Source organism: Rhopalosiphum padi, chromosome 4, assembly GCF_020882245.1.
Source record: "Rhopalosiphum padi isolate XX-2018 chromosome 4, ASM2088224v1, whole genome shotgun sequence".
NCBI lineage: Eukaryota > Metazoa > Arthropoda > Insecta > Hemiptera > Aphididae > Rhopalosiphum > Rhopalosiphum padi.
Genome location: NC_083600.1, coordinates 37,238,583 through 37,382,761, shown reverse-complemented (window position 1 = coordinate 37,382,761; position 144,179 = coordinate 37,238,583). Strand labels below are relative to the sequence as shown.

The 144,179-nt window shown below is 28.8% G+C and overlaps 10 protein-coding genes and 1 long non-coding RNA gene across 20 annotated transcripts; 5 read left to right on the top strand and 6 right to left on the bottom strand.

Moving 5' to 3' along the window:
- Nucleotides 1-11,224: 11,224 nt before the first annotated feature.
- Nucleotides 11,225-19,274, bottom strand: LOC132928451 (uncharacterized). 4 transcript variants are annotated; one of them, XM_060993121.1, is made up of 18 exons: nucleotides 19,115-19,274; nucleotides 17,570-17,669; nucleotides 17,365-17,504; nucleotides 17,116-17,176; nucleotides 16,928-17,058; nucleotides 16,465-16,856; nucleotides 15,624-15,922; nucleotides 15,347-15,531; nucleotides 14,986-15,275; nucleotides 14,816-14,918; nucleotides 14,637-14,727; nucleotides 13,879-13,977; nucleotides 13,405-13,601; nucleotides 13,142-13,341; nucleotides 12,775-13,054; nucleotides 12,495-12,680; nucleotides 12,119-12,335; nucleotides 11,225-12,050 (listed from the first exon to the last, which is right to left on the bottom strand). In XM_060993121.1, exons 2-18 carry the CDS (start codon nucleotides 17,631-17,633, stop codon nucleotides 11,953-11,955), a joined length of 3,033 nt encoding a protein of 1,010 aa, XP_060849104.1. In that variant the 5' UTR covers nucleotides 17,634-17,669; nucleotides 19,115-19,274; the 3' UTR covers nucleotides 11,225-11,952. The 4 variants fall into 4 exon arrangements, with proteins under 4 accessions (XP_060849104.1, XP_060849103.1, XP_060849105.1 ...); XM_060993120.1 differs by lacking the exon at nucleotides 19,115-19,274 and adding an exon at nucleotides 18,436-19,092; XM_060993122.1 differs by lacking the exon at nucleotides 19,115-19,274 and adding an exon at nucleotides 18,436-19,091 and having other exon boundaries at nucleotides 16,928-17,055.
- A 1,017-nt stretch (nucleotides 19,275-20,291) lies between these two features.
- Nucleotides 20,292-24,413, bottom strand: LOC132928452 (dynactin subunit 2). The gene is made up of 8 exons (XM_060993125.1): nucleotides 24,184-24,413; nucleotides 23,717-23,791; nucleotides 23,165-23,301; nucleotides 22,986-23,094; nucleotides 22,733-22,872; nucleotides 22,046-22,259; nucleotides 21,351-21,636; nucleotides 20,292-21,203 (listed from the first exon to the last, which is right to left on the bottom strand). The coding sequence occupies exons 1-8, from the start codon at nucleotides 24,220-24,222 to the stop codon at nucleotides 20,998-21,000; spliced, it is 1,206 nt and encodes a 401-aa protein (XP_060849108.1). The 5' UTR covers nucleotides 24,223-24,413; the 3' UTR covers nucleotides 20,292-20,997.
- A 3,062-nt stretch (nucleotides 24,414-27,475) lies between these two features.
- On the top strand, nucleotides 27,476-30,229 carry LOC132930207 (COP9 signalosome complex subunit 6). Its single transcript, XM_060995943.1, has 3 exons — nucleotides 27,476-27,964; nucleotides 28,041-28,480; nucleotides 29,846-30,229. The coding sequence occupies exons 1-3, from the start codon at nucleotides 27,656-27,658 to the stop codon at nucleotides 30,054-30,056; spliced, it is 960 nt and encodes a 319-aa protein (XP_060851926.1). The 5' UTR covers nucleotides 27,476-27,655; the 3' UTR covers nucleotides 30,057-30,229.
- On the bottom strand, nucleotides 29,615-39,736 carry LOC132930202 (protein Fe65 homolog). 4 transcript variants are annotated; one of them, XM_060995937.1, is made up of 15 exons: nucleotides 39,559-39,736; nucleotides 36,450-36,593; nucleotides 34,054-34,330; nucleotides 33,793-33,957; nucleotides 33,489-33,673; nucleotides 33,318-33,430; nucleotides 32,927-33,048; nucleotides 32,654-32,846; nucleotides 32,455-32,582; nucleotides 32,076-32,242; nucleotides 31,911-32,015; nucleotides 31,649-31,848; nucleotides 31,406-31,585; nucleotides 31,128-31,325; nucleotides 29,615-31,062 (listed from the first exon to the last, which is right to left on the bottom strand). In XM_060995937.1, the coding sequence occupies exons 2-14, from the start codon at nucleotides 36,559-36,561 to the stop codon at nucleotides 31,149-31,151; spliced, it is 2,124 nt and encodes a 707-aa protein (XP_060851920.1). In that variant the 5' UTR covers nucleotides 36,562-36,593; nucleotides 39,559-39,736; the 3' UTR covers nucleotides 29,615-31,062; nucleotides 31,128-31,148. The 4 variants fall into 4 exon arrangements, with proteins under 4 accessions (XP_060851920.1, XP_060851921.1, XP_060851919.1 ...); XM_060995938.1 differs by lacking the exon at nucleotides 39,559-39,736 and adding an exon at nucleotides 39,296-39,533; XM_060995936.1 differs by lacking the exon at nucleotides 39,559-39,736 and adding an exon at nucleotides 38,532-38,669.
- Nucleotides 39,737-50,079: 10,343 nt separating this feature from the next.
- LOC132930204 (protein kinase C and casein kinase substrate in neurons protein 1) lies at nucleotides 50,080-60,203 on the top strand. Of its 2 annotated transcripts, XM_060995940.1 has the most exons (9): nucleotides 50,082-50,567; nucleotides 56,515-56,893; nucleotides 57,037-57,225; nucleotides 57,309-57,535; nucleotides 57,599-57,719; nucleotides 57,915-58,028; nucleotides 58,205-58,335; nucleotides 58,669-58,847; nucleotides 58,943-60,203. In XM_060995940.1, exons 2-9 carry the CDS (start codon nucleotides 56,531-56,533, stop codon nucleotides 59,050-59,052), a joined length of 1,434 nt encoding a protein of 477 aa, XP_060851923.1. In that variant the 5' UTR covers nucleotides 50,082-50,567; nucleotides 56,515-56,530; the 3' UTR covers nucleotides 59,053-60,203. The 2 variants fall into 2 exon arrangements, with proteins under 2 accessions (XP_060851924.1, XP_060851923.1); XM_060995941.1 differs by lacking the exon at nucleotides 57,915-58,028 and having other exon boundaries at nucleotides 50,080-50,567.
- Nucleotides 60,204-62,845: 2,642 nt separating this feature from the next.
- On the bottom strand, nucleotides 62,846-68,113 carry LOC132930206 (peroxisomal membrane protein PEX16). Its single transcript, XM_060995942.1, has 6 exons — nucleotides 67,834-68,113; nucleotides 67,503-67,773; nucleotides 64,501-64,664; nucleotides 64,267-64,367; nucleotides 63,401-63,504; nucleotides 62,846-63,309 (listed from the first exon to the last, which is right to left on the bottom strand). The coding sequence occupies exons 1-6, from the start codon at nucleotides 67,958-67,960 to the stop codon at nucleotides 63,063-63,065; spliced, it is 1,014 nt and encodes a 337-aa protein (XP_060851925.1). The 5' UTR covers nucleotides 67,961-68,113; the 3' UTR covers nucleotides 62,846-63,062.
- Nucleotides 65,935-67,288, top strand: LOC132930208 (mpv17-like protein 2). Its single transcript, XM_060995945.1, has 4 exons — nucleotides 65,935-66,134; nucleotides 66,247-66,448; nucleotides 66,509-66,843; nucleotides 66,909-67,288. Exons 2-4 carry the CDS (start codon nucleotides 66,376-66,378, stop codon nucleotides 67,041-67,043), a joined length of 543 nt encoding a protein of 180 aa, XP_060851928.1. The 5' UTR covers nucleotides 65,935-66,134; nucleotides 66,247-66,375; the 3' UTR covers nucleotides 67,044-67,288.
- Nucleotides 68,114-78,202: 10,089 nt separating the features above from the next.
- LOC132930347 (uncharacterized) lies at nucleotides 78,203-91,762 on the top strand. The gene is made up of 9 exons (XM_060996175.1): nucleotides 78,203-78,586; nucleotides 78,988-79,109; nucleotides 79,189-79,412; nucleotides 80,348-80,613; nucleotides 80,698-80,900; nucleotides 80,976-81,100; nucleotides 85,263-85,432; nucleotides 85,562-85,763; nucleotides 87,398-91,762. The coding sequence occupies exons 1-9, from the start codon at nucleotides 78,508-78,510 to the stop codon at nucleotides 87,729-87,731; spliced, it is 1,725 nt and encodes a 574-aa protein (XP_060852158.1). The 5' UTR covers nucleotides 78,203-78,507; the 3' UTR covers nucleotides 87,732-91,762.
- A 2,993-nt stretch (nucleotides 91,763-94,755) lies between these two features.
- On the bottom strand, nucleotides 94,756-104,723 carry LOC132931037 (uncharacterized). Its single transcript, XM_060997228.1, has 2 exons — nucleotides 104,081-104,723; nucleotides 94,756-96,436 (listed from the first exon to the last, which is right to left on the bottom strand). The coding sequence occupies exons 1-2, from the start codon at nucleotides 104,355-104,357 to the stop codon at nucleotides 96,291-96,293; spliced, it is 423 nt and encodes a 140-aa protein (XP_060853211.1). The 5' UTR covers nucleotides 104,358-104,723; the 3' UTR covers nucleotides 94,756-96,290.
- Nucleotides 104,724-133,081: 28,358 nt separating this feature from the next.
- On the bottom strand, nucleotides 133,082-136,000 carry LOC132930674 (uncharacterized). Of its 3 annotated transcripts, XR_009662262.1 has the most exons (3): nucleotides 135,394-135,748; nucleotides 133,612-133,757; nucleotides 133,082-133,448 (listed from the first exon to the last, which is right to left on the bottom strand). It is a non-coding gene; the product is annotated as an uncharacterized LOC132930674 (long non-coding RNA). The 3 variants fall into 3 exon arrangements; XR_009662263.1 differs by having other exon boundaries at nucleotides 133,082-133,757; nucleotides 135,394-136,000; XR_009662264.1 differs by having other exon boundaries at nucleotides 133,082-133,730; nucleotides 135,394-136,000.
- Nucleotides 136,001-138,536: 2,536 nt separating this feature from the next.
- On the top strand, nucleotides 138,537-142,840 carry LOC132931036 (cyclin-dependent kinase inhibitor 1B-like). The gene is made up of 2 exons (XM_060997227.1): nucleotides 138,537-139,533; nucleotides 141,337-142,840. The coding sequence occupies exons 1-2, from the start codon at nucleotides 139,062-139,064 to the stop codon at nucleotides 141,489-141,491; spliced, it is 627 nt and encodes a 208-aa protein (XP_060853210.1). The 5' UTR covers nucleotides 138,537-139,061; the 3' UTR covers nucleotides 141,492-142,840.
- The last annotated feature ends 1,339 nt before the right edge of the window (nucleotides 142,841-144,179 follow it).

Here is a 144,179-nt window from a genome sequence, read left to right as displayed (position 1 = left end):
CTCTAAAACTTATTGTGCATATCCCTCAAGATGTGTTCGCTGTAACTCCAACCACTCAACTTCAGCTTGTAACAAGACCAGCGATCAGCCACCTGTATGTGTACTCTGTGGGGGCGCTCATACTGCAAACTATCGTGGATGTCTAGTTCACAAGAATCTGCAGAAACTCCATCACAGCAAATCCAATTCAAACAATAAATTCAACAAAAAAAGTAATATTAATTATAGTAATATTGTAAAGGGGGAAGGCGTTAAATGTGATAGCACCCATACTTCTCCTCCTGATTTAACAGACACCTCGTCATTCCCTCAATTAAGTCAAAAACCTCCTCAAATTAAATCCCAAAAAAAAACCTCTCAAAATAACAATGAGAATTCACAGGAATCTATAGAAATCCAATTATCCTCGTTCATTTCTGAATTTAAACTGTTAATTAATCCTCTCATATCACTCCTCACCACAGTTATAGAAAAACTTGTAAAATGATGGTCAGTCATCAACTTAACTCTAATGTAATTAAGGTACTACTTTGGAATGCCAATGGAATAAAACAAAATGAAACAGAATTTTTAAATTTATTACAAGAAAAACAAATTGATTTAGCACTCATCTCGGAGACTCACTGTAAACCGTGCACTAAACTTTTTTTCCCGGGCTATATGGTTTATAGAACTGATCATCCTGATAAAACTGCTCATGCAGGATCTGCTATAATAATTTCATCTAAAATCAAACACCATCTTCTTCCGGCTAACCAAACGCCTACCATACAAGCAACTAACATCCAAATAACGTTGAATCATATACCAATTAAAATTTCATCTGTATATCTTCCTCCATATCCTGCTATTAACTCAAAACAATTGGAAGAATTTTTTAAATCCCTCGGTCAAAAGTTTTTGATTGGGGGTGACCTCAATGCCAAACACTCCCAGTGGGGTTGCATATCTGATAATTCAAGAGGTAAAATATTACAAAAAATAATGAACAATAACAATTATACACACATATCCCCAAATGGTCCCACCTACTGGCCCCAACATCTAAATAGACACCCTGACATTTTAGATTTCTTCATCTCAACATTACCCAGTTATATTAATTTCTCTGTCACCAACTTAAACGATCTTAGCTCTGATCACACTCCTGTCCTGCTGCAACTAAACGTAGCTCCAGATCTAAACCCTATGCATCCGTCTTTATCACAAGGTCCAATAAAATGGAATGAGTTCGCTGAAATCATGCAAAATACCACCAATTTAAAAATTTCTCTTAAATCAAAAACTGACATAGAAAACGCTGCCCAAGTCCTCACAACCTCGATACAATCAGCTATATATAAATCATCACATCCATATACTCCAAGGAGTATAAATCAAACAAATAATCAAACCTTACCCATCCATATAAGAACTTTAATTTCTGATAAACGTCGTGCTCGTTCTAGATGGCAAAAGTATCGATACCCATCTGATAAACAAATATTTAATCACTTGACAAACACCATCAAAAAATTAATATCAAAACATAAATCAGAGTTTTTTGAAAAAAAATATCAATCCCTAAACACAAATGACGGCTCACTATGGAAAACCACAAAAAACTTACTTAATATAAAACAGCAAATGCCGCCAATAACTGGCCCTAACAGATCCATGGCTATTTCTGATGATGAAAAGGCAAACCTTTTTGGCGAACATTTCTCTAACATTTTCAAACCTCATACTGATATACATCCCAGCACTGAACACCTTGAAAGAATCAACTCATTTATAGACAGTCCTCTTCCAATGTCACTTCCAGCAAAACATACCTCACCAAGTGAAATCAAATTTCTAATAAGTAAATTAAAAGAAAAAAAAGCACCCGGTTATGATCTTATTACCAACAAAATTCTAAATAATCTACCGAAAAAGACAATCATCCTTGTAACTTACATATTTAATTCCATGTTACGAATTTCTTACATTCCATCGATATGGAAATTATCAACAATAATTGTTATTCCTAAGCCCAACAAACCCAAGAATGAAATCACGTCTTATAGACCTATAAGCTTACTGCCTACTCTTGCCAAATTATTTGAAAAAATCATAAGATTAAGAATAAGACCAATACTCCAAACCTTCAACATAATTCCACACTCCCAATTTGGCTTCAGAACGGGTCACTCCACTGTACACCAAATTCACAGACTAACTGATCAAATTTCATCTTCATTTGAAAAAAAGCAATATTGCCCTGGAGTGTTTTTAGATGTAGCCCAGGCGTTCGACAGGGTATGGCACAAGGGTCTACTCTTTAAATTAAAAATGTTCTTACCTGCCCCATACTTTTTGATAATATGTTCATATTTAGAAAACCGTACTTACGCAGTCCGGTATGGTAACTCTGTCTCGTCATTCTACCCAATTGAAGCAGGAGTTCCCCAAGGTAGTGACCTTTCTCCCGATTTATTTAATGTTTACACGGCTGATATTCCTAAAACCCCAAATACTGTTATAGCCACCTATGCTGACGACACTGCAATTCTCTCACCTGGTATTGATCCTGTAGAAACTGTACATTTTTTACAAACACATTTAGACTTAATAGACAAATGGTCATCCATCTGGAAAATCAAAATTAATCCTGACAAATCAATTTATGTTCCATTTACACTAAAAAAGTCCATACCCCTTCCCCTCTATTTTCAAGGAATACAAATCCCAATATCCTCAGAAGTAAAATACCTCGGTGTCCTAATTGACAAAAGACTGACCTGGGGTCCTCATATCAAGTCAAAAAGAAAAATCCTCAATAGTCGACTCCACTTACTTCGCCCAATTCTGAAATCAAAATTACCCTTCCACACAAAAATAATCATCTACAAATCCTTATTACGGCCTATCTGGGCTTATGCTATCCAAATTTGGGGATGCGCTAAACCATCTCAAATACGTACCCTCCAAGCCTTCCAATGTATCACTCTCCGAATTATCTCTTCCGCACCTTGGTATGTATCAAATTCCACACTCCAAAATGACTTCAAAATAGAAACAGTAAATCAATTAGCCACAAAACACTATAAAAAATTTCACTCTAAATTACAATGTCACTTTAACCCTTTAATCGCTGAACTTGCTTCCAACTCACTTCCTAGTAACCCCCCACGCCGCCTAAAGAGAAATTGGTGTCGTGATCTATTGAATGATTGATGGTTCATTCCATTTAATTTAAATTTAATTTATATCAAGTCAATAATTAATAAATAATTAAAATTAAAAAAATTAATTAAAAAAATTAAAATAACGTTGGGTTCTATCACTGGATGGCCTCCCTCCTCATGTGTTCATGTTGTAAATAAAATTGTATGTATGTGTTCAAATTTGCTTATTATGCCTTATTGTAGCATAGATTGTAAATATTCTAATAATAAAAAAAAAAAAAAAAAAAAAAAGTTCTAAGTGAAAAAATGATAAATAACAAATAATAAAAGAGTATTGTTTGTAGAAACTATTTATATATTATACCGTGTATTCAATGTTAAAGGTAACAGGAAATATTTCGAACGCATGACCTTTTATTTGATTCGGGTTTTTTTTACAGGGTACAGGACATATAAATACAAATGTTTTTGATAAATCCTAATTTTTAACTTTTTTTTATCTACGCATGCGCAGTAAAATAAAAATTTCTTAAATAGGAACCACCATTTTTGACACTGGATTTGGATTGCTTTATTTTTTTTAAGCAACTTTGATCGTTACAGTTTTTTGATATCTTCAAAATTGGCATTTTTAAGACAGTCGAAAGTTTTAAATTAGGTGATTTGTAATTATAGGTATTATTATGATAATTTATTTTGATTAAAACTACAAGGTGTATTTATTATTACATCGAATTTATAAAAAAATATCATTGGAATTTATCGATAAATTATACCTAAAAATGTGTGATTAAGATAGAGTGCTGAAAATGCGATAATTACAAATTACCTAATTTAAAACTTTCGACTGTTTTAAAAATACCAATTTTGTAGATATCAAAAAACTGTAAAGATCAAAGTTGTTCAAAAAAAATAAAACAATCCAAATCCAGTGTCAAAAATGGTGGTTCCTATTTAAGACATTTTTATTTTACTGCGCATGCGCAAATAAAAAAAAGTTAAAAATTATAATTTATTAAAAACATATGTATTTATATGTCCTGACGTCCTGTACACTGTAAAAAAAAACCCGAATCAAATTATCGAAATATTTCCTGTTACCTTTAAAATTGAACACATGGTATATAGAATTACTTCTTGTATATTTACTATTTATAGATTACGAGTAGTGAGTACGTACCTAATGCTATTTTCTATTGCTTCACAACAACGATAATTTAATGTTGGTATATAATTTATCTAAGAAACTATAATTATCATATTATTATTATTATTACTTATAAGGATAGATACCTAAACAGATTAGGACATTCTAATCAAATCATTCAATTCTCAGATAATCTCACGTGCTGTAGAGTGTAGACAACGTTACCTACAATTTATTGATACCTTCATATTAAAAGATTTTACCTAGTTTTATTAAATTTATTTATTAGTAGGTTTTTTTTCATTTATTTAGATAACTGATTATATTATATTATATATGAAATATTATGTACATATGCATAAATTATACACGAAAGGTATATTATAGGAAGTGACGTGTATCTATTATAATTCATAATTCTGTTTAATATAAATAGTTAATTTTTCATTTAAATTTTAAATAACTTAAGATTATCTACTAACTAAATTACTTATTTCATTAATTTTAAATAATTTAGGGGCTAATTTTAAAATTGAGGGTGTTAAGCACACCCGAGCCACCTCCAAATTGCGCCTATGATTATATAGTATCCACGCGTAAACACATTTTATACCGGTATTATTCATTAGTTACAATAATTTAGATTTGATTATAATAATTAATAATATATAATAATATATTTATTTCCAAACCGATTTGCAATACAGAAACTCCAAGTCGTGTGTAGCTGTGTTCGAGACTTCAAGTCACGTTCGTCGTTTGTTGCAGCTGCGTTTCTGTAACCAAAAGCTACACCTTTGTGACCACTTGCTGTTACACAGTCGCGTCCAGGAACTGTTTAATCTGAGAAAAATAACCTAATTATTATATCTTGAAATAATAAAAGTTAAAACTTATCACATAATGTTAAATAGGTAATACATAATATATAATATTATATGTAAGAAACAGGCACGGCACTAAGGGAGGGGGGCTCTAGCCCCCCAGAAAACAGTTCAGCCCCCTCGCCAGCCTCCCCCCACTGAAAAATATGTACGATATAATAAAGTCATAAAACATTATAAATTGAGGAATAAATTGAATTTATTATAAATTATAATAATTTAATTAATGAAGTTTGAACAAATAATATCTTTGGTCTTATTTTTATTATGGATTAACCTACTAGTATTGTCTAATAAAGAAAAAATTTACTACAATTTCAATAAAATATGTTTTGAAATTTGTAAAATAAGAAAAAATCTTTTATTTTTTTATTATTACCTTTATTAAGTACTAATTACACTGGATGAAAATAAACAAACAAATGTATCACAAACCATTGCATTAAAGTTGAGTCAAACAAATTCATATGTTCATTACTAAATACAATTACTTAAATAAAATTACTTTAATTTATATTTATGAAATGTAAGTAAAAAAACATAATCATTCATTCACAAAGGTATGTAATATTAAAGTTCCTAATAAAGAAATTGTCATTTTTGTACATCATTATTAATAAAGTTATTGAAGGGCTGTGATTAAAAATGTTCTTACATAAGGTACATAAAAAATGTTTGACATTATTCTTAAAACATTTTTAACTATTTAAAAGTTTGTAGTTTGTACTATATAACTAATAGCTATATTATGTTATGTTATATGATACGAAAATATTAATATTTTATTTAAATAACCTCATTGATTGCTGAAAAAACCTTAGCCCGTGTAAAAAAAAAAATATTTGCCACACTCTGCCCCCCCCTGAAAAAAATTCTAGTGCCGTGCTTGGTAATAAATAAATAAAAACAATAGATGTATTATTATTTTCTCTTTAATTTCTTAGAGCATTTTAAAGCCTAAACTAATTAAAACCAATACATACATATTTCTTACACGTAATCTGTTAAATTTTAAGAATGTCGTTTAATTAATTATTAAAATAGAATAAGTATTTATTAAAACTATAAACAAACTTTTTCATTTATACTAGATTATGGAATTCACAACAAGTTCTTTTAAAAAAAGGTTTTTACTGTTAATTATTGTCATTACAGTAGTAACATTGAATCTATTTTTTCATTGGTCCAAGTTATATTCATAAAAATAAATACACATTCTATATGAGTATTAGTTACAGGTTTATGTATACATCAAAAGTTCTACAAATTAATTTCAACTGTACCGTCTGTACCGACTGTATACCTATCAAATTTAAATACCTATAACAAAATTGTTTCAAAATTCTTCATATTATCTTTATTTTCTTGATGCATCCAGAGAAATAACTAGGTATTATTAAGAAAAAGTTAGGTTGGATCTACAAACCGTTCGTTGAAATCTGGTCAATAAACCATTTATTAATATTACAAGGCAATTAAGGTCATATTAACCAACCTCTTTGTTGATTTGAATATAGGTAAAATTAACCAAGTAATTGTTAATAATACCAACCATGGTTATCTCAAATCAAAACACTGATTTATTCATATCAACAAACCTTTTATTATTTTTACTATAGATAGTTAAGTGTATCATACAAACAAATATGTAGAATTAACAAAATTATTTTTGATTTAACAAACTGTTGTTATTTCTATACAACACACTGTAAGGTAGAAACAATATAATAATAGTTGATATTACAAACAGGTTAATTATAACTTATTATAATATAATAATTAATAATATAAAATAATAATAATAATAATAATAATATTATTATATTAAATCATTGTTAACATTATTAATTATGCTGATATTAATTAAAAGAAAATCAATACAAAAAGAAAAAGAATTAAGTATAAAATTGTACAGGTATAGCACAAATGTAAAAACATACCTATAAAAATATAAAAACTAAATATTTATAATTCAACTCCTTTTAATTGTAGTAGATACCTAAGTAAAATAAAATTATCATTTTTTAAATATAAATTCTATATTGTATAGTTGTTTTTACAAAATATATTTATATGTATAATATATTTTTCATTATAAAATATTTAAAATAATCAAATGTAATTAACCACTAGAATCTAAACTCTTTAAATTTGTATTCAATTCTGAACAAATTTGTCTGATCAAACTACAACTTCTATCATATTTTGTCAAAATTTCGTAATAATAAATTTATAAAAACCAATACATTATTGCACTGTAAAAGATATTCTAAATTGAATACATGGACAATTTTCAAACATATGTCTACGGCTTTAAATGCTGAGAATACTTTATATTTTATATCGTCAAAGTAAATAAGTATTTGGATAGGATTTAATAATGACCCAACAATTAAAATGCAAGGTTGTATGATATTTTTTCTAAAATTAATTTTAGTTCTACTGCAGTAGGTGCTACGATGATGAATGAGTTTTGTGAATCTTTTATTGAATATTTGATTGTTGATTTTTTGCCTTGCTCGTCCAAAGTAACTTTTTTGGAAGTAGGTAAAAATAATGAATGTAACAAATATAATGAAGTCAAGGTAAATAAAACAGCCATGGCTGTTGCATTTCTATTATATTTACAAATCAATTTCAAATCACCACTATTTCATTAAACAGCTCAGATTCATTTATAGTGACGTTTGAATTTATATAGTGAATTACTTCTATAACGTTTATAAAATATTATCTTAAACAAAATTGTTTTTAATATTTTTAAAAGTTATTTTATTAGTTTTTCGAAATTTTTCTATATTACTGGGTTGTTAGGTCATTCATGTATATATTCTAAACACAAGTATTATAAAATATATTCCTATAGTTTTGTTGTATTAAACAGTCATTTCTTAAATTATTTAGTAATCTTTACTATTTTCTTTGATTGTTAGAACATTTTCAGTTAGCCGGCCTTAAATCGTAAAAATTAATGAGTCTACTACATAATTTACTTCAATGACAGATATTTGTTTTGCTTCTATTTTTTTTTTTTTTGTATAGATAATTGAATAAAATAGTTTACTTAGTGTGCAAAAAAAAAATGAAATATTTAGAAAATAAAAAAGGTTTTGAAATACATTTTTTTAAATAACAGGTATTTTACAAATAGTCCAGTAATAGAAATAAAATGTCTTTAATGCTTTTTTTACTGAAATTATTTTGACTCTAGATATAATTAATAAAGGAATGTTAGAACAAAATACAGGACGTTTTAAATATTTTTTGATTATTTCTCAGGACACAGAACGTCTAAGCGCCCAAGTAAATTGGAAAGGGTGGGTATATCAACCAAATTATTTGAACTGCCCATTTCAATTGCATTTGGCGCCACTGACGCCGTCTGAGCCAACTGGGGGGCCGACAGGATATTAAGCCGGCACGTATTCTTTTTTTACCTAAATAACAATATTCTAATTTATTCTATATACATTTTATTAGAATTAAAACATTAAACAAATATATTATTATTGCAGGTAACTGGTAAGACAAGTAGGCACCTACTAAAATTAATCAAACAATATTTTTGTATTTAATAATTTATCATTGTTTAGTGTTTATTATCTAATACTAAAAATCAATTATGTTTCGAATTTTGTATTGTAATTATCTATGGGGGCCCTAAATTTCTAATTAAATTTATCATTTTTACGTTTCTAACGAGCAGCAATATGCTGCCATATTATTTCGGGTGTTATGATATTGGTTTGAATTATTTTATTTCAAATAATTACTAAAAGTATATTATATGTAGGTTGTAGGTATATCCATAATATATGCATTATATACGGTTGTATGTAAACTGTGACAAATAGAAAATTAATATTATACAATCTGCGACAAAACCGATAAGATACATTATACAAACTGCGAAAATTTGCTTTAACTTTATATATATAATATTTATAGATACTATGTTCATACCGATACGATAACATATAGGTACATACATGCATCATTTATACGTATGTGTTATTATGTACATTTATAATTTAATTAATATGTTTTGTTGGAGACAAATTTGTAAGAAAAATCCTAATTTATTTTCAAGTTGTAACGCAATTTACTAAATATCGGTTCCTTCCCAAGTACTAGTTAGGTTATAGTACGTGCTGTGTCGTGTAATATTGTATTTAAAACGGAATTTACAAAATTTTTTAGCCAAAACGGCAAACAATTATTGGTACTAAACTGCTAAACAATTTTAAATTTAAATTTAAATATAATTCCAAAATAAGGTTATTCAATATGAATTTGCTCAAAGAAAACATGCAGAGCTAAATTGGTCTTAAACAACGAGAATATTACTCTACATATATACAAGAGAAATCATTTTTGGTACATAATCTATAGCTATACCATAACATATATATCTAATTAAATGATTGAAGTATATGTGTTTTATCGTATCGATTATGTACATAGTATCTACGAGTATATATATATTATATATAAATAAAAAAAATTGTCACAGTTTGTATTGTATAATGTTTATCTTATCGGGTTTGTCGCAGATTGTACTATATATTCTTACTATATGACTATAATGTTAATTTTCTTTTTTGCGCAGTTTACATATCCACTTTTAGAAAAGGTGTAATTTTGTCGTAGTTTACCATCTCTCTTATGTACCCGTTATCACAATAATAATACACAGTGTCCGCAGTCGCAGTGTCGGCTCTTCAGTTGCTGGGTTTTCAGGCTTTCAGCATGACTAAAGATAGTTATATTTAATCGTGGTTTTCAGTCATTGGTTCATCGTTTCTATCATCAATAATTTATCATTGAATTCAAATTGAACATAATATCCATTTTTGTTACCGAACGACCTCAACCAGCAAAGCGAATTTTCCGATTTTAACTTCAAATAGACACGAGACAAAAATGTTAAGATTAGGAATTTTTGCCAATTAAATAAAAATATAATATCTACTTATGCATCAAAAGAATTATAGTTAAAATATTTGTATTTTCTTCTTGGATTGTGATAGACAATTTAAAAATTGTTTAATTAAATTACCATAATTGATGGGGATTAGTTCAATTTTGATGTTTAAATACGGACTTACGCTTATGGCATAATTATATCATAAATTATAGTACCAAGATATATACTATATAGTATAATATTAACTCTAGAAAATAAGTTAATGAAAATTAGAAAAAAAATAATTAGTTGAGTCTTCAGATGCAGACACCCAGAGCAAAAGCACAGTTTCTTAAAGTTTCCTTTCACTTAAATACGGCACTGCGTATGCCCTTGAATTTTTTATGATAATAATTTTTACATTAATTTGCAAACGTAAATTTTTAACTGTCATTATTTCGTGCTTAGGTGAGCAATGTGAGACGATTATGTACAATACTTACCAGAGTACTTTGCATTATCACTATTTATGAGTGGTGACTGGATTTAAATTATATGATCGCCAAAAACCGCAATACACTTATACACACTCAATATTCTACAATATATCAAGCAAAGTAACACAAAGTTCAAATAATCGTCTTCGTTTTCTTGCGCTTTCATAATTTAAATCTTGAATTAGGTGTAGTGGCATCCATAACTCGAGAAAGACCAATGTATTGTAAGACTACAGTCTGTAATATCATAAACTAAATGTACATTTTAATCTATGACAATATGTTTTACAAAATTGGTTTCTTTCCTTTTTATTATTTATCGTGAGTTCCTATTGTATAAATAGGTAACTTAATTGTTCACTTAGTTTTCTTTTTGAGTACTTTACATTTACCAATTTAAGTCATAGGTCTGTGTCTGTGTGCGTGAGTGTAATGTACATAGATATTAAGTAATGTGTGACCATAACCAGAGAAGTTTTGTTAATGATAAGGTAGCGCTTAAACCCAAAATTAAAAAATTAAGTCTTGAAAGTTTTGTGTAATAGTTACATATGCAAGAGTATTAATTAACCATGTATTCAGACATGTATTATCAATTATCATGTTAACAAACTATATTTGAATTTTTAGATAAAAAAAAATTCAAGTATAATATTTCTTTATTTCCAAATATGTACATGTATAAAAGAGAACTTAGTTCAGATTTTATTTTAAAATATTTAGTATAAAATTAAAATAAATATATTTTATCCATAAAACCTAGTCTATATATACATGAAAATTTTACATAACTGATTCCATTTGTTAAAATTAATGTACTTTTAAATAATAATGGTTTTGATTTTAAAGTAACAACCAAAACCATACTTATTTACATAAAATCTACAAGTGTTTATTTTTTTTTATTTAAACAAGTGATTAAATAAAAAAAACTAATTCACTAAACATATTTCCAAAATAATTAAATAAAAAATTACATTTTCATTTTTTGTTAAAATAGTTTTAATGACGATAAGTTAAGAACTGAACCAATAAAAGTTAAGAAATGAAAAAAAATATATTATAATTAACCTTAATTTTGTAAATATACATTTTTTATATCCCATTGAAATAATATAAACTTATCATTAGGGGTAAAATATATATCTAGATCATTTATCGTATTGTTTACAATAACAAAACATTTTTTAGCTTTTTTCAATTTGAATCAGTCATACATAAGATTTTAAAAACCTTAAAATATAATGTCATACTATTAATACAAATAAAATATAACAATGTATATTAATAATTGAGTTATTCAATATTGTTAAAATAACTAAAAAAAAAAAAAATTGGTATTGAAGTCAATAGTATTCTATAGTGTATACTATTTATCCATTTCCAAAGCAGCAAACTGTTCTTCGTCCATTTCAGTTACCATTAAGTTACCATCAGGTAATTGCAACACAACTCTTCGTGGACCACCTATTTAAAAACAAAATTGTTTGTTAATTAAATTAATTAATTTCTAAACTCAAAAGAATAAAACATGCCTCCAGGAGTTGGCTCTCCAGCATCAACAATTTGTGCTACTAATTGATCTGATTCTTCTTGTATAACTTGTGTAGGTTCTTGTGTGAAGTTTTCATTTGTTTGTATAACAACTTGACCTCCTTGTTCTGTTGCTGATACAGGTACATATTGACCAGTTTCATTATCTTTCATATACATATTTCCCGCATCATCAGTCACCAAATTTCCCAAGTCAAGCTAAAACAAATATTTGTTGATTTAATAATTATAGTATGAAGCATAAAAGTATGAAAATTGTTTAAATATAATTATTAATTAATATAATAGATCAGCAGCATTGTTTCTAAGATCAAAACTTAATTATGTAGGATTTTTATTTTATGTATTTATACATACCTGATGAGGCATTAGTTGACCAACGGTATTGCCAAAATCATCCAATGCTAACATCCCTTCTTGATTTTGGTTGGTTTGCATCATACTATTACTATCTTCAGTAAGGTATACACACTGTTGTCCATCTCCTTCATTTCCAGCTAATAACACTGTACCTCCACTAGCAGCTAACTGGGCAGCAGATACCTAATAACAATATTTTACATTTCAGAAAATCATGCTTAATGATATTTGGATAAAATTGAATTGAATTAAATCATTTTAAATTTAATATTTATACCTGATAGAGCATGCCATCATCTCCTGTTATAGTAATCATACTCTCAGTATCATCAGCAGACAATATTAATCGACCAGATTCATCTGTCAGTATAGCCTGTTGTCCTGGGAAAGGTTGAGTAATTTGTTGTTCATGATGATGTTGTTGTTGCTGTTGTTGTTGTTGTTGTTGTTGTTGTTGTTGTTGATGTTGCTGTTGTTTCTGTTGTATTTTTCGAGCTGGAACGTTTAGAGAACTATGGGATTTTGTAATTCCAGAGCTCACATGTAGCGATTTATTACTAAAAAAAATGAATTTTTAATATTCAGTTATACCTACCAATTTATCTAACAGAAAATAGTTATAAATATAATATATATAAACACACCTGTTATTATTGGGTCTAGAATTAGTTTTTTTCATACGTAAGCCAGAGTTTGAAGCAGCTGGAATGTCTTTATAGTTAACAAAACTTTGTCTAGCTTGATGATGTTGCATCTGAGGTGTACGATTAATGTTTACTTTTTCAGGTTCACCAATAGACATCATAGGATTTTGATTTCCTAAATGTCCAGTTCCAGGTTCCAACTAAAAAAAATTATTTATTTATTTATTTATTCTTTAATTACATTAAATAAAATAAATGCATACTTTAATTATTGTTGGTAACGAAGAATTGTCATGTTGTCTACCCATCAAAGATGATTCATCAATAGTTATCATTGTTTTAGGGCTTGATGGTGGAGTAGGCTCTGGCGTTTTTTCGCCTTCAGCTTTCATTAACCTTTTTCCAGTTGTAGGACAAAGTGTTAATGGTCTATTTGGACTATTAGGTGGAATTGAAACGTCTGAAATAATTAATAAAATATATATTTTGACCGTTAGTGTCATGACAAACTTTTGATGACAAACGTCATGATTATGCTTTACATAAAAGCCTAATTTATACTGCGGCTTTTAACCGCTGCTGTCGTGACCATAATGTTGCGTTTTCTAAAACTATTATTTACTAAAAATAAAGTAAGAATAATAACTATAATTTCTGAATCAAGATGTAAGTCATCAAAAATCTGTCAAAATGATAATGAAAAATTTGTTTCAAAAGAAAATCTAAATATTAAGAACCTTCTGATGGGAAATGGTCCGACAGGCCGCCGTCATCAGTGTCGGATGCCGTGTCTTCCCAAAATTCTAACTGCTCTAGGGCGTTATAAGCGTAAGCACCTGGAAAATATTGGCCATGAACAGCAGCGATTAATTTCGCACACTTATAATTTGAGATACCCACTATTTACAATAGCTTTTGTTTTTATAACATATGAATTATATTGTTATCTAAAATAAATTAATATTATTTAATATTTATAATTTTCAATAATAATTAACAATATAAATTGTATTTTATTAAGAATTTAAATATTAAAAAATAATTAATTCAATTAATTTAGTGTAATCAAATATAAATAAATACATATAATACAGACAATATTTAAATTATGGCCATAGGTAAATGCATTATATGAATTTATGGATAAAATAAATCGTATCTGTATTTTTGACAGATCTGAGACCTCATTTACAATCTTTATGGAATTATTTTAAAAAACACCATCAACTTTTAAGAACAATTATAAAGAATCACATGGTTAGATACAATAATTATCCATAGTAGCCATGAAATTAAATATAATAAATAATTAAAATCCAAAAATAAAAATTAGTAATTCAAAAACTATAGTACAACATATAAAATATTCAATACACAACAAATAAAAACAAAAGCAGTTTATGTTTTTTTTATCAGATAACCAAAACAGTAATTATAAATAATGGCAGTATTATTTAAAGGAAAATAATTGTCTTTTACTAAAAACAATAAGTACCTTGTTGGACTACTCTGTTATTAAGAGTACGTCTAGGAACAAATGTCATATTACTATGATGAGGTTTCATTCCTGGAGAACCTTGATGTTTCTAGAAAAAATAAATAAGCATAAAAATATAAATATTTAATTCATATATATAACATAATAAAGTAAAATGTTAATTTCCATTTGAATACCTGAAGCAATGATTTTTCAAACTCTGGATTAGCAGCAGCAACTTTGTGTAAAAATGGTCTAGGCTTTACAGCAGCTTGAATTTTTGTGGTTGGAACAAATGGTCTAAGTAATGTGCAATATAATTTTAATTTTTGATGATGAATAACAATAATAAAAATAATTAACATACTTCTTATTAGCATAGGATTTCATTAAAGGAGATGACTGGTTTACAGCCTCTCTAGCTTTGGTTAGGTCAAGAGTTTTTTTTTGTGGTTGCAGAACTTGAGCTCCATCAATATATACCACTTTGCCTTTTTTTGGATCATCCCTATTCTTCATCATTAACATCATACTTTGAGTCTTATCACTTACATTTAATCTAGTAAATCCTTCATTGTTAGAATATATATATATGCCTGATTGTGGAACTTGATTAGTTTCTAATTTCACAAAACCCTTCGATGATGCTAAAGTTACCTAAAAAATAATAAAATAATAAATTTAAAACAATTGAAAATAAAACTTAAAATAATAAATAAATACATTACTTGAGTTAAATGTGGTGAAATTTGCAAGAAACCTAAATCAGAATTTCTATGATAATTGTTAAAATGAGCTAAGTGCGTTTTAATTTTTTTAATCCGTTCTTCTCGTTTTAACACAGGAAATACTGATGTTCTTGTGATACTTCTTGAAACATTAAACTTTATGCGTTCCTCCATTGTTAGTTGACCTTAAATTATGTTAAAATGAGTATGATATTTTTTAATAAGTAACAAATATTATACAGTTCATTTATAGTAAATATTAATGCATTTAACTAACTTCTAATAGTAATTTTCCCACTATTTGGGTTAGGATCTTCATTTTCACTAACTGATGCATTAGATTTATGTAATGATGGATCATCCCAATCTTCATCCTCAGAATCGGGATGAAAATATTTTTTCTTTAACACAGGAGTGTCTTCGTCTTCTTCATCTTCTTCTAACATAATGTAATCACGTTTTAGAATGTTTGGTTGAGAAGGTTTACTTTCAATAACTTCTTCATTGGCTTTCATTGTACCACACCAATATTTAACTTGATCCAATGCTTTTTGTTTACTGCTACGAACTGGTCTCCTATAACAAGATTATCAAATTTAATTTAGTAAAATAAAGTGAAAGAAAAGTCAAATCATTATTATTCAAAATCTAGAAATTAGTTTTTTTATACAATATATATATATATCTAATCCTTATTGAATTAAAAAATGTATGAATAATAATTTAGTTCCAAAACTTTCTGTTTTAGAGTAAAATAATTTAATTTTGAATATTTATATCAGCAGTTACAAAAACATTCTGTTGAGCATTTGCACGGCTTCAGCATGCTAACCAAATGATCAAATTTACAATAATAAAGAATATTAATTCCAATAACTTTAATGATTAATACATTTTAGATTATAATTATTTTAAGTGTTTGTTAAACATTTTTATTAACTTATATTATATCTATTAAATTTCACAACTACTTAAATAATTACTATATAAATGTTGAGTTGCGTAAAATATTAATCAATTTAATGGTTTACTTATATTAATGCATCAATCATAGGCCACTAAATCATATTTAGGAGATTATTAGCTCACAATAGATTAATTAATGTTATTAATCTTACCCAGCTATTCCAATTTGTTCAACTTGTACTTGTGGAGATACTTTAGGTTTAACAATATTTTGGATCTGCTCAATCTTTCGTGGACGTCCAGGTCCTGCCCTCTTTCCTGGGGTAGAAACAGTACCATTTTTTACTAATGTATCTTCATATTGCTTTATAAGGTGAGTACAAGCAGACATATTATCTGCCGGCTCCCAAGTATTCTGCTCAGGGGGATAACCTTCCCATTTTAATAAATATTCAAATTGTCTTTTTTTCTGATTAAAACGGCGTGCAACAACTCTTTCAACTACAAACTCTTGGCCTGAAGGAAATTCCCCACTAGGTTTCATACCCAGTGAAGGCTGTTCATCTATATTGCCATTTGATGCACTTGGATCAAGTTTAATAACCTAACATTAAACAAAATTATTTAAATACTTAGTCAATAAAATATAATTAATACCAAAAAATGTAAGCTAACCTTGTTAGGAATAGTTTTAGCTAGCTCATCATAAGTATTAATAGTTTTGCCAGCTTGTATCCAACAGTTTTTTACGCTTTCAGGTAGAACACACCACATTTGATACACTTTCCATGCTTCTTGATTTTCTGCTATATAATAATCAAAAAGCAATAAAAGTTATACTATTAAGTAATGAATGTATGTACCTATTTGTTTTGTTTGAGAATTTTTCCATAGTAAAAATCCAAGAATCTGCGGTTTGTTATCCTATAATAAAATATTTTAATTAATAAAATTAAAAACAAAACTGTACACACAATAGATAATTGTATTCAAAAACTTAAATTTCCATGAAATTAATACAATACAATAGTTTTAAATTCATACAAAATACATAGGAAGTTAATTGTGCAACACGTAAAAATTAATAATTTTATTTAAATAAAAATAAGTACCGAGGTATTTTGGTCTCGAAATGCAGATATTTTTTTACATCCTCCAAGTTTATGATCTTGAAATTCTTCTACAAAATGAAATCCTATATGGCATAGACCACATACCAATACGTCTACATTGGTAAGCTCTTGCTTAACAGCTATCAATCAACAAAAATTAAATTAATACAAACTAAATATTGATATAATGAAAAAAAAATATTACCACTTCCATCAGTTTCCACTTCATCAACTTTTGTAGCTAGTGCTTCATCTACTTCTGTACTCATTATTGCTAGATGTAATTTCACATAGAAACCGAAATGCTAAACAATTTAAAAGAATATTACATTAAAAAATGAGTACATCATATTTTAAATATAATAACTATTTGGTATTAATAAGTTACTTTTATTTATTCATTATAAAAGATTAAAAATAAGTTAATTATTTTTTTATACTACTTTTGACATTAAAAACATGATTAAATAAAAAAATTTACCAAAATTTCTAAATATTAGAATTTTAACTACCTATAATATACCTAGTATCTATTTATAGTTAGTTATTCATGAAAACATATACTATAGGTAAACTATTGTAAGAATTATAGAAGAGTGTACTCAGTGTTTGTATATTACATAGGATAGAAATTACTTAAAATTTAAGAACCACCTAACATCAATAAAATACAATACTAGAACTTTTTACTATACTAAATTCAGAATAAATCACATAAAATACATAGATACAGAATTTAAAATTTAAAAAAGATAAAGATTAATATAAATAGGTGAACTATAAATTAATTTCCCCAAGTCCAATTTCATTGTAGAATGACTTCTATTATTTATCAAACAACACATCATAATAGAGTAGCACATTATAGAACAAACTAGTATTTTTCTTGGATGAAAGTAATATAATAGTATTAATAAACAAACTAGAATATCTTTAAATCTACATCACACGATTTTTCAGCTAGATTCGTGATTAAAAGAGTATTTATTGGAGAGCGTACACTGGAAGAACATCAACAACAGATGGAAAACGATACGGGCGGACGATCGGTTGCCGTTATATATTAATTACCTGTTAGAAACTATAGTTTTTCGTTTTGGCGTTTCCAAAGCGGCGGCGGTGGATGGCAGAGCGGACTTTAACGCGTACGGAAAAATGGCGCCATATTTTTACAACAGCTCTCGAGACCGGCGGCAGTTGATGGGTGAAGTGTAAAACTACGACGGCCGGTAACAGTATCCGAACACACAAGTTTTGAAATTCGCGCAAAAACACTGTTATCAAGAAAAAGCTCGGAAGCTCGGGGGGAGAAAAAAAAATCAACAAGAACGTCGACGACGACAAGGTACCAACAAATTTTATAACCTAAATTTAATCGGAAATCGAAGAAATCCGAATAGAGAACGGGCCCGCAGATGAAAGAGAAAAGCGCGCACTCACGGCAAACGAGCACACACGCACGCACGGACCTACGCAACACGCACGCACACACTCACAGTATCGCGTCCTTTTTTTTTTTTTTTATATACACGTTATTATTTACTTGAAAAATTTTCCCGGCCACTAAATAGCCGCCGCCGCCGCCGATTGACCAACTATCGTAAAACGGTACGCTCTGTGTTTAAGTTGGTGCCTACTTGTTCGCGGCGGGTAGCGCCCAAGAGGGATGATAAAATATTCCTAGAGATCAGCGTGAATAAAAAATTGTCGATCGGTGGCGCGAGCGTGCCGACCGATTTTTAGTACTTACTTAACTTGTGCGGGATGCAATTTTCACAGATAAAAATTTATTCAAAATTCGTGTTGATACGAAACCGACGTCAAAATGGAGGACGAGGCGGTTGCGGTCGTTGTACATAGGTAGCGCCCGCGAGCGGAATGTTGTTCGCGCCGTCCGACAAGCCCCCATTGGACGGTTGCAGTCACGTGACCGCTGCATCGATTCCTGGCCGTCGCCGTTTCGTAACGGACCCGCCGCCGCACACGCACGCACACACTAGCACGCCGTAACGTACGACACTCGCACACGCTAACGCAAACGTACCAAATATCATGTCGGCGGCGTACACGCTGCCGCGCACCAACGCTCACGCACGCACATACACACACACACACACACACACAATGCACATGCGTTACTCCTCCCGCGACGCTTACCGCCCGCCGTTTTGCTTCGCCTTTGTCAATTATTGTCGTCGAGGTCCGCGTTTTATATTTTTACAACAATAAATATTTTTTTGCGCTCGACGCAGTGCAGTGCACTTATGCTTGTACCCACATGCTCACTACCATTACCACATATTCTAGTACAACTGCTGTAACAATAATCATTATTCATTACTTCATTAGTAATTACTGATTACCATTTGGCATTTACCATTATGGTATTATTATTATCGTTAGTCTGTCCCATTTTAAAAAAAAAAAAGTTATCACAATAATGAAAAACAAATCGAAGCAGACATTAATAGTTTATGATATTCTATTATCGTTTACACTTTGCCCAAGTATGCACCACAATCGTCTACGCTCTCACACATCATAAAAAAATACATAATATATTGTTGCCCACGAGTTGTTATTTTATTAATTACTTATTATGCGTGCAAACCTATGATAGTGTTTTTATTTTACGTGTTGTATTTCTTGTACTGTCGGACCTGATCGTTTTTACGAAATTCACGACCTTTTAAACCGTCCACGAACGCATTTATAATTATACATGACCCGCGTTGGTAGTACATTTAGTTCAGAACGTGGTAGGGACCTCTTTTTCGATGTTATAAATATTATTAATACATGGCGTTGCTACTTGTTGATTTCTATTATATTTACTTACCATTTTACCATGCCTACCCTCATGGATGCCATGAATTGTGATAATTACAACCGTGGAAAACTCGTATAATAATAAATGTGCAGGATAATTTTGTGCGCTGATAATTTATGAAAAATTTATTCATTATGCAAATTATTAGCTAAGAGTTAAATCTAAATTAATATGCACCTAATGCAATTAATGAACTTAAATTATATACATTTTTATCTCGAATAATCAGTAAATTTTTTAGGACCTAGCTATTTATATATACAAATTCACTCTCAGTGTATATACTTATTAACATATAAAAAAATGCATTTACATTGATTCATTGAGACTATAGTCTTACCTGCCTACTCTTAGTACTCTCAATCCTTTTTTTATTTCATGCTTACACAACTGATTTTCACTGATTACAATTACACATTTTAATAACTAATAATTAAATATGAAATAAATACTGTATCTGATATTATGATGGTTAAATGATATAAAAAAAAAAAACAATATTTTTAAACAATTAATTAATTAAAAAAAACCCTATTTATACATTAAAAATAAAGAAAAATATATTATATTATTAATATAAAAAACATCTATGAAATGAATGAATTATTTTAGGCATTGTAGCATTAAGAATGATTTTATGGTCTCTATTATTAAGCAAGTTGACAATTTTAAAAAGCATACAAATTTGTACATGTTAAATAATTATATTTTTTTAAATAAAAAGTTTATTATATTAAGTTATAAAATTTATATTCTGATGTACACTTTATTTAGAAAATATTTAACTAAATTTAGTTTTAAGTTCAAGCTTCAGATTCAGATTGCTTCAATTTTTCTGCAACAGCTTCAACTCGTGTGCATAAAGATTTCAAATTAGAATTCATTTTAACCATATTTTGATTAATGTGAGATTCTATAGTTTTAAGAAACTCTTCGTTTTTTTCAATATTTTGAGCATTTTCTGTTTGCTGAGCACTCAGGTTGCTAATTGTCATCACTAATTTTCCAACTGAAATAAAACATGATGTTATAAATAAATATGTTAAAAATATTGGGTAGTTAAATAATGGTGTATTTAAATTAATATCACATATAAATATTTTTAATTAATAATTTCACTGCATTTTAAACACACGAAACTATGTAGTATAATCACCTTTTTGGTGCAATGATTCTAATGCTACCATTCTTTGTAAGACTTCTGGTAATAAATGTGACTCTTGAGTTGCTTTTAAAATTATCTCATAAAGTTCATTTATTTTTTTATCTTTTTCGGGATCTTGAGAATCTAATTTTGCTGCTGTTTGTTCAAGTTTGGGTAGCAAATTAGAAACTCTAGTATCTACTGCATCTAATTGAGATGAATTAAGAACAGATAGCTGTCCTAATAATAGTCGAACAGCCTCAATCAAACCACCACTCTCACAAACACCTAAACGTTTCTGAAAACATTTTAAAAAAGAATTAAAAATCATTAATAGAAAATGCTTGATAATTTATAGAATTAATTTTTATTTGTAATCTACCATTTTCGACCATAAATTTAATTATTTATTGTCAGCTTCAAACAATTTACAATTGATATATAATTAAAACTTAGTAGTCGGTACTCGGTAATTGATTTGAGTATATTTAATTAATATATATTAATATTTGAAACATTGTAAGGGAAAAATGTAATTGAAAAGAAACAATTGATTTAAATAAAGATAGTAACAAAAACATTATAATTAAGTCACATGATTTCTTTAAGTCTAGTTCATAAAAGAAAAATAATATACATTGAACTATAAACATGTTTAATGAGATCTGCTCCATAATTATTTAAATCAAAATAAACAATATTCTTACTAGTGTTAAAGCACCAGTTCCAATTGTCGCTTCCAATTTACGTAAACGTTCTTCCAATCGAGAAATTTGAGAAACTTGATCAAGTTGTGCTTTATTAGGTCTTATTAGTGCTTGAAAATTTAATGCCTCAGAAACACTTTCTGTAGTTGCTTGTGGTTTATCACTACTTCCTGGCCGCTTATTTAGCAATTCAGTAATAGTTTCTACATACTTTCTAAAAGACACATTTGAATATAATTATAATCAAAATAAAAAAATATTTATGGTTAACATTGGAATTAATTTTAAATAACAAAAAATATATTCTGTTTTATTGAAATTTTTCAAGTGAAAAAATCTTATAATTGAAATTACTTTTCTAGTGATTTTTAACTATATATTACTGAAGAAAAAAAATATTAAAAACTAATTTGTAATACTTTCATATTACAGTGTAGTATAAATTATCAGTACTTCAATTATTTAAACTACAAATTTTTAAAAAAATTAATATATTTGTATTTTATATCATTATATTATATATTTATTTACTTTATCATATTATACTTATATATTATATATACAGTACATGAGTTTTATTTTTTATTAACTAAAACATTCATGTTCATTGTTTGATTATCCATATCACTCTAGGTTCCCAATTAGAGCGGATAATCGATGCTTTATTGTATTTTAAATCATACTTACTGTAAATTATCAATTTCAGATGTTCCTAATTGTTGTCCAAAAGACTTTTCTATATTTAATGTTGACAGTTTCAGCATTACATCTTGTACTTGAGGCCCAATGTTAGTACATGATTGCTCATCAAGATCATTTTTATTTTCCTAAATAAATAGAAAAATGTATTTAATCTTATTAGTTATCACTGGGTCTACACATAGTATATAATTAAATTAGATATTATATTAATTCAAGATAATATACAATTAAAATTAACCTGCAAAGAACTTATTTCTTGAACCAATTCTTCAGTTTCCAATTTCAATCTATAATACTTTTGTAATGGAGTTTCTTTTTCTCCTTGTGCAGCTAATTCCCAAAGTTGGCTTTAAATATAAATATTTTTAAATAATAGTGTTAAATTAAATTAGGTTAATTAAACTACTAAATACTTACTTTGAATTATATCCAGTTTTTAGAGATCTGCCCAATTTATCAGAAAAGTCTATATTGTCTGAGTTGACAACTTTATCTTTAAAGTGTTTATAAGCTTCGGTTGGAACCAATTTGATACGTTCAATATCTTCGTTGTCCTTTATTGAATATTAAAGTTATATTAATTCACATGATGAAATATTGGTCTTAAGATTTGAATGCATTTGTATATTATTTTTGGTTGATTACACTATATGGTTTATTGGGTATTTTTTGACATATTTTTTAAGTTTCCTTTCATATAATACAAATTTAATATTTTTATCTACAAACATAGTTAAAAGTTCAATATTTCTTGACACCCATAATATTAAGTAATTCTGCTTTTATATTTGGAGGTTTCAAAAGGCATTTTTTCAAGAATAATACTTTTTAATAGTATCGAATAAATAATTAAAAGAATATTATGTATATCATCAACAATTTACATAACAAAAAATTTTACAAAAGCTCTTGCCTTTCCATAAGCCATACACATTCCTACAAATAACAGAATAATGTATTAAATCTTACCTCTTCTGCATAATCAAGTTGTTGGTCATCTTCTGGCAATTCAAAAGTCTCATAGACATCAGGTTGGTCGTAAGCCTTGAAATAAATAAATTATTAATTATCTTACCCTGATATTTAAGTAGTAAAATTAGCTTAGGGAATAGACAATTTTTTATCGTAATTGTATTTAAATTGTAAACTGAGTTGTTCCAAAATGTATAATGAGACTTGATATATTTTAAGTTTGATGTACATTAGAATCACTCTAATTCTATGTTAAGTATTCGAGATGTAGCAAGTATTAATTATTATTTACTAGACATATTTTGTTATACACTTTAACATAGAACATAGGTATCATATAGTTTTAAAAATCTAATTTTTAATAAAATATGTGTACATTATTTTTTTTTTTTTGGTAATAAACTATTAAGCAGTATATGTTTCGCGATTATTATAATATTCTAAAACTAAAAACCTATACTTACAATTCCACTTAAATGAGCGTATTTTGAATCAACTGCCATCTTAATAATGAATATTATTTAATAGAGACTATTTACACTTAGGTACTATGTGAAACTAAAATATGTGATTCGTGATTGACAGATATTAGATACTAAATAAATAGCTAGAGTGCCCATATACTATAATATCCCATACACAAGACTTACAAGTCAACTTACAAGGTATCATAGATATGATAGATAATGGAATAGGTGTTTTCATTATCTATATCTCTGTATCAGTGGTATCACTATACAATATCAACACACTTTTGATGGCACACTTAAAAAAGCGCGCGGGCGCAATCTATCTGGTACAGTTTGCCCTCAAAATATTTAAATATATTTTTTATTTATACTTGAATATTTCATATGTTTGTCAGTTTGCCTGCTTTGCCGCTGCTCATGGTCTTATGCCAGTGAGCTGAACTATATCTCTTACATCTTACTTATATTCTATGATACTGAGTATTGAGTAACGTAACGTAATGTCAAACGTGAAGGTATAAAATATAAATAGTATTTATTGATTAATAAACAAGTAGGTATGTATATAGACCTAAAGTGCACGAGACACAGGACGTATACATGAGCGGGACGTGGAGATCAGATCCTCTTTGTGTACTTTTTACTTTTTTAATAATAAGTACTGTAAGAACTAAGAACGTAAAGAACGTATAAAAAACTACATACAATAGCTTTCTAAATTATGGTAGGTATCAAAAAAATAATAGCTACAGACTACAATTACAATTTTTATTTTTTAATCTTTGGGTGCTAAGGATAAATAATATCAGGATAGTATATGTGGTGCCCCTAAATCCGTGGTTGTGTAGGTTACTAGGTTGTAGTCTACACTGCTTACACCTTAATTCGGGTCTGGATATAGTACAATACCTATTCTATATTGGTGGCATATAGGTTATAGGTAAATAATATTTATAATCATTGGTATTAATATTTCTGGTCTGTGGACTGTGATGGACGATAGTTAACTGTTGCTGTGAATCTGTGATGCTGTCGCTTGTCACTTAGTCCCAACTTTGAACTTGCAAGTTACAGTGGAATGATCCCATGATAAAGCTATTTACCACTGTCAAACACTTGAAACACTATAGGATAATCAGACGTGCATGATAGTTTATTTCTTTATTTGGATTTGGAAATTCAGTTGCTCAAAATGATTTTGTCATACAATGTAGGTATGCGCTTGCATACCCTGTGGTCAGACGCTTGGCGCTTGGGGGGCACATCGCACATGAACAATGTCTCAGTTCATAATTTAGACTGGTTAGTAGTTATAGAATGGTAATACGAGTATGGACTTGTTTTATTAAATTCATTTTGGAAAAATGAGAAATGGAGGGGGACGTTTTATCAGCCGCATACCCTGCGAACAAAGTCAGTGCAAGCCTATGATGTTTCAACTTGAAGATTTGTATAGGGCCTCCAAAATTTGATGTGGCGGGTCTGTGTCCTATATACCATCACCATTGTCATAGAGCATATTATAAAAGTATAAACTATAAGGTCTACGGTTGTAGTTCATGAACAGTGGCGTAACCATGGTGATGGTGGGGGTAAGGGGTTGACCCCACTCCCCCCCCCCCCAAAAAAAATCTCCAAGGCCTAGTATAATAAGTAATAACCTATATACTTATCTTATGTATATATATTGTAATAATGTACCCCCAACATTTCTTTCTAGTTGCGCAACTGTTCATGTATCATTTTTTTTACAATTGAAGTGAATTGAAAATACCAATTGGCTAAATATAATATGAAAAAAATCCACGGTAAATAAGAGAAAATGTTTACCAGTATTTTTAATTACCTACATATTTGTATATCATTCGTAAAAATAATTTGTATTTGAATTAAAAATGTTCACTATTAAATATATTCCAGTCCAAATCCATAACACTGCGCAGAAGAGTGGAGATCGAACTTCAGAAACGTTCTAAGGAAATTTCCTCAGAAAAATGCGTCATAAATTGAATAAAAATAACAAGATATTTTGTAGTTTGTAATATTGTAGATAAACATTAAACAAAAAAATCGATATTCTCCTCTTCAAGGAAAATTTATGAATCATACATAATATGTTTTTGGGGTTTTCGCCATTATTTTGCAATTTAGCCAATTTAGGTATCTTATTAGGTAAGGTTATGATACCTAAAATCTTAAGTTAAACCAAAAATATGATACATCGACACATTGTTGTTTATTCTGAAGTAATACTATTTATTATATTCGCAGTAAAGGAGTAAAGTAAAGTAATAATGGGTAAAGACGGTAAAGTAATATAAAGTACCTAATGATATTTAGCGTTAGGTACCCAAAATCGGTTAGAATCAGAAATATCTGTTACCCAGCCCAAAAACATATATTATGTTAAAATAATATTTTGCAATCAATTAATTGTAATAGGTATAGGTAGGTACAATTGAATTGCTGTGTATTAGTTATTTCACACTCTCCGACTTTCGGTTATATGTATCGTTGCAGAGAAATTTTTTATTAAGTAAAAAGTCCAAAACTTAATTTTTAGTGCCCATTAGTGCCCAAGGCTGGCAAGGTAACTAATTATTTTAACTCGTTAAGTTAAATTAATACAGAAAAATGTAAGTTAAGTTTAAAGTTAAAAGTTACTTTTTTTATTTAATTAACTCGTTAAAAGTTAATTTGAATAACAGCAACTTACCTTAGTTAAAAATAAGTTAGTTTTCTTTTTTACGTGTAAAATTAATTATATGAAAGGTCACAGGAAACAATACGAATAAAATGTTATGAAAAAATAATAATTGTTGACGACACAACGAATTTATTGCTTAATAGTTAATATATTAAAATTATCCTGGGTTTTCTCGTTAAGTTAGAAGTTACTTAAAAAAAAAAACTCGTTAAGTTAGAAGTTATTTATGAAAATAAAAGTAACTCGTTAAGTAACTTAGTTAAAAGTTACTTAACTTTTTAACTCGTTAATGCCCAGCCTTGATATATAGTGCCTATATTACTATAAAATATAAATAGGTAATAATAATAACAGTTTATTAATGTCCTGTTTCTTTTCTCTCGATTTTTTTTCTCATTTATAAGCTTTTTGTGAATTTTGTCTATGATTTGTTTGTTACCACGAAATACGAATATAACACTTATTATTATGGTTTGTATATCAGCTAGATATCAGCTCTAGCCTTCATGGTATATTGTGGTTATAAAGCACCGCACTGATAAGTGATAAGAATTAACATGGTTTAATTCGTAAATCGTATTTCATTATTATTACTATTATTATTACATTATTATTTATTGTACATTTTGGATTTGGAGTGTTGGACTTAGGATTTAGAACCATTTTGTTCATTTTAAATTTTAAAGTAAATTTTGCGTTGTTTGTTTTTTGATAAATTTTTATATCTTTTTATATTGATACATTATAACTTATTCCAATATGGAAGATACAAATGTTGAAATGGAAGTAGACGAACCTCAAAATAATGTTTTAGCTACAAATGTTACGGGCAGTGTATCTATATCCTTACATCCATTAGTCATTCTTAATATATCTGAACACTGGACTCGTTTAACAGCTCAAGTTGGAAATTCAGTTCCTTCAATCGGAGCCTTGATTGGTAAACAAAAGGATCGGACTCTTGAAATAATGAACTCGTTTGAATTGTCATATACTGTACTTGAAGATAATGAAACAATGATTATTGATAGAGATTACTACAACTCCAAAGAAGAACAGTTCAAGCAGGTAAGATAAATATTACTATTATTTCACTCAGCCACTCAGGTCCTTATTTTTTCTAATTATATAATTATTGAAATAGGTGTTTTGTGACTTGGACTTTCTTGGATGGTACATAACTGGTACTGCTTCTGATAAACCAACATTTCGAGATATTGATGTACATAAGCAAATCATAAATATCGCTGAGAGTCCCATATTTTTGAAAATGGATCCTCATGGTGGACATACTGATCTGCCAGTCAAAGTATACGAATCCATTATTGATATAATGAATGGAGTGCCAAAAATGTTATTTGTTGAATTAACATACACCTTATCTACGGAAGACGCAGAACGTATTGGTGTTGATCATGTTGCACGAATGTCAAGCAATGATGCACAAGAAAATAGTTTGGTTGCTGAAACATTAACTGTTCAATTTAATGCCATCAAGATGCTTCACAGTAGAGTTAAAATGTTGCTTCAGTATTTGAAAGAAGTTAAGAACACTGAGCAATCAATAAACAATGAGTTATTGAGGTGAATAATTTTAATTTAAGATCTAAGTAAATTTATCAACTATTTATTAGTAACATCTATATTCTAACCATCAAAAGGGTAATATCTGCCAGGGTATAATTTGGGGATGTGCAGACGAACTAATTTTTGTTGAATCACAATATTTTCTCTTGCTAGACAGAATATAAATAATTGTTTATTTTTTATCAACTATCAATAACCCATCATTTTTTAGCTATCTAAAATATTCAGTGTAGGTACTAAATATATAAATAAATAATTATTTTTGAAATCTAATTAATCTATTAGAAAATAAATAAATAATAAATCTAATCCTATGAATAAATTTTAAAAGGTCAGTGTCAGTCTATAAATATTTGTTACAACAGTAGAAAATATTGATACTATAACCAATTTTGATTTCCATACAAATTAATTAGATATATTTTCCCCCAGCGTCTTTAACTCTTAATCCGGCGTTGGATTTATTGTATTGATTATTGATTTGTAGTACCTAATTGCAGTCTTTCTTGTATCGAGGTCTGAGTTTAATTTGGGTAAATCATGTTCTCAGTTAATCAGTACATGTAACTTATGAATGCTTAATGTTCAATAGATATGTACTAATACACTTAAATTTATGTAACGGAGCTAAATAATATATATATATATTGTACATATATTTTGAATTTGAGAACTATTTCTCTCCTAATGATCTAATATAATAATATATTAAAATTAAAATAATCAGTGACACATGGCTAGGAATATTATCATATGTTTCGATTACAATATCTGTCCAAAACTAGAACACATTGTTTTGTTCATCTTAAATTTTCCTAGCATATCATTGGGATATAAAATTTCATAAATAGCTTTAAATAGTAATTCGATTTCACTTTTAAATTGCATCTAATTTTCCTCCATTGCTTAATTTATTTTTCATTCTGTTGTGTTTAAATGGAATAAAATTGAAATTATGCAGATGTAAATAATATAAAGCATTTATTATTACATAATATTATGTAGTCTTACCACACTTAATGTCTTCAATTTAAGAGTTTTTCTGGTATAGAAAGTTGAATGACTAATTCTACTATTTTTTTGTCCAAGATGGATTTTTCTTTAAATACAATTAATATAGTACTAGATATATTAGTTCATTAAAAATGGCTGTTTTAATAGTTCTATAAAATATTAAGTATAATAAACAAAATCTTATTTTATTTAGTGTTTATTATAAAACTAATAATAATTAGTAATATTAGCATAATAATAATAATAAAAAAAAAATACCAATTATGAATCCAATAACAATTAAGTAAATTAAGTTATAAATTATTTGTTTAAAAAATATATTATATTTAAACATTTTCTATTTTCTAGGGAATTCGTTTCTTTGTGTCATCGACTGCCAGTTATGGAATCTGGAGAGTTTTACAGGGATTTGTATACACATTGTAATGATGTAGCACTGATTGCTTACTTGGGAGTATTGACAAAATGTACTAATGAAGTAAATGATTACTGTAACAAGTTCAATGCACTCTATGACCGCCAAGTGGTTGGTAGAAAAGTTAAGGCTTTGTTTTTATAATTTTTTTTCCATTTAAAATGTTAAAACTTTATGAATCAATATATATAATAATACTCATTTATTAATATCTTTTAACTTTTGTAAATCGGTTTAGGTAATGTAAACCAATATTGGAAAATAAAAATTAAAACTAAGACTGTCATAATATTGAATAAATGTACAATTTAAGTGAACTTGTTAATATTTTTATTTATATTTTTATTTTAACACTTATAAAGCTTAGCTCTAAAATTCACAACATCAATATAGTTGTGCATATTCCCTAAGTAAGAATAATTTTTAACAAGCTATATTTAATTTACAAACCCATGTACCAAAATTTTTGAGATCACTCAATCGTAGGAATTTAATTTTGTTTTAATTATAAATAGGTTTTAAATAATTATGTTTGAAAAAAAATCAGTCAAAAAAAAAATAATATATATTAAATAAAGCTTGATATGTGGAGCATTTAAGAAAAATAAAAAAGGTGCTTTTTAAATATTTGTCTATATGCTTGTAAAACGCTTGTAAAACTTCAGGTTATTGTCATTTTTATTTTCTAATGATAAAAAACCAGCTTTGGCTTAATTTAAATGAGATTTTTTCATATTATTATAAATTTTAGCAACATTTGAAGGCCTAATTTCTCTATATATATATTTATTTATAAGTATACATGATTATTTAATAATACATAGCTTTTGAAGGACAAGAAAGATCAAGTCCACAATTAAAATGAATTCAAGGACCGTCTTCTATAGTACTCTATACCTATTTAGATAAGTGGTATCTCAAAATAAGTAAACTAAAGTTACATCATATGCTTCATTTCCCTAAGTGATAATTAATCACGATTTAGTGGCTTAATAAATAATTAGTAAGGGTTATTTATGGTACGGTTGTCAATGGTTGGTGACAACAACGACTGTAAACTGGTCGATAGAGCATAATATTTTATAGTATGTGGAGACTGCAAATGTCGATGTGGTATTACTTCACGCACTCCAGGATTTATTAATTCTTCCTAAAAATTATAAACAAGTTGTTTAAATAAGTTTTTTAAGATATAGTTATTTTTGTCATTTGTACCTGTAGCGTGAAGACTTCTTCTCAGGATTGAGTTAATTTCATTTTACGACCCGTGATAGTGCCCACCAATGATTTTAATGTAGAACTGATACCTTTTCTTGATATGCCATTTATATTAGGACTACTAATATTGTGACTTAAAGATGCATTTGGATTCAAACCTTGAGGATGTGCATCTAAACATTTTTGGTAACGTAACTGAAAAAGTAAGAATAAAAATAAAATGTTACCAACGATTAATCATAACTCATAATTTGTATGATTTCCATTTGACATACTTTACACGCAGCTTCGATAGTCTTACAAAGTGTTCCAGCGGATGGATCACACTCAAACACATGTGCAATGAACAGATCTTGGGTAGTATGCATTATAAAAGCGCATTGTTTTATATTTTGACCTATTCCCAAAAATGATAAGTACCTCACTCGACATTCAACCATTTGATCGCCTTCATCCTGAAAATTAACAAATATTATAGATATCGTGTTCCGCGTATTTTTTAACATTTTTCGCATTACAGTATCTTGTTGTATGGTAATCATTGAAGGTGCTACAGCTACTGTAACTGTTTGGGGTACCGATGTTGGAGAATTTTCCAAAGCGACGATCGCGTCATTTAGTACATCCATTCCGGATGCTTTGCTCACTTCAATTGAACCTAAGTAAGTAGCTCGAATGACTTTTCGCGGTTCTTCCATCGGCGTAGGGAATGATTGATCTTTAAAAATTATATTGCACAATTACATAACTTAATAATTTAAGAAGACGTATCATGTATACTCAAGTTAGTGGTTGCAGAGTAACTGCCTCGGTAACTTCTACGTTTGCGATATTCCAATGGAAGGTTCGTCGGTCTAACTGGCTGATTCATTTTCGTTGCAGTATCTATGTAACAGTATTATTTAGTAGCCGTTTAAAAATGAAATAACATGATATAATACGTACTTATGTCTGTGGATCTAGAAATGTTTTGCTGAAGACTGCGCTCGATCATGATTTTTTTACAAATGTCCCTAAGAGTGTTAGCAATTGTACGGGCAGGCATGTCACATCTGAACACATGGCACATGTGTCGGCGTGTTATTCTGTCACGAGCTACGTATGCAAAATCTCTGAAAATTAATTTTGTCAGTTCGATTTATCTAATGCCATTAACAATATTACTTATATTTTATTATTATTATTATTAAATAATATACATTAATATTACAATATTACCTTTCCCTGTAGGTAAAGCATTGAAAAAACAACAACAATGGATTATAAAAACAATACATTATTAATATAGACAACAATATAAATATGATATCAATGGCTAACATACCTGCCATTGTCTCGTCCAACTCCCCATACTCGTATTGTGTGTATGGGTTGAGTATTCAACATTGTGAGATTCTCTGGATCTATTAATTTCAACGCTCCTTCATCCAAATCCATAAAGAGGTCTTTTCCCTGATAATTCATTCAAACAGAATTATATTTATATAATATTTGACTAGTTGAGTATTGGTATAGGTACTTACGTCCCCCCATCGTCCGACGTTATCAATAAAGTCGTTACGCCCAAGTGATAGATCAACAATACACTTGTTCACAGCTTTGCTACTTCTTTCTGGGGTTAAATCATCTTCGCAAATTTCTACCCATCCTAAAGAACGTACAGCAAATCGTATACCTTTGTTTTCGTTTTCGATTCGAGCTGGATAACTTCTTCGTCTAAAGCACAGTACAATTTTGGTGAGATCAACGTTGGTAGGTATGTTTTAAAGGCTATACTATTTTATTTAATATTTTACTTATAAGCCATGTCTTCTTTTCTATTCTTTTGGTAACAAAGATTTTCAAGAGCTGAGCTCGTCGTACTTCTAGTCACTGAACTTACTAAGCCCCCGGTGTTATTTTGAAAACTATTCAATACCTTAAACAAATATAGATACCTACATTATATTATATATACCTATAGTTCTAATAAATATTTTCAAATTGTAATATTTTTAAAAGTTGAGTTAATACAATTTTTATACGAAGATTATAATATATTGTAGGTCGACATGTTAACAAGTTATAATTAAAATAATTAATTACTATTTTATTCATTGCGATTTAATAGACATAATTGATTAAATTATAATATTATAATTTACCTATTAATAAACATTTAATATTTTTTATTTATTTTGTCCTTACCGATTCTGCATCTTTGACCAATGGTGTTTTTGGTTCATTTTTACCACTGTATTCAGGAGGTTCCCTTTGAATTGTCCCGCTTTTGATATGCCAATAATAAGGACCATCGTTATCTAAAATTAAATTAATTATTATAGCACATTAAAACAGTAACTTAATAATTGTATGTACCTTCGTGTTTTTCCCATCCGGTTGGCAATTCATCGGTGCATTCGTGTGAATTATTTTTCATCGGTACTGCATACAAATCATTATTCAAATCACCTTGTATATGTTGTATATCCAAGTTAATATTAGATGTATCCTTTTGTTTATTTAAAGATAGAGTATTGGGTGGCGTGCGTTTCTCGTTTATACTATAATATAGGTATACATGGTTTATTTGAACATTAATAAAAATATATATAGCATGTACATTGTACATAATAATCATAATATATTAAACGTCTATAATTAATTGATCAAATAAACTTACTTCCCGCTTTTACATTTTGTTTGCTCCGATTCTTCGATTAAATCTGGTTTTACGTATGACACTTGCATTTGGTTGCTTTGGTGGTTTTGGTTGCTAACATTTGTTAAATCATGTTGATTTGTAATATTCATATCTCTTGTTACGTTACGATTTAAATTTGTATTCCTATAAAATAATCATATGGTTTTCTGTAGGTTTAAACTTAAATTTTAATGTTATTATTTTATTAATTTAGTATATCGAATCTATTAAATGTATTACCAATTTTTTCCCGTCTGTCCCAACACGTCCACGCCCATTGATCCCAAATCTAATGATTTGTACCGTTTTCTATTAATGTTGTCTGTGTTAATATTACATACTGTATCAAATTCACGACATAAAAGCTCTGAATATAATATACAATCATCATTTAAATTGAATCCAGCTGGAGAGTCAGTAGCTGATGTTAGGTTTGAGTTCAATGCATCATCCAGGGCTAAGTGGCCTGTGCCAGCAAGATGATAGTTTGGATTCTCATAACTCAAACGACCGTTTTCTAAAAAAAAAAACATTTTTGTAAAAATGTATAGTAATAATTATTATTTTTTTTTTTTTTACTACGGATTTAACTATAAAATATATCATAATGGTATTTTTAAGTTATAATTGAAACATATAGTCAATAGTCATAATTCACAATAGGTACATATTCATTTTTATAATACATTTCTAGCTTAATAATTATTAGGTATAATATAGTATAATATTACAAATTAAGATATATTATAATATTCAAATTTGCACAGCTCTAGACTATTATTTTTTGACAAATTATAATATAATATATGTTATTTTGAAATTTTTTTTTTTAAATTAGTTATATTATAATTACTTAAATACTTTATTTTTAAAATGCATGTAACTCAATTAAACGATTCTTTGCTTGGTCATAATTTTAAATTTAAATTCGTTCTTATAAATAAATTTGATAATATGTAAATTTTCTCTAATATTAACTATAAATAAACAGTAGTAAGAATCCTGTACGTAGATTTGCCTTGTTATGTTTGTAATAGAGACAAGACACGTAGGTGTAGCGTCCTTTTAACCGTAAATAATTCAAATATAAGTACATATTTACACATTACACATGTTTAGGTGCTAAATAGGTACACATACAATTATATTTATTAATAAATACTAAATATCAAATATTGAATAATACTAAAAAGTAAACAATTGTTTGAAAATATAAATACATTTGAGAAAATTGTATAATTCAACAATTACCCACCTACTTATGAATAATTTGACAAGTTAATTAAATAAAACAACTATCTATATTTAAAATAATATTTTGTTATTCCTTGTAATAGCTACTAGCTAATTAATTGATCTCCTTAAAAAATTCAACAAAAATGCATTAATTATTGTAGCTTATAGGTTTATTATTCGAAGTTATTTTCAATCGTTGAATTGTGATGATTATAAAAAAAATAACTATTATTTAAGACTAAAAAATCAATAATAAACAAAACATTAGTTTTAAAAATATAAAAAGATTATTTTAAAATAAAAACAAGCCATAATTAATTTTTGAGTTTATATCGATTTTATAAATAAAATAAAATTTATTAAATCTTTAAAAAAAAAAAAAATACGCACCCATAATTACTTGAACATTGTCCATTAATAAAAACATAATAAATTACTTTGTTATGGTAAACTAAATAAAGAAAACATATTATGTGTAGTACAACTACTGTAGTCATGTGTTGTAGTAATCATGCGCATAACAAACTATAGCTGGCTCGCCGCTATATAGTAGAGATGACTCATAACGTTCGAATATAAAAATCGATATATATATATATGGGGTACCTACTCCCGGATGAATAATATACAGTTTCTCAAAAAAAGTGCTGATATTAAATATGAGTACGAAATTTATTATACACTGTGATAAAAAATTCTTACTGAATATTTTTTTTATTTAATGAATATAACGAATATCTATTATTTGTATCCAACTGCGCTTACATGAATACGATTAATTTTTAATTTCGAGAAACATGCGCGTTGTACTATTGGAGAAGTAACCGTGTGTAAAACTGATGTTTTCATCAGTGTTAAAAGGAGTAGGTAACTTAAAAATTTTGAAATTCGATCGATGTGCAAAAATGTTTTATATAATGTATTTTTTTTTACTATTTTGGTAATTTAATATAGGTATATAATGATGTACATTACGCTGTCAGTTTTTTTAAAACTGACGAAAAGGGGTGAATGGTTTCCATCTATGGTTAAACCAAAAGTTTTTTTAGCATCCTTTCCTCAAAAAAATTGATTATACACATTATGTTTATACCATAATTATGGTATTTCTCAGATTTCATTAAAATAACCTATATCTCCAAAAATATAGTCTTATTTACTTAGTCATTTACTACTACTTATCACTTATGTATATTGTAACAATATAAATTACAATAATTAAATAGAAAGGAAAATGTCAACAATTATTTTTTTGAATAATTAATAATATGTATCATTAAAAATGAATAATGATCTCTTTTAAATTTAAATTCATTTCATATCCCACTACCAATTCATTGAAAAAATGAATACCAAATAATACATTGAAGGTATAAAATAATAAGTTATAAAATAATTACCAAGCAAATTGTCGTCTTCAACAACTGCAGCAGTCATCATCGGATATAGAGACGACAACAACGTAGCGTATGGACTTCGATTCGGGGATCTAATTATTTCACCACACAACATACCATACGTGTTCTGACCTCAAATTACGTACCCTGAATAACACAAATTAGTAAATACGTAATTAACATAATATATGAATATTAAATTAACTAATACTATATAGCATTCAAAAATAGTTTTATTTTAAACACTTCGTGCGGAAATATAGTTGTAGTTGTTACATATTATGTCAAATTTTCTATTGAAATGAGTTAGTAAACGATATTTTAATTCGTGTTTGATCAATATAGCATGTTTTTAATAAATATAATTAACTATAGTAATGTTTTTTTCGTTTGTATTTATAACTAATTCACAATGTAACTATTCAAATTAAAATGGATTTACTTAATGTTCGATGCAATATATATGACGATTTTTTTCATCCTTTTCAGGACACATTTGAACGTTAGATGAATATATTATAATATACGATAAACTTTTCACAATAATTTATATTACATTATATTTCAACCAACTTTTGTAAAAGTTATAAACGTTTATTGAATATTTGATGGGTAAAATAACTATATTAACTTTAAGTTTCAACTATACCTACTATAACATAAATAATTTTTATATTTTTTTTTTTTATTCGAAACCCCAATTTATTTTAAACCGTACTGTTGGTACCTATGTATTATACAAATACAATTCAGTTAAACACAACCATACAGTTCAAAAACCAACCTTTTATAAATCTAATTATGAAAAAAAATCATGAAATCACAATGCACCAGTACAATGACGGTTGCAGCCTAGAAACGAGTTTACAGGGCGAGGGCGTGAAATGTGTGAAATGTTAAGACGGCCGACGGGACGTATTCATTTCCTCCATCCTACCGGCAATATTGATTGGGTCTGAGCGACCATTTTTGGCGCCACAAAGGCTGCACTTTATTACACTAGTATTGCGTGGCGGTCCGAAATTAAAAAAGACATATAGACTTGTTGGAGCCAAGTGCATTATTCAAATCAGTAAACTAAAATTAATAGGTTATTTGTATTTTGTAGAAATACTGGAAACATCAAATATGGATAATACTATTATTATAGTTAATAATGATTATTGTGGAAATTTTTGTTCATTATTATGCATCGACAACTTGATAATATTAAAGAGCTACAGCTACATACGCATCTAAGGCATCGAAACGTACATATTTTGTACTTTGAATATACTTAATACATATTAAGTACATAATCACAATAGTTTCATACATAGTTACGTTCAGGATAATATTAATGATAATTTTTGCCATTGTTTTTAATTGTATTGCATTTTAATTTGTGTTAAAAAATGAAACTATGCAATAACCTATCGTGTCTATCGGTAACAGAAATCTTTATTATTTTAATTATTTGTTCAAAATTTATTATTTTATAAATATATATATATATATTCAATGATATTTAGTTTAATAGGTATATATATTTATTACCGAATTATTATAAAACAAGATTATTATTACGTTAGACAGTCATATAGACAACTTATAGTACTTTACGAGTTAATGTGATTTTAATATTAAATCGATTTTCTAATATTAAAAATACTTTAGTATCGTTTATTCCATCAATTATAGATATTATTAGATATATAATTATGATCGATTTAATATTGATAATTATATTATTATTTAGAATATGATTTTATACAAAATACACAAGGTTGAAGATTATTGAAATATTAAGTTTCAGGTACTACATCGAGTTGCATAAACAATCACTAACAGCTAATGTATGGTCCTTTAAATATGATTTATTGGTCCATTAAATGTTAGTGAAACCATAAAATAAATAATTATGTTATACAACTCGGCACTAGTATATTTAAAACAAATAAAAATGACAAAAATAAATTACGATGATAAAATGTAACACTTTGGTGAAGAGCTTAAAACCAATATAAGTAAAGGATATAAATATTATATTATATTCATACGTGTATTACATGGCCACGAAAGTTATTATTTACATAATATACTCACAAAATATATCTTTCGACAGGATACGGATTTCGGATGATTTATAGCCTTGAAATAGAAGTTACAAAACTAGCGTTCGACTGTCACTGCAGCGCCGAAATGACAAACAAAGTAAGAAACGAGAACCCAGCTGTTGGTCATTAAAGGTTAGTCAGGCGCAGGACGCAACAATACAAACATGGCCGACACTAGAGGGTATCGATTATTTTTCCTGCGCTTGCACACACACACACACACACACACACACATACATAGACGCTCAACGAGAAATTAATTTTAAAACGGAATTGAACTAGGTTTCGATGTATTTAAATGTCTAGAAAAAAAAAGATTTGGATAGACAATCGAAACATTTTTGAATAATATCGTAGAATTATATATTGTGGGTATAGAATTGGGGCAAAAATAGCACTACTAGCATTACGAAAAACGATTTTAGCGCACGGGTCTAACCCCGTTCCAGTTCCTCTCGACTAAAAACGTACGCGTTCATAACGCGCGTAGTCTGTAAAATATCTAAAATACTATTTCACTCTACACGTATTATAAACTTATCACCGTATTGATCCATTTTTTAATAATCATATATAATTTTGAATAACTTTCACAACGTGCATATATTATATACACTTAACTACAACCACACCTAGTTTAACTGATTTATAAACATTTCGTACTATTTTATCTGCTGCCAAAGGTCGAGTATTTCAAAAAGCGCGTTAAGATCGAAAAAAGCTTTTAGCGATTAAACAAACAATCATACTTACGCCAGTAGGTTAGTATAATATTTACTTCCGTATTATGATAATATTATAATTATTACGTTTCGCGTGCAGTGTTTATATAGATTAAATTATCATTATTGTTTTATTTACTAAAACGTCAACGCAATACTGTCTTTTATATATATATGTAATAAATATCGCTTCACTGTTATAATAGCCAATGAGAATTATCCAAAAGTATAGTTATTACCCAAGTACAAGACACCTATGTATGCTGTATACATAATAATATGCATGGAACTTACGGCTTTGGAAAATAATTTTCAAGGGAAAATGACTTTTGACACATTGGAGCTAAAGGCAGTATTCGTATCGCACTAAACACAAAAAAAAAGAAAAGAAAAAAGTTGCACAGCAGAAAAATTAACCGCGTGGAACTCACAACATTTAATCCAGAATCGAATCGGCGAATGACGAGACCATTGGAATAAAAGACCGCGCGCACTCGGTCTCCTGATAAGGAAATAACGACCCGGCCACTGCGACGCTGCACATGATAACGGTACCCTGGATGACCTCGTGTGTCTGTCAACTTATTGTGTATATACAACATAATGTGCCTACTGCAGTTTATATAGGTGGAGTGTAGTCTACACCACCTTTATTCATCTGAAACAACGAAATCACTTGTAAGAAACAATAGTGTGAATCCGATTGCAATTGATTTGCGAACAGGATAAAATATACCTGTTTGTATTAAATGTACAATATCATATGAAATATCATTGAACATTTCGTTGTCGGTTTGAAGAATATCCACGTCATGATATTGTATTTAAGCTGGAGAATTAAAAAAAAAGAGAAGTTAAAACGTATTTGAGTAAATTAATTGAAAAATGCTTCTTAATTTAAATTTTTTTTTTAAATTTTTCTTTTTAAACTAACTACTAAATATTTTCGTAATTTCCAATGAAAAACACCCACATAGCAATATCATATTTTTGAAATATTATTAAAATATTTCATAAATTATTTAAATGTTTACAAAATATTCATTTATGGTTGTCAAAAAGTTTTAAAATATTATCACAATATTTTTAGATCATCATTTGTCCAACAATTAAATATTATGGACATATTTTACAACAATATTTAGCAAATATATTGATGATATTATTTTGGGAATATTTCACAGACAATATTAATCAAATATATTATTAATAATATTTTGAAAATAATTTTCCAACAGTATTGATCAAATATTAGTTATCAAATATTTTTATTATAAAATGATGAAAATAGTTATTTATTATGATGCTGCATATATTTTAGTTATTTTAAAAAATCATACAAAATATAATTGAGTGGCCAATATATTATAATTTGAAAATATTAAAAGTTTATTTACATAGGCGTATTTAGTAAATAAATACTTCAACTTTTTAAATTTAATTCACATTACTGGAAGAAAACACTAATTTAAATAAATTAAATTAGTGTCCCATTTAGCACTAGGATTTAATTACTTATAAATATCGAATACAATAATTAGTATGCACTATTTAGTATTTAATATAATTTGTAGCATTGATTATGTTGGCAATTTGGCATATTTGCGCCACTGTCCTCGTCCCTTGGTATACATAATAATATTATAATATACTCATATTATATTGCATGTATTATAACGGAAATTATTTTCAACATTTTTTTTTTCAAAATGTAAAACATGTGGAATTTTAACATTTTATAATATCGTCTTTATATTTTTCACCTTGCATGTGTGCTGAATGCTGATAATACCTCAATTACCTCAATTCTTATTGATTTTTTAAGCGACATCCTATATTTTTAATTATATGATCAGAAGTTATGTTACTATGTTAGTGTCGTCGCTATATAGAGCAATTTACAGGACGTGAAATGGCAAAGTCAATAATATATACTATGCAATTATACATTTTATTAAAATAAATAATTATAATTATACAGTGAAACCGCTAAATACTGCAGTTATAAGATACTCTCAGTCGTTGAAATGTTGTCAGCTATTTATTGGTTTCGGCTATTTCGAGGTGTTCGTAAGGGTAGGTTTCACTAATTGTATATAAATAGCTTTGAGTGGCAACTTTCTGAGAGTGCATGCAAATATTTACATTGGCGAAGTTCAGCAGTGATCTCTAGGACACGACTTATTACTACAATATTATTATTTATTTTACATTTTTAATAAAGTGTACTTAAATATATATAATCTACATACATAGAATATATGTTGATTCTTTAACTTTAAAGATAAACATTAAATTATTCTAAAAGCATTAATTACAAACGATAACAGTTAAATAACGTATATTTAGGAAATATATACAGAGGTAGAATTTTACAAAATATATACAAATTATATGTAAATATAACTGGCTTGTTATGCTAGAGCTAGATTCTAGAATAAAGAAATTGAAGTGCATAGTGGGGTACATAAGATTTTTTAAAAGTATGGTATCCAAAAAACAATTTAAAATATTTCTATACAAATATTATCGTTACTTACTTAAGTTTTAAAAATAATTATATTAATAAATATTAAATACAATTTGAATTGTTTTTTTTCTGTTAATTACTATATATGAATAACAATAGACTGGATAATATTGCATCAATTAATTAATAATATATAAAAAGGGCTCTGAAACATGATATATCACCCCTGTCAAGCCCAGTAAATATGTTACTGGCATTGCATAACATATAACGTGTACTCATTTGGATGGTATTATAAATAAACTAATCAATTATTATCGTCGCTTATAAGTTATAGTTGATTGTATAATGTTTATACATGTATAGGTAATTTGTTGATATAATGATAACCGATAGATGTATCTATAATGTAAGATACATAAAAAATGTTATGGAAAATACTATGTAGTTGTTTTAGTTTTCAATAGGTATAATTGACTCGAAATGACGAAATGTCGTAATTTTATGAGAGTAAAGGGGATCCCACTCGAAATTTGGACTAGGTATATTTAAAATTATTTTTATTACAAATTTATATGAATTATATGATTCAATAAATATTGTATTGAATAAAAATTGTATTTATGATGGTTTTTTATTCGTAATATCGAAGTAAGTATACATAATTAGGAGAAACGCGTTATAGTCACAAAACCAAATTCAAATCAACTTTACATAACCTACAATAGTACTCACTCTCCCTGACAACTTCTAAAAACAGAATATTTTCATAGTCAATATTACATAAATATATCTGTAAATAAATGCAATAAATGTATTAATTTTAGATTCTGAGCGGAGCAATGAATCATGAATGAATTGATTTTACAGTTCATACTTCATTATTATTTATTAAAATTACTTTGTACGATTGTACTGTTAGATATTCATACTTTATAGAGATAGAGATATAATATAGTATATATATATTAATACATAACATTGTACTGTATCATACAATTTGTATGACTATTAAGTATATACGATAGGTATATATTATATATCGTTTAACACATATTTTAGATATTGAATTTTCGTAGAATTTATAGGTATTGAAATAAACTTTATTTCTTATGGGGTAATTTATTTGTACTCGTACAATGATGCGAAATGCGTATACACGGTTTTTGCGTAATTCTTTAGGAAAATGATTTTTTTTTAATAATAACCAACAATTGACAAACTTATTTATTTATTACCTAATCGGATAAAGATGATTGCGTGTTTAGGTATGTTATAATTAAAGAATGTACAAATTTATTTGTACAAATATGTGGGCGATTATATTATGAGCAACTATGCGAGCATGCGAGTATGAAGTATTTATTTAAATTGATAGTCTTCCAAGCGTATTGAAATAGGTGAATATAGACTGTAAAGTGTAAATATTATCAGTATGTGAAAATGCTGTCCGTGCACTCGAAAGCACATTATTCCAATCCTACCTATTTCGTAAACTTGTACTAATTTATTACTATCTCTCCGATTATTTTATTTTTTATCAAAGAACGATATTAAAAATTTTATTTTTAACACATAATATAATAATAAATTGTAGGTATACAAATGTCAATAATATCATTAAGTATAATAATAATATTATATATGTAATAGTATCACATTTCGTGAAACATTTTATAATTGCACATTTTAAACAATACGCAATTCACTTCTATAATCGAATTTTAATGTAATTATTAGTGCCATAAAAAATATCATTATATATATTTTTTACATTAAGTTTTAAAAGCGTAAATGTGTATTATATATTATATAAATTTTAAAATAATAAATTAATAAACAATACACTGCTATATAAAGTATATATTTTTGAATCTGCTTCTATTTTATTTGTATTATTATTAACAATGTACAACAAAAATAACTGGGAAACTCGTTTCTGTTGCACAGGTGGTATACGTGTATGTTTAATACTTTAATATATACCTTGTTAATGAAATCATCAAAGGCTTTATAGGTCATTTTAATGGATATGTAAAATTTGAATTCAATGATCAATCATTGATCAAAGGAGATGAGTGGATCAGTATCTAGTTCCAAGGATATAGTTTATTTTATTTGATTATTATTGTATCTTCTTAATTCGATAGAGTGAACTAATTTTTAACAGAAACATGGCATATTTAATATGTTATTTATTTGTAATGGCAATAATACGCCGTTACAATAATGGCTGGTAGGTATATGAATAGATTAGTGATATAAATAACTTAAAATTAGCTTAAATATTTTGTGAAGGAAAATTATAATTTATAGCAATAGTAGAGAGTTTAAAGTCTTTATAGAAATGATATTTTTCAAATTACAACAAAATAACTAAATACGTTTGACGAAAATCGTTTAGTTTTTCGTTAAAATGATCAAACTATTGTAAAAAGTTGATTAGTTGAACTACAATAACGCTTATAATGAAGTAGTGAAAACGAATTTTTTATATTTTTAATTTATTTTATAAAAAAAAATATAATTTGTAATAAACCATGTACCGTTGTACTCAATTATCAACATTTATGATTAATAACATAATAAACATACATACAATTTTAAAACCAATTTTTTCGTTCCACTGAGAATTTAAAATACATTAATATTGATATTGTTATAAATGTTCATAAAAATTAACTTTGTATTTTAGAATTACAAAAAATAAATAAATAAGAATCATAACAAAATTATGTAGAAATAACAATTTTATTTTATAGGGAGTGTTGAAATGCAGGAAAGTTGCATTATTAAAATCAGAGGAAGAAAAAAAGATTAGGAAACACGTGTAGATGATTCAATAAGTGATCTGAAACTTAATGTTAATCTAGCCAATAAAAAGGAGCAATCATGCAGTCACGCCAGACAGGATGTCTGCGTAGTCCATTTGCAATATATCAAGTTATTACTATAAGATAGTGTATTAAAGAATATATAAGTACATTTTTATAAATATACATATATAAAAATAAACATAGGCAATCAATTTCACGAACATCGAAAAGAAACTTAAAACGACCGCGACAAAAATATAAAAAGAGAATCTTCATACCCAGTCATCTTGAATCGGTTAGGTAGAATAGGATACTAAATTATACATTTTTCTTATATATATTTGAGACATTTACAATCATTGCGTTTCTAGAGTGTAAATTTTAAACGTTTATTATACGGCATTATGCTGGTTTTAAATACATATAGGTACATATATAACATAACTTATTCATACAAATTTACACATACTCAAATATATACATTTAATAATTAGGTATACTCAAAAGTAATTTATGGTTTTAATAATGAGTAGAATTCAATATATGAACGTTTACCTAGCTAATACCTACAAATTATACATTATCACGTTTCTATTTCAATAAGGATGTTTCATCCTTATGCGCGTATTATGCAAAACAATAAAAAGGTATAAATATTACGTTATAGTTAGGTACTTATAAAGACAAAACAAAAATGTATTCTATATTTTATAATTCATTGTAGGTAGTCTATTTTTAAAATCAATATTTCATTATTTTATTTTTTTTACTAATGTATTTATAAATAGGTATACATAGTTTTTTTTATACCTACAAAATTATAAATATGCAGATATATTTTTAATATTTGCAAATCATTTGTTTCACTTCATTTTTATAAATTATAGTTAATTATATGTTTAGAATTTTGATTAAATTAACATGTTCATGACTGAATAATCAAAGAGCGTTTAGCCGTTGGGGCTATGCCTGTATGAATATATATATTATGTTCTATAAGTTGTTAAATAGATTAATTCCGTCTTTAATAGTAACTACTATTATCATTATTATAGTCACTGTATTGTTCATTTAACTAATCTAATTCAAATTAATTAGTTTATTTAGTGTTGCCGCTGTAGAAAATCGAATTAAGTTTTTTTAATTACTTTATTGGAGAGCTAAAGCAGAGGCAAAAATGATTTTCTATTGTTGAAAGATATCTATTGATACTTGGAAAAGATATTATTTTAAATATAATTTATATTATTTTAAATATTTTCGATACTGTTTGTAAGGGAAAAAAAGTAGACTTCGGAACTTAAAGTTTAAATAGAGCTACAGAACCATATTTTGTTCGTTTGTTAAAAGACCACAAGGGTCTTTATTAAAACAAAAATACCTATACATAAATAGCTGCTTCTCAATAACATCGATAAATTAAAAAATTTTAAAAACAAAATGTTATGTCTTATAATTTATATATTATATGTACTTCCTTGTGAAGTTGTGCGTGTGTTCGTTAGACAAAGTATTTTAAACATACTTATTATTGTTAGTGTGTTTACATAAAAGTACCAGCTACAATAACAAATAATAATATTTATGTATATATATATGATTTATACACAATCCATAAAGTATTTATATATTTGGTAGGTATGTACTAGGTAATATTAAGTATATTTTATTCATGCGTATATCATATTGCAGTCACATTCAACGTTAGTTTAAAATATGAATACATCATCATATTATAGCATAGGCACAAATAGGAGTGATTATTATAGTGGCTCGAGAGTTGGGGGAACAGTATTCCCCTAATAATTTGGTCAGCCAAATACTAACTGAGTAGCTACTATAGATTTAATTTCTTATAATCGGGTCATATTATTTAATAATAAGCACTCCAGATTTTTGTCTAGCGATGAAAAAACGTGCGTGTCTTGGATAAAAACTAAAAAGTCAATAAACGTGTCGAATACTTGGATAGGTACCTACTGTAAAAGTTAATAATATTATGCGATTTTTAAATGAGTGTGTTAATATTATAATATATAAATTATATGAATATTCTTTTTTTGTAAATGACTAATAATAAAATACAAACTTTAAATAGTCTAACAGAGTAAACTGTCTATATTTGTTGTTATTATTTGACATTTATATATTATAGTAACGCCATTATTTTTAAGAATATATATATATACTTAACATACATAAATTGTACCTAGGTAAATTGTAAATATACCTATTTAAATAATGGCCCGGGCACCCAGTATTCAACAATCACAGTAGGTAAGTATTAATTTTAACCATATATCAATCTACCAAAGTACAAAATTAAACAATATAGGTTATTATAAATTTATATATGCTAATAAACACTTGTATAATTCTATAAAATAAATATGCAAATGTTAGGTTGTTAAAGCAATAATCAAGTAATAAATATCATATTGCTAAATACAATTATTAATCTAAGTTTTACAACAATTTTTCTAATTTTCAAATACCTTCGAGTTTACACAAGCGATAATATATTACGCGATTATGTTAGTTGGAGTGTTGGGTACTTAACTACAGTTATAAATTCATAGATGTACGGGTATAATGAGAACATGGAATATAGTTATATATTTGTAATATTTTGTATAGTATCTGTATTATATTAGACATTAATTGTTATTTTGTATAGGTAGATAGATACTAGTTTGTACTATATACATATTTGATAATATAGGTATACTTATATTGAATATATTAATTATATAATATAATGTCATATAGTATAAGTTATGAGTTATATAAATGTATATCAATACATTATACACATATATAAGATAATATTATTATTATTTGTTATAATTATTTCACGCAAATAGATTTATAAAATATTCATATGTGTAAACAAATTTTTTTTAATTTTTAATAGCTACCTAATTATACAATTCATAAATAATCATAAGAACAAAAAACGTTCTTGACTTTTAATTAAAAAAATATAAAATTACAATGTTTTACATAATATACTTAAAGAAAAAACCGTCCCATACGATAGTTGATTTATCAGTTATAAATATCAGTAAATATTAGGCACCTTAATTATAATTTAAAAAATTTTTTTTAGTATATATTAATTTAATAATAAAAGCTATTATCTATAAAACTGTTAACTTTTTTGAAAACATTTTTTACTGTTTATTTTCGTTATTATTATTATTTTTTTTTTGAGTAATTAATTATTATAAATTAACAAGTATATGTATACAGAGGGTTTATTGGGTGTAACATAAATTCCAGCCCGCGGTACTCTGTATACACGTAGAATAGTAGAACTGTCACGGAATAAAGTGAATAGAGGAAATAAGAAAATTTTATAATTTTATAATAATAGTTTTCTAAAAATATTTTATTTAGGTTTGGTATGTATAACGCCATTCATTGTTCTTTTATATTTACTATATAGGAAGTTTCAGTTATAAACATTATAGGTATATATATATATATACAATACTATATAATATATTGTCTAGATTACTATATATAGTACACCCACCTATATGGTGGCTAATACGTATTAGGTAGTAGGTCTAGTGTCTAGTTGGAGTACTTACGGCACCAACGTGTATAATGTGTATATACTTCGATTTCCAAGGCTGGTTAAGTTATTTTGAAACTAGTTTGAATTTAATTAATTAGAAAGAAGAATAAGATGGGTTAAAAAATAACATTAAATTCTTTATAAGCAAACCTACGAGTGTACAACAAACGTGTTTAAAATAAATGTTATTTCGATCTATATTCTATTTATTATATTGTTTTCTATTATAAAGGAACGAAAGAAATGCTTTAAAATGTATTTGAAACATTGTTAATCGATTAGAAATTTCATCTAGTTGTATTTTAAATACAATATTTTGATTAGTTTTCTATGAAGAAACATTGTTGAACAATATACATAATCAAGTTATTTTTTTTTTTAATATAGTTTTCAATGAATTCGATATTAGTTATTTTGTTGAAATTTAAAAAATAGGTCATGCAGTTGGTTTAAGTAAAATGTAAAATCGGTTGTTTAGGCACCTATTATTAAGAATTAAGGTCTTAAGGACTAGTTCTAACGCTTATTACAAGTGACAAATCTAACAATACCTATTATTTAGTAGTTATTAAGTATGTATTATGTTATTCTAAAATGTCCAAAATCCAAATATAACTAAAAAATTGTCAAAAATGGTTGAACTCTCAATTTGTGATACTAGAAAATATAAAATCAATTTTAAATAATACATATACATACAAGGTAAATACTAAATACCTTAGATTTACAAAGGTTTATCGCAAAATAGGTATGTAATACTCGTTGTGTGTCAAAAACAGTAGCTAATTTTTGAAAAGAAAACTATGACCGATTCAAGTCTAATTATTATTCACCTATAAGTATTAGGTAAATATAATCATGTAAGAGTTAGTTATATCTGCTTACCGGCCGGATACTAAGGTTATCTAGGTACACCTTGCCGGGTATCTAATAATAATATATAACAAAATAACTTCCAATTTCACTCGTATATAAATATAAATATAATTTATCCCCGCGCGGTATACAATATTTTACTCGTGTGATATTTAAATTGAATGCAACCTTGCAGCGGTTCCTAGTAATCTGGTGTCATTTCGACATAACTATTTTGTGTTTAATAAATATCATCACGGGGCATCATATTTGGTCTTCTGTGAACAATTTTTCTTCTAAAAAAAATAGAACAAACTTTCATCAAATGGGTAACTGATATTTTCTGTAGAATTGGTGTGCAAAATATACTTAGGAGAGCTAATTTTTACATTTTCTCATATTCATATTGGAAAGTTCCAAAAATATAATATGGTATCAATGGTACTATTATGGTAGCATAATTATCGTTTTACTAATTATTAAAGGTTATTAATATAAGGATGATATTATATTTTGTTTGAATTAGCAATAATTGAATTTAATTACTTGGTGTCTTTATCTATTATATCTATGACCTCTCATTATAACGCTCATTGTACAAATTCTCATTATTTGGAAATTTATTATGTAAAATTTATAAATTTATATATTAAATTTCGTTAGAATATTCCTTAGAAACTTCCAATATTCGGGTCAAAAAAAAAAAATTTCCTCACTTTTATTATACGGATGTCGGATACGGGATAGCATATACTCGTATATATCGAGACACCTGTCGAGAATAATATTACCTATCTATGCTAAAATCACGGATATAGATACTATAGTGTATCTATAGCCGTGAATTATATTATAGTATTATACAGTCGTTGGCAACGTGTATGCCGCGTAATTCACATTTTCAAAAATCCGTCGGTAGATGGCGCGCGCGATTGGCAAAGACGTCGGAATCAAGTCGGCCGGCAGAGCAAGGAATGAAGGAAATAAAAATGTTTTAAAAAATACCTCCGTACCTCGCGAACGTGTCCACGCATCATCATCCAGCCGCCGCCGCCCGACCGCCGTCCCGTCCGTTCGTTCAGTTTCGGCACTACTCGGCGTCACCACAGTCGGACCGTCCGTCGTCGTGCTTCGTACCTCGAATTCTGTTTAATTTAACTGGTATATTGTAATAATTATTAATTATAACTGCCGACAGTTTTTTTTCTTCGTCACGCCGAGCGTGTTGGGTGTCGTTTTTTGCATTTTTTGATAGTGAAAATAAATAAGAATGTGCTAAAAATTACAGTTATGTTTTTAATGTTAATAACAATGCCATAAAATAACATGATATGCCGCGACGACGTGAGGAGGTACCCCACACCTGTGCCATGTCAATAATATTGATAACGGTTTGATAAAGAAGAGTATCGGAACGTCAAATATTTTTATGACCGTTTTATTGTCGTACTAAGAGCTGTTGTTGTTTTCGAGTAAAATATCATAATTCCCGATCGACCGTCTCATATCCCTGACGCTGGACAATCGGACCATCAGCAAAGCCGACACGGTCATCGTTCAACGACGCTTTGCGCACCAGGTAATAATGATAATCTTATAAAAAATTATCTGCTACCCGTAAACCAGCTAGGTGTGTATTTCGATAGGTGCATCTATCTAACACAATATTCGCTACTGTATAATTTATAAATGAGAGTAGAGACACGATTTCGGTCCAAAATCTTGTATGCGAACATTGCGAACACACTTCTATTAATATTGGCTGTAGTTATATGTAGGTATAGTGGTATTTTTTTTTATTATTACGTGACCCAACAAAACGATAACGATGTATTATAAAAAATATTTGGTAACTGATTTATGAGCGGAAAACTTATAAATCGTTTATAATGTTGAAAATTGTCTTAAAACTTATTGATAGTACTATCTAATTGTTAATTTTGGTTGAAAAGAGAATAATACGAAATAATATTTGTTACTATTAACAAAAAGTTTACCATCCATAAAAAATACCTGAGATTTTATTTTTTTAATTTATGCATATATTTCACATTTATCTGTGACAAATTTGGATTAAGTAAATTAAGTGCATTTATAGAATCATAATAAGTAAAATACCGCTTAAATAATGTAAATATTGAATAGTTAAAATTATAATTAAAAGATTAGTTTATTTTTGGTCATCCTTGTCACTTTAAATTTTTACCTAATCCCAATGAGGTGCTAATTAAACAATTGAACAAAAAAAATTTCAATTTAGCACGTTAAATATTACTTAGTGTAGAAAATCTATATAGAAAATAGAAATACAATATTATTTACTGCCCATTTGAGAATAGGTATATTTTAGTCGATTTAACTATGTCAAAAATTGGATTACTTGTTTGATTATGAATATATTTTTTAATCTAAATATGTACCTATGCACTATTCTATTTGCACTGTTGTTCTATTTAGTAAGTCAACAATATGCCAGGACTTGTTAAAAGAACACTATCCAGTAGTTCAATTAGAATATAATAACAAATTGTTTGTGTTTCTACTACATTTAATTCATTATCTTGATAACTATATATAAGTTTTTATTTCATTGATACTGATTATAAATGTGTTATTGTGGCTGAGATTTATTTTGGAAAATAATGTTCACTTTTTTACTTAGGATATAATATGATTTGACCATTTAATTTGAGATACATTACTCATTCATAAAATTAAATATTTGGACTTGATTTAGCTAAATTAATGTTAATATGAAGTACCTAATGTTCTAATTTGTATTCTAGTAACTTAACCTTTTAAATTATATCTTTTTTGTGAATGCTAGTTAGGTACTTACTTCAAAATCTCCAAAAACTTTCATTACATTGGAATGTATACACAGGTGTACAATGAGCAAATAATTGAAGTATAACTAAGTAGGATTGTATAAAGAAGAGTGTGTGCGCTGCATTATTTATAAATAGTGTATTAATAAATAATAATCATTTAGTATTTGTATTTAAATATTATTTATTAAAATACCCGTATTTATACTATTGTGTTTAGTGTGATGTATCATATTATATACTTAATAAATTATTTTTGAATTTTATTGGAATAAAAAACAACCTGTTTACTCTTTTACAATATTTAATTATTATTAAGATTATCCTGGATTAGCGTTAATAATATACAATTTTGATAATTATTCTTTTTCAAACAAAAATTATAGGTAGTTAACATATAGGTAAACATAATTTATATTGAATTTAAATATTAAAAATTATATAGAAAATATTATATTGTTTATACAAAATATTATATAACTAAAATTAATTGTACTTATATTTATGATTTATGAATCTATTTTGATTAATTTCCCGTATAATTATGATAATTAATATATTGCTCGAATATTAAATAAAATGATTAAAGATTAAACAAAATTTTTTAATTGATTCAATTTTAATAACTGTTTTAAAGTAAGTTCCAAATAAATTAATTTGGGAATTTTACAGTTATAATTTCTGTATAATTAGTTAATAACTAACTGTAACATTAACTATATGTATAATATTAGTTTTATTTCTATTATATTTAAAATTTAAATAATCATTATTATGTGTATGCTTTTGAAAACAATCAATAAGGTCAACACTGGTTTGTAAAAAAGAAGACCTACAAAACTTTTGCCAATTGAAAGGGTATCCCCATATTAATAGTTGACTTGTGTAAGACCATACTTAAAGTTTCTAGTCTGATAAAAAAAAAAATGTATATAACAGCCATATCACATTAACCCTAGTTGTTTGTATTAGCCATTGCTGATGAAGACTTAGTGTCTTAGTCCAAATGTTATAGGTAGAGGTAGACATTGAAATAAAAAATGAATATTGTTATCATTAATTGGTATCTTGGTACCAATATAGTTATTAACACGTGCAATATCATCAATAAATTGATCTGTATTAGCACATTTTTTTATACATTGATATAAGAAGAGGCCTCTTCATATACACTAGACTGGGTGTGGCCTAAAGGGTCAAGGACCAAATATGCTGCAAGCTAATCAGCATTCCACCGAGGATCATATATGATAATATTCTTCCTAAATACTATTGATACTATCTAATTTCTAATAAATTAAACTAATGTTATAAAGTTAACCATTTATTTAATTAATCAGTAATATTAATTAATATTATTACATTTATTTAGGAAAATACTATTTATTTGTTTTTAGTTCATATTTATTTAACTTTACTATTTAGTAATCACATAAAATAATTATATTATGTAAATTGTTTTTCTATTATTTTTGGTGGTCCTAAAGGCCAAACCCCTTAAGGTGTAATTAGTTTTTGAAATCAATAGCTGTTAATATTTTTGTAATAACTTATTCTTACAAGTTCTAATTTTTTTTATTTTTCATAATATTTTGTAAATAACTGGTATATTATTATATTACAACATATTTTCTTTAACAAAATATATTTCAATTAGGGACTAGGGTTATTATAATTTATAAGGTATCACTAATTATTATTTTTACTTCTGTTTCCCCATTACGAATACGATTTCTTTCCCCCTACTTTTGCAATCATGAAAACCGAAAAGTACGTTTTGTTACATAATATTGGGTTTGGTTTGGTTGACAATTATTATTATGTTAGTTCTTCTTATCTAATTACAATTTACATTATTTTCGTGAAATTTTTTATTGTCTAAAGATTTCCATAAATATATGGTTTTATCTTTCATAGAAATGTTATTTTTATTTGTTAAAATCAGAAAAATATTTCTTAATACGTTTTATGATAGTCTGCGTGAATTAGAATATTTTTTATAATTAATAAGACAAGTAACGTTCATTTTTTTTTTATTCTACAATTTATCATAAACTGACTAAATATTTTGAACTATATTTCTATTTTAATTTATATTTACTTAATTTTGATGTTGGTACCTATAGGTTTTCTTTTAGAATTTTAAAATAGATATTTTAATCCCGCTATTAAAGGTGAGCATTAATTATAAATCAAAAATCTCCATTTACACGGGAGGTATAATTTATTCTAGCGTATTACGTTTACATTTCCGTTATCATTTATATTTTATTATGAATTATGTTATAGATATATATAATATATTATATTGTATAATACCGGTATACTTTGTTAGTTTGTTACCATTTCAATTTTCGTAGTTTATTTAACAACGGTATGTTTGTTTTCTCACGATGCATTCCATTCCGTTGAGTTTCCTTTAATGTCTATCCGATGAATTATTAGTTAACGATGTTTATCTGAACTCTACGGGGAAAAAATATTGAGATTTAGTTATATTACAAAATGTAATGTTTTATTTTTCATAATTCCTATAATATATAATATATATAATAATATGTACTTTCTATGAAATATAGATATTAGATACATATATTTTTAAAATTATGATTTTTATGGAGTTAGGATCATTTAGTGTATTATTCTCTCATAGTTATTGATAATAAACTTTTACGGCGTCATTGTTTATATAATACTTTAAAAAATATTGAAAAACGTTGGTCTTTGGTCGTCATTGAATTTTTTTTATTAATTAACAATACATTTAATCTATCTTATTTACATTAACCTATATTTCCGATTTCGGCTGCAATATATACATTAATGTATATTATGTGTAATATATAATATTATATAACAGTTTTTGCAAGAGTTTGATGTTTGTGAACATCCCATTAATATTTAACACTGACCTACGTAAATTAACCGGAATATAAATAATGCCTCCCTCTTAGTGGCTATAATAGTATGGGTTACTGGCCAGTTCTCTGCCTATATTATGTTGATTTAGACTAGTACTAGTAAATAATACACAAATGATATCATTTTCAATAAACTCGTTATTTAAATAGCTGTTGTTGCACCTATGTACTACATAACTATAGGTACCTAATAATACTATATGTAGGTTGGTGATGACTTTTCGACTAGAACAAAGTTATAATTTATTCACAAATTTACAATTGTGTAAAAAATAGGAGCGTGAATTGTAATAATCGTATAAACAACTGTATGATTATTAAGTACTGCCTAGTGCCTATAGTAGTAGGTGGCGTCACGTAGTTAGTAAAATATACATTTAGCGCACTACTAACCAAATGTTCTAGTACTGCAGCACTACCAGTACCAATACGCAAAGAAGTATCGCATAAAAAAATGCTGACGGTATATCTAAGTTGGCCGTAAAATTATTTTATAAATTGAATCTAACATTATGTTAATAACTAATAAGATATCGTAATGTCATTTTGATTAGGTTTATTTTTGATACACTCGTGAGTATCTAGGTATTTATGTTATAAATCATAATAGATGTTCGTTTTGTTTATTTAAATCGAACTCAAGCGTTCAAATTTTAATTCGTTACCTATTTTATATGTATAAACGCGCTTATGTACGTAATATTTATTATATTATGTGATAGTGTCTAGAAAACGTACATTACACGGACGTAGGTAGGTAACCTCCGGTCTGTCCGGTCCTGAACATTGATATCGTATTTAATAGTATTAAATATTAATAAATAAAAACTTGTTATTCTTGCGCCGTTCAATATTATATTAAAAACGTATCAGCAATACCGTCAAGTTACGATCGTTATTATTATATTGTGTTCGTCCTACCGCAATGTCTCCGGTCGTCATCGTTTTTGCGCTCGGTGGGAATGAATGAATAGAATTGAATATGCCATCACAATATTTCGTGCGGAGAAAAGCTACCGTAGTACCGTACCCATATAGCATAATAATATTAACGGTCTAATTGCCAAATGACATCATTCGTTATGATGATGATGATGATATTGTGTGTTATGTATTTATGTATTACCATATGGAGAAAACGATTTGATACTTTAGCTAGTCAGATGGCCAAGAATATTTTAACACACGTGTATCAATAATGAATAATATCTATTGATTCCTTTTAGGTGTTCGACGTTCGTTACACGTTAAAATTATACTAATATACGTTGTTATGCTCACCGTTACACCGTACACAACGAATCGCGAATAGTAGTACCTATGGTATATTACAGAGGTTACATCTTCGGTTAATGTATTCATATTTCTTTTTTTTAATCATTTTTAAAAGCATACTAATAAAATTCGAGCACGAACAATAAAATAATAAATAAAAAGAAACTTCGTAACACTTAAAAACTGCAAGATGTGAATAAATGTTGAAACGTTTTAAAATTTAAAATTAATAATTTCTTATTGAACCCAACATCTACATAATATAATATAATTATTCCACTTCACTGTTAAAACTTTAGATTTAAATTTGTCATATTTATACAATTTATCATTATAAGTGGTTATTAGCTGCATAATTGTTTATCCCTCACTGTGTAGTATGTTCTTTGGAAATAATTTATTTTATAATGAAGTAACTAATGATGACTCGCTATCAGTTTCAAGTACTCTGAATCATATGTTATTTAGATAATGCATTAATTGAACTTATTTTTGTGTCTAGATAAATATCAATAAAAATGTCACATCACAGTGATGACAATATGTTAATAGCAAGTAGTGATTCGTTTTGGGAACCCGGCAATCACAAACGCACTACTAAACGTATCGAAGATGGCTATCGGTTATGCAATGATCTTATTACCCTCATACAAGAAAGATCAGATATTGAAAAAGCATACTCTAAGAGCTTAAAAGGATGGTCAAAGAAATGGAACGAAATTATTGAAAAAGGTCCAGAATATGGAACAACAGAAGCAGCTTGGAAGGGTGTACTAGTTGAAGCTGATAGACTTTGTGATTTGCACATAAGAGTCAAAGATGACTTGTGTAATGATATAATGCAACAAGTAAAGACGTGGCAAAAAGACAACTATCATAAGGTTTGCACATCAGTACATTTTTATCATACACATAATTTGTTTTTTACTTGATTATATTAGTAGTATTAACTTAATACAAAAATAAAATGTGATGGTACATTTTTATGCGCTATTACTCATTCAATTTATATTGTTTGCTTTAGACTGTTTTACATATAAAAGAACGAAAAGAAATGGAAGAATCATTTAAAAAAGCTCAAAAACCTTGGTGTAAACTATTGACTAAGGTTAACAAAACAAAAATTGAGTACCATATTGCATGTAAAGCAGAAAAATCAGCATCAAATCAAGAACGAAATGCATCTGCTGACAGTTCCTTATCTATGGATCAAGTAAAAATATAACTATTGATATTTCATTATTTGATTAATTAATATATTTAATTAAAACTCAAAATCTAACTATAATTATTTAGGTGAAAAAAATGCAAGACCGTGTAGCTAAATCGAAAGAAGAAGTGCAAAAAGCCAAAGAAAAGTATGAAATGGCTCTACAAGAATTAAATGCATACAATCCAAAATATATGGAAGATATGACAGTTGTATTTGACCGATGCCAAGAAACAGAAGCTAGAAGATTACAGTTTTTCAAAGATACCCTGTTTACAATACACAAGTGTCTAAATGTTTCTCAAGACCCCGTGTAAGATATGATAAATTTATTTATTTTGATTCCAAATTAAGTAAATTATTATTTTTTAATTAGGTTGCCACAGATTTATGAAGAGTTTTATCATACTATCAATAATGCTGATCATGAGAAAGATTTACGATGGTGGTCAAATAATCACGGTGTCAATATGGCTATGAATTGGCCCTTATTTGAGGTTTGTAAAATTACAAAACAATTATTAGTATTATTGTTTGGTTATTTTAACTGTAGCAAGCCATTTGTGATTTATTTACTAGATGTATATATTATTTCTTTTTGGTTTTGCCTTGATTTAATTTTTAATAATAATTGTAGTTAAGTCAAAAAACTAATTTGTGTGCATGTGTGTTGTCGTGTTATTCTTCTATAGGATTATATAGAAGAATTCCGGGATATATCCAAGGGAAAAATCAAGGAATCTATACCTGCTGGAACAATAACATTAATCAATCAACGATCAGTCGGCGAAGATTTGCATGTAAATGTTAGTGTGCATTTTTTTCAATTTTTTGTTTACTTATTATGTATTAGTTAGATTATTATTAGCGTATGAGAATAATACTATATTACTTAAATCTTTATTAATAATATTAACTTGCTTTTTTTTTTTGTTATTATATTTTATTTATTGACATTTTTGTTTATTTGTGATCTTTTTAGGATTTACATTCAACTCATCCAAAGGTAAATAGCAAAAAGCAAACTGTTACATTATCACGATCAGATGATAGTACTGACGATCATAAGCAATCTACAGAAAAATCAAATGGAACAAAATCGCATCCTATAACGTGAGTTACATTATAAAATATATATTTCAGTTAAACAAAACAATTATTATTTTTTATAAATGACACCTAAACGTCGTGCCATTTAGATTCCTAATGAAGGGGCCGTGCACCGGACCTTACATACCTGTGTTAATCGGTAAGATCGATTACACATGTTCCATATTTCCTTTTGTATTTAGAAATTCCTTTTAATTTGTAGTGTCATTAGATACAATTAAGAAACCTTACATTTTATGTTATTGATATAATTCTATTTTTATTAAGCTAGTGATTACTTTCCTGATTATTATTATTTATGTTTTTTTTTATAATAACTTTTTATAAATTTAATAGCAATGGAGCGTCAAACAGCCAAACGCCGGACTCAAACCCTTTTGAGGAGGAGGAATGGGATGAAGAAGAAGGAGTTGGTCCCGATGGTGCGCTTGTGGACAACGGTGAACCCGGTGTACCTGTAAAAGCTCTGTATGATTATGAGGGTGCCGAAGCTGATGAGCTTAGTTTTAAACAAGGTAAAAATAAATAATTTCAAGAACAAATTGAATAGATTATTTATTTTTTTATCAAAATAAATTAGTTGTAATTACATTTTTATTTTATTTTATAGGAGAGTTATTTGAAAAATTAGAAGATGAAGATGAACAAGGCTGGTGCAAGGGACGTAAGGATGGTCGAGTTGGATTATACCCAGCCAATTATGTAGAATCAGTATCATAAACAGAACGATTAGTTTTAAATTTCAAATAGTATGTATATTTAAAAATGAAAACAACAATGACATATATGGACTAATATGTACTATGTCTGTTCCTCTGCCAAAAAAAAGATGTTGTGATCCAATTAATATTTTTGGAGTATTGGTTGTTTTTAATTTAAATTGTTTGTTTATTTATATTTATTTAATGAAAAAAAGTTTATTGTTATATTGAGGGAACAATTGGTAGATAGAAACAGATATTTTTATTTGAAACAATTTTTTTTTTCTTAATACTCCATTAATTTTAATAATAATTTATATACTGGCATTATCTACTCTTATCAAATGTATACTAGAGAAATATGTTAATAGTTACATATCTACTTGAACAGCATTTAATTAAAATCAGTAATTTATTATTATTATTTACACAAAGGAGTGATCAACGCATTGAGCATTGAAAGTATGTTTTAAATCAAGATTTTATGGATCAAATCAAAATCTGAATCAATAAATTGAATAAAATGAATAGGATAAACAATTTTACTAAATACTTTTTAGTATAATGCATAAAGAACAATTAAACAATTGTAAGTGTTTAATTACTTTATTATTGAGCCAGATAAAACATGTAGTTGAAAATATTAGTCAATATTTAACTTGATTTCAATTAAATTATTTATTTCCATTTTGTTATGTTACTAATTTTATTAAAATACAATAGTATCTGTTACTACATGAATGGTAGGCTATTGTTATTTTCTTAATGGAAATGTATTATTGATAATGAATTGTTGTTAATTGTATTTTTTAAAGAAACATACTAATAATACTTATTATTTATTATTATACAAATATTAATTTTGCCATTAGATTGTAAAAAAAATACTCTGTTAACTATTTAATATTTTTTTAGTTATGTTTTGTACATAGAATATAATATTAATAGCATTGATTCATGTATGATTTAATTCTAATTAATTAATTAAATATTGTCACATGTATTAATGTAAAATTAATTAAAAGTAATACTAAAGGTGATTTAAGAAAGTGTCAAGATCAAAGACCAAATATATTATACGAATAAATACTGAAAAAATTTATTGGAATTCTAAACAACAGTATATTATTGTTGATAATGGAAAATTATAATAAAAAGAATATGTAACTATTTGTTTAAATTAAATAAAAAAGCTCATTTTGTGTCCTAGGTTCAAAAATATTATGTAACATATTTCTTTAATGATACATTTCAAAAGTTTATTTCCCTATTGTATATTTGGAAATAATACAAAGGAAATAGAAATAATTTTTGCTATTTTTTTTTATAGTCGGTATATTTTATGATGTTTGTATTTTATTTTATAAAATCAATAGTAGTTATTTACTTTACAAATAAAACAAAACAATGTTGCTGATTTTTCCCATAACCAACTTAAATTTTGATTATTATCTTTTTAATATTTTTCTCTAAAGTAATAATTTTATGTTCAACATATGTAAAAACAAAACAAAAATCAGAAAACTTGCAAAAATAGGTAATTTTTACAAAGTTAATTATAAACATTGTGCGTGCATTTATTTAATTAAATATGTGGACATAATATAATTTATCTTTCGATAATATTTCTATAGACCAAAGATTATTAAATATTTTTAATATCTCTTATAATATGTTTTTTTTTTATACATTAGTGCAATTAATCTCATATGATTGAAAGAAAATTACTACTGTTCTTCTACCCTTGTATTAAGAAAAAATGTGTAAACATTATTAGTATATTATGATCATTTTTACAGCAACTTATTAATGAACATTGACCAGTTATGAAATTAAATGATTGTCAGGAATTACTAAGAGGATAAAGTACTTGCATGTGCTGTTTTGCTCATACATAACATGCAAATCTATGTATCAGATTCTTAAGACCATTTATTTATAGTTATTATTAGTCAAATTTGTAGGGGAGAATATAAACTGTGCTTAAATACAATTAATAGCCAGTATAGCAGTTTTGTTCTAATATTCATTATAAATTTATTGTAGTGAGAATTAGATACATATGTATTTTTGCTATGTTATTTTTGTACATAGGTGGGCATTAACTACTATTAGTTCATTTTCTAATTAACTTCAGAAAATAACTTATAACTGCATACACTACTTCTACAAAGTTACATTGGCTGTTGAAATAACTTTTGATTTTTCTGTTTATTTAAAAATCAAAAATATTTTTAGCTTTGTTTTATTCATTAAATTACTTTATACATGGATTTGTAAAAGTAATAATCTAATACTTTAGGAATAGTTGTAATACTATAATTTTTGTTATTTAATGATAAAAAAATGTTTATTTCTCACTAAAAATTTTGTATTTACTTCAACTTCATTAATTATATTAACTTTCTAACATTGTGTGCCATTCACAGGCTACAACACACGTGGGTACAATATCCTTTTAATGTTAAAAAATTATGAATTATGATTATCACTGAAAGCATTCCGGTAAGTTTATCTCGTATACACATATAAAAAAAGTTAAAATATGTAACAGAGTAAATTGGAATTTGCAATTCATATTTTATTCCAAGGTCATAGGTTTAACTTGATTATGAACAAATGGTAGCAATGTAATACAATCTCAATAAAAATTTGTTGTGATTTTTTTTTTTTTTATTTGTCCATAGTATAGTTTAGAATGTTTAGATTAGATAAAACCTCATACCTAAAACACAAACCTCAAGTTAACTCACGTATTACAGATTGTTAGTTCTTAATTATAATTAATTTAAAAAAAAATTTCTTAAGACAAATTTTTCTTGTATTGATGCTCTATTATCCTCTATAGTCTATAATATTACTATTGTAATTTAATCTCTTCTAGATTTTAATTTTTAGAAGTAATGAATGTATATATAAATACATTTAGAAAGGAAAAAATATTTCAAATTATTCTTACTTAGTTATGTCAAAAAAGAAATAATTTTTGAAAATATTTTGGTGTACCTGGGAACCTGGGTGGAGGACCTAACCTTGGATTTTAAAATTCAATAACTGAGCTTTACACTTAGCATAATATGTTTGTAGTTTATAATAAGTGTTTGAATCGAGAAAAAATTAATAGAGGAATGCAAATATTAAAAAATGTGTGTATCTGAATATTTAAATGTCTTATTGATTAGGATATAATTAGAAAGAGTATAATTGGTATTTTTTTAAACCCAAGAGAGATTGCCTCCCCTCAATTATTCATTTTTATACACAATATTTGAAACAATTTATAATATTTTACAAAGTATATTTAATTATCAGTCTTACTTTATATATTATATACATGCATGGATTATGTATTCACGTGCTTGGCAAATTTATGGTACTTAGTTGAAATCACAACCGAGTAAACTTCTAATTTATTTACCATATCATATAATTATAATAACTTATAGTACTAAACTACTAACCTATATAAACTGCATCATAACTATTCATCATGAATTAAATATATATTTACTATTTATTTTAATTCAAGCTTTGCTACAAAACATCTTTAAAACAACTAAAATAATACTCAATATTATAGTATTGGAATATTTATGTTTAACTGGTTTTTAGAAATATCACATCATAAAATTATAACGAGATTTATTCTTTTACCTCGTTTAATTAAGTGAAGAAATTCAATAAATTATCTTAATTAATACATTTTGTTTTCTAGTTTTACTAAATAATTAAAATATTATATAAAGCACTTAAACCCTGTCAATGAAAATAGTAGGTACCTATATAATATAAATAGTAAATAATTACAAAACTTAAATGAATAAATTACATTGTAATTGAGCGTTTCCTACAAAACATTTATATTGTAGTATAAATATAAAAAAAATCACCGTGGACAACAACGCATACCAAAACAATTAAACCAATAAAAAAAAGATCAATAATTTAATAGTTACCCCCTAAACATTGTTTTTTTTTTAATTTATAAAAATGTGTAAAACCAAATAACATAAATTCCCCAACAACATGTTAGACAGACCAAAGATAAAAATATGTTTCCTGCCATTGTTTCATGTATTCTAGGAAAGGGCGCATTAGTGGACCAACCAACGGCACAGAGTTAACAAACCAGTGTAGGAATAAACGGATATGTTTTTCTGAATAGTTCTCGAAGAATGGTGATCTCACAATATACATGGCCAAATTTAATGATCGTTTTGACAACACCAAACGTTGCTGAGGTGATAGATTTTTTAAAGACTTTAATCTCTGCAAACTAAAACACAGAAAAATAATAATTACAATCGAAACGTTTTGATTAAGTCAAATATTTGCAAGTACTGTTCATCAGTTAACACAACTATTACCTAATATATTCAATTGTTATGGAAATCAACCAAGGCTTCCATGATTGCTCACCAAAAACACACATACTGCCCAAGTGAACGATTGGTTTCATTATATACATTGTCTGAAATAATAAAACATTTAAAACCTTGATTATTACTGAGCAAATAGTTTGGAATATTTTTTTAGATTTAAATTAAATTAATTGATTTACTAATTAATAATGATTAAAAAAAAAACAAAAATGTAAAAAATTCAGGGTATGAAAATGAGTATTACTACACTCAACACCTTTTACACAGCAAAATGAATAAACTAGTATTTTTTTATTACAATTATTTTACTATTTTATTTTTAATATTCCCAATATTATTAATTTCAAACATGCATGGAAATAAACGTCAAGAGATAATATGATTTATAACAGTGGATTCAATTGTTTATAAACGACCTTAATATATAGGTAATTTATACCTAATTAAAAGTTTTCCCATGGAGGCATGGAACCCACCCCATTACTTCATAACATATTTTTAACATTAAACACATAAATAATTATTATTCATTGATATATTTTGAGCCATAAATACGATTGTGAATTAATTTTATATAATGTTGTATGTTATTGAATATTTCCTATTCTCAAATCAACAAGAGTATATTATGTATGTATACTTCGTGCATTTTTAGTGAATTAAAATCATAATTCTGATTATTATTGTAGTATCACACAGACACTTGAGGTTGGTAATGATTAAAAGTTGTACAAGACTAAACTCTAAAACCTCTCTTTGAAAATAGAATTTAGCCTGTGCCAGACTATTATAAATTCATAACGATCAAAGATGATAATAATACAATAATCATGTATTGTACTACGTTGTACCTCTGCCACGATGTGTCTGTCACTCAGAGTCCTGCCGGGAATGCCTCCGAGCTTGTCTGCCCTTGGGGGGGCTTCCCACGTGCGTCGGTTCATCGGAGGGGCTGAAAATGGAAACGGAAAACAGTTAGTATTGAGAGCGTCATCGATCACGTCCATCCAAGTCGGGTCGAAACCGAACGGAGTACGAGAAATCACAATGATATGATTCGACGACGGCGTATTTTATTGTATTACCATTGTCCAGTTTGCGGATGGTCCGTCCCGACGGCAGCGTTATGACACCGTCGACAGTGTCGTTACATTTGAGCCCCACAGATTTTCGATCCAAAGGTTGTATAGGAGGCGATTCGAGTATGTGGAGCTTGTGCACATGCAACAGGTACAGACGTGCCATGCATCTGTATAATAAGTCGTAACGAAAAGCGTTAATAATACAATATTAGCGTTTATAATCAACAGTACAACGAATACAAATATAAAATATTTTTTAAACATAAGTTATTAATTAATTTTTTATTTATAATGTACTACACAACCTACAGAGACACAATAATAAACTGTTTCCAAGTGGTTAATTTTTCTATATTTTTATAATAATATGGTTTAATTAAGTGTATCTCGCCTAATAATTATTGTATTGTTTCGGCGTTTCCAATAATATTTGACAACGAAACAATAAAAAATAATTAATAGCTGTTATATCCATAGCAATATAATTACAATATAATATTGGGCATGTTTTTTTGTGCGAACTACGAGTGAATTACCCGAAACGGAGCTACTTGCCTACGGAGCAGGCACATACACGGAAAGTCGAAAAACCATTTCGAGGATGAGTGAGATAAACTAATGTATATAAATTACAACTTAAAAGTTATTAAGTTATAATATTATATAAACATAATACGTTTTCGTAGACATTTTTTTTTTTTTTTTTGAGAGGTGGAGTTAAGCCCCAGCAACTCTCGATACGTGTCAGTTGTGTGTCCTTTTGAATACACACTATGGTAAGATATATAAATATAATAAAGGATAAGTCGGTTAAGTTCAATCTCTACAGGAGACCAGAATGATTTAAAAATAGCAGACTATAGCTAATAGCGCAATAAAAATATTATCATGTACTTAATTATACCATTGATTAAACATTTAATCAATGATTATACTAAATAACTAATGAACTATTAGACAAATGACAATAATTATATGTCTTAAGTATAAATATCGATATCTAAAAACGAGTCAATTTTGAACCATTGTTGACATTTCTATGAACGTTACCTTATTTGTTAATAATTTAAACAGGCTAAGATGTATTTATATAATATGTAGTAGGTTGTAGGTGTGTACAAAAATTGAATGTGCTAGGCGTGAGTGTAAGAACGAATATATTATCGAGCAGATAAAGTAAAAAAGAATATTCATAATTCATAATTCATGTCATAACATTTGGTAGATACATCAGTTGATAAACACCTAAAAGGCTAAAACCAAAATGACTACCTACATTTGTCCAATGTAAGAATAACTGAGGATATTTCAAAAACAATATATTTTTAAAACGAAATTAGACATTAATATTATAAATAAATAATAATATCTATAAACATCCCACGTGACGCGTCCATCACAATCATAACTGAACAGTGTTGTTTTGTTAGTCATAAGCGGTAGTACATTAGTATCATTCGGAACGCTCTGTACGCGCTGACAACGGTTTAGATAAGACGAACAATTTAATCAACCGGTTACAACTAACAAGTAACAAGTTGCAATCAGAACAGTTTTGAATACAATTATCAAAACCGTGAATATTGAATTTTGATTAATAGGCAAGTTATTGAATTAAAATTTGTGGTGACCATGTGGTAATAATCTACTAAATATATATATATCGTTTTAATTGACTAACGAAAAAACTATAACAAAAAAAAAAAAAAAAATTGGAAAACTATTAATGTTTAACTTTGATCTTCACAGGTGATTTAAGCTATTAAAATCGAAAGCAAATAAAAAATTGATAAAACCAAACATAACACAGTGAAAACCAACAGTAATCAGTCTTCATATTGATAGAATACAAATCATAATCAACAACTAACACTAAAAATGGCATCTTTTCTTAAATGGTACAGATTTTACAGCCACACATATCCAATACGGACCAATCTCGTTCAAACAGGTATGTAACCAGTATAAGATTGTGTATAGATATAATTATTATTTTCATTACATATGTTAGGTATATTGTTTGGTCTCGGGGACTTAATGGCTCAGAGTGCAGTAGAAAAGCGTAAACCCGATGAAATCGATTGGTTACGTACTGTTCGCTATGCATCTATTGGGTGTGCAGTCGGACCAACACTTACTATGTGGTACAAATCGTTGGACAGATTAGGAACTAAAAACACTATACCAATAATAGCTAAAAAAATATTAGTTGACCAAACGATTGCATCACCAATTATTAATGGAGCTGTAATGATTATGAGTAGAGTATTCAGTGGTGATGAATGGCCACAAATTCAAAATAAATTAGAAGACAACTATGTGAAAGTTATGCTTACTAGTTACTTGGTAAATACATTGAATGTAATTTATTTTTAAATATTTTATCCAACAATTTTTTTTTTTTTATTTAGATTTGGCCAGCTGTACAGACATTTAATTTCTCCATTGTTCCACAACAATACAGGGTTCTAACAGTACAAATAGTTTCATTAGCTTGGAATACATATCTTTCATTTATGAGTGTGGGTGGTGAAAAATCCAAATAATCAAAATATCAAAAAATATATATCAATGCATCTAAGGATGTATAATTTTGTTTATAAATTTAAATTTCTAAGTATATTTAATGTATCATTTGTTGTTTGAAATATATATAAATATATAATTTTTTTTTTTTAATATGAATCTAATATTTTCTTTTATTCTTAAGGTGGAAAACTATGAACGTATAGTTTTAATTTTAGTTGTATCTTACCATTTATGTTATTAATAAAATTGATTGAATCTTTAATTTTTTTTTGTGTACAAATTAAATTGAATTATGTGTGTAGAAATATGAAATAATTTCAACAACATGGACTATACAGCTAAGAACTTTGTATCTACAGAAAACCTACAATCATATAGGTCCTCATAATTAATTGGGGACCTTAACCGAAATAAAGAAACTATGTCTAAGAGGTAAATAAAAAAAGAGAAAGCTTAATAATCGAATAGGTAATTACTTTACAGTCTGCAAGAGTACAATTATAATCCATCGTCCTTTGTTGCCCCATAATTTTTTAGCAGATACTTCTATGAACACTTCGATATAATCCACGGTGGTAATAAACCGCTTGATATTTTCAGAGCTAAATATTTTTTTCTTTCCTTTATCGCCGACTGTTACAGGGTTAGATTTGGCAGTACTTAGTATAATTTGATCATTGAATAACATCATGAAGTTGGACATGGAGTATATAAGTTCGGACAGCAATGTCGAGTTGTTGATTCGACCTGCAATCATGCGCTAAGCTATAGTGAACAATTGGATTACACGACTAATAAACAAAATACCGGCTAAAAAGTATGATATCCATTTTATTGAAGCTTCTAGATCTGTTGTCCGTTCTGGATGTGCACTGACCCAGTTCACGTAATGTTTATATAGAACTCTTAACGTGGGTATAGATAAATTTTCCATTTTATATTAATTTAGTCGTTCGGCAGCCGCTAATGTTGGCGAAAAATGTAATCAGCAAAAACAAAGGAATGTAAAATGTAATTCACAGTACGAATTGTGTATTGTTATTGTACATTTTTTTGAATCTATGTGGTTGACGTTGTTGATTATATAGTACGTGCTGAAGTTAGCAATATAGCCAGTTATTATTGATAAGGAACTCTCATATCAGCGATGGCCTATCGGTACGATGAGTTGCCTATAGCATGCCCCTGACCAAAATGATGCACAATATATAGAAAATATTATTATTATTATTATTATTCAATTATAATATTTTATAAATTAAGTTCAAGCTAACAATTGTCCATTTTCTAAAGGCGAAGCGAATAAATACAAAACAATAAAAATGATTTATAGGTATTTTATTTAACTTTCAAAGGTAGGTATTTAATATAATAGACTCGTGTTACAATAATAAATAAACTTTTTTATAGTTATTTTTACCGAACAAATCTTATGTTCTATTGTATGTTAACCTTTTTGATGTTACGAAAATACATGTATATAATTTTAAATTTATCCCTGGACAATAAACCTTAATCGTTAAAATTCAGTTTTGTTAATTATGTCACATGTTTTCGAATATATTATTTTATTTTATTTATAGTGTTTAAATGAAATGAAATTTTTTTTCTTAGAAACACAACAACAAAAAACAATTTTACTAAAGATTTACATATATTAAACGAGATACGTTTTAACATCATATTGTACGATAATAATAATGTATAATAAAGAAATAAAGGATTTTTATTATTTAAATGTCAGTTGCGTCAGTGCGAAGCATGTCTTCAAAATCAAGCTATACACCCAGCCACCTGTGTATAATTAGACGATCGATAAACTATTGCCGTCTGAATTAGATACATCGAAAAATAAATCGAATACATTATTGGACGATAATTAATAGTCTTTGATTGACAAGAAGGGCGTTGATCTTATTATCATTATTGTATCAGATGTAGAAATGCTCAATAATATTCGTATAACAGGTTGAGCATCAACGTGTGCAGAATCCTGAAACACAAATAATTTCCTTTGGAAGTAATGAATAATAATATAATTAAATTGTTCATAAAAAAAAAACAAGTATACAATATGGATTACGCAATTCCGTTTGTTTAGGAAGCATGGAAAGGAGCCGGTTCAAAAATATGGAACGCTCAAGACCAAAATTGAAATCCTTGAAAGTAATAATAAACCTTAACGACTTTACGTATTATTATAACGTAATTATATAGTAATATTAATATATAGTTATATAGTAATTTTTACTAAACACGTGTTTACGTGTGTGCAAGAAAGGCAATGAAAAACTCAATGCTAATTGTTGAAATGGATCAGTGATATCGGACATTGTAACTGGCGATGCTGCAAACGCTATCCGCTACTCCATATTCACCAGCGTTGGTCAGTGTGTCACATATAAGTAACGAAGTCTTCTCCTGCCTCAAATATTGAAAAATCTATTATCGTATTCCAATTTATTGAAAGCTGATGTCTTAAAGCATCCTGGATAGCGTAAAGTTAGAAAACTGATCTTGGATCATAAAATAAAAGTTAAAACGAGTTATAATTGGTCATAAGAAGAATGAATTTATGCGTGTACACGTTTACTATATGATATTATTATATTGTAATTAGTAATTAAAAATTGATAAACACGCCATTTGCGACAATGAAATAATTTCAACAACACAAATAAATAAAGTAATTATATTTGTTCTTGTATATAAAATAACACTAAAGTTTATGCGTGTTTCGTGTGTAAGACATTCATGTTACCATCAATTACTAGGATTTTCTATACTATATTTTTGTACACAGTTTACTGCTAAATGCTAAAACACCTGTTCATATAAAATATTTGCGATTAGTAAGTTGTCGTCATTCGCACCACGAACGATCGACATTGCAATATGAATTTATATAATTTATAATAAATATTATTATATAACGGTCGTATTTTTATAAGCCATTATACTCGTGTATTATTATATAATACATAATTATCGAGTTTTATAGAGTATCCTGACATTTGCGTCATTATAAAGTCTTTGAATTTAGTATCTATCGTAATAGATACTTAGAGAGTTCTGAAATCCCAGACAAAGTAAAATAAAATTGTTTAATGTCGATGTTTTTACAAAGTACCTTTCTATCTTTTAAAGTCTACTTATTAAAATTGTTTTAAATATACGTATTGACGATCAACCAGATGATTTTTTCAGAACATTGGTTAGTAATTGGTTAATTATAGTAACATTGGTTGGTAATTATGGAAATATTTAGCTACAATAACATAGTTTTTTACGACTGCCATGACATAAATTTGGTTTTGTGGGAGTACTTCCATTACTATATATTATGTAATATGTATATGGGCATTATAAGTGAATACAATAAATATATCACGTTCGCGACCAAAACACACCTCGCCCCTTTGATTTGAAAGGACTAATCGTGGTTAAGTACTATTTGATATTATCAAGTTTGATACCCGATATTACTGCTAAGGAATAAGGATAAATATATATATAAATAAATTGTTAAGAACAACCAATATTGTATTTAATACAATCATTATAAATATAAAAAAGAAGAAAAATTAAAATTTATGAAAAAATGTCAATATTTATTATAACTTCTGTAAATGAAGATAAAATTGTCAAATAAAAAAAATGTACCTCTTCTTTTTCTTTTGTGATTACTGGTTAGATATGTATCTAACACGGTTTAAGATATACCTTAATGATTTACTTTTATATATCTTAAACCGTGGTATCTTATGACAACACATGGCTGACCGGCTTATTCGGCGCAACGTATAGGCAATTTAGCTACATCGCTGTGTAGATCAACAAAGTTATTATAAAAATATGTGTAACCAACGCGTAATATCTGAATACAATAATATAATATTATTATAACGGGTATAATAATTTTATTTTTTGATATCACGATGTATTGTGTCTATATGATTAATGGTTTCAAATTGTGACATAGCGTCACAGAATGTGTATAAAGTTACGTATATTTACTTTCCGAACGGATTTGCATAATATACATCATAATCTGTAATGGTGGCTCATGGAAGAGTTGTATTTTATGGCAGTGGTGCAAAATAATAAAACACAAATAAATATTTGTTATGGATTGAATAATATCCAAATATGTTATATAAAATCGTTACAGTATAATAATAAGTTATTTACTAGTAAGTTAATAACTTATTAACATTCACATTAGCTCATTGAATTACACATTGTATTTTAATATTCACTTTTAAAAATAAAATGTGTCATGAATCTACTTAAAAAAATTCAGTACATTTTTATATTATTTTTTTTTTTTTACCTGAAGAGTTTCAGTTGAGTACCTATTAAATATTTTAAATCTCATGTTCTTGAATTTCGAGATAAATTTTATTTTACATTTGTCCAACATTTAGAGACATAATTGAGTAATCGATGTAATATCAAACCATGAAATATTACACCCATAACATAAAATTATATATTTGTAAAAGGTTTTTTGCGTAGTAGTGGAGATAAAATAACTTAATGTGAATAAACGCCAACGATTCAAATGTTGTACTACTTATAGCAGTTAGTCTAGCAAAATAAACGATACACATTCGTATGAATATGGTCGGTATTTATAGGTTTTAGAAAACAGCGGAAGTTAAGAACGACTCCTGCACTACTATACAATACGTCGTATCGTGTATCACGTCACTTTGTAGCAGATATTTTATTTTTAGTTTTGGACAAAATTTTGTTTAAAATAAATTAAACAAAATATTATACAAAATAAGTAAACAAAAGAATGGTATTGTAACAAAATAGTATTATTGTTGTAGAAAGTGGAGTGGTGCATAATAGTAATATAATGCTCCTGTTCACGAGTCATTACTGACTATTAAGTCATAACATAGAGTCTATTTTTTGTATTACACATTTTAGTGCAACACAAAAACACTCAGTAGCGGTGCGAACTATTATATCTTTTGAAACACAGTAGATATATGTTTTGACCCATAACACGACCAGACTTAAAAAAGGTAAACACATACATTTTTATAACGAATATTTTACTACTAACTGACTTTCACTTTCCTGAGCACCAATCTATCTAACATCTACAAATTCTAGAGTGTTGTGCCTCAAAAAGAAATAAATACTGTGCTACTGCAAACGCGTAAAAGGAGGAAGGAGTTTGCCCATATTTTATTCAAATAAAAATAATCATACGACATAGGTAATATAGAATGTGTTTTAACCTTTATAGGTTATGTACAGTCAGTTTTTGAAATGTACGTATATTTGATTCAGACAAACCTATATAGTACGTATTAGCTGGTAGTTAAAAGGTAGTCTGATACCGTGGTCTTAACACTATATAGTAAACTATTTTTCTTGCCATTTCAATTTTATATTCAATCATTGTAGACAGGCACAAATTGATTTTGCATAAATATTTCTGTTTTTTTTTTCGTTTTTCTCGATTATTATCTATTGTACTTGTAGTTTTTTTAGGGAATTTCTACTTCAAAAATAACCGTATCCCAAAATTTCAACTAGATATAAGATCAGAAACTTCCTTCGAAGTCGAAAATAAGAATATTTTTTTACTATAAAAATTGACTTACAACACATAAATAAAAATATATATAGATACAATAAAAAAAAATACATATATAATAAATGTAAAACTAATTCATTCATGCTCTACTAAAAATCTAAAAAATCATCATAAATATTATTAATTAAATTATAATTTTTATAAAGATAAATAAAATTATGTTATTTATCATATATGTCCTAAAAGCTGATTAAGTACGTATACGGGTATTGAATAAGCTTTAGACTTTTAATAAGAAACCGCAATGTGAATAGTATCTATAAAAGTTGAGAATTTATTGAATAATTTCATGTTATTCCGCTATCCCCTGAAAGTATTTTAACTATAATACGCGTATTATATAATAGTTGATCGTATACAGGCCAAAGTAGACGTAATAACCACTCATCGTTATGGCCATATTAAGCTAAAGTTTAAGTAAAAAAAAAAACAATTCTTATGTGGCGTGTTGGTTTTTATAGGCGTAGGTATATACAAATGTATTTATTGCCTGTATTTGTATGTATTAACTATCAACTAATGCGGTAGGTATAGTTTTTCTTATTTAGGTCGAAAGTACATATTTTAATTATTATAGACGAGTGTCAAATTCACTATGACTGCAGTGTAAATATGACTAAAATTATACGGGTAATAGCCAATAAACATTACTTTAGTATTTTTCTTACTTCAGTAGTAACCTCTACCTTTTCAGTTTTCAAATATTTTAACGAACATATGTAACGATATAATTAAAAATATATTGGTAAGACTATTTAGAATATTCGTGGTAGACGATAGTAATAAACTAATAATAAATAGAAAATATAATATAATCATAAGTTACCTATATTTTAAAGTTTATTAACAATGTAATATACGATAAAAGTAATACCTTTTTTTACTTTTTTTTTTTTTGTAAACATTTTTAAGATGATTAAATAAACGGTCTAAATTCATTTATTTTATCATTAAACTATCGTTTGTATATACAGAAACTCGCTAATCGCTGTATAATCTATATAATGGTTAACTCAATTTTATATATTTAACCTAATTCATAGTTGTTTAAACGAGAAGAATTTTATTTGTCTATGTACTTATATACGTTTTTAAAATTCTTTTAAGACATTTAATAGTTTAATTCAATGATACCTATTTTAAAAATCATTATTAATACACATTAAATATACACTAGAGTACTAGACGCTAGAATCGTTAAGCATATTATAGGTATTGGGTATTTAAATGCGATTTTAAGTTCCGAGGATAATATCTTAAATTAATTTTGATAATATTATTTTGCAGTTTTGATGTAGTTAAATGATTGAGAATTAATTGATTATAATAATCAACGAAGCCTTCAATATTACAGTCTAAAAATATAATATACTAAAATAAAATAATAATGAATTTATACGTTTCTTTTGAATTAAATCGTGGTTAACACAGACATTGTCCTTTACTAACCTCTCCCCCATATTATTAGATTTTAAAAAATGTAAACCCACACAAATTATAGTATAATGGATAATATATGAGGTTTTGAGTGGAACAATAAATGATTTATCATTGAATTCAAATAATTTAACTGATTTATTATATTGTAATCAACTCAATGACTATCAAAACTATACATTAGAAACCTACTGTACTACAGCAGAACAAATTTGTCGGTTTTTGATAGAAAATAAATGAATTCTGAAACCATATTAATTTAAGTAGAATATTGTCAAGTATAAATTATGAACATTACGCATACGCTGGGCATTAATTTTAGATGAATAAAATCGCTAAAAAAAAAAAAAAAACTATACCTAGGTAATTGCTAATATTTGAAATTTGTTAAATTGAATAATATCATATTGAAACACTAAATTTTCTTACATACCTAAAAATATTATATTTAATAGAAACAAAAATTAAGCTGGCAATATATAGGTATACAATGTAAAATAAATTGTGACAGTAAAAAAATGTTATTTTAACAGAATCGAGTTTTTAGACTTTTTTTACGGAGAGACCTGAAATTTAACTACAATATATTTTTAGTAATTTAGTGTAGTACATAAATGATAATATAATAATATGGTTATACATAATTTTACATCATATGAATATGGATCAAATAGGATAGGGTTACTTTATCGCCACAGAATTCACCATAAAGCCTTCTGAAATTTCGGTTTTTTAACAAGCAATACATAGGTGCATATAATAGTTAATATTTATTGTTTTATATTATTCATCCAACATTTTTTGGACTTCATAGTCTCCATGTGGAATGATTTATTAAGCCATCATAAGCAATACGTGCATTATAAACTCAAGCATGCACAACTAATTGAGAATTATTTTATCGTATGGTGTCAATCGAATACGATACGATCAACTTAAAATTATTTACACATTGTTTATTTGTGCAGCGTATAATATAGTTTTCAATAAAACGACTTTTATTAAACATTTTATTATACAAACATAACTTTTAAATAATGTATTTTTAAATTTATTTATTTTTTGTCTCTTACTAATAAAAAATAGGCCACCGTCAACAAACGTTTGACAGGATAAAGTACTTAAGAAATATTGATTTCGATTTTATTGTTTTATATTTTCGAAAATGTATAGCAGTATTATAGAAAACATTTATTGAAAATAGCTGGCACGATTTTGACATCGCGTGACTTTATGAGTATTACTTTATTGCAATAATTGTAATAGGAATGCCAAATGGTTTTAATCTAAAAAAGACCGTCTATTCATTTTACGTATATATTTAATAACTTTATTTATTATCTTGTATTAGAATTTCTTAAACACTGAATATTTTTAAAAAATTGTTTTGCTTTTAACTATAAACTAAAAATCTTTAAAATATTATAATAATAAAAATATTAAAATTTTTAATTTACTTTAATATTACATTGCGTTAATTGAATAGTATTGTAACATATTTTCTTTTTAAATTTGATTTGTCTAAATAAGATAAATTTAATATAAATATACCATTAGAAATGATTTTATTGTATAGTATAACTTAGTTATTTTCGGTTTCTGAATTAGGTATCTACCATCTATAGAGTCTAGACTTCTAAAGTTATGAAACATTTGAGATAATTCATTTCACAAGGGAAGATATATTAAAAAAATGTTTAGATTTTAGATAATTCATTTAGTGGTTTTTACTTTACTTTTAACATATTTTCCCATTTTAAAGAAGATCGAGATATGCGATAAAATTGTTAAAAGGGCGCGTCGGTATGACGGTATACCACATACCTATCTAGATGCTTAACAACAAAAATGTTTAAGCTTACTATGCTATTGGCCTCAATATTAATGTTAAGATAATAAAATAAATATTAATGATGAAATAAATGGTATGATTTTAGTATGATTAATTTTTAATTTTTATAAATATAAACTAGTTAATTTGTGCACACTAAAGCAAATGTTCAAATCATTTATCCTTATTTTGTCGTTCATTTATTAAGTATATAATTTTTTGTCGGAAAAAATAAATATGCGACATTTATACTATTGTCAATACATTTGTAAATTATTTATGCTATGTAGTCAACATTTTTAAAATTTAATATATTAATTGCATCATCATTAATTTTGTATATGATAATAATATAAGAGAAAAAATAAACAATAGCTCAAGAATATAATGATCAATGGTATAGTAGCGGTAGTACTTATATTGTATATTATACTAAACGGTGAACTTTAAACATTAAGATATCTTATTTGACCTAATCAGACACATTTTATCAGTTATTTAAATGACGTTTAAGTATACATGACCTTTTAAATATAAAGTTTATCATCTGTTAATATAGGTAACCTACCACAAGATTTAATAATTTAATAGTCGAATATTGTACATGGTACAGTGTGTTTAAAAATATAGATACCTCTACCTTTATTCAAAGAATATGTACTTGGATTAGTAGATTGGTTTATTTTAATTAACAAAATATATTATAAGCTTTACAACGATATGTCGATTTACTTAAATATATAGAAATATTTGCAGGACAACATGTCAGCATACTATTTACTCCCCAAAAAACATAATTTCAATATTTTCATTAGATATTGAATTTAATATCATATTATAATTAATATAAATCACCGACATTGATTGAGTAGCAATAGTCGATAATTGTGTGGTTTTATGAAAAATTAATGCCAATTATATGAACGTAATTTTTTTATATTTATTATTATACTTATTCATGTTTTAGTTCATAAAAATTCATTCGACATTTTTAAATTCTAATCTGTATAAGTAACTAAATTTATGTATGTATATTATAAATTGTGCATTTTTGAATTTTTCCAATTATATTTGTTACAACAATGAAAATTATTTTATTAAAGTTATTTCTTATTAATTATGACTATTTTTGTGAAATATTAGAAATAGCTAATACAATAATGTTATTGTGTTTGTAAAAAGTATTATATCGATAGTTTGGAGATACAACTATAGATTTTAATAAAAGCTGCCTATGACGCTGAGACTCAACTTACTGGTTAAAATTTTGAACGTAAATAGTATATTCACCGGTTAGTAGCTGTTTAATTGTTTTATGTATCTTTTACTTGTTTTATGACTAGATTACAAGAATGTATTTTAGAACATTTATTTAAAAATATGGTTTTATACGTATACAAAGTACTTGCATATAGTTGTAGATATAGGCGATAGGTTAGAATTGACATGATTGTTTTTAGTATTTAGGTTAATATCACCAATTTATATAATACAATTTAAACGAAAGCCATTTATTTCATTATTTGCAATGATAATTATAAATGTTTGCAAAATATAGAAAGTATTGCTTATATTAATTTTTTGATATAGATAATTATATTAAAATTTTAACGTCAATAATTGTTTTTATAATTTTTTTTAATTTATCGCTAAGTTATCTACCTAGTTAGTGAATCGTTTTAAGACAATATGCAATATATATGCGTTTATAATTTTAATTTTTGATATTTTTATCTTCCTCCTTATACATATTAATAAACATTGATACTAGGTGTATAAATATTTCATACGTGATTCACCAAGCATGTTCGCGCTGAACATTGGCTCCATTTTTCAAATGACAACTTTTTTTTTGTAAATTATTTAGTAGATGATAATATTTTTTTTGAAAATGATGGTGTCTCTTGGTAAAAAAACAAACAAGTAGTTTCCTAGTTATTTAAATATCCTTAAAAATTGTTTTACAAAAATATAAAATATAAATAATATAATTGGATTTAGTATTAATTATAATATGTTGTCATGTTGATAATAAATACTAAAATGTCTAAAGCATTTATTAAAAAAAATATAAGTGTTTGAAAATGTATTTTTTAAGTAGGTATATTTTTAATACTTCCATAAATCAGAAGATAGATAAATTCATTATTAAAGGTAAACAACGGGGGGAGGGAGTATTGGTGAATCACCCTGTATATACTATATATATATATATTATGAGTTTATGACGTATACCAATGTTAGTTGTAATGATCACTGAATCACACGGTTTACATTTATAATGTTATGTGTACAGAACATACTGTCTAGCGACTAAACTATATACTACAGTCGTGCGGAAGTCTATTTCCTATATGCACATTAATTATTATTATTTGGGTGTGTTGCCAATGGATACTCTACTTCACGCATTGCACACACATGCGCGCACGCGCATATACTGGTATACTTGTTTCATTTTTACTATTATGTATAAATGGATGAAATGTCAATCAAACCGAACGTTTCCAGCAAAAAACTCAATCCTGGACAATACAATGGAGGTTGATGAGACTGCCTGTCCAAATGCAAACAATTGTCTTGGAATGTATACATGGATATAAGGTGGTTAGGTTTGGTGTACATAATAATGTTATCTAGCTGCAATTTACAGAGTGTTGAACAAGAAGAAGGTGAGTGAACGTTATAGTAATATGCTAATATTATGTATCACCAATATTTATTCATAACGTTCAAAATAAAAACATTTATAAATTCACTGATTTAAATGATATTCGTCTAGTTCTTAATATTTCTAAAGTAAAAGATAAAATGGTATATACTATATAATTAATATATCATAAATGGTAGAGATTTAGGTAATTACAGTTATTTTTTATTTTATTCCAAATAATACAAAAAGTACTTTATAGTATAGGTTAATATATTTGGTTGTAATATATTTGTTGTAATATAGGGATTACAAAAATTGTTTATTTTTTATTATTATTATATTTTGGTGTTGTTAAAATTTAAATCATAATTAATTGTTGTAATAATATATTACATTAAATAATTAATTATTATTTTTCAGATAATTTAATAGACTCCATGCACAACTACACAAATTTGAAAATATTTTTGTGGTCCGGTTCTGGAGATGGTTCAAATGAACCAACACAAATATCAACAACTAAAAAAATCCCATCCTATTCAGTAAATCAATTGACTTATGTTTATGTGGTGACTATTGTAGTATAATGAGAACATAAATTAATGAAACATAATATTTTAGGAAAATCCCGAGGATTGTATAGGTGGGCAAGATTGTAATATTCAACCAACGACGTCTATTACGCCACATCTCGGGGTTATTGACATTCCACAAACTGCCGAAATACCAAACAAAGAATATTGGATAGTAACAGAATTAAATTTCGACTCGCCAACGGATGTTCGTATTTCTATACCAGTCATAAAAGAAAAATTGGCCATCCTCTATACGATTGCTTTTACTAGGTATTATACGTCATATTTAAATTATTTAATGCGCACACTCTTTAAACACGGGACATACTAAAATATACGAAAGTGGTAGGTATACGTACAGCATCCGTTAACGCGCGCGCAGACAATAGGAATACCGCGCGCTGATGTGTATTACGTACCTATATATAAAACAATAAATATATGCACGTGAAACTCAAAACAGTTGAGATAATTATAAGCTTCTAAGCTAGTATATGATAATAGATTATTCAAATACTAGTTATTAACTTTGATTGACCAAACCGTTAATTATCAAGACTAATAAAATGAATTTTTTTAAGTTACACGAGATAATTTTAAATCAAATACATTTTTTTGTTTTAATTTATGAATGCCACATATAAAATAAGTACAATCTAGACTCGAATTTTCTGAGACAATATGTTTTCATTCGTCAGGTACATATATTATTTAAAATTGTTGATACAAATGTTAGTTTGTTTATTCAATGTTGTTACACTGTGAGAGTAGAAAAATTCAACATAATCTTCCATAATTATCGTAGCTATATGTATATAAAGTAACTGAATACAATTATTATTATCTATATACCTATGTCCTATACATATGGTTTTAAAATGTTTCATGATCCATAGAAATTGTATATCAAGAATTGATTGCAATAATTATAGAGCAGTTACTATGACCTAATATATACATATATTTTTTGAAAATTATTCAATTTTAAGTCATATAGTGGTTGATTACCGATTGACACCAGATATGAAATGAAGTTTCGATAATGCATTGTTACGAAGCCAACGTTTGATCAATAAAATAATATCGTATACTTCAAATACGTATATCCAAATTAGTTGTCCATAGAACCACAGACGATTAAGTTCGATTCATGTATAATATATCCACTATAAGTACTAATCACTATAATTTTATTCGTCCATCAGACAACAGGCTCGGCATCTCGGACTAAACTCGAACTGGACCGAGGATGAAGTAAACTCAGATCGGAATCGAAGATGGGATACAAACGAAAAACCAATTAAAGTCAAGGTAGACGTTCTATCCGTAATAAACAAATTGGATTTGGTTTATTTCGTTAGCGTAAATGACCATCCCGTATCTGCTGCAACGGCAGTACGTGACATGAACCTTGTCACGACACGTGAAGCTGCTGATCATTTGGGATATGCTGTAAAAATCAAAGCCCGACGTAAGTAAAACATTAGTTTATTATATGTTATAAATAAAATATTTTATTAGTTTTCAACATTTAACACCCGGTGTTCTTATATAGCTTACCTGGATGGATTACAGTTTCAAAAAGTGCGTGGTGTAAGTTATGGCGAGATTTGGATATTCATCACCGCAACATGTATAATTATACTAGTACTCGTAACTGGCGTAGTCGTGGCGCATAAGAAAAAAAGAAGAAAAAACAGCATTAGCTCCGACAGGACTAACATGGCGTTTTGTGAAAATCAAACGCCTCATCACGACGTACTTATTTATTTTCTAACGTATTACTAAAAACTTTAAGATAGCGCAGTTAAAAAATATTCACTATTTTTTAAGGTAAAAACAGAAGCCACGTCTACTGAAGATATTGGTGCTCTTCACACGCCCGAACCAAAGCCAAGAAATAGAAATAAAATATCAAATTCATTGCTTTCGATGCAGGCAGTTAATAAATTTCAAAAGTTAGTAAGTCAATTAAGTACTGTAAATTCCAGTTACAACGAATACCAATACAACGAAAAATCCCGTTATAACGAAAGTCATAGAAGTCCCCTGCCGTAAAGCAGGGCTTATATAAAGAGCTTATTCGAATTTTCGTTACAATGAAATTTCCGTTATAACGAAAAAAAATTCGGTTCCCTGGAGTTCGTTGTAACGGGATTTTACAGTACATAGAATAAAATACTCTAAATAATAATAATAATATTGTAATTAATAAAAATAATCTAATGAAAAAAGAATTGATACATTTTTTTATGTAAAAATTCAATTTATATATATAAAACAAAACAAAGATCAAGTATGAACGTAATTTGTATATATTATCATATTTATTAAAAATGTTTATTCATTAGAAAAATCCAATAATTTAAAACTTGACGAACACCTTAAAGACGGGTTGAACGATTTTATCTTAACGTGAAAAAATTCCTGGGGCGTTTTATTTTAGTGAGAAATAAGTAGCCATTGAGATGAGACTAACACGATAAAAAAAAAAAAAAAACTAAACGGTTAGGTTGCTTGATAGATACGATCCAGGTATCCCGGGGTGAATCATCTCAGAAGTAATATTATACTAATATGATCAACCGTTACATAGTCTTATAGACGGATTACACAGTAATAATTTAATAACAACAGATGATAATTTATTGTTTTATTTCATGAGTGGTATTTTTTTTTATGAATAATCATTGCCCATAGAATTATACCGCATAACAAAAAAAAAAAAAAAACGTTACAATACTTACAACAAATACGATCATACTCGAATTAATAACTTCACGCAACATTATCGCATGATCACGTTCTTATATAAAATAATTAGGAGTGAATAAAAGTTTTAACTATGAGTACCTATAAAAACAAAGCCATTCAGAGCTACGTTTGTTTTAGTGTAATTACATTTTCAATAACTTTATTTAAAAATATAAAACTTACATTTTATATTTAAATTGTACTTATTTACTTGTTGATATATTCGTACATTTACTTATCGGAAAAACAGCTACAATTGTAATAAATAATTATAAAAAGTGTATCTATACGTATACTCGCGTATGTTATTCATATTTCTTACAAAATTGGTTAACAAAATACGAAAATAAATAAATAATTTTAATTATTATAGTAAGATTTAATGTCATGTATAATATTATTACAAAGTAAAAATAATTATAATAATATAGAAATAATATAATAATTATTTTTAAAATAATTTTATGTGGTAAAATTTGAACTCGCTAAATCATCATCAAACATAATATTATCGTTTTTTTAAATTTGGTCCCACATTTTAAGCTACAACAAATTATAAGTATTTTTTCATTAAAGTCTATTATTTAAATAATACAAATTTAATTAATTTAAAAATGTGTATATTAAATGTTAATATATATTATATTTATTATATTATTAGGCATTAAAATATACAATATTATTATGTGTTATTTTTAAAATAATTAACGCAACATAATATGGTTTTAGAGATTGTATTACTTGTATAACATATATGACATAATTATAAATAAGTAATATTGTAAGTATCTCAAATGATCCGAATCTCGGATATTTTATATTAACCCAATTATTCGGATATTCGTTTACTTATTCTCGGTATTTCGCTAAATTACAGACAATAATATTTCAAATTTTATTTTTTATAGCCATAATATCATGTATGTATGTTAAAAGTAGTTTTTTTTCTAAATGTAATTCTAAATACATATCCAACTAATGAAAGAATTTTTGCTAGAAATGTTTACCATTATAACTTAATTGGTTTTTAACATTTATGTACAACAAATGTGAAATAAATTATTATTAGGTATACTAATTATTATTGTTGTGATTAATTTTCGAATTAAATTAAAATATAATTATTGTTAGATTAGTAATATGCTACTATATGAAAGCAGTTACTGTAGCTTTTTATCGAATACATACACTATATCTCAAAAAGAACGCTTTTTTAAATTAACTAAAAAAACTCTTTTTTTTTTCAAACAAATACAAAATGAGGATATGTACAGATTCAGTACAACATCCGGTATACGTATGAAAAATAATATTATTTGATTGTCCTCTCCTGGCTTGTGAATAGGCCGAAGTGCGATCGAGGAAATCAACAATAACTTCCTTTCAATTTTCTCTGGTGAGTTTCAAGAGGATGCCTTAACCTCTAGGTCCCAGTTTTTTCAATTTTTTTATTAGCCAACGAATCGATGACGCATTGGGAGTAGCGTCATTTATGAGTAAGATACGAAGTCGTCGCATAGTCTCCACACCACTTTCGTTAGATTATTAAAAGGTCTTAACAACCAACACATTACACACGTGTTTCAATTGACATTCGGTTCATGGTGTGACACTTGACAACAACTGATTACACAACAACAAACCTGAATGATAGATTAAAAAATTAATGAGAACAATGTTGTAAACATAAAAACAAAGGAATGGCAATCGATTTTAAAAAAAGCGTTCTTTTTGAGACATTGAATATATATATACATGTATACATATTACATATATATATATATATATATATATATATAAATCTATATAATATATATTTTATTAATTTTATTTTGTAATTTGACATTAAACTGAGCTAGCATGAACAATTCATTAATACTCGTATTTCTTTAAATTTCATTTAAGATATTTATAATATTTTAAATGAGAATCTATAGCCACTTTATTTGAGTGCCATCATTTGGTGTTTTATTTCTAGTAAAAATCATGATATATGTACTATATATTTTACTTATCTGTGTTACGCTATTTTGTTTTTCTTTTATTACTACAGTTTTTCAATAAAATTTATTGTAAGCTATACGTCTTACTTACATATAAACGTAGTTTATAGTCATTTGTAAATTAGTATAATTCTGCTAATATATAATAATAATATTATGTGTCTAATTATGTAGGTATTCTTTGTAAAATGTCTATCTGGTCAACTTAATTTTTTTTAATTATAATTTATTAAACATCATAAATTATATTACACAATATACGGGTACGATAATTGTTTTATATAGATCACATAATTCACATATTAATTATTATATTGGGCCATTACCATTTACCACTATTATTACAGTTTAGACGGGTACCTACTCCTAGCAGACGTATCATAAATAAAACGTTGTAAAACTGTATAAACCATTAAAATATCAAGTACCTATGTAGACGAGATCTTAAAAATAAGAGTAGGTTAATCTATTAATTATTAAGCTACACAGTAACCAAAGTAGGTGTTCATCATGGTTTGTGTACAGTTTAGATTTCAGAATAACAGCTTGTTTGTGTAAATCAATTATAGTTACTGTAAGTTTGTAATTTTTATTTATACATTTTTTTTTAAATAGGTAGTATTACAGTAGAATTTAAATATCAGAAAAACATTTTTTATAACATTTAAACTTTTTTGATATCCTTAAATTAGTGTAGATTTAATATTTGTTTGTTTATTATCATCCGAATAATATAAAACTAAACACTAATTAGTATTCGAGCTTTCGAATTAAGATTTAAGTAAAATTTAAATCATTCTATACTCACTACTTAGTATTTTGTATTATACATTAACACTCAGAATAAAATAATTACAAGTTATAATATAATCATAGTTATTGTCTTGTTTAATTGCAAAATACTCGCTATACGAGAAAAGTTCATCAAACAAAAAACAATTAAATAGTTATTTGTTTGATATATTTTAATATCTTTTTGTGTGTAGGTACGTAGTATAAGTTATATGGTATAATTGCATGATTCGACTTATTTTATTCGTATTTCATTATGATTTTATGCAAGCCAGTTGCTCAGCAACTATTTATTGTTCAATATAATTAAATAACTTAATACAATAATGATAGAAATGAATTCATTTGCAACAGCTGCGGATATCATAAAGGGTTGTTGATAACTGCAGCAATAAAAACCATTGCTATATTGTTTCAAAAAAATATAACTAGATATACATATTAAACAGTCATAAAAGTCCCCGACTAGATATTATATCAATCCATAGAATATACGCCTATTGTAATAAATAATAAATATTATCTCGTGAAGTGTTGAAATATTCGTCAATTTGTATGTATTTATTTTTAGAGACTCGATACCTGGACCGTTAACAGATGTACTGGATGGATTTAATGTTAGTGAAAATAAAAATACATCACGCACAGTTACAAGGCACGAGAGTATTGGTGGTCAAGATCCTGGAGTGGTTGGACCTATAGTTTGGGATTTACACTGTAAACAAATGAAAATAAAAAGTAGTGAGTTTCAATGAAAATAAAAAAACATGCTGTCATGCCATGCATATTATACATAAAAATAGTTATTACGAATAGCATTTAACGTTGCAATATTATAATATAATCGAATAACATTTTAAACAATCGCAGACGAACAGGATGACGATTCGTGTTCGAGTTTTGACGCTTTCAACGCCATGGACACTAATGTCACAAAAATGCGACAGAAATTTCACGAATTACTTGACGATGCATTCACGTTGTTCGGCAGTCGAAACTCGAGTTTGAACAGCGACGAAAGTAACCCGTCAATAAGTAACCATGAACAGAGATCAAAATCAGCTCCATTTAGGTGAGTATATGCGGACATACAGGGGCGGAAACAAGGAGGGTGAGCTATAGAAACTAAATATCACCACTTCTCTTGGATAGGAATCTACCGATTCTTTCTCGATTAGATTATTAAAAGTACAAAAGGTTGTAATACTTTTGAGTCGCTAACAATACTAATCAAAAAACTTAAATTACGTTAATGGCTTATATATATATTTTAATACTATTTACTTATCTATATTAGTATTAGTATTACAAAATAAAACTTAAACACATAAACATCGAATATCGAAATACTCAAAAAAATGTTTTGTTATGATATATAAAATAAAAATTTAACGATAAAAATAACTATTTTATTCGATTATTTATAATATTTTATATTAATATAATTAACTCATCTAAATCACGATTTTTAAAATTTTAAGTTTACTTAACGACTGGCGTTCGTCAATCCACAATTTATATATCTATTCCGCACAGTTTTCCCAAAATCAAACCGTTCAATACCGCATACACTGATATATGTATTAATAATGCACACATTTAGCTAAAAACATATTTAATCAAAATCACAAAATCATAAGTAATGAAATTACTTTAATAAAATATTTTAAAATACTAAGATGTATAATGTACATTAATTATTCCAATCTGAGTACCTATTAAATTATTTTTACAGCAATTTGTTTAGTAACAAAACAATGTTTAATTTTTAACTGTCAATCAAACGTGTGCGGTTTTGAACTATCGACCTTCTAAATTTCCTTTTTTATCATTAGAAAAAATGGGTGCGGTATTGAACATTCTAAAATGTGTGGTTGTGAATGGTAAATGTGCGGTTTTGAATGACACCCATATTTTAAATTACTTAGATTGATATACGATTTAAGATGTGTTCTGACTACCTATTTTATATTTTTCATTAGAAAACCTTTTACTGGAAACTGTTCATAAGATAATTTTTTTGATAATCTACAGACTACATGTACCTATCTAAATTAAAATTCTAACTCATAGATTCTGAGAGTTATTAAAATGTAAATATAACTTTAATGATAATAGTACTTAGAATAAAAATATAAATATATGCAATATGTGGAATATAATATTTTAACTTAAAATTTATTACGTTTTGACCGTTTTTATTTTATAAATTATAATTAATACAATATGCTGACGGATCGTAATATTATTATAGCAGTTCTCATATCGTCCAAACTCATAATACATTCTTAGTGTTTAACTCGAAGTCGAATAACTCGAGATCTATACTCGTCCGAATATCGATTTAGACGAATCGGCATTTTCGAAAAAGTATTTTATGCTCAGTGTGTGAAATTGAAAAGGTTTTACCTTGAGTAGGTTACCCTCAAATGAAGGTACACGACAATCCGTTGCAATCATATTATATTGGTTTGGATTATGGCCTTGGTCTAGTGCAGGCACTTACTCGTAAATTCCAAGAATCAGAATTTGAATAAATCCATAATTATTGTAAAGGTGATGTATAAAAACACGGACACATGGTGGCCATCACGCTCGGTGAATTACGTCGTATATAAAAATAATAGGAGTGTATTATGCATAATAATATTACGTATAATATGTATACATAAATATGATATACTAATGGCTGTGACGTTACTGCAGGTGTTCAGCCACTTCCAGCGGACGGCCGACCGGCCGGCCCAAGACGTCGGCGGACTCGAGCGGCCGGGCCGCGGACAACGACCAGCTCGCGGCACCGGCGACCGCGAGCCCGTGCTGGGCGCTGTCGCCGGGCGAGGCGTGGGCCGGTTCGGACCAGTCGGTGTTCGTGCCGCGGCCGCTGAGCGCCGGCCCGTTCCACCGGCCGGCCGTGCGCGCTGAGTTCATCAGCTCGGACGCCAACCTGTCCCCCCAGGACCCCGCCGTGCCACTCATCGAGGCCATACGAAAGGAACTGGACAGATTCCCTTCGCCGCACGCCGACTCGTCCCGGTGACTCATATTATATACGCACACGCGTACGCGCCGCAGTGTTATTCTGTGCCGATCCATTATTATTATTATTATTATTATTATCGTCATCGATCGTCGCCCGTGCGCGCACGTACACACATATGCTTGTCCGATGTGGATTAATCCACCTCGACTGCACCCGTGCGACGAACCCCCTCGCGTCGTCGCCGCCGCCGCCGCCGCCACCGCACGCAGAGACGATGATTCATCGCCGACGAATGATACGATTATTATTACAATATTACCTATATGATATTATTATACATTATTATTATTATTATTATTATTAGCCTCGGGCATCCTTAGTCCTTCGCCAGTTTTACGCGGCACATCACGTCGTGACGTATATACTTATATTGTGTAATTTCCTTCACCCCGTATACGTACATGATGGTATTATTATATCTATATAATATAATATCATGTAAACGCCTATGAGTTGGTTCCCACCCATAACCGAATCGGTTCCCGGAAAATTTTCATCGGGTGACATGCGAGTCGGTTCCGAAAAACTTTCATTATATAATTATTATACAAAACTGTGATGAAATTAAATCTTTCAATATCGTAATAGGTAGTTCTATAGGTGTACGCGGACTATAGCCCACAACGCACTCAGCATAAGTCAGTCCGTGTACAATAGAACGATATTCATAATAAGCTATATTTTCCGTACTTGTCGTAATAATAAAACGTGTATATTAGTATATTATAATAATTGTGTCAAGTCTAAACCAATATTATATATTAAGTCGAAGATAATTAAAATAAATATTAATAAAAAAAAAATAATGTTGTACACGTTTATTACGCGATGTACATTATTTACAAATCGTATAAACTCGACATCATTGGCAGTGATTCAATTTTTACATCTGTTCACCAATTAACTTTCCCATTTCAGCTGTTTTTCTTGAATTTAATTTAAGTGTGTGCTCCTTTGTGTCTGTGATGCGTTTCACATTGGATTTATTTCCAATTAATAAAAATATATTTGTGCGGAGGAATACAATTCTAGATCAAATTTTCTGTCTAACAATACACAAAATATTGTAATTCGTTCTAAAGTAAATAAATATTCGGCTCACATTTTTAGTGGAAAATCACAGTCATCACATTTTAATAATAACATCTATTTTTACGCATGGGTACCGATTCCGCGTATTATCTTATTATGTTATTTATGGCTTATATAGATTATTATTTTGGACAGTTTACTCCCAACTAAGTTGTAAGACTTCTCTCGTTAAATTACGTTATATAATTTGTTTTGAAACTATTGTAGCAAACTGAAAACATAAAAATCTAATCGGCTAGGTAGACATCTTTGAAATTTAATTCAGTGTGTCCTGTAACTCATTATAGGATGACTACGCGCCATTTGTTGTGTCTTTCTGTCCCACGGTTAAATAACATAGGTAATTTCCATTTTCATTTATCCGTTAATATTATGGTGAATTAAACTAAAACCAACTTTAAGGTTAGAATAATGAATATTATTTGTATTTGTCTTGTACGTTGAATTATTTTTGCGACATTGGAAATTTCATGCGAGTTATCATAATAAATACCTATGTAAAATATTACAATTTAGAAATGTCTATATACATTGCAAAAATCAAACTTACAAACTCAGATAATGTTCTTAACTTTAAGTTTGATAACAGCCAACAGATCATTTTATAGCATACCATTAATTATATTATACGCTAACAACATTAGATTGGTTTTTCTGTACGACACAGTTAAACGCAAAATTGCTCAGAGAAAAAAAAACAAATTATGCGCTGATATCCTCTTAATTTTGAAATCTATTCTAGTTTTATTCTTAATAGGTGATTGCAATAACAAATGCCAAAAAGTTGTATTCTACTTAATGTTCGCGAAGTTTTTAACTCTACTATATACAATATTAGTTTTGAATCTACTGCGGCAAACTTAAATTATTTTAATTTCTATTTTCTAATGAAAAATATGGTCAACCCAACTTACTATAGATCAGGTATTATCTAAATATCACAATATTATTTTGTAGCACTAACTTAATTTCGAATGAGTTTAATTTTTATTTAAACGATTGCCTAAGCCAATAATAGTCATGTTTTTGAATTTATAGTTGCATATTGCTTATTTGAATAAAATTAATTCAATTTTTTTCGATTCATTTTAGATGTTAAACTCTTTTCGTACACATTTTAACGTGAACCTTTAAACAAATACAAATAAAATACATTTTTCTATAAACTCTTCAAAATGTTTACTCATATACATTAGGTATATATTTATGTAATGTAAATTTAAATGGAGTCAATAAGAGCAATAAAATATAATTTACATTTTAAATTATAAGGAAATAATTTAAATTTTAAGTATTAAAAAAAATCAGTGAATTCTTAATTTACAAGTTTTATATGACAAAATATTGGATAAACGGAAAGGAAGTTAAAAAAGGAGAAATCTTGTATAATACATAAAAACGAAAATATATGTTATGTAAAATATTCCAATAGTAAAAGAACAATTCTCAAATTCAAATAAAACATTAAAACATACCTACTAAAGTAACAGTAATAATTATTATTATATAACACTATTTTGTTAATATAATTCTATATATAATAATAGGCTAAATTATATGCTGGGGCAATTAAGATAAGTAAATAGATGCAAATCTGATTAACTTAGAAGTTTGAAATTAATCATGGGATAAAAATGTCTTGTACCAATATAAATTACAAAATGTTTATTCATTTCAAAAGCGCGGTTTTGTTCAATATACCATACTATACAATTATATAATTTTTACCAATAAAAGCAGTACATTAATATATTGCTGTATACGTTAAATTTACATATTGTATAATAAATAATAATACAAATTTATTGTCATGTTATCTACATTTACGTCACACATTCAAATTTCAATCACAGTGCACATGTATTGTCGAAAAGATAATTTCGGCGCTTGTTTACTCTTATAATCTATGCTTTCGTAGTGTTTTGTTGCAAGAACGCTGATCTCAAAATCATTAATTTATTTTTGGAGAATTAACATCAAAACATTTTTAAAAATAATATCAATACTCTAAAGTTTACTACATATTGCAGTTGTTAAAATATTAAAAACTATTTACAAATGTTGATGAGACTTTTTTTTGTAAGCTTTAACTCAAAAATTATACCAGCGTTTTTGAAACTAGCCACATATAATACTCATATATTGTATATATTATTTATTATGTATTATGTATTTCTGTACTATAATTTATGTATTTGTGCTCATTTACTATTTACGAGTGAATCATCTACAATTTCCCGTAAACTTATCTCTTCATGTGTACAGATGTTGGACGATCAGAATATTAAGCAAAAATATTATACAATACATGCGAAAAATATACGTTTTTATTATTATATAAACGCGCTCGCGATAAATCCATTGGTAATAAAGGCCATAACATTCACGTGCATAATATATTTCTGCAATATCCCATACTGCCATATATAATGTATGATTATGAATATATTTATTTAATGATATATCATGCTAAAAACAATATTTATATTGTTTTTAAGCGAACCATGATCAATGATAAAACTTAAGTGTTAATAATAGTGTTATATATTAATATTATAAATGTACACGTACACACATTATACATTTATGCAATTATATATACATATGTGTAATTATAATAGGCATTTATGGACAATCATGAAATAATTCATAATCAAATATGTTGGTTTGTAATCTAAATTATATTTTTATCTAAAATTCTATGTGTTATACGGATTTTATTTTGAATATAATATAGATTTTTAACCTTTACCTTTATAATATAATTTGTAATACAATTATAATATTATGTGTTCCATTTTACTATTTCTGTAAATATTAAATAAACATCATTGTACGATATAAATTTACTGTAATATGTACTCTGTATAATGTGACAATGTGCCTAATAGCGGTGCGATTATAAAATAAAACAATACAACATTACAACCCATCAATTATGTACGTAAATTGCTATCTTGTTAGTTGTTGCTCCTTGAAATAAAAAAAAATGAAACTATGGCATATTATTATTAAATGAATATTTTACTTATTTTATTCATTCAGTAAATCATAAATTTAATACAAAATACAGTTGTATAATGAATAATAATGGTGCGAATAGGTATAAAAACATAAATAAATTGTACCGAACCAATAGAATAGTAGATAGATACGTACTAATAGAATAGTAGAATAGTAGATATTATGTTAAATATAAAATAATTCTAAGTCTAACCGATGGAATGCTAAATACTAATCGATTTGTATACATTAGAACTCTACTGTATCTACACGATATGATCGTGATATATTGTTAATACAAATTCAGACTTTTATTTAATTTAAATATCCCTACTTACACACGTGTAATAATATCGACGTTACGCATACGCGTTGTTCGTTTAAAATATTAGATATGATTAATGTTTATAGGCTCGTCTGTACCTAACGTAAATTCTATTGTAGTGTTTATTCTTTGTAAGACACGTGCAGTGACATGGTAAACTCGATAATAATAAAAAATTGTCTACGGTATTTTATCCAACAACATCTATAGGTACCATCTTTATCACCCCTTTTCACGAACGACAAGTATCTATATTCATTATCCAGGTGCTTTATAATTTATAAATGTATTTCAAAATAATCAAATCTGTTGTGTAAATTATAACACGTTAATGTAAATAACAATTACTATTTATAAAACATGATGGTAGTCACCTAACCAGGTTAACCGTATAGAATAGAATAATCATAACAACTATATATGTAATATGTACTACACAAAGAAATGCAAAATAGAACGTACGTTTTATGAGAATCACAAAGATTATATAAATAACAATTACTACGAGTTACAATAGTTAAATGGTACTATTGTAGCAATAAATAAATCATAAAAATGAATTATTATAGTCTTAATATACGTAAAACGAAAAACCCGACGTCCACGATTCTCGATCAAACAGTCGTTGCATTGTAACCCTTGAAGAAATCGCTGTGAAACGAACATGTCAATTCGCGAACATCAATACCTCTGATCCAATGAACACATCTTTCATATTCCAAAGATTACATGAGTCGATTGAGTATTTTCATTCTATTTCTAGTAAAAGTTAAGATTTTTTTCTTATATTCTTTAGAATGTCACTGGTCATAATATCACAGTTTAACGAAAATCCACTAGAATACACGTTTATAATATTCGACTTTTATATTTGAATTACATGAATGTATTTTTATTGTATTTAGTATAGGTTATTTATTAAATAACGCAAACTAAGTTTAATAGTTTATATTATGTTTGTAAAATTAATGAAAGAAATCATAATTCATAATAAAGGTACCAATTCATTAATTTAAATATAAATGTTAATTTGAGCAAACATAATGTCTCATAATACTCATAATCAATATCCAAAATATTTAATAATGTTGCCAATGTTGGTATTTACTTATATAACGCGCAGGAGATAGTTCTTTTATACGAATTGGACTGAAATATTGACGTGATAGAGTAATATATTATTATGATTATTGTGTATGAGACTATACACAACCAAATACAACATTACTATAAGGTGAAAACAACTTTTATTTAAGTTTCTCTCGTCCTAGGTATCCTTAAACAGGTTGAAAAAAATAAACATTTTTAAATTCATACAAGCTGTTACACAACATTATATTGTAGATACAAATATTAACGTCTTTTACCGGTTTTAACTTTTATAAAATTTGAAATTTGAATTTCTAATGCATGAAAATTGGATACATTTGTACAAGGCTATATATATTTATAGTTAGATATTATTATTGTAATGCGTAACAATCAAATATCTACTACATATTATTATAAGAACATTTTTCTAAAGCTCGGCGTGTATTGGCAAAATTCCGCCCGCAAGTCGTACGTGCTGCAACTCATAGCTAAAAATTACAATATAAAAAATCGTATAAGAACGTTAAAAAGTATGATCTACCTAATCATTATATAAACAGCACATCGCTTACATGAAGTAAACGGTATACAAAATACAAACATAATATTATAAGTTATAGCTAAAAGTCATGTCTTAAATACGATTCGCAGCGACTGAAATGTACCGTGTGGCTATGTATGACTGACACGCACACCGGCAGGAGTAGGTACCACACACGTGTGCCGCGTACACGAGGGGAACTTGAGTAATATTATTTTTTGATTATAATTAATGGGACGCGACGACGAAGATTTATTTCGCGGCGGACGTAGTACGGTCGAAGACGACGATGTCATCGCAAACCGCAAAACCGGATACGTGCGCCCAGTCTATAATACCTAAATACACACACACCGTGTGACTTACCGTCAACGGCTGGCATGTATTACACAGTACACACACACACACACACACACACATAACGGGCGCGCGTACAACCGGATGCGGACGTCATGTGTTTTGTCATCTCCCCGAATGCACACGGATAGAGAAGGCGACCCATTGTAGTCGGTTTATATACTTCTTTAACTTATACATTTATTATTATTTTCACAAACGTGCACTGCACGTGTATATACACCTAGTATATAGTATATATACACGCCGCGTCCGCACTTCCTCCGCTGACGTAAAAAAAAAAATGATAAAATACGGGCGTGAAGGTGTTTTTTCTTTTGTGTACACACGTTGAGCGTCGTACGCCGCGTACCCGCTGCTGCTTCTTCTTTTTCTTAGTCTCTATACTCGCGGAAACGCATCCGACCCTCGGTTAACCATACACACACACATGTATAACACTGTTTTTTTATCTTCTTCACAAGCGCGACTTATGAGTCACACGGTCGTGCAATCGGAAAAAAAAATGTCAGTACGGCGACCAACTTTCGGCGGGAAAACTACTCTCTAGGGAAACGTCTCTGACGCTAGTACAACGTACTGTAGAAATGTACTACTAACAAAACGAACAATTAAAAACACAAAAAGTTGTTAATATATTTTTTCGTCAAACACCAACGTATGTAATATATAATAATATAATTCTCAATGACACTTTCCGCGTGTTATATTATTTTTCTACGCACTACTTTCTATAAATATATACTACTTACAATCTAAATATATCATCAATATCGTCTAAGTTTTAATAATAATTTAAATATTTAAAATAGTCAAAATTAAAATAATAATAATAATAATAATAATAATAGTTAATGTGTCACAAATACAAATCAGTGTTCATGTCTATATAATAAAAAATGTCCATTATGGCCGTATATGATATTAATATATCAAGTAAATAACCATATAAAATAATAATAGGTATCTATATAAATTTATGCATATTAAAATCGCTAATTTATTGATTAGAAAAAAAAATATATAATAATAATAATTAAATAATAATAATAATATTTGTAAATAAATATATAATAATCTCATTAATGTATATGTTTAATATACATTACTTTAATAACGCATAAATATTTTTTTCTCACCGTAACAAATTGGACTAGCATTTATATTGCATATAATATTTCTTTAACAGCTAATATATATAGTCATATATAGCTGCGATTGAGTATCTGGTGATGAATACATTTTAAAAGAGAGAAAAAAGGGAGTAAATGTGTTTAAAAATGTATATAAATTAATTATATATGTAAAATCTTAGCGTTTTTGGCCTAGCAATGACAGTACACGAAGACGAGACGATAAAAAAAAAAAAGAGTACAACGTAATAAAATTAAATGATTTTACGATTATTATTCGAATCTATAGTTGAACCGAGTTGTTTGTTATAGTTTTATTGACCTTTTCTATCTGAGTTCGTATAGATGCAGGGAGTAAATAATTATTACGTACGTTGTTACACACACAAACACTACTCAGGACGATTGTTAAGTTGTACAAATATTTATGTGTCGAATGTTTTCTCTTTTTTTTTCTTATTACTCGCATTAATATAACATAATATTTATTTTACATGCACACTCGAGCATCATGTATTGTGAGTGCAAAACTCGGACAACAACACGCAAACAATATAATTTAATAAAAATAAAAATAATATATGTACTCTGTTACAATAAATTACGTTGTGGACCCGTAGTGAGCGTCAAGTTTCAATAAGTCTAAACAATATTATTATAGGTATTAAAATATAATAGGTACAAAGTGATCGTTGGCAGACGTGAAACCATACGCCACGAGCACTTTGAACGGAACGAAAATGAAATAAAAAAATTAATACACTTTTAATATTAATAACCCGATTATACACCCAAAAACCTTAATTACGCGCGGATTTCGTGTAGCAAATGAGACGATTCATAACGTAGACAGATGTAGAAGGAAACGGACAAATGGTCTTTTCTGTAGTTGTACGAGTTGTGGGGCTAGAGATCGTTGCGATTTAGGTACAATGTTACACAATATATTATAATATCGATTACGATTTATGATACATCCCCCCATCACGCACAATAGTTGGTCAATTTCGTAGTCAATTTCTTTCGTCGTCGGGTGGTTGATTGAAACTATTGTTCTTTTGCTGCTTTTGTTGCTGGTAATAGTGATGATGGTGTTGCTGTTGCTGTTGTTGGTAGTGGTGATTGCGATTATCGCCTTTCAAATTTTTTGTACTATGTTCTGAAATCAAAAAACACATTAAATTTAATTAAGAACAATTTATTTTAAGAATATGGTATGGGAACATTTTGGAGTGTATAAATGTGAAGAGTAAGATGTACACGAATTAATTTTGCTATAACACGATGGTCTGCACTTATTTTGCAGAATTTTGTTCTAACACTTCAAACATAGAATTTGCTTGTTTTTTTGTTCAAATTTAAAACTAGTAATTAAAAATTATAACGCGACCTATATGTACCTATTTTGAATAAAAAGATAATTATAATACGTACGTTTTAGTGTTTGGTCTATAATTTCGACCGATCAAATAGTTTAGAGTAATTTATAATTTATATTTTTAGAGCAATAGTTATTTACTTTGATGGCTCCATTTATGTGAAATGCGGAGTGCGGATATTTTCTTTATAATATCATTATAATTTAATCACTATACGCGCGTTAGAAGTATATGATTTTTCCTTGACATTTATTATTTTTGGACTTTGTATAAACTATTGTCTAGGGCACAAGATTTGAATATTTGCGAATGATAAATACGCGCACTAAATACTTTCGAATTTGGACTTAGGACACCGCCGAAATCTATATAGTTGAATAAAAGAGGGACGGCGGTGGCGTGTCATGGTAAATATTTAACCGCTTCATAAACGCAAGCGATAAATAAATAAATATGTGCCCATTTACCGCGTTTAAATTTATGGCTCAGTTATATTTTCTAATAGAATATTACAACAGCGGATGACGAAGATTTAGAGTTTAAAAGCCATCAATGTTTCAGCCGTGATAAGGATATTATATTACATTTTATGACATGATATATATATATTTATATATACTATAATGAATAACCGTAAAAAATATATAATTGTTGTTGATACTATCAATAGGTTTTATACTATCGTAATGCAAAATATTTCACGATGGCAATAATAATAAATAGCAAAATATAATATATAGCTGAGCGGATGACAACCATGTCGATGACAACGGTTGCGCAACTTACTAGCCGGCCTATATTATAATAGTAGTTTATCATATTATTATTATTATTATATTAATCTTTTATAAACAGCTTTGTTTTATTCGTTGGGTACCGTAAATTACAACGTGTTACTTATACGCCGACGGAATCATTGATAAACCACAAAATTGGCGGTTTCCGCGTTAGAGCACGTTGTTGGTACATTTTAGTCGGTTTAAACCTTGACATTACGATACTTGTAGTGTACGCTCATGCGATTTAAACGTCCGAACACTGAACCATCTGATGTATTTACGATACATGTTAACGGCGATTCCCCGTTATTGAAGTATCACGCACTTTGGACTTGGAACGTTTTACCATAGTCTATCGATATTAATATATTATAATAAATTATAATATAGTTTTATGTAGAAAAGAATTTTTTCTCCTATGATACGTATATTATATTAAGTTATTATATATATGCACGTGTGCTTATGCATATATTGGTTTATCTCTGCTCTTTTTCGATAAGAAGTTATTATAATTGTACAACATTATTATAATAATGCGTACAATAATAATATGTAAAATCGTATTTACGTATATAGATAATAATATAATATGGAGAGAAAAAAATGTGCGTGATGTGTTGTTACAAGAGTTATTGTTATTACGATGCACACTGCTTGTTGACGTTTTGAACGTTAACAATTTTTTTTTTTCAAAAAATACATTAAAAATATTATACTGTAAATATAATATCACTTTTTTAACGTTCAGTTAGATGTTATAATAACGTTAGAGAAAAGAACACAATTATTTACACACGATTATTATTATTATATTAACAAAGTTTATGAAAAAAACTGTCATAAATTTATTTTTTACTTTCCAAGTGACGGAACCTCGTAAAACAAAAATCCGAACTGTCTTAATTCACTATGCTTTTAATATTCACGGTCATAATAATAATATATTGTACAAATTATTTATTTTACAGAAAACAGAAACTTTTCTCTGATGCCTAAAGAAATTGTAAAAAAAAATAAAACACATCAAAACGTTAATGTTTAAATAATATAAAAAACCTTTAATGGCTCCAAAAGAAAGGTATGTTAAATTTTAACAGCAAAACAAACACTTGTATGTTATATCGGTACATAGGTGCATATATAGTACAGCTAGGTTAGTTATATAGAACCCGGGATATGAAGTCAACTTATACATATACAAAACTATAAATTATTCATCGATATCGTATATATTATCTATACTATAATATTATTTTATACATAATTGCATAATGTCTTTACATTCGTCAAAAACGATCTATAAATATATACATATGAAGTTATAACTTAAAAATTATAAGTATTATTACACGACGGTGGTGATTAAATCATTCTTCCATACACATCGTTTTCTCAATATTACTAGTGTTAGATAAGACAATTGATATAATTATGTTGTTGTAATCTTGCACCAAACAAAAACAGCAGAAACTTATAAAATTGATCAACTAATTCTAAAAATCTACGAGGAATTCACAACAACCTACTAAGATCCCCAGTCTGCTGCAATCAACTGTGTGAAAACTGACTACGGGATAGATAGATAAAACCATTTTAAATTAGATAAATGACATAAAATGCATTGTCGAGTGCATCTAATTAAACAAATCTGAAGACTTAAACAGTTAAACGTCTTAAACATTCGAACACAATCCCTGCAAGACAATTTACTAAGTATGTCCAGCTATGGAGACAAACTATCGGTGTTTAACGCTCGTTGTATACATAAAATATACCTATATATTTATTGGATTAAGTTTGTATACAGAAAATTAAAGTTTTGCGATATAATTGCGTATAATCTTATTTAATGAAACCAAACGGATACGGGATTTAAAAATATGACTTAACGGAAATACGAAAAAACTATACGCGTGTGCAATGTACCAGGAATCGCGGAGATGACCTAATCCTAATGATGCGTGTTCTGCGGTGAGCACATCCGCAAACGCAGGAAACACGCTGTGTATTATATATCATGATATATACTATGTGCAGTGCACGCGTAACATACGACGGAAAAGAAACGGTGGGCGAGAAAAAAAATCTACTCGTTTTTAATGTCCTCCGCGGCAGCAGCAGCTGCTCGACTGCAAATTAACCACCTGTTGTACAGTGTATGCATACGTGTGTGTATGTATGCGTTCACCATCTGCAATTTTTTTTTCTTAACTAAATCCTTGTGAGAAGGATATGGATGTTTACTTATTTATTATTTTTTTTTTAAATCTTTTGTCCTCTGTGGCAACAGGTTATATGCGCGAGCGTGTGTTAGATAAAACACACACACACACACTGCACTTGCAGTGTATACTGTATATAGGGAACGACATGCATTTCGCCATTGTGTTTCCGAACGAAACGCATTATCGGGGATGGATATATACATCAATTCGCAGACGTGGTACGTCTCTCTGGTACGGGACAGTTAAAATAAAAAGTCTCGCAACTACTTTCCCCTTCTCCACTAACCCTCTCAAAGTGGTACACGATTGATTTTTCTCTTTGGAATCGCATGACGTATTACATTCGCACATAATATAAAATAATATAATATGATATGTATATCATCAACATATTATATTACACCCAAGTACCCAGCGGATTAGGAGGGACCTTAAACGATATATCTAGTGAATTCGGCGAGGAAACGGAGCAGTTGTTAGGCGCAGCATCGGCATTCGGCGTAACAACAAAACGTTTATCTGTGACCTAGACCTTTGTGACGGCTATAACCTTTTGTCTATTTTTTTTCTCGTTTTGCCCGGCCAATAAGAGAAGACACTGCGATAAATGCGATTGTACAGGGAGACAAAAGAAACCCATCGAAACGAATAATTCGGCATTCTGGTCCGGCGGCCGGTTTCCTCGTATCCTACTTCCATTGTTGGGTGCACATCATGTTATACACTATTACTATCATTGCGAACGATTATCGACAATATCGATTGCGTCACAGGACGATGAGAAAAACGTACATTAGATATATTAGGCGCGCGAGTCGGACAAATTGTGCGTGTAATTACGACGTCGCGGTGTAATTATGTCGGAAAAAATATGGAAATTCGGTGCTCCTGAAATCGGAATGATAATATCAAACGGTTGTAGAGAAAGAGTAAAGCGAAAACCGTACATACTATTACGTACTATAATAGTCGTGATGACGATCGGTTGAAATTTTAATTTTTTTTTTTATAATGGTGCGCACGATGACAAAATGCTATAATATAGGCGAGGGACGGCGGAGCGCGGAAACGAACGTTTTCTAGAACAAGCTACAAAGACCGCGGTTCAAAACAGGCCATTATGTTGTATTATTGTTTTTCAAGGTTAAACGACCAATTATTATTTTGTCTATGATAAAAAAAAAGTAACAATAATACACAACAGACCGATAGGTCGCCGTCGTCGACCGTCCGATTCCGAGAACCCAAATCAGATTGTTTATCTGGAAAACGACAACGTGTTACAACCGGAAAAAACGTATCATCGTGAAAAAAAAATTATACACGATACAAGTATAACACAATCATAATTATTAATATTAGTATGTACTATAATACATGTCAAAAAATATAATATATTTATATATATATATATTAGACGTAATAAATAATAATAATCGGCGGAGAACGGCCGCGGCTGCTACAGATAACGGCGACGACGCGCAAACGGAATAATAAAAAAAAATTTTATCACGTGCGCGTTGCAACACATCAACTCGCGTACCGAATAGAAGAGAGAAAACTGCTCGATAACAGTATCACATAATAATAATTATAATATTATCGTAAAATAATATAATAATGTTCATTATTTTTTTTTTTTTAAAACCAATATATATCATTATAATGGCAGTCGTGCGCGATACGAGGAAATCCGCCACTGATCGAGTATTTTGATTGCGTTGAAACCCAACAGTTTGTTTCGTCACCGCAACGACGGTCGTCGTTGTCGTATTGTTCATAATAATAATTATTAGTATGCACACATCGGTAAGAGCGCGTATTAATATGATAATGTTTTATATTATTTTCGTTTTCCACAAAACGTAAACCGGTCGACGTATTTTTTAAATTTTTTTTTATCTCGTCGAACAGAATGAAAAAAAAACCGAAATACGTAAAAATTAAAAAAAAATAAAATAAAACGATAATTCAAACATTATACGCGCGCGCGCACGCGCTCCGTCTCTTTCTCTCGCTGTAATCTAGATGAGACGGTGCGCGCAGTGTACGGCGGTGAGGGAGGCGTAGGTCGGCGGCAGGTAGGAAAAAAAAACTCGTCGAAAATAATAGTAATAATAATCATAATAATAATAATAATAATAATAATACGCCTTATTACGAGCTGCGTCGATCGCGTGGAGAAGGTGTATACGCGACGACCGATCATAAAACATAATAATATTCTACACGAGCGTACGTCGAGTTTTTCCCGCCCAATTTATATTTACGAGCGCGCGCGCACCGACGAAACGGTAGCTGCCGTGTCGCCGGCGCATTATTAAACGGCCTTGGCGGAGACATTCTCCGCGCGCGGCCGCGTGTGATATCGGCGACGCGACAGGGACACGCCGCTCCGCCGATTAGTGTTTTTTGGCCGCGCGCCGTCTAAAACCCGTTTTGAATACGATTTTTTTTTTCTCCGCAGATTTCCCCTTTCGTCGTTCGCCGGTGACGCTTTTTATTCCTTCGACATCCATCGCCGTTGTTACATTCGCGTTCGGTTTTTTTACGCGGAGCGCGTGCTACGCACAAGTTTCCCGCCAATTTTTTGTCACCGCGTACAACGTCTCATTCGCTTTCGCGTCGATTCACTCGTATATATTATGTACACACGCACACACATATATAAATCACTCATCATCACCACCCCGCCAATGAAAAAGGCCTTGAATTACTGTGCGCCGTATAAGTCGTTCGGTTTTTTCAAAAAAAAAAAAACACACGTGCACCGCGGACACGTTACGAACAGTGTGCGTGCTTTTTAATGTTATTCCAGCGACTCCGGTACGAGAAAACTATCCGGGTGTACAATAAATATAACGATAGCATGTATTATGTTGTATATGTGTACGCAATAGTTTTAGGAGAGAAAAAACTCCAGCCGTCCGTTTACGGACACGATGACACGTCGTCTCGTCGCCGTACGTTTTTTCGAAAAAAATACCGGTTTTCAAAAGTGTCACGTTCGATTTCGGCCGAGCGCGAAGAATGAAAAACGCGCGTTATTATACCGGTCGTATATATCGATCGTCGTTGTACGCGCGGCGCACGTCTCGTGCATTTTAAAATTTCAACCGACCCTCGCCCCCGCCGCACCCCCGACCATCATGTCGACGCCGACCTACCGACACACACACACAACCATTATTATACCTAACCTAAAATCATAAAAAAAGGATTTTTTTTTTTTTTTACTTCGATCCCGACGGAGATCGTATTGTATACTACATGTATAATTTATAATATAATATATTATCATGTCGGATTACCGAGCCGGGCAGATGTGGCGGGTGACTACCGTAGAGGTTTTGGCGGCAAAATACGTGCGTACGCCTTACAGTCCTTACATACGCTACCACCGATGTACGGCGTACGCGGACCTGCCGCGGGGCCGACGCCCGTGGTTCGTTCGGACGAGTACAACCGCAATCTCCCTCCATTTTTAAAATAATTTTTTCCGACCTGTCGTTTCCAACTTCAACCATAGACACGGCTCAACGCGCTTTGTGAGTGGTGATTTATTGATAATTTTTTTATTATTTGTGGTTATCGCGATTATTATGTCGCTAAAGGTTTACCTCGCGCGTGCTCGCACACATACACACACACACAATCGGATGTAATACTCTTTATTTATTTAATAAAATACTTTTCATATTAATAATAAAAATAACAATAACCTCGAACGCCGCGATACGTGTGTTTACGTAATACAACGACAACACCTAACCTCGCGCGACTCTATAGCCAGAGCTTTGTATTCACATACATACTGTCTGAGCACAAAAATTACCACTGTTGGATTTCTCGACACAGACGGCGATAACTCAAAACGGTTTTTGGAGGGACAAGATCGTATGCAGCAACAGGTGTGTAGGGACCGAGAACACGTGTTTGGAGCGACCGAACCGCGGATAAATAATTTTTTTTTTTATCGTATACGTTCGATTGTCGTTAGTTAAAACGTTCCGTAATGCGCTGCGACCGGTCACAGTAATTAATAGTTCTATACAATTTTTTTAATACCTGTCTAAAAGCGCACGAAATCTACAACACCACCGAACGCGGGTACAGCGGGTGGACGGGCGAGTCATGGACAGTATGCATTTTATTATTGTCGATCGACGCAATACTTTTATTTGTCACGAATAATACGAATTATCGCATGAAACATTGAAATGTAAAACCGCGTGCCTTTCGCCGAGGACGATCCAATTTTTCCCGCGCGTTTGTCTGCCCGCCCGAACGAACGAAATATCATAACGGCCGGCGCCGACGCGCCCGTAACTCGGCGCGAACAACGTCTACAGCTCCGATCGCGCGGCGGCCATATTATCGCGCCAACTATCGCATTGCCTAACGCCAGTCTACTTACCGTTGTTGTAATGATGATTCGGCGGTGATTTGATCAGTCCCGCGAAAAAGTTGCGCCGCTCGCTCGGCGACATGCCCACCGGCTCGTACCGGGCCGCGAACTCGATCCGTTTTCGCTCCATTTCAGCCTCGTTCCGCATGATCACCATGAGATGGGCCCGTTTCTCGGGCGGCCCGAAAATGCATCGGACGGCCGACGCCCGCTGCCCGTTGCGCTGTCTCAGCCACCGTTCGGCCGCCGATTTCTTACCGTTTCCGTTGACGTCTGACAACACCATGGCCGAAAGTCCGTGTGCTGGTGGTGTGTATGTTACTTGCTCGCGCCTCTGTGACGACGAAAGAATTGCACGACCAAGTCCGCGCGTTTATGTGTTTCGTGACTCGTGAGCCGGAGAACGTATTGACGAGCCGGTCGACGGATGATGGCGGTGGTAGCAGCGAAAAACGACGGTTTGAAAATATTATTTTTTTTTTTGAAAGGAAAAAAAAATACACAAGCTGTTAGGTTTTCGCGCGGACGACGACGGCGAGACGGCGGCTGCTGCTCGGCGGTCGTTGACGATTTTGAATTTGAAATTCGGTCGGTTGGATAACGGTCGCGCGCGCGCTCGACTGTGTCGATCGTTCCCGGGGGCGGACCGGCGGGGCGGGCGGCCGGTGCACAGTGTTGCCCCGACCGGTTTTGCGCGGGAAATCGACAACCGACGCGCGCTCTGCAGGCCGCCGTACGCCGCCGCCGCCGCACCGTAACCGCTTCGCAGCCCGCGTTATTGTACTAAAATATTGCGTTAATACTATTACTATTACTACTGCATTTACTATTACTACTCCTAATACTACTACTACTACTACTACTACTACTACTACTACTACTTCTACAGTACTGTTACGGCCTACGATGCGTTTTCGCGGGCCGTAGTCGTCGTCGAGTTGAGCGTTCACCGCCGCGAGATCGGTCATTACTTATTATAATAATTTTTATATTATATACGGCGGCCGTTAAAGATGTGACGCATTTTCAGACGTCGTCGGGTCGCAATTTCCGTTCACCTTTTAGTAGTTTTCGTTTTCATCGTCGTCGTCCATTATTGATATTGTTGTTGTTATTATTATTATTATTATTATTATTATTATTATTATTTCACTATTCACTTAGCTGTGAACAGCAATTGCAATAAAGAAAAAAAAATAAACGCTCCATTATGTGCCGGTAGTATAGATATACGATTACACGAACCGTTTGTAGTCTAAAATAATAAAATTCATTTCTTTAAGATTTTTTATCGGTACCTATCTAATCCAACCCGCAAGTATATGAGTAAATTTTTTTATTCTAAACCTCAATCTGGACTTTTAATGAAGTCCCAATTTTTAATTGGATTATATCGCTCTGCAAACGGTCTTCGCGATCAATAATTAACAAATATTATACAATAATAATAATAGTTATTATGTTAATATTGTACATTATTTATCACGTTATTCTTGTACTTAATGTTCTTTTTTAATGAATTTTTTATTTCTTTTCCTCTTAAACGTTTTGGATAATCGGTTTAATTGTTTAGGCCGTTGGTATTTAGGGCAAACGCTGTGCGTTTAGCGTTATAATAGAACGGCCCTATACAATGACCGCATTTAAACCGCACTACGATTACAAATCGGTCGTTTTGCAATATAACGCATCGGTCGTATATATGCCTACCCAGTACCTATATACATAATATACGGTTATAATTTTAATTTACTGTGGCAACATAATCGTTGTACGATACGCCGTGGTGCGGGTAATATACATAGCGCTAATACCATATATTTTTATTAAAATAATTTATGACACGTGTTTTCGTGTTCGGTGTCTAACGCGGCGTCCGTCGGTGAATCACGGGCGTGCAAGGGTAACGCTACGCCGCCGTAACATAATAAGTCGTAGTTACCCGCGTAATACTATCGTACTGTGTAATGTGTATACCATCGTGTACCTATGTCCTATATACGTTATACATATATTATTAATATTATACTTAATATTGTCTGAGACTCCGAGAGGGTGGCACGATATACCACAGTTGATTCCACGACAGATGGGCCGAGACTTGTTTCAATATTAAATTATAATTTAATATAAAAATAAATTATTATTTAATAATTCCCAAATCGTAATTCGGTTAATCCTAACAGACATATTGAATTCAAATAATTTACAAATGTACCTAAATAAAATAATTTTAAAATTAGCGATTGTTTTATAACATACATATTACATATGCATATTACCAAATTTAATGTATTAATTAATACATTTTTAAAACCACAGTTTTGTTTCTTTGGTAGTATAGTTACTTTATTATAGGCACCTATCATAATACATAATTGTTAAGTTTTGTTAAGTGAATATATTCTTGCTCTCTTGCAATCTCTAAAATAAGAGGTTTCACCTCAGCGGAGAGCAATGCTATATTTCCTAATATTTTACTATGTTAGTAACATTAATTAATTCTAACATTAAAAAATAATTATACGTCAATTATTTTCTTAGATTCGTTTGGTTTGTATCTATTTACGTCATGATTTCACCCCGTCATAGATTTAATCTGCAGATGCAGACGGGCGCCCATGTGTAATACTGCTGATACACCTGGACCTAACCTATACGAGCACCTCTATATATACATATTACGTTCGTGTATAACAATTATTAAAAATTAATCGTTCGTAGATCTCATAAATCTCGTTCAGTGCAAGAAGATTATATGACTGTGGGCGTAAACAAATATATAGGTAACCGCAGGCTGCTGCAGGATATAATAATCCAGGTGCAGGAACCCGTGGTCGATCGTATATCAGTTTGGTTCTCGCGACTATCACAATACCTCTTGTTACAAGTACGGTGGTACATTTATTTAAGGCTATGTATAAATATTTAGATGTGATGAGTTTTTTGAACATAAGACTCATTATTTAAAAAAAGATCATCGTTTTTAAAAATATTAAAAGAATTATATTTTATTGTTATTTAAACTTTTATTTTTTTAAACGATAATAACATTTTTCATTTCATTTTCCTATAAGCAGAATATTTTTTAGAGAACTTTGATACATAAAAACGAAATTTGAACGATTTTATATTTTATTTTTCAACAAATTTACGGTTAGAGACTGCTATAGAAACTTAGAGTATAGAATTAGAAATATATTGTCATTCAAAAAAAAAAATTAAGAAATTAAAATTAGTAAAATATCATTTTTTCCTTTAAATATGTTGTAATGACTTCAATTTATGTAAAAAAAAAAAATATATTTTCAAAAACATTATTAGTTTCCAAAGTAATGAATATTAATGTGTGTGATATGTTTTACGTTAAGATAATTATACACTGTGGTCTAAATATAATTACGTACTTAAACTATATTGAATACTTTCTATGCGTATATGATTGAAACCATCATTATGATGCACGGTTATATTTTACAAACAAAAAAATTAAAAATTCAAGTGTAAAATTGTTTTTGAAAAACCATACATCTGAAATCGAGTAATTATATTATAATGTAACTATATTATAGTATACTATTGCCTTTAACGAATTATAGTTTATTATAATTTGAATATTCGTTATTGACTTGCTTACTGCCACTCGACAACCACTACATTATTATATTGTATACAATTTATAACAATAAACATTAATTTAAAACACATTAACGTATCGTAATATATTATAATATGATGGTATATAATATACTATAAAGGATACCGCGGGAGTACCTACACGTGCAGTCTAAATAAGTGTAATAGTGTTGGCCGTTGGTGCTTTTAAAGACTATCCGGGATGGGATGATTGAGGCGGCGGGGTAACGACTGCTGCAGATGGAGTTCCGAGCAATGCTATCGGTTTAAAAAAGTTTTAACGCTAGTGGGGCACCCTATATCCGGGTAACACATGTACCGCATATACACGTGAATGTGTTCATTATAACTTATATATAAGTACATTATAATTTATAGATAATATACACGTATATACAATTTGAAATACCTTCTCGTCTACAGGATCCATTAATTGTTGATAATAATATGTGACGCATTGTAATATACTAATATATATACTAAATAGGTAGGTACTAATAAATAATTTGCGTCCTGTAGTTACAATCTGAAAAGGGGTTTTTTTTTATACAAAACTTTAATATTTAAGTTAAATAGGTATGTACTAAGTTTTCTCAATATTGTTATGGAATAGTATAATTATTTTTAAAGTATAAAAATGTATACAAAATAGAATTTTGTTACTACTTTACTAAGACCCAATAAGTGATAATTTAAAAAAACCTAAATTTCTACAGTTTAACAAAACAAACATTAGCATTAAATTCACAATCTTATTACTTTGTGTAGTTAAAAATAGTAATTTGATTTTGTTGTGTTACATTGTAGACTGTATTGTCTGTTTTTTTTATAAAATGCATAGGTATAATGCAATAGTATTGGACCATAATATGTAATATATTTATCATACATACATTTTTCAAAATATCATAGCGCATTTTCAATGTAAAATAGTTAAAATTAAAAATATAATTTTCCAAAAAGTATAAAGTATAAATGATTTTTGCATTGTTTTATTATTTATTCCAATGAATCTAATTTAATTTAAATACACAGACAAATTAAAAAACAATTAAACACATATATTAAAAATCAATATGTTTTCAAAATTTCAATTATTTTTTAATATGTTGCTTAAGAGCATTAAGTATTACAAATATTTAAAGAAAAACAGATTATTTTTGAATAACCTTAAAATACTTGTAGTAGTCAACTCTATAAAATAAATTATTATTTAAAACTTATAACTTATAAGGTATTAACTAAAAAACTAAATTATGGTTATAAATATCTTACCTATAAATATACATGTTTATCATTGTTTACGTGTTTATATAACGAATTCTAAAGAAATGCATTGCAATAATTTACTCTATAGTAAAAAAATAATTGTACATATATTTTATAGTCAGAAATATGAAAAATAAAACTGTGTAAGGTCTGAAATGGTTATTTGAATCTGATTGATATCTTATCTAAAACATTTTCCGAGTAAAATTAATCGATATGCAAAGTCATGAAATGTATCTGGTTATAGCAGTTAGAGCTGCTTATAATAAATAAATAAAAAAAATGTATTATATTATTTTAAGAATAATGCTTTTTTATTACTATTATTTAACATCGTATTGTTTGCGTTTTTTTACCCTCTTCTCGTTAAATTTGACAATACTTGTATTATGTTGACTATCTCGATTTTCGAGTTAAAAAAAAAATAACTCTTGAAAACAATTTGTTTAGCCAAAAGCCTTTTAGTGTGCATATTGCATCAAGTGTTTTATGTCAACGTTTTAAAAACAATTCAAGTTCACCCTACACTCTTATTAGTTCTTATACATAGTACATATAATGCAATCGTTAGAAATATTTTTAAAAACCATTTAAGACCATGGGAGTTTATTTACAATATAATTTTACGCAAACACTTCTGTTGTAAAAAAAAACACATACACTTAGTTTTAGTGAAACCTAACCCTCTAACTTCTTATATATATTTTACCTTTATTTATATATTCTGGTATTAACTATCAGATATCAGTCATGTATAGTCCATATGACTGTATAGGACTTATATACTACAAGGTTTTTTTTAAATTTATCAGAGTATATTGTATGACGATTAGCAATGTATGGCATATTTATGAACTTATGATTAAAATTTGTAATAATTTAAATGTATAGATATTATCTATAGGTTGAGAGATTAACTTCCGATTAACTAAATGTTTTACTTTAAACGATTTTTAAAAAGTAACAAGTAGAATATTTGAAAAATGTATTATCGTTTATAAATATATTTATATATTTATATGTATAATAGTTTCTATTATTAGATACCACGAATAAAAATTAACACTTAAAAAAATTTTGAATGTTGTATAATAAACATATTTTTATTTAAACAGTCTCATTTCTCGCAAATTTGTGGGTACATTTTAAATTTCTAATACGCCATTATACTTAGAATTCTGGTCCACCTAACAGTATATAATATACTCATTTTATATATATATATTTAATTGTATTATTTCCTGTTTCCTGTTTCTATTCAGTTATGTAGATTCTGATATTTTTACATAACTATATATATTTTGTTTTATCTCTATATTCTCCAAAGTTGGATTTCTTATTTTCCTCTATATCGTTTTGCACTATCGATACCTGCCGCAAAAAATGGTATAATGTTACGTATATTATTATATTCTTTAAAATATACCATAGTTGTTCCGTTGTTCCTCTACTCCGCACTAATAGAATTAAAAAAAAATAGAATACACATAATGTAATGATTGTAATGTATATAATTATTTAACCCATCATACGTAAATAAGCGTAATATAAATTGTTAAAATAACAATTTTGTAATTCAATTATCCAGCAATCATCTAAAATTAGTTTTACTTATCATGGTTTGCAAATTAAATCGTGGACTATTAGATGACGGATATGTACAGTATATACAAGAAACACAAACATGTTGTGTCACCAATTTGGAAAAGTTCGTGAAATTTTTTTCATTTTGTCTTCTATTTTTCAAAAAACGGCGAGTTGTCATTTTGGTGACGTATAGTGTAAACCCGGCATAATATAATATAGCATGTGGTCCATGTTCTCGACTATTTAATGAAATAAATAAATAAAAACTCAAACATAACCCTATACTTGCACGCAAAATATTATTATTTCGTATAGAAGGGCTCTTATATCTTTATTTGTATTTGATAAAAATCTATAACCGACTTTATGTACTATATTATGACGGTTAAAATGTTAAAAAAGCATACATGTTGAGCTGTAAGGATTTGTATTATAAATTTGTATTAAACACAAAAACCAAACGATTTTTTTAAGAGCTCCTACATCGATTGTTTACCCACCTACGTGAAATGAATAATAAAAATATAATAGCCGTGATCCCGTTTCCGCTTGATCCGCCCCAATGTGGCTACCAAATTTATTTTTTGAGCCGATTATATATATATATATATTATAAAATATTATTATTATATTATGTGTAACTAGTATACGATAACTACTGAAACCGAAGGGGTTCTGTTTAAAAACCAAAATCACGGGTTTATATACGAGTATACGATAAAAATTACCTTTTTTTACCACTTTAACGCGCTCTTACGGTTAAAAAAACAGGCAAGGTGTAATTTACCGGAAACCGCAAAACAATATCGTTCTGTACCTATGTATAATAAACGTGGTGCTACTATAATATGTTATACATACGTGTACTTTCAAACAATAGAGTTAATATATTATTATTATATATATAATACACATATTATACATTTCAAACATCAATACTATTATTATTAAATTGTTTTGTCCAAAACGAGATTGGTGATGTGTGTGTTGTGTAAACCGCAAAGTCCAGCTGCAGGTTTCGATAGTCTCGACTTATTGGGCGTACACTTCCGACGTGACCGCAAAAAAAAAAATAAAAACGTATAAAACGAAAATCATATATACGGGTAAACGTATTATACGTTTAGAAAAACAATAATTAATAATTGACCAGATAGCACGGTGTAGGCATATAACTCTTTTGTGCCAACCCTCGGAAATAAAAAGGGTAGGTGAGTACATTATATATATACATTTTTTTATATACACATCGTCGTGTTATTAACTTCCACCACGTGCCCGGACCGAACAATAAAACGCTTTGTTATAATAATATAATATATATATAGGCACCCATATATAGGACTCATAGAATAATAAAAAATAATTATCGGTATTATCGAAATTGTGATTGACAGCTGATGATAATCACCGCCGTGTGTATATTATTATTATACACGGACAGTATACTATATATTTAATATTTATACGTACACACACATAAGCGTACCTATATGGAAAACCAAACACCTGGACCGACGTCCGACGATTACATAGGTAATTTTGAAAATTATTATTTCGTGGACCAATCAAGCGTCGCGTCTGCCGCGCGTGCATAGACTTCAGTGATTTGGGAAAGGGGGTCGTAAGAGGGACCTTCATATAGCCTATACATCGAACGAAAAAAATAGTGAATCTATCGAAATTTTTAGTTTTAAACTTAGGTTCATTGCATTTCACGTACACACATAAATGCATCACTATAGGACATAGCTACTTGTCCACGTAATAATAAAACGTATTTATCATATTTTGATCCATTACGCCTTATTATTTATATAAATTATATAATTTTATTTGTGATTTATTTTTGATAAATCTCAAAATGCTGTTAATATTTAAATTAAATATTTAAATAGGTCCAAATGTTTTTACGTGCCCGATATCACAGTTTATTATATTATACGTTAGCATTAGTTTATGTGAACGTGTATTATGTACTCATTATTATAAGGACTAAACAGTAAACACAATAGAATCTAGAGCTTACACCTTGGGTTTTTGTATTGTTAAAAATACCGCATATTAAACCAATTTTATTCCTGGTCAAAAAGTTCAGTATATATGTACAAAAAAGTTCATCGCGACTTGTGATGTCATCTAATTCTAATCACTTGGTAACAATCAAAGGTTTTTTAAATCCATATGCCAATAATAATTCATGCGTTTTAAAAAATAACGATTGGAATTCTAAGAGTCAATTTTTTATAATAATTTTTAGATTCAACAGAAATTTATAATTTATTATTTAACATAACATTAACAATATTTTATGCATTTACCTAATTTTAAATGCACTTGTATTTTAACTTGAATATATTTTTTTGTGATTAACACTTTAATAATTAATTTAATTTAATTATGCATTAAAATGAGTTTAATCAAAAAAACATAATACACTTTTTCAAATTCATTATTTATTATACTATATATTATTATTATAAAATATTAGATATGTATAAATATTTTGATGGTTCAAAGTTCCCTCTTCACCGGTTGTACGACGACAATCATTATAACGGTTAATTATATTACATTTAATAATTGCCAATAGACATAAACTATATTGTAACCTTTAACTTTTGTAATTCATATGGTTTTTATATAGAATAACTACAATTAAAAAAAATTATTTTTGTATTTATTCAGTACTTTAACTGAAAATGCCTATTGCCTGTTATTCTATAGAATAACTAGGTTTTTATTACAAACATAATATATAAAAAACTGCAACTTCATACATTGACATATATTATGGTATATAAATATATAATACGTATACCAATTACTCAAATATTCAAGTATAAGTATAAGTATTTGAGTATTTGGCCCCCACACGAGTATTCTCAGTGGGGCCCAGTATTTTATCATATGAAATTAAAATAAAATAAATAAATAAATAAAATAAAATAATATGTATATGCAATATGCAAGAGTAGCAGTAGTTGCACTGTCGCAGCATCAGTTTTATTGAGTTAAACGAATAAAAATGATTACGCTCACAAGTGGTCTAGTGGTCATGACTATGCGAAATAAACGTCATAATTATGTGCGTGCGTATAAATGCGTTACATAAGTACATTTTCGACGAAACGACCGCGCATTTATGATATTTGTATAAATTCAAATATTCAATGATGTTATAATCATTGAAAGTAGTTAGATATATATACGTACATGAAAACGAAAGGTATATCGAGTAATATTCATGACGGTGCACGTTAAACACCGGTTTCTGTTTAGCGTATAGACGAGTATATGTGTACGTAAATGGAACTCGTGTAAATAATATTATAATCGGAAAGGGGATCCTTTACGAGACGCACGCGTGCCAAAAACGTGTCTGCTGTTTGCCCCGTGCCCGAAAGACACTATTTGTATTATATTTATACATTATAATTTATATATCTTGCATAATTATCATCAAACCAGCCGTTTGGACGATAGTTTTTTGGAAATTGTACGCGCCGCTGTTTACATTATATTTTCCGGTCCGTTTTACTGCAATATGTTTAATTTAATGAAACGAACTACCGTGTAATTTTATACATCACGAGCCATCATATATCGATATGATATCAAGATAGTACGATATAGTTGAACAAATAATTAATGACAAACCATTCGGTCTTGCATAACACCCATATGGTCCGGGGGTCTATATATAATATATTATACATATATACAGATAAAATGCTGCGGAAGACATGAGGCGTGTATATTTTATATATAGAGATAAAAAAAAAGAATAACCATCAGTAACGCCTTAACGAGCGACAGTATAATATTATTAGAGTGTGCCAAATTCGAACGAGACCACCGTGATGTTATGTGTATTCAGTATGAGGCTATTTATAAATGTGTAGTAATATATATATTTTTCTGTATATTATCTATCCATTGAAAAATTATCAACACGATAAATCATCGAAACGCCATTTAGATTTTAGACCTTCTACAGATAAGATTATAAAAAATAATAACAAACGTATCGCGATTGCCATTTGAACCATATAATAATATATATAACATATGATATATCATATTTATATCGATTAAGTGTATGTATAAAAAATGAACCTTTTTAGAAAGTATTTTCACTGTGTTTAATATATAGTATGCGACGCAAACACATTTTCTAAACAAACTATAACTTGTATTGAAAAATAATGCACTGAACTTTTATGCAGTCCATTTCTGCGTCATCTACACACATATTATGACGTCAAACAAAATAAAATGTTATTTGCTTTGTGTCGAAAAAATCAAAAACATGTATTGTTTATCGCTGTTCGTAACAATATATAGGTACAGCGAGAGGATCACAAAAGAGAAAACATGTGTTTACACATCCAAAAAAGTTTGAAATTAAACGTATTCATAAGACTAATATAGTATTGTATTATTGGACAAACGTAAATTGCTCCCGGTACTTCTCACTTTTACAGGTATAAATTTCTATGTTGAAAAGTGCGCCCCAAAGAAATATTATTTTTATGATAGTCATTTAGCAATTTTCTCAGAGGACACCACGAGGAGGCGACTATCACTGTCCTCCAAAAAGTTGCTTGTTGCTTAGTCTCTTAAAATAAATAAATTAGTTAATAAAAATTAAAAAAATAATAGTTATACAGTAAAAAATAATATATTTTAATAATAAAAAACAGGTAAATTATATAATATAGAGTTAATAGTAAATGTTAAATGCAGTTCGTATATCCATGTTATCGTGTGGTGCGAATAAAACGTACTAAAATATTAATAGGTAATCGTAATATGCGTAAAGTATCATTATATCTAATATCATAACCGTTTTAAACAATTTTGTATATTTATTTATGTAAAAACCGAACGATAAATGAATAAATCTACAAAAGTTTTTAAAACGGATATTGATGAATTCCAGGTCACTTAGATACTATGGACGCATTTTACTACATAGAAATTTATACTGAAAAATACCGATCGCAATTTACTATACTATTTTTACTACCGGCTCACTGTGAATGCAATTTACAATCCCCGATATTATTATATAGTATATTTTATACCAAATTACATTTTACATACGAATTAAAATAAATATATTTTAATTTATTGAAAGAAAAAATTTGTATTTTATCATCAACGCCTTGTTGATGGCACGGTATAGTAATAGCGTCGAATAAAATAAGTGCGCATGATGGGTTACGGATAACGGATTATAATATTTATATAATAAAAATCTTTACGGTTTTGTTATATTATTACTTTCGTGTAAATATTCAATTTTAAATTTTAACGCCACCCTCTCGTATTTATGTACGTCTGCTGGCAGCTGCCACTTGCTAAATACTCAACCAACCTAACGACAGTCCCGTAATTTTTACCAAATTATCAACGTTTCATTATTTCTTACAATGGTGTGGTAATGAATTATGAATTAGACTATTATTTTCGCAAACGGTGTTTGTCATTACATTACATTATATTTGTTTGTAACTTTTGTACATACTACAATAGCCACCCACATGGCCGCGTGGGACGCGAGTGTAGGATATTTGGGTAATTGGGTACACTAAATATATTTTACGAAGATTTGACAATTTTCTTTGCCATATAGAAGAAGTGCTGATTCAACGAGTTTGGACTCGTAACTCAATAAAAATCTTTTTGTTTTTTTATATATAACATAATATTTATATAGGAAATAAACCTGTATTATGAACATCTATTTTTTTTTTGTAACAAAACAATTTTGTGCTCGTAATTATTTTGGACTAAATCGAAATTGGTTTATTACAAAACCTAAAAACGATGAGCTAAATATGTGCGCGAGGCCTACTTCAATTTTGTTGATAGTTTGTCGTCCGATTGTACAGGCTCAACAATTTTATATTAAAATAATACTATATATTATGTAGTATATGGTATCTATATACAATTATATTTTTGCGTGATAACATTCTTAAAATATTTCCAGTTATGATAAGTATTACTTACAAGAGGAGTAACATAAATGTTACAACATTTGTACGTTGGATATTTTTTCCTTGTGGATAGAGATGCCACATATATTATTTAAAAAAATGAAATAAATAAACACGAATTTTTCATTCCAAGTTCTCGATACGATAAAAAAAATGTAATTGTCCTTTGTCGTTATTTGTTATCCATTACAGTTGAAAAAAATTTTTTTGACCGTACCGTCTGCGGAATCGTGTTATTGGTATAGCAGGTTTATACCTATAATATAATAAATTACACAGGCCTATAATACTCGAGTATTTATCGGCGTCATCGCGACAGGCGACATTCAGAAGGAAAAAGATATAGCTATTCTACATTAACATTATCATAATATCGTATAACACATTTAATTGTGTTCCCGCGTTTTTTTCGGATGATGCGATACGCTTTAGTCTATAATAATATATGTATAGAGATAAACCGTTTCGTGAATACGTTGTGTGTATGTGCCTTTTATATGCCTATCACACGGTAAGTCATGATTTATCGTCGATAAAATATACATATGTGACGTACCTATTATACGCTATATACTGTGTACAATATATATGTATACATAAACGACTGGTATATTATCATTTTTATTAAAATATATTAGTATTGTATACTCATGCACAAGATACGATTGTCCGAATTTGTCTGTTTTCTTTTCCTATATATATATACACTTCGGTGTACAAAAGTACCCCATTCGAATGTAAATGAGACAATAACAATAATAATCATAATGTAAACGTTGACGAGTAGAAGAAGAAGAAGCAGAAGAATAAGAAGAATAACCCCATCTATATAGTCGCTGGTCCCAGACCTGTATACAGTCCCGTATAATTTATAGTTGCGTATCGATCGGCAATGATTGGCGGGTCAAAAGAACTGTTATACAGTATACACATCAGGTAGGTTATGCACCCCCACAATATAATATAGTATCTGCGTTCGATATCGCCGGGGACCATCGTTGACGAGTGAGTCAGAAGGAAAACGTATTATTATTATTGTCGTCGTCGTCATTCCCAAGGAATATTATATTGTTGTACGATATATTATTATTATTATTATTATTATCATCCGTCAAAATAATAATAATAATACTGTCGTGTCGTCGACGGGTGTTTTATTCGATTTTAATATGTACGTCGCTGCATTTATTTAGTCCTTTCACGTCTATAAAATAATATATTATAATATTGTACGATGTTTATTTTGTATATATAAATTATATATTTATTATATGAGAGTCGTTCCGAAAACCGTCTCATTGGTTGTGCGACGACACGTTCGGCGGTGTTATATATAGGTAGGTATTGTATATGTACAGTGTGTTCCAACAGTCTCGTATTGTTCATCAATATTTTCAAAATCAGCTCACTGTCAAAAGTGTTCTTGCTATATAAATATTTGAATACATAAAATTTAGTAAATATTCATCCTAAAAGTTAAGCATTATTCAATTTTTGATAACCTGCAGTAGTACACCTATCATATTTATGGAAATTCGAATATAATTTGTTTTATTACAATAATAATAAGTAATATGTTAAAAAAAGATTTCAATTTAAAATCATCTAGATAGTATAGTGATAGTAGGCATACATAATTTTGAATTTGACTATATTTGATTTTTATTAAACGTTATAATATATGTATTAATGTTGACAGTAAAAAATCCATAAATTTATGTTATACTTTTGGATATATCATATTATATCAACACATCACCTATATAATACCTACTCTACACTGCTGAAAAATCGTGAATTATCGAAAACATTTTTATTCACCTTATAAATAATTATGACAACGCGCGAGACACGGATTTACGAAACACCCTGTGTATATATAATATAGTATGATATTATAATATAAATGTACCTATGGGCCATACACATATTATATGATTTAAGATATAACACGTCGATCGAACGCCACCGGTTCGTGGACGGATCGCGTCGTGGGTTATCGGGACGACCGATCTGGGGCGCATTATGCAAACGCGCGACACACGACGTGAACAGGGACCGGTCCTCAGCCACCACCACTGCCACCAATCGTATTTTATTTTATCACGGATACTATAATATATATTGTATTATTATTATATATATATATTATATTATAATATTATGCGTGCGCGTATATACAAAATATGCGTTCGTTATCTTATCGCATCGCATCTGCTATACGTGCGCATTAGTGTATACGGAGAGGAAAACAAGAGAGAGGACGAAAAACCTACCCGAAGAGAATGTTTAATATTACTACATAGAGATACGCCCGCGCCACACACATAATATACACTTATTATAGAGATATATAATATACGGGAGGTCTGCATCTGTTGTTTTCAACGGATGGCCCAGGAGATCGGTCGGCTGTATCATTTTACACGGTTCGTTGGGCTTTTCTGTACTCGAGACTATATACGGGCTGGCAGTAGGTGGTTTTTGTCGTACTCTATGACGTATACTTTAGTTACAAGTCCCTAGAACGATAGCGTGTACGTAACGCAATAGGGCCTAACCAAAGACTTGAGTGATGGTAAAGCACTCTCTCTGAAAAATATTTTCCTAGGGATATTTAGACGATTTACTACTTCTCATATTTAATAACACATAATGATGTATATCTAACATGATTATAGTATTCATTATTGAAAGAAGCATGATATTTTTCATCTACTTAAAAAATATTTTTAATACATTTCAAATGATAAATTGTATAGGTAAACCAATTGTATATTAAAACTATAACCTAATTAAATCAATCAATTATATTTTTACTTTAATTTATAATTGTACGAAGGAGTCACTAGTCAAAAGAAAGATATAAAAGAGGAGTGACGTCTCCCTTAACCTTTATGTGGGTATTTTGAGGGGCTTCAACTTCCTCTTTCTAAATGTTAATTGTTATCCTTATATTTACTGACTAGTAGCATCTATATGGTTATAATAAGTAAATGTTATAATATACCTCGGAGCTTATAATAGAAGCACCAAATCTATTATAATCATATATAATGTAAAATGTCATAAATGAAATAGGTGGATAATGCCTATAGTGAGTAGTGAGTACAATGACATATTGTAAAAGTAATAAGTATGACGTTGAAATTGCAAAAAGTTTACTGACTACTGCGTGTATAGATAATGTCCTAAAGTCTCCTCAGAATTGTTAGGATCCCACTTAGATTTTTTGAATAACCGTTTGTATACACTGTCGTTATTTATTTATTTATTTATTTATTTATTTGTTTTACAATTTTAAAAATACCTACCTATTGTGTAGGTAACCCTCCTAACTTAAAATACGTCTGGAATAACAAGGTTTGGAGGATAATAGAGAAGATCTCTGCAGAGATTTAAAGTATATTATACTTATTTAAAATAAAATAAAACATAATATAAATACGGTATTACACTATTACGGTATAATATATGAATATTAATAATATGCTTAATATTATATATTAAGAATATACAAGATGTGATGTTAATTTAACAGGCTTTTGTTCCCAATGATAAAGATGATTTTTTAACATCCCTGCCTCTGAAGTACCAATTTATTATATTCTTCACGTCACGAGAATAATACATTTATTTTATATGAAATATTTAAAATATATTATATTATTATATAATATAGTAGTATCGCGTGTAATTTAGGTACCTATACAACACAGTGTCGAGAAGAATATTTTTTTTCAATATTTTTTTGAAATTTTTTTTATTATTTTGTAGATTTGTAATTAACATGACATAGTATTTGTTCATTAAATAATTGTTTATTGCATTTTAGAAACATGGTATTTTAAAAGTTACCGTCCATTATGTTAATTTTTTTTTTGTCACGGTCACCCAATCCACACAAAATAAAATTGTTGTTAGAGTGGTCAATAATATTTTTCCAATTAAATTTTTCAAAAACAATAAAAATATTCAATGTTTAATTAATATGCAATACAAACAAAAAGTATTTTAATATACCTACTGTTACTCAAATACATCAAAACTTTATAGTCTCTACACACACATAGAAATAGCTAATATTGATTATCGACTAGCGCGTTTGTTAAAATCGAAAAACACATTTTTTATACACGCCTACATCTGCCAAAATACGAAATCGAGACTGTATTTGGCGACTAATTATTGTGTTTTAACTATTTTAAGCTGGTCCGCGTTGCAAGCAGACGCGCGGATTATTTTGACTAATTATTCGTTTTTCACACTCGACGTATTTACAGTTATAGGACATTTTTAGTTTTTACAAAACTTCATATTTACCGTTGCATTTAAAATACAACTCTAAAAGTATTGTAGCCCGTAAGAATAGATATTCATTTCCTAGCGTAAACATTATTTTCTGACTCTGACTATATTATATTATATTATAGATACATATGTTAAATATTTTTTTTAAAAATCAAATACTATCTATACATGATATTTCATGTTTGAAAATATATTTTATAGAAATTATTATTCTAAACACTCCTAATATAAATTGGTAACATACCGTGGCCGATAACATCAAAGTTGCAGTAATTAACATATAATTTATAATAATATGATTTGATTTGTCTCCTATTATAATAATTAAATCTGATATTCATAATAAAAATAGTCGTAGTTTTAAGTTTTAGATTCTGAATGGGTGAAGCATTTAAATTATAATAGAACAATTTTATGAACAATATTTATTTAACGAATTCAAATATAGGTAAATAGGTAATCTGTAGTTAATCAATAGTTTAAAAAAATAAGTAATTAAGTAACATTTTCCCGTGTTTTTAACTTTAAAAATAACTAGTTTTTAATTTTTATGTAATAAAAGTTTATAATTCTGGGTTTTGTATATTAAAATAGTTGTAGGTAGTATTTCCATTTGTACCTACAGTTTTAAAGGCTACTATAATATAACTCCTATAACTGCATGTTGTCCTGATGTTTCATATCATTTCCTACTGAGATATAAAAATACGTACTAATATTTTGTACTTGAATATCTATAGTCAAATAAATAACATATATACACTAAATAATAAGCATGCTATAATCTTGGCTTATCAACCATGTCACCATATTTTATATCCTTTTTATGCTTGTAATTATATAAATACTAAATGTGAAAATAGATTCAGAAGATTTTCCAAAATTTATTTTACAATCATTAATAATTTATTGGTTTTAAGCTTATCTTTTATAGATATAGACGCACATAAAAAATAATATACTTATATTTGTATATTTTTATTTATTTTAAAAGATAAAACTACGATTCTTTTATCTCGACGCAGCTGTTTGTTGTTGATTTTATGGTAGGTATATATAATATATACACATATATTAGTATATATTTTAAAATTAGAAAAGCAAAAGAACGCAAACACACAGATGTTTTGCTCGAGTCAAAAATAAAGCAGATCTCCACAGGAGATTACCGTATTGGTTATTAATAATTGATTTGTACATGAAAACACATAAACACTAGAGTGGAGGGCCTTTGCGTTCACACTCGAGATCATTTTAATGGTCGCATAAACACAATCGCGCGCGGGTATATCGTACATGACTATATAAGCCGATGATATACAGTTCATTGACTCGGACAATAATTTTCCTTTTTTTTCTATAATACGTATATAGACAATGAACTGCAAACGTCGGACTTCCGTGTCTATCGGAAGTGCACATTACAAAATAACTAGGAATTAACTAGACGTCTAAACATAATGCTATAATCACATAATGTTATTACAAAGATAAATACTAAATCCAGAATCACATTGTCGTTATTCAAAATACGCGTATTTTGCGTATATACCATAATATGACGTGTATATAACAAATACACGTTTACGTAAATACAATGACAATGAGTGTATGAATGATAAAATTAATTATACAGTTTGCACTTTACAATTTTATTATTATGTACAATGTACATATAGTAGACAGACATACAAAATGTAATCGCGAAAACCCATTCATCATATTATTATTTTACTATAGAGTACGCAGACATTGCAGGTAGGTATGGTTTTTTTTTTTTTGTTTAAAGAACTGTTGTCAAACGGCAATCTGATATTATTGCAACTCATTGAAAATATTTTAGAAAAAAAATGTACATTTGATATTAGGTTTATATTATATAGTTGTATCATAATATTTTATTGTTCAACAATCAACATTACATTATTATTTTTTCATTTTCAACTATTTTTTTTACCGACCCATTACTTCGTGATGTCGTCTATCGTTTGTAATAACAATAATACTGTGTGACATTAATAATGAGTATTTTGTCATAATAATTATTTTATTTTAAATTGTCCTTTTATTTTAAAATATCATTATTTTTTTCTTCATTTTTTAAATACAAATATATACTGGTGTATTTTTAAAATTATGAACAACATCAGAATCGTGTATTTATACATTGTTTAGGATGAATTTTATTTTTTATTTCACTATAGTTTATATGAATACTGCAGGGTAACAATTATCTTACAAATTGTGATCACACCACGTTCGTGACCATTATTACAATAACGAGTTTTCAAAAGAATATTATGTACGATGCACTTATATGTACTCTTCAGTCTGCACCCCTGTTTTGAATTGCATTATAAATTATAATATATAGCACACGTAGTACCTATGTAGATTGTAGGATGTAGCTGATCGTAACGACAACATTGATAGAAATGGCACATGCCATGGCCGCATTGTTATAATATATGCTTGTAACACTACACTCTATAGACTCATATTAACTGATGCTTGATGTAATTTTTACAATCCATACGTAGTTTTCAAGATAAAAACATATCATATTATACGCATATTTTATAACAGCGATAAGCGTCCTAGTGCTTAAAGTCCTTTCTTATATATATATATATATATATGTATGTGTGTGTGTGTGTGTGTGTGTGTGTACGTACTGAACTGTACACTGTCTTCTAAAACTATACGTATGTACAATGTACGTTAGTGTGTTTAAATTTATAGAGTATAAAAAGTACAAAATTAAATGTATTGTTCATTCAGAGGTCAAAATAATATATTTGTAAAATATAATTTATTCTTAGACTACTGAAATTTTAATACAATATTTAACTAATATGGGTACTTAAAATTTCAGAATTTAGAATTTTGTGTAAGTGTTGCAAATATAAATAGGTAGTGTAGTAGCTTAGAAGATTCCTATAGGGCTTTATTAATAAATAAACATAATAGCTATTCCAAATTTTCAGAATATCTTCGATAGTTTCAACTTTTTAAAGTATAACTTTATAAGCATATAATCATACCTCATTTTTGTACGATAAAAGTATTAAAAGTAAACAATCGGCACGCCATTATTCCGTTTTGAATATAGGGCTTCTATATGAGGTCTATCGAAACTCATCGGTTTCCAATTGACAAAAACACCAAGCACATTGAAACTTTTTGAGCATTTCAACTACTCTCAAAAAATATGTATAGTAAAATATGATAAAAAATAAAATTTTAAACTGATAGGTACACTATATACACTATAAGATCAGCTTGAAAATGATCATATCTTATTTATCATATTAAAAGATCGGCGAATAATAAATATTGTATACTGTATAAGATTCGTACATTGCAGCTAAATGTATAAGTATTATAATTTATTCAATATATATATTATATATATTTGATTCTATGAAATAATACTAAATTATTTTATGAATATGAACAAGTTCCTATAAAAAAACATTATATTTCATAAAATATTATTAGTGGTACCCTATAGGGAGCGAGTGAAGAGCATTTAGTCGTACCTCCCAATGAGTCCCATGCAAAAGTAAAAAATAGGATTTGTACAAGTTTATCAGAAATAGGATATTAGAATTTAGAATCTTAGTTTTTATTTGTTGCATTAATTTTTTTCGCATAATTATTCCGTACAATAGTAAATAAGAGTACTTCTTCGTACGATATTCTAATATTCTAGTAGTTTATGTAAGCTAGACTCATGACCTCATGAATTTTAATAACATTTTGATGGCTACTACAGTTACTAATATTTTGCTACTATCAGTTATACAAATTGAGTCAGTTTTTAAACTTTTGGATGGTCTATGGGTAATAATAGTAGTAAAAACTATGTATAAAAGTTGTTATAATTATAAAAATAATTTGTTTTTTACTGATAAGGAGTGAGGAGCTAATGTTTTAAAATATTTACACCTCCTGAACAATAAGAAGGCTTGTTATGATTGACAAAAAAAAAGGCCATATATACGGAGATTAGACATTTAATAAAAATACAACACGAGTAATCTTATAAGTTATTGATTTACATTATTACGATGATAGTGAAAACTTAATTTTTCATTTTCACATCTAAAGATTATACTATAAAAAATTATATTGATAAAAGTCGATACAAAATAGTACTGCAGTAATATTTAATATAAATTAAAAAAAAAATGTATAGGTGAAGAACAATATTATTTATAATTTGACGAAGATAACCCTTGAGTTTTCCTATTGATGTTAGAATGGGCTACCTACATATTTAATATACTATGTTCAGTCCATTAATTCTGTTGAATAGGTACGTGCTGCAGTTATTTAATTTATTTGTTAGACTTTAAACAATGACATAATGACCCACACTATACATATAATAATACACCGACGACTATTTGCACGTCTTTTGTTTCATTTTTTGTACATACGTACATAATACACGCATACGTGAACGTAATATACACTCTATGCGTATGCGTATACGTATAATAACACAATAGCGAACCCTTAGCGTAATTAAAATTAACTGTTGTCCCTTTAACGATATATATACACACACACACACACACACACGCGCGTGCAAACACCTTTCGTCGATATACCACCAGCTTTTCACGACTGGGCTATTATTAACCGACCCTCATGACTGGGTGTTTTTTGGTCTTATTTTTAAAACAGCCACATGTTCATTCTCCGGTCTTCGGTGCATATATACAGGCCACTTGAGACGCACGTCAAAATCTCGAACCACATTTTGCTATTGGAGGGGAAAAATTATAAAGCCACGTTTAATTAGACGACCCACGCATGAAGTGTGCAAGTGTGCACTCACAAACACACACACACACTCACACAGATCTTATAAGTATAAAATACGACAATTGTATATAATATTGTACGTCTATATATGTATGTAATATATACATAGTCAGTTGCATATTTTCAACTTTTTTCTAAGGTTCAACAATTTTTATAATTTTAACATTTTATAGGTTAATATAGTATTATTATAAAATAGTCATTAATAGGTTATATGAATAGAGAATTGTTATTCAGAGATATTAAAAATTGTATGACTGATTTAAAAAATATTAGTTTATTTAATTTAAAATATTGCACAATTTTCAAGTACAAAAGCCTTTTTTTACTAAATTTCATGTGATGAGCATGTATCTTGATTCATGGACACTTCCCCGGGAAATGGCAGACGGGGAAGTGACCCAGTACCATCATGGTTTGATTTAATTTTTAATTTATTTCTTTAGCTATTATAAAATTTATAATTAAAATATTAAAATTAATTTTTAAAATATTTAATATTATTCAGGCCATTCAGGGGCACGAAGAATATTACTGATGTCAAACAAAATGCAATACAAACAGGTACGCCTACAGGCTATAGATTGGTATCCAAAATCTGGAATTCAAATGTTACAAAAGTTTGCCATATGAAAATAAAAATAAATAATACTACCTACATTGTTTTCAAATAATAATAGACAATAATAGTATGTTAAGCATTATATTTTAATATTAATTGCAAATATCTTTTTATAATTAAAATAATCATAATAAATAAATACCTATAATACCTATATTTTTTACCAAACCATTTTATTATTTTAACAATTTAAATTACAAGCATACCTAATCATAATTAAAATAATAATAACTATTTCTTGCTATCGTTAAGAAATTATACATATGTATACTATAGACAATGATACGATATTCATCCCGTACTAGGAATTTTCATCGTTTCCTAAAGAAATTATCATAAGTTTCTGAATGTCAAAATGTCTGATATCTCATATAAAAATATATTATTTAAGATATTCTTTCCATTTATATTATATTATATCTATAAACTATTAAGATAGTTTTTTTTTTTAGGTTTAATTTGTATTCTGTATATATTGTTCGGAGAATGATAATATATGTGCCACGTCCCTAAAATTGTTTCGAGTACCTCGTTTTCATTAATGATAATATGATGTCTTTTGTGAGAGAGTATAGTTGGTGATCTAAGGCTCATGGTTTTGGCCATCAAAATTCTTATTTTGCAACCTATCAGTAAATGTTGACTATTGATTTTTGGCGTAAGTACCTCTTTTTTTGTATCAAAGTAAAACTGTTTATAGCTTGTTTTTATTATTTCAATTTGTATTAACTTTTTTGTTAAATAAACATAAGTTTAAATACCTTCATAACCCTGATGTGTCTGTCTGTAGTTACGATTGTTGCTTTGGTTAACAAGAATATACCTAGATATTATTCGTAAAATTATAATTTTTAAACTGAAATTGAATAAAAAAACGCTCGCAGTGACGCAGTGTAGGTTTTCCTAGTTTTTAATTTAAACAAAACGATCAATAATTTTTGAATCAATATTTTTGTGGTATTTTAAATACTTTATTTGAAAAGTATACATGATTAATTATTTAACTTAATATATATACCACTGTGGGCGTTCATAATTTTAGCCGTTCATGCTGCATACAAATATAATATAATTATACATACATAATTATTACAACCGTAGATATAATATACTATGTCTTTGTGAACATATATTTCGTATATACATTTCAGCTGACGTTTTATTAAATTTTTTTTTTTTTTTTAGTGTACTCCTTTCACTGCACCCCATTAATACTAATCTGCCCCTTTTAAGAATATGCAGACACGTAGTACCTATGTATAGGAAAAAAACCAAGAGTACGTGCGTTTACATATATCGAGTGCGGTAAAATATAGTACTGACCCTCCGAAGTCCGGTACAGTATATTTTATTATTATTAATATGTGTATAGTTCATTAATACCGATTCACGATTTTTCGTTACCCTAAAAAAGTGTATATTATACAGAAATTTTTGACGGTTATTAGACACGGTCTCCCAACCCTTTATGTAAAAGAACCTAAAAAACATAATACCCCTGTGCATTACAGTGTACTTCTATATACGTTTCGAATCATTGTCCCCCGTTGCAAACACTGGCCACGCTCGGACATCGGGCTCGCGTCCTCTGATGAACAATAAAATAATAATAACCAGATAGCTGGTAGTCGGTATAGGTGTTAGGTAGGTCGGTAGGTACCTATACGCACTGCACGTACATCTAATAAACGCCGTGGACACCATTATGGCATTATATATATAATAAAATGTATATTATAATAAAGTTGCAGTGAATAACTCAATTAAGAGGTCTGTGTATGCGGTGCATAATGACGTACGTAGGTATACTACGTGATGCATATTATAATAATTTCAGTACAGCACAATAAAATATAATGTCCACGTGTTCAGTGTTCAGAGTAGGTACAAATGTATAATAATAATATCATAAAAACGGCGTGCTTGGTGTAGCAGCAGATGCAATTTGCGTTTGCATATTGGCTATTGCCTTCATACTATAGTGTTGTATTATTATTATTATTATTTATTGTTATTATTAAGCATGTATATAGCACGTTTGTTTTTTACAATATTGTAATTTTTTTTCGCCATTAGTGGCACGTTTTATTTATAAATAATACACACAGCACGCTTTATTATATAAATAAATTTTTATATTTTATACACAATATTATAACAAGTAATAATATAATTTGATATTCGCATCGTTTATAGTAAATATGTATTTTATCATCGTTGTTTATGTTGTAACAATAATATTATAATATTATATTTGTGTTGCGTTTCGCGTTGTTATCGTATGACCGTTAATAAAACATAACAAAATTTACATTTGTCCTATTTACGAAACACTGATTTAATTTATCACATATTTTTTACGTTAGCTATACAGTATACACGAATAATTTTTCAGCTCATTTACATTATTAAATCAGTAAAATTATATAATATTCATATTTTGTTTATTTAATACCAGCTACACGAATAGAAACGATATATATATATATATTAAACTATACGGACCAGACAACTTTTGCACTTTATTTTTTTACCACTAAAAAAAATGACATAAATAAATGGAAATAATATTTTTATATTTTATTAAATCAGTTAAAATAAAGTAAAAACATAAAAAATAATCAAATTCAATAAGATATATTGAAACATTTAAAAATATTTCTAAATCTTGAACATAATCTATAATATAATACATAATATATATATATAGACTATAGGCATACACTTAGTGTACATCGATAAAATAAAAAAACCTAGCTATGCAAGCAAATTGGGGGTAAAATTTACTCCTCCCCAAAATGGACAAATTTTAAAGCCTTTCAAACACAATTTCAAATAAAATAAAAAAGAGAAATTGAAAGGAGAATACAAGTGTAAGTTAACTTACATATTATTATGATTATATGTCATTGATTTATAGTTTATTGACAGTGAATGTATTAAATTTATTCGGAACATAAGAAAGAACATTTTTTTCAAACCTTCGTTGCTTATATAAGACAATGTTGAACACTCAAACAGTCAAACCTTTCCAAATTTGAAACGCTATTTTCACCTATGTTCACGGGAACTATACTATATATAGGTTATATACATGCATAGGTTTACATAACCACTCGAGTAATCACGTCTGTGGAACACGTCTTCGCCCTCCGGTATAAATGTTTTTATTAACTACAATTTTTTACCCTTTTCTGATTTTGTTATACTTTACAGTTTACGCGAACACTTTCGTCTATATGAATACATTGTGCACAGAATAGAGTAAAAACAATAAAAAAAACGTTGAATAATTATATATTAGCAACTATGTAGTATAATAAACCTACACCAATAAGTATACTTAACGTATTATACATACAGTCTGCACTCTGTATCAATAATGAAACCATTCTTGATCGTTTATAATAAGCCATTTAACTTGTCGGATATCACGACTTGGTGGGCTCATTATGTCGTACAGGAATTATTTCACGCTCAGATGTAACATTAATACCATTATATTATATACCTACCAGTCACCAAGTACTCCCCGCTGCCACGAATAAAAGATGCGCGTTGTGTATACTTGACAATGCGACACTTAAAAAATAATAACCGTCGTGGGAATGTAGAACACTTATTATTTATTTATTATAGTTTCAGGCGTTTCAGCTGTTCAAGTATATGTGCATCATGTTGATATTGGAGGAATTAACGGAATGCTATAAATAGACGTAGGCACCTAAAAAGTAAAATATGAAAGTGTTAAAAAAATAGTGATTTAGTCCTTTATATAAATATATACACATGTAACCTACCAGATATACCTATTTATACATTGTGTATGTGTGTGTATGTGTTTAAATAGTATATATGTAAAAAGTTTTCCCACGTAAAAGATGTCCTTCGACTTCCTATCCGAGAACTGAGAAGGAGGTGCGGCCAATCACTGCGCAGCAATCGTGCTGTATTATTAGAAACTTCAACGCCCAATTATTAGAAGTGGAACCGACTGAAGTCATCTAAAGTGTTGACGGTTCCAGGGGCATTGATCTATTACATTATATATACTCTGAGGAAATCCTACAGTCTTGTGAATATCTAACAGAGATAACTATCTTTTCGGTCTGCTGTGCTCAATTATTACAAAAACGTGATTATTATATAATATATATATATATGTACAATATATTTAATAACACACATTTTCATATTGTAAAAATGATATGATTGCGTAAATACTGTTAGTACTAATTTATGCACTTTATACAACCCCTGAACCACTATCAGTGATATCTATATTAGCATAAATCTTATGGGTAATTATAGTAGTTAATAATTATAATTAATAGTTTATATAACCATCTGCTCAAAATAAAAACACACTAATATAAAATTAGGTAAATGTGCTTAAAGTTTAAAGCAAGTCTAAAGTTCAATTCATATAATATGTAGGTACTATAATTATATATAAATAGTTAGATCTAGATTTCAAGTGCTTATAATTTAGTATATCTAACTGTTCTTATTATACATAATTATAACTCATTAACTTAATATTAACCTGATAATGATTATATTTCATATTAATATCAATAACAATATAAAAATAACGTGAGGATATAATATAAAATTTGAATTCAAAAACCAGGACGACCCTGTATAAATTAAATTATTGTAATGTATACATAATTAGTTTTCGTGTATCCGCTTATAATATATAATATATTGGTCATATTGTACGCGTCAACCTCTGTTGTTCTGCCGCGGCGTGTGTCTAGCGAAGCGCTAGAAAGGTATATGTTATATTATATATAGGTATACAGCCAAAAACTGCACACCGGATATCCTGTCCAACAAACCGAAAACAATATTTTTTTCGGACACGTATGCATAAACACACACAGCTCAAATTATCAATCTGATACAACATAAACGTTGGATAATGATCCAATACTTGTATACATAACATATATAGAGCATACCTATAGTAGAATAAAACCTGTTGATTACTATATACGCGTTATAGGTGTGTTTCATTGTCATGGGGCTAAAAAATCACAAAACGATTCGGTCTCTGGGAAAATAAATAGGAAATGTCGACTACGTTTGTCGGACCATGACTTATGTTTTTATGCATGAGAGAAAATTACGTTATGAGAGTGTTGGGAAAAAACTTTTTTTTTTTTTAATTGTCGTACTAGCTAGGTGATGTAGATTTTTAATGTTTCCTGTCCAATAAATCCGTTCATGTACACTTTAATAGTTTAATGCCGATGGATAATGTTAAATAAACTTTTAAATTATCTAGTTCCTATATTATGTCGTGATTTACCTATTAAAAAATATAATATTTTTAATAATAGATATTATTACATTTAGAGGGCGTCATACCCGCATGTGTTGTCTCTGTCTTATATATTAACACACACATGCAAATTTAATATTCAAAAAAATCAATTTTAAAATATTCATAACTTATTTCTAAACTAAAACATAAAATAAAAATACCTATGTGGAAAACTGTAAGATAATATTCTGAATTTTATACAATATAATAGTAAACGTATTCTTCTGGACGTAACGTTATGCCTTAGAAGTTATAAAGCTTACCTTATTATAGAGACAACACATATTACATATTCGGTTATAATGTCCTCTTAATAAATTTGTTAATATAGAGTAATTATTTATATAAATTATGTATCTGCCTACAGAGCCAATGAAAAAATAACCATCATCTCTACGTTGTTATTAATTCATCTTATAAATCAAAGTACAAGATTGCGAATAAAAAATTGGTTCAAACTGTTTATCACACTTTATCGCTACACAATTAAACCGACCTGTATTATTTTATGCCACAAGGTTATTGAGGAACAGCGAAAATAACTGATAAAAATTGCTAACTAATGTGTATTATTATAAACGTTTTACTTGGATAAGTCAAGTTGCGTAAAAACATAGAGGTGTACACTTAATTTAAATGAGAATTTAGTTTACTAACGTGATAATATTATTGTTATGGTATACACAGAACACTCCTAGAATAATATAAATATCTAATGTCAGTTCATATATTTACCCCGCATGACAATATATATTATATTATATAGTATCAATACGTCAAACTGACAAACTGTACTCAAATATTGTGATGTTTAAATAATTTCATAGGGCATCTGGGCATACATTGAATCCCCCAGACGGCTAGACCCCTGCAATAAAGTGTAAAGATAAGCAACCATATATTATACGACTATCCCGACTAATAAATACACATAATGTTGTTTATGCCTACCATTTTGTATCAAAAAGTTATACATAAGTACCTTTTCAACATATAATTTCTTATATAGAGATTGCTAATGATGAACATAAGAATATATTTATTAATACAGTAAACATTTTATAATTTGCCGACTATACACGCAGCAACATGATTAGGTATAAATTAATATTGAGATATGGTAAATGGCAATTACACGATAATGTTATATTGCCAATCGCGGTATGTAGTTCATTAGTTATTGTTTATTAGTTATTAGTTATAGTATTACTATTATAAAATATTTCACTGTAATCTATACCGACCTAATCTTCAAATAATAAAAATATGTTGTGTAAACATCAATCTAGTACGTTTACTGTAAGTACATAGGTATAATACGTATATATTTCACTACGTGCAATCACTGCTGATATATTTAATGTATATCGCGTGTATAAAAGTGAGACTATAGGTGTATACAGTACAGGTTTGAACGTAGAATTTTATATTCATATTATATTTAACAATAGTAAATTTATCATCAAACTTGTGGCTGACGTTCTTCGTCGTCGTTATCGACGTTTATGTAACAATGATATCCCATTGCCAATTATTATTACAAATAAGCTCTTCCTCCACCGGTGTGCCGTTGACGAAATCGAAATTCCATTGGTCTCGTTTTCGTGCCAGCAGCTCCCGTTCAATTGTCATAGCCACTTCCAAAGCCGCGTTATCGTCGTTGCGGGCTGCGAGTTGTCGATGATCGTCCTGGAAAAGACACCTCTTGGCAGCAGCTGCGACGACCGGCGATGGGCGGTTCAACATCACGGAATTTTAATTTTCGATAGAAACCCGCTGTGAAAACACAACATCAGACTTATCAGTTATGATAAATTATATAGTGAAACGGCGTTATTCCGTATTTGTTTTCGAATTGAGTTTTGAAAGCGTTTTGTCGCATCGTGACAACAATGTTATATTATATTTATAAACAGTACTAAACCGACTTATCACGTACGTCGAGATTTTGGTTCCACGGTCGAATGCGTATAATTCCATCGCGGAATACAAACGTTTTCTTGGATCGCCCACAGTGTCTGGTCGTAAACGATTGTAGAACGTATAAGAACCATGAACCTTTACGAATATACCAAATTAGGAAAACTTTAATAAAAAAAAAAAAAAGATACAGTCATCAGTAGGCGGAAAATTATATAGTATATAAAATGTGTGGTGTTGTGTAGGTAGTTTAACCTTCATTTATTTAATATTAAAAAGTAAATCTTTCTATATCGTTTTAACAACAAAAAAAACATTAAAAATGTTCTTTTTGTCTATATATTGTACTATTTGTACTAAATACGTTTTATACACCTGTCAAGTTATCATAAAAATATATAATAGTGCACGGTTAACGTTGTTTATATAATTAAATATACTATTTAATAGCTTTATAGAATATATACATAATAATATATCGAGCTGTATCGACAGCAGTGTGTTATTATTTAGTAAGTATATACCTAAATGGATATATTTATAAAATTATATTTTCCACCACAATAATTGAGACAATACAAATCAATTTTTCTACAAGAATCTAACAAATCAATAAGATATTATATTTATGTTAATAAAATTAAAAAAAACTGCGTTTTTCAAACGAGTTCTAAAAATCGAATTACTGTTGCTTTCACGACTCAATATAAACACTATAAAAAAAAATACGCGTCATGAACGAACCACACGATCTATACATTATAGAAATTGTATGCTGTGTATATAGAGGCGATATTAGGTATATACATATATATATATATACGTGTGTGTATGTATTCAAAAAGTAAATACTTTACATGTGAAAAATGCTATACATGTATCAGCTATTACAATTATAACGACCTACTGACGTCGTGCTACGTAATATATGTTTGTATATTATTATATAGACTGTTCGCCATCACTCATCACTTATCAATTATATCAATCACCGTATTATACGCATTGTGTGTTATACAGGACAAAAATACCACTTAAGATTATAGCCAATAAACACACACTCACATAATACACAGACCCGAGAATAGGTCGCAAACGGAGAAAAATGACGCCACTTGGTATTTTTGACCCAGACTGCTGCAACAGACAGACCTTATTCCGAGTCTATATCGTTAAAAATATTGTATTCGGCGCTGCGATCTCCGATTGTATCGATTATTTATTTTTTATAATATAAATATTTTAAAATAAAACGGCCCAAAGATAGAACAACTATACCGTCTATATAGCCATGTACAATAAATCACGGTATAATATACCGCGTGTCTCGAATATTATTCGTTGTAATAATTTATAACAACATAATGCGTCCTACTATAGCTTATAAGATGTAATGTTATATATATATATATATAAAGGGTACGTATTGTTATATTAAATTTGTGCTTTGTATTTCTCGGGGAAATCCGTTCGAAGAAGGATTTAACGCGCGTTAAAAAATGTACGTGACATTAACGATGGTTTCGGTGCGGTGACGATGGCCAGGATTACGTCGAAAATGACCGTTTAATTGAAATTCCTGCAGACCTAGGTTTGTTCCCATAATGTCCTGCGCTGATGACAAAAACACCCTTCTATAATAATATTATATATTATAGTATTATTACTACGATCATAATATATTATACATATTATAGGTATATATTTATATATATATATATAAAACCGTGACTTCTAACAGATTTATTTAAACACCGCGATTATATATAGTATGTGTCGTGGTATATAGGAGAGTAATTACGTTTATTCGTTCGCCTTCCTCGTGCACGGCGAACAGCGCGCCGGCCAGTCATCCGTGGAAATCCTTGGGTACTTCCTTTTGGTAACCATCCACACAGAACGAAACCTTACAAGGTAATGCACCAGCGCAGCTCTACCTCTCCGTCACTGCTATCTCTTTCTCTCGTTTTCTCTATAATACACTGTATACGAAGTTTTAGACCCAGGTAGCGGTTACCAACCGATATACACCACCACGTTCGAGCAACCCTCTCATGTGGTGGGTTAAACGTCAAGACGCGCGACCACTGCAGCTGTGTACTGACTGCGATATTAACATCCGAATAAATTACACGCGCACGAGCACACGCGTATAATATACTAATAATCACGGAGACACGATGGATACGTTCGGATTAATATAATTAGTAATTTGCATACATCACCGTGCACATGTAGGTATATGTATTATATAATATGTCTTTACATCGGTAGTAGGTACTCTGTTATAATAACGCACTGATTCTTTCTTTAACCTTTGATTCGTTTCAGGTTTGTCGGCTATCGAGAAAAAGTGACTATAATACATATTATGCGTAACGATCGCAATAAATTATGTTCGGTGCCAAACACACTATTGTTATCATAATAATTATTACTGCAATATTGTGTGTACCTATATACATATTACGTGCATATTAGTTATACACACGCTACTGTACAGGAAATATGTGAATGGGATCATTATCTTAATAGGTGGTCGTGCTATTTGTCGATTACAAATTATTATTATTGTCGATATAGTAGATGAGCATCATTATGATTTATAATATAGCATTCCAGTATTACTATATAGTAAATTGTCTATATTATAGGTACCCGATTACAATGTATATAATATCAAACTACATACTTATTTATTACGCGTTAGCGATTAATTTTAGAAATATTTACGTGCCCATAAGTTTAAACAATGTTTTAATTACTTTATAGTAATTAATAATTATCAATATTATTTATTGTTCCCAGTATCAAAATAATCCATTTACCGACAGATTCAAACGGCTATAAAACTTGTATTTATCTATGTATTTCCTAATTCAAACCAGTGCTTAGCAGATAACAATTTTTTTTAATTCTATGGATAGAAATCGAGTTTTTTATTTAAATTGGAACTAATTATTTTTATTTTTATTTAAATATTTTATTTTTCGATATTATGAGTCCAATGCAAATCGTAATAGGATTTTTTTTATCAATTTAAATACACTTACAAGCTATAGCAGTAAAAGTGTGAACATGGTTTTAGGTTAAGTTAGGCTAGGTAATATTTTAAATTTTTCAATCATTTGAATATTATACCTTAAACGTAGATACTTTTTTTTTTTTTTTAATTACACAAAGTATATAAAGATTCAGTTGCTCATTAACTATAGCCCACCGTGGGATGAGCTTATTAATGATTATGATAAACGATAATATTATTACTAATGAAACAAAACGTTAAATATCGTATAAATTAATTATACACACGAGTAATGTATTCTGAGGTAACAATTTTAAATTAAATTGTGTCATAATCTGTATAATATGTTTCAAGGTGATCAGAACAAGTTTGTTTGAAATTTGAAATGAATAATACGCGTTTGATCATTGTATAAATGACTTCACAATCTTTACATAAAATATTAATATATTATCATACGATTAATTAAAATGAAAATAGGAAAAGTACTTGAGAAGTACCTATATTGTATATACCATACACGTAATACCTATAAACTTATATTATGCTTCTGGTGATACCTACCTGTATATTTATTGTCAGCTGCATTGAGAAAAGTGTTAAATCAACGGTTATATACGTGGGGGTAAACCGTACACGATGACTGGACTTCAACGTTTTCAACAATCACTCGGTCGGACTCACGAATTGGACATAAAAAAAATCCAGGTAATTGCTACGCGTGAGAAAATTACATTTGATTGTTGTAACCGGCGGATCCGAGATTCTGAGATTGTAGAAAGAAATACACCGTATACGTATTATTATGTTGTCGTACGTCAACGACGATACCGCATACACCATATTATACATAATGTATGCGAACAATAACAGGGTTCGGTTTGCGAAAAGATTTCCATGTGTGACGGAAAATAACAACGCTGAAAAGGGTTTCGATGCGCGGCGATTCATATTATTACCTACATAATATATATTATATTAAAATATACATTATGGGAAAAGGTCGAGTTCGATTTAAAATATTATTTACGATATATATTATAGCAATCGTGAAACCCCATTCGGCACAACCGCGGTGGTATTGAGTTATCATCACAATAATAATATATCTGATATATTATAATATAATTTATACGGTTTACGATTCGTGTTTTCGGTAAATATTTAGACGACATGTGGGCACGACGACCGGACACTGGTCGGTCCGGGTCCGAGCGCGTAATCCGTGACGAGGGGATTTAAACGAAGAAATCGGCACGACGTCGTGAATCTTATTGTATACATACACACACACACATATACATTATATCTATTATATTATTATAAAGACACTGTGTATGTGTGTGTGTGTGTGTGTGTGTGTGTGACAGAGGCAATAATAATATTATCGTCGTCGTGCCGCGACGCGTCGGGACTCGCCGTCTGTACATAATAATAATATTATACACATTACACACACACGCCGGCGGCCGAGCACATGGCTGGGGCTTTATTATTATTTCTTTTTCTTTCGTTTTTATTTTTTCTTCTCCTCTCGCCATGATTATTATTATTATTATTATTATTATTATTACTAGCGTGTGTTTCGTAGGTACGGCGGCGGGTTATAGTAAAAACTCGCGCACGCGCAGTGGTAACCGGCGGAAAAACAAACGCGCGCGCAACGGCGTACCGTCATCGGCGTCGTTACGAACCGGTGAGCGCGCGGGGGCAAAGAAGGCGACGGACGACGACAACAACAACAACGTTCGACGAGCGCTGCGCCGGTGGCGGTGCGTTCGCGCACTACGCCGCCGCCGCCGCCGTTGCGAGGCGGGGATAGGCCGGAGCTGCTGCGCGTGCGCGCGCGCGCCCGTGGATGACGTGACCGCCGCCCCTCTCCACCGTCGACCGTACGTCGTATAGTATACGTGACCTCGGCAGCGGTGACGCTCTTACCCGACTTACCCGCCGGACCCAATTCATTCTCTCGCCGTTCGCCGTACACGCAACACTCGCGACGTCTCGTTACGCGCTCGTCGTCCATTTTTTTGTGTCTGTACGTTTTTGTAACTGTGTGTGTGTGTGCCGCTTTCGGCGCGACTCGATCATCGCTATTTACGACATCGTAAACCGACGGTACCCGGTGTGATTTTTTGATAATCGTTCGTTTGTTTATTTGAAAAAATAATTTTTTTTCGTCTCGCGTTCGCTGTTCGCTCTGTGCGCCGACGTCAACCCGTTTTGAGATAGAACTCACGTTAACTTTACCGCCGTCTGTACAGCAGCAGAGCTGCAGTGTGACGGATTAAAGTGCGCCAAATCTGCGGACCAGATCGGTGACGGACGAGAAGAGGTACACCAGAACTAGGCATCTAGAGGAAGAGCGTTATAACCGTCATCCGACGTTATAACTTTTACGGTACGTTCGTGTATATTCGTTTGATTTAAACCCGCCGATCACCATGACCGTTACGTATGGCGTGACGGGAACGACCACCGACGGAGGAGGAGCCGTTAACAACGGCAGGAGAGTGCTTATGGCCAAAACCGATTCCCTGAGCAACGTCAACAACAACAACAACAGCACCAGCGTCAACAACAACAACGGATCCGCGTCGATCACGGGCAAAGCGTCCGTGTTGAGCGTGAGGCGCGTGCTGTTCGGTCCGCCGGCCGATCCCGCGGAGACGCGGGCGTGGCTGGACAGACAGTTGTGCGCGGCCACCGCGGCCGATTCGCGATCGTGGAACTTTGATTTCGTCAACGAACGTCCGCTGCGCGACAGCCCGGCCGACCGTTACGCGTGGGAACGTGTATGTCCGCCGAAGCGTCGCGACGAGGCGGCCGCAACGGATTCTACGACCGCTGCGACAGCACAACAACAACAACAAAGCCGAATGGCTGGCAAGCAGCAGCGACAATCTAAAGTCACAGGTAATAAAAATAAATCATGATAAATATAACGATATTATGATATCATTTTATCATCCTTTCTTTTTCTCCCGGACGGGTCCATAATATAACGTTGTTGAGACGTTTTTTTTTTTCGCAACGGTGGTTTTAGGTCGGATACTTTCTCTGCCGCGTAACACGACGACCGTTGTCTTTCTCCTTTCCCGTGGGCGTAAATATGAGATTATTCGTTTATAACCGGCATTTGTGCGTGTGTGTGTGAAGTTTGAGCTCCCCCATCCGAGAACACAATGGGTGGCACCTGCGCTGTGCGTTTGGGGTGCAGTGAACCTAAGGGTGCCACGCTAGTGTGGGAAAAATGTAATAAAAGTCGTCGACGTGATGGATAATATTGTTCGGTAGGGAGATGAGACTATACTTTTAATATCGGTTTTCAGAATAATTGTACTTTTTTTCGCCGATGTTTTTATCGTTAGGTATTATTATTATTATTATTATTTTTATTATCATCGTCGGTACTGTTATCGTCTGGTGAACCCTTTCCTGAAAAATCGCTTTACGAGCGACCCGGAGAAAATTTGACAGATTTACGCGCTGCCTCCCACCGATTGGTTTCAGTCGATAAAATCCCTGATTACCATCCCTTTTGTGTTCGACTCGTCGGAAGGGTTGTGTGGGGGGGGCCGTTATTGTTTTGAAAAACGGTAACGAATTAAAAAAAAATACATTTTTAAAACTCGAGGATAGAACGTGTGTGTACGCGCGAAATGAATATTAATTATTATTGCGGCGGCGACGCCAGCGGTATAGGTAGTACCGATGTACGATTGTGAAATGGCGCGAAAACGATTTCAGCGTCGAAAGACCTTGAAATTTTTTTTCCGTAGGAACCGCGCATATTTTTTTTTTTTTTTAGGTTATGTAAATTCATTATTATTAATATTGTGTTTGTGTTCGATTGTATACGACGTACGAGCGCGTACGAGGACATAATATTATTATTTTTTTTTTCGACCCGAGAGAGGAGTGTCACTATACACTGTATATTTATACATACATACTACAAGGATCTGCCCATAGTAATATTAATAATAATAAGCTCGCGTTGCATATGTGCACACGTGTTCGGGAGACCGGTTTTTTTTTCGTCCCACACACTCGTACAAATACACATCACACACACACACACACGCCAACGCGCACATAAACATATTATATTATTATATATATATCTGTATGCGCGTATTATTATTGTTGTTGTTGTTGTACATTGGGTGGGGAGAAGAGAACACGCGTATAACGACAGCTCTCGGGACGCGATGTGTAAATTGATGATTAAAAAAAAAAGTATAAAATAAATGGCTATTGCTATAATATTATCATCATCATATAGGTGTACCCCCCTCCTTCGCCGCTGCCCCGCGTACAAACGTACGTAAGTACACTGCGCCAAATGGGCGTGGTCCAGAGAGCTGTGCTCGGTAATAATATTATACTATCGTTATTATCATTAGCGGCCGAGTTGTTATCTGTTTTTTTATTTTTTGTATATTGTATTTTTTTCGTCCCTCTCCTCGGTTCCCCTCGCAACCGCTCTATGAGGTCGCTGCCCTCGGCCCGCTACGACGCTCGAGTAAAATTAGATCACCCCCTCTCTCCTCCCCTCACACGCGCGGCCCTACAACCGTTGTCGTCGCATGACGTGCACACGATCCTTGTTCGTATTTGTGTTGTACTTATTACTATAATATTTTATCGTACCGGTAATATTACTGTAATATGTTTACTAACGTTTACCTTTTGTTTTTTGTTTGTTTCGTTTAGATTTCATGAGCAAAACCAAGAAACGACCGTTGAGTGTTGCCAGCAGGACACTGCGCTCTAACAACAAAGTCTTGGACGAACCCGAGTCGGCAAACAAGAGGAGTCGCCGGTCTGTCGCGACGACGACGACGACGACGACGATGATGGCTATCTAAATCGAAATAGGGAAATAAGGCAGCACAGCTGAGTAAATATATGAGAATAAAAATTAATATAAGAATTGAAAAAAGAATAAAATATAATTTGATTACCCAAAAGTTTTTCACATTTTCGACCCAAAATTTCGAGATCTCCCAAGTATAGATAGTCTTAACTATAATATAATAATGATAATTTATATTTATATATAATCTTCTTCTCCAGGAATCTTCCTGATATCGCACGTTCTTATATGACATTATTTTATGTGTATATTTTTTTTTTTTTTTTTTTTTTAACAAACCCCATCGTTATTGTACAGATGTTTTTAAATTTTAAAAATTTTAAAAATTATGTATTTTTTTTTTAAAAACAATTAATATTTATACTGTTTTGTTTTTTGATCTCCTTCACGAATATTGTTCGGTTTTTATCCACCGCTTATGCGCAGACCAATTTTGTTGTTTTATTTGTCTACGTTATATTACAAATTTAATGAAAAACTTATCTATTAGATGAAAGTTTTTTTTTTAAAAAAAAAAAACTTTTATCCACCATAATATAATTATAATACTATGTTAAGCATATTATAGCTTAATGTCTGTACGTTTAGTATTAGCTCTAGATTTTAATGTTAACGTGCAATTATACATTTAACTCTTTAATTTTAGCTTGTTGAAAAAATCATAAAAAGAGTGGTAAGAAAAAAACATCACCAAAGTGAAGGAAAAAATTAAAAAGTTTTTCGTCAGACAATTTTTTTTTATTCGTTTTTTTTTTTTTAATATGACGATCTTTTTCCATGATTTAATGTATTTCAATTTTCGAGAAGATCTCAATTTTAATGATAAAAATCCAAAGATTCAGTGGTCTCTTTATATCTAATTTTACAATGTCCAAAGAAATATATCTGTCAAAATCCAATTCGCGAATCAAAATTTAATCCAAAGGTGATGTGTATTACAATCGGGTCTTCTACGCAGTCATGATATCAGCGAATTATTTATTATTTGATTGACTCGTCTAACGAGCGACGGTGATTTACAGGGAGAGGTTATATCAGTGTAGATCATTCGCAGTATACATCACCTTATTTTATATTATAATATATCTTATTAATCCGAGCAAGCCAAAAATTTATTTTAAATTTATGCGCATCACAAAATAATAATAATAAAAACGAAAATATAATCTTTAAACAGAATTTTTTTTTCCAATATGGGACTGAAACGATCTCATTGTTTTAACTATTTTTTTACACAAGGTTATTTTGAACAAAAAATTTCTCTTCTTTGTTGTGAAAATATCTTGTATAGACTAATTGTTTTTCTTGTTAGTAAAAAAAAAAAAGAAAAAAGAAAAAAAATGAAAAATAATAGCTCAAAAAATTGTTCCGCTCTGGCTAGTTAGGGCGGTTTTTGTTCTCTATTGTTAAAATTGTTTCTCTGCGTAGTTCGACCTGTGATGTATTATTTGTCTGATCTCAAGAGGGTGGATGGAAAAATTGATATTTTTCATAGGTGCGAATGAATCCATTTTGTATAATATATTATTATTATTATTATTATTATTATTATTATATAATATGTTGTGTTGTAAGAGAAATGGATTTTTTTCAATTTAGACCGAATAACAATTTTTTTTTATTTTATATACATATATATATATATTATATCTAATATATAATCGGTCGTTTTAATAAAAAATTTATATTTTATAAAAAAAATTGTATATACAGTTTATATATATATAGGACCGTGTTGTTTTTTTTTTTTAATCGACAGTTTTTTTCATTAGATTTAGATAGACTTTAGACGATACTTTGAACGTAGAAACTATTTGTCTTAAGTTTTAGAATTGACATAATTATATTATATTATTATTTATTATATATGTAAAAATTATAATATATTATATTATATATTTATGTAAAATATATATATATAAAATATATACATATATAATAAGAAATACTTATTTTAGTTTAAAAAAAATATAACAATATTTAAATATTTAATTTTTCGTGTTGATTCAATTTATCCCGACAAATCAGGCATCCAATCGAAGGTACTACTTTATCCAAACCTATCATTTTCATAATCCTTTACACTCGTTTTTGTATGTATTCCATTGCAACTCATAACTACAGTGTGTAACATTGTCGTTTGATTGTGTTATGTCGACAGACGGCGGGACTCGCCTTTTATATTCTGCATGCCTGCGTGGATAGAAAAAAAAGAACATCTTTTCAATCGTATGCAACACCAATATGTGTACATTCTCCTATAGGTCGCCATCGATCTGCAGTAATGTTGTACAAGAACAACCCAGTGGATAGACCTACTCGTCTACTCGTGCTTCGCGGTTTTAGCGATATTGTATATAAAAAAAGAAAGTCAACCATAACTGGTAGAAGAAACGTCCAGAATTACTGTTTTATGATAACCTATATAGACTATGGCTAAGTATTACTACAGCTATTACAGCCTGTAGATATATAGTAAAGATAAAGTATTCACGATTTGAGTAATTTTACAGTAGTCATCTTATCCCACACCTCACAACATCGACTATACTGATAAAAAAAAGCTAATAATAAAATGGTTTGTATTTATTGTATATTATTATTTTGCATCGGCTTTGGAATCTGCCTCAGTGCTTTTCCTCTGATATTTGCCACTGTTGCATATTATGTTTTACAATAT

Bases quoted from the DNA above. Each gene is read 5' to 3' on its own strand.
- LOC132930206 (XM_060995942.1), bottom strand. From the start codon at position 67,960: ATGGAAAATTTATCTATACCCACGTTAAGAGTTCTATATAAACATTAC. The intron at 64,368-64,500 runs GTAATACAATAA...TTCCATTTTCAG, and splicing joins CATCCGCAAACTGGACAATG to CCCCTCCGATGAACCGACGC. The intron at 63,310-63,400 runs GTAATAGTTGTG...TCTGTGTTTTAG, and splicing joins ATAACAATTGAATATATTAG to TTTGCAGAGATTAAAGTCTT.
- LOC132930347 (XM_060996175.1), top strand. From the start codon at position 78,508: ATGGATATAAGGTGGTTAGGTTTGGTGTACATAATAATGTTATCTAGC. The intron at 80,614-80,697 runs GTAAGTAAAACA...GTTCTTATATAG, and splicing joins TGTAAAAATCAAAGCCCGAC to CTTACCTGGATGGATTACAG. The intron at 80,901-80,975 runs GTACTTATTTAT...CTATTTTTTAAG, and splicing joins ATCAAACGCCTCATCACGAC to GTAAAAACAGAAGCCACGTC.
- LOC132928452 (XM_060993125.1), bottom strand. From the start codon at position 24,222: ATGGCAGTTGATTCAAAATACGCTCATTTAAGTGGAATT. The intron at 22,260-22,732 runs GTAAGTATGATT...TGTGTCTTTTAG, and splicing joins TCTGAAATTGATAATTTACA to AAAGTATGTAGAAACTATTA. The intron at 21,637-22,045 runs GTAAGAATATTG...AAATGTTTTCAG, and splicing joins GAACTGGTGCTTTAACACTA to AAACGTTTAGGTGTTTGTGA.
- LOC132930202 (XM_060995937.1), bottom strand. From the start codon at position 36,561: ATGTTGTGTGGTGAAATAATTAGATCCCCGAATCGAAGTCCATACGCT. The intron at 31,849-31,910 runs GTATACATGATA...TAATTTTTAAAG, and splicing joins CTCTGCAACCACTAACTTGA to ATCAATCATTCCCTACGCCG. The intron at 31,326-31,405 runs GTATGTCAAATG...TTACTTTTTCAG, and splicing joins CTATCGAAGCTGCGTGTAAA to TTACGTTACCAAAAATGTTT.
- LOC132931036 (XM_060997227.1), top strand. From the start codon at position 139,062: ATGACCGTTACGTATGGCGTGACGGGAACGACCACCGACGGAGGAGGA. The intron at 139,534-141,336 runs GTAATAAAAATA...TGTTTCGTTTAG, and splicing joins GCGACAATCTAAAGTCACAG to ATTTCATGAGCAAAACCAAG.
- LOC132928451 (XM_060993121.1), bottom strand. From the start codon at position 17,633: ATGAGTACAGAAGTAGATGAAGCACTAGCTACAAAAGTTGATGAAGTG. The intron at 12,681-12,774 runs GTATAAATATTA...TATTGTTATTAG, and splicing joins ATGATGGCATGCTCTATCAG to GTATCTGCTGCCCAGTTAGC. The intron at 12,336-12,494 runs GTATGTATAAAT...TATTTGTTTTAG, and splicing joins GTCAACTAATGCCTCATCAG to CTTGACTTGGGAAATTTGGT.
- LOC132930207 (XM_060995943.1), top strand. From the start codon at position 27,656: ATGGAAGATACAAATGTTGAAATGGAAGTAGACGAACCTCAAAATAAT. The intron at 27,965-28,040 runs GTAAGATAAATA...TTATTGAAATAG, and splicing joins AAGAAGAACAGTTCAAGCAG to GTGTTTTGTGACTTGGACTT. The intron at 28,481-29,845 runs GTGAATAATTTT...TCTATTTTCTAG, and splicing joins ATAAACAATGAGTTATTGAG to GGAATTCGTTTCTTTGTGTC.
- LOC132930208 (XM_060995945.1), top strand. From the start codon at position 66,376: ATGGCATCTTTTCTTAAATGGTACAGATTTTACAGCCACACATATCCA. The intron at 66,449-66,508 runs GTATGTAACCAG...TACATATGTTAG, and splicing joins GACCAATCTCGTTCAAACAG to GTATATTGTTTGGTCTCGGG. The intron at 66,844-66,908 runs GTAAATACATTG...TTTTTTATTTAG, and splicing joins TTATGCTTACTAGTTACTTG to ATTTGGCCAGCTGTACAGAC.
- LOC132931037 (XM_060997228.1), bottom strand. From the start codon at position 104,357: ATGGTGTTGTCAGACGTCAACGGAAACGGTAAGAAATCGGCGGCCGAA. The intron at 96,437-104,080 runs GTAAGTAGACTG...TTTTGATTTCAG, and splicing joins GAATCATCATTACAACAACG to AACATAGTACAAAAAATTTG.
- LOC132930204 (XM_060995940.1), top strand. From the start codon at position 56,531: ATGTCACATCACAGTGATGACAATATGTTAATAGCAAGTAGTGATTCG. The intron at 56,894-57,036 runs GTTTGCACATCA...TGTTTGCTTTAG, and splicing joins AAAAAGACAACTATCATAAG to ACTGTTTTACATATAAAAGA. The intron at 58,848-58,942 runs GTAAAAATAAAT...TTTATTTTATAG, and splicing joins TGAGCTTAGTTTTAAACAAG to GAGAGTTATTTGAAAAATTA.